The sequence below is a fragment of the Heloderma suspectum genome, chromosome 5 (assembly GCF_057233095.1).
Source record: "Heloderma suspectum isolate Gila_16-S chromosome 5, 16-S_ref, whole genome shotgun sequence".
NCBI classification, from domain to species: Eukaryota; Metazoa; Chordata; class Lepidosauria; order Squamata; family Helodermatidae; genus Heloderma; species Heloderma suspectum.
This window is the reverse complement of record NC_139462.1, coordinates 1,700,324-1,837,273: the sequence shown is the minus strand read 5'-3', so window position 1 is coordinate 1,837,273 and position 136,950 is coordinate 1,700,324. Positions and strand designations below refer to the sequence as shown.

The following is a 136,950-nucleotide window of genomic DNA, read 5'->3' as shown; positions in this document are numbered from 1 at the left end:
AGTGGTGAAGGAAAGGTATTTAGGACATGCTCAGTGTTTCTCCATAACTTATCCTGTCTTGAAAACCGACTCCTTGGCTGAATCTTGGCGAAGTCTTGACACAAATTAAGAAATTAAGCTATGGGGAGGAGGAGACAATGAGAGCTTGCAATTAACAAGGAGGAGTTAGAGAAGAGTTGCACAAAACTAAACATCAATTTTAATGTTCCTGGTGGATAAAAGAATGAGAAGGGATTATTGTAAAAAGAATGGGGAGAGGGAGACTGTAAGTGCTCAGTGGTGAGAGAAATGCATTCTGTATATGCTCAGAGGCATTCTTTATTTCACTGTTAAAATTGGTGAAATGTAAATACTAGTAATTCTAAATTTGCATTATAGTTATAATTCAAAGTTGGGAGTCAGCTGGTCATCCCTTTTTGACTGCCTTCCCATTGACTGATTCTCATGAAACACACTTCATTGGAAAGGTCTTGACATGCAGATTCCACAAATAACAATGGTTTTCACTATAATTCAAAGCTGGGAGTTTATTTATGTCTGTAAAGCTTCTTTAATATCAAAAATGTCAAGTATGATTAATCAAACAAATGAAATACGAACACACACAAACAGGCTCTGTACACCTTTGTAAACAGAGGTGCAGCCCAAAGTACAATGATATACCAGTAACATACAGCCCATAAACAAATAATGACGGGATTACGAGACACCTACAGTTAATAGTAACGCAGTCGAAGGTTGATTATTGCTCAGAAAGGAAGTCTCTAGCTGTTAATTTTAACAAAATAATATTTAACAGTCTCTGTACATTTTTATAAACACAGGTGCAGGCAAAAGTACAATGATATGCCAGTAACATACAGCCTGTAAACAAGTCATGAAGGCCATGATTGGCAAACCTCAAGATTCAAGTTGCTGATGGTCCAGTACAAAGACGTTACAAGGGTTGCCCTGGAGTTTACACCAAGAACACTGTATTTAAGGAAGTTTTGTAAAGATAAAGATGTAGCATTTGAATGTTTCAATAAATGCAGGTAATTAAGTTAACCCCTTCATGGATCACTGTCTTGTTGTGGCGAAGGGGCTTGCGTAACTCAGTGAAGCCATAAGCTATGCCGTGCAGGGCCACCCAAGGCGGACAGGTCATGGCGGAGAGTTCTGACAAAATGTGGTCCACTGGAGAAGGAAATGGCAACCCACTCCAGTATTCTTGCCAAGAAAACCCCATGGAACGTATCACAAGGCTAAAAGATATGACGCCGGAAGATGAGCCCCTCAGGTCGGAAGGTGTCCAATATACTACTGGGGAAGAGCAGAGGGAATTTCCAAGTAGCGCCAGAAAGAGTGAAGAGGCTGGGCCAAAGCTGAAAGGACACTCAGCTGTGGATGTGTCTGGTGGTGAAAAGAAAGTCCGATGCTGCAAAGAACAATATTGTTTAGGAACATGGAATGTCAGATCAATGAATCAAGGTAAGCTGGAGGTGGTCAAACATGAGATGGCAAGACTGAACATCGACATCTTGGGAATCAGTGAACTAAAATGGACAGGCATGGGCGAATTTAATTCAGGTGACCATCATATCTACTACTGTGGGCAAGAATCCCTTAGAAGAAATGGAGTAGCACTCATAGTCAACAAAAGGATGGGAAAAGCAGTACTGGGGTACAATCTCAAAAACGATAGAATGATCTCAGTATGAATCCAAGGCAAACCATTCAACATCACAGTAATTCAAGTCTATGCCCCAACCACTGAGGCTGAAGAAGCTGAGGGTGATCGGTTCTATGAAGACCTACAACACCTTCTAGAACTAACACCAAAAAAAGATGTCCTCTTCATCATAGGGGATTGGAATGCTAAAGTAGGAAGTCAAGAAATAACTGGGATAACAGGCAAGCATGGCCTTGATGTACAAAATGAAGCAGGACAAAGGCTAATACAGTTTTGCCAAGAGAACACGCTGATCATAGCAAATACTCTTTTCCAACAGCACAAGAGGTGACTCTACACATGGACCTCACCAGATGGTCAATATCGAAATCAGATTGATTATGTCCTTTGCAGCCAAAGATGGAGAAGCTCTATACAGTCAGTAAAAAGAAGACCTGGAGCTGACTGTGGCTCAGATCATGAGCTTCTTGTTGCAAAATTTCGGCTTAAATTGAGGAACATAGGGAAAACCATTAAACCATTCAGGTATGACCTAAATCATATCCCTTATGAATATACAGTGGAGGTAAGGAATAGATTTCAGGGATTAGACCTGATAGACAGAGTGCCTGAGGAACTATGGACGGAGGTCCGTAACATTGTTCAGGAGGCAGCAAATCAATCCATCCCAAAGAAAAAGAAGTGCAAGAAAGCCAAGTGGCTGTCTGATGAGGCTTTACAAGTAGCTGAGGAAAGAAGGGAAGCGAAAAGCAAGGGAGAAAGGGGAAGATATATCCAACTGAACACAGAGTTCCAGCGAATAGCAAGGAGAGACAAGTAGGCCTTCTTAAATGAACAATGCAAAGAAATCAAGGAAAACAACAGAATGGGAAAGACTAGAGTTCTCTTCAAGAAAATCGGAGATCTCAAGGGAACGTTTTGAGCAAAGATGGGCATGATAAAGGACAAAGAAGGCAGGGACCTCACAGAAGCAGATGAGATTAAGAAGAGGTGGAAAGAATACACAGAAGAACTATACAGGAAAGATCTGAATGTCCCTGATAGCCATGAGAGTGTGATCACTGAACTTGAGCTGGACATCCTAGAGAGTGAAGTCAAGTGGGCCTTAGGAAGCATTAGTAACAACAAAGCTAGCAGAGATGACAGTATTCCAGCTGAGCTGTTTAAAATCCTAAAAGATGATGCTGTTAAAGTGCTGCACTCAATATGCCAACACATTTGGAACACTCAACAGTGGCCACAAGACTGGAAAAGGTCAGTTTACATTCCAATTCCAAAGAAGGGCAACTCAATCCATCCCAAAGAAAAAGAAATGCAAGAAAGCAAAGTGGCTGTCTGATGAGGCTTTACAGTAGCTGAGGAAAGAAGGGAAGGAAAAAGCAAGGGAGAAAAGGGAAGATATATCCAACAAAGGAAGAGTACAGGCAGATAGCACAGAATTGCAGGGATGGCATCAGGAAGGCTAAAGCTGAGAATGAGCTGAGGTTAGGAAGGGATGCTAAAAACAACAAAAAGGCTTTCTTCAGCTATGTGCATAGTAAAAGGCAGAGGAAAGAAATGGTTGTTCAGCTATTAAATAAGGATGGCAAAATGATGACAGATGACAAAGAAAAGGCAGAGGTGCTCAATTCCTACTTTGGCTCAGTCTTCTCCCAAAAGAGGGTCTATGACCCCCCCCTGGCAAAGGCGAAGTACAGGCTGAAGGGGCAGGATTGCAGCTTGAGATTGATAGGCATATGGTCAAGGAAAACCTAATGACTTTGAATGAGTTCAAATCTCCAGGGCCAGATTAACTGCATCCTAGAGTAAGAAAGGAACTGGCAGAAGAACTCTCAGAAACGCTGTCTATTCTCTTTGAGAAATCATGGAGGACGGGGGAAGTGCCAGATGACTGGAGGAGGGCTAACGTTGTCCCTTTCTTCAAAAAGGGTAAAAAGGAGGAACCTGGGAACTACAGACCAGTCAGTCTGACATCAATCCCTGGTAAAATTCTGGAGCAGATGATCAAGCAATCCATCTGGAAGCACCTTGACAACAATGCCGTGATTACTCAAAGCCAACATGGATTTGTCAAAAACAAGTCCTGCCAGACAAATCTGTTCTCATTTTTTGTCACCTCCCTTGTAGACCATGGGAATGCTGTGGACAGAATATACCTCGACTTCAGCAAAGCTTTCGACAAAGTGCCCCATGATCTCCTGATGAGCAAACTAGCTCAAAGTGGGCTAGCGGAAACAAGGATCCGGTGGATCCACAGTTGGCTACAGAATTGGACTCAAAGAGTGCTTATCAATGGGACCTTCTCAAGCTGGGGAGAGGTAATGAGTGGGGTGCCGCAGGGCTCAGTGCTGGGCCAAGTGCTCTTCAACATTTGTATTAATGACTTGGAGGAGGAGGTGCGGGGAATGCTGATCAAATTTGCAGATGACACCAAATTGGGTGGGATAGCTAATACTTTGGAAGACAGAAACAAAATTCAAAGTGATCTGGATAGACTGGAGCGCTGGGCAGAAAACAACAGAATGACATTGAAGAGGGATAAATGCCAAGTTCTGCACCTAAGAAAAAGAAACCAAATGCACAGTTACAAGATGGGGGATACGTGGCTCAACAACACTACAAGCGAGAAAGATCTTGGAATTGTTGTCGATCACAAGCTGAATATGACCAACAATGTGATGTGGCTGCAAAAAAGGCAAATGCTCTTTGGTGCTGCATTAATAGAAGCATAGCTTCCAAATCCCGGGAAGTACTAGTTCCCCTCTACTCAGCACTGGTTAGGCCTCATCTGGAGTGTTGTGTCCAGTTCTGGGCACCACACTTTAAGAAGGATGCAGACGAACTGGAGAGGGTTCAGAGGAGGGCAACAAAGATGATCAGGGGAGTGGAAACAAAGCCCTATGAAGAGAGACTGAAAGAACTGGGCATGTTCACCTCTATAACATGTGCCATTTTCATACAAATTTACTAAGGGAGGGGAAAGCAAATCACTGCCCCACCAAATTGGATAACTCCCTTTCCACATGAACCACTGCACCTATCCATCTGAAACTTTGCTGGTTTCTGAAGGACCTCTCTAGGACCTCTCAACTCACACCTGCCCCTACATCTGGCTTTTACCCGGGGGCAGGTGTGAGTTGAGGTTCCTCAGCACAGATGATGCACTTGCCACTTCGCAGTCTTCCATGGTTTCCGCCTGGAAAATGCAGATTTCCAAGGTGTGGTCTTCCTCCAAATTTTTCAGCTGCTGCGACTTCACCATGGTGGGGTGTGCTCTCTAACCATCCCTTGGGGTGACATCATGGTTTGTGGTGGACATGGGGCGGGCAATGAATGTGATGCCTTTTTCCTCCTCCCCTCTCTCCCTTCCCCTCCTGCTTCCCCTCCTGCCAGTGCTTTGCTGAGAGGGTGCAGTTGTGATGGGAGAGGGAAGTCGCACTTTGTGCTGCTGCCGCTGAGAGCAACTGTGCCTCTCTCCGCCGGTCCTCAGCAGAGAGGGATGCAGTCGCTCACAGCAGCAACAGCACTTGCCAGGCTCCTGCACTGCAGCAAAACTGTGCAGTAACTCGCCCTGTATGTCTGGCTTGTTGAGCATCCACAGCACAGGAACTGCGCAGCTCCAACCATGCAATGGACAAGCCGGGCGCCATGTAGATGGGGCCCTGGCTGTCTGTAATTTTAAGTACAATGGTCCACAAGAAACATAGGGAGATAAGTATGTATTTTGGGGGGAGACCCTCAAAACGTCAAGATTGTCTTGCACAAAAACCATGTGGCTAACATCCTGCCATTTGGCAGACATAATTTCCTCCAGTGGGGTAACTGATACTTTTATCCAGTTCTGCCAATAAATAAAAAAAGCTTTTGGAAGTTCCCTTTAAAAGAAAATCAAAATACAAAGGCACATAGTACAAAACCCCCTGCACCTATTTTTCTGACATTGAGCTGGCATAATCCTCTCCTAAGGGGCTATTATGCCTACAACTATCATTCAATCCTAGCCAAGAGAAAAACGTTAATGTTTTTAAATTTCCCATGATAGTCAACAGGAAGTACAAAGCCTCCATTTTCTGAAGGTTGACTCAGGTTCGGTACTGAGTTGAAATGGATTGATTACAAATTGGTCTGAGGAGAAGCAGGATATTTTCTGAAGCACTGAATTGGGGTTTTAGTCAAAGCGGGGGGCAGTGCACATGCAGATTTGCACTACAGACCTGTGCCCCAGCTCTTTAGGAACCTAGCACCGCCCTGCTTCAGATGTTCCCTGAAGCCAGTCAGCAGCATCGCAGGAGGCAGTGAGGTGGGCATCTTCCTGGGGGGTGTCTCCATGAGCGATTTATTCTGAGCTGGCTGTGTTTGGAGGTCGTTAGAGATATATGGCCATCCAGTAGCCACCCCAGAGCTTATCAGGGAAAAACTGGATTTCCTGAGACCACTTAAAGTCCGATTCTTTTCCCCAAGTCAGGTTTTCTGCAGTAAAGTTGCTGTGTGCTCCAACCCCCGCGTTGACCTCGGGTGTGCTAGCCCTGCCCAGGGGCGTGCCTTTCACCGGACCCGGGTCAAGGGGTGTTTCCTGTCCCTGTGTTTCCCAATTAGTGTCTACTCAGAAGTAACTCCCATTGTGCTCAATGAGGCTTGTCCCCTGAATGCACACACTGGAATTTACAGAAATTCTCCCCCCCCCAAAAAAAACACACATTTTAAAGCACCAATTCCCTAAAGGTTGTGAAGCGCTTGCTCGAAGCTGCGATTCTCCCTTGTTCGGTTTATTGCCATTCGGAAGTAACGACTTCCACCTTCAGTCATCTGATCCTACGCAGCATCGGGTTAGAAAGGGGGCTGGTTTCTCATCCCTTTGTTTCCCCTCCCTCTTTCCCAGCACAAACGTATGTGTGTCTACTCAGAACTAACCCCCATTGTGGTCAATGAGGCTTTTCCCTAAATGCACACAGCGATTCCCATGATCGAAATAACACATTTAGAGAGCCTTGATGTCGAAGCTTGGATTGATCACAGCAGGGCAGCTGGAACACCGTGTTCCCGAGAGGGTTGTTTATTTGAGGAAGTAAGGGGGGTTGGGGAAGCGGGAGAGAGAGAAAAGGAGATAGTTCCTGTCCCCCCTGTGTTTCCCAACACAAACCAATTTAGTGTCTACTCAGAAGTAACTCCCATTGTGGTCAATGAGGCTTGTCCCCAGAGTGTGGGGAAGCTTCTCTTATTCTCAAAGGAGAAAGGGGGGTAGCTTGGAGGGGGGAGCCTCTCTTATTGGTTGAGCAGCCCCTGCCAGTCAGATGATGTGCACTCCAACCCCCACCCAGAAGTATGTTCTGTGAAGTGACTTTTACTGGTATGATGGACTTGCTCATGGAGCCCTGCGCGGAGGAACGCCGGCTCCTTGAAAAATCTGGGTAAGCCACACTTGGCTTCTTCCGTCTCCTTCCCTTGTTGTGGAGACAGCCCCCTGGACCACGCTGGCCCACTCCCAGATATGGGAATAATAGGCCCCGCAGAGTTATTAAGGATAGCAGCCACTTTTCACCTTGGGAAATGGGCAGCCCTGTGGGCACGCACAGCACAGTCTTCTGTGTTTGTTTTTCTGACTGTATCACCCCACACACCAACCAGAGAAGAGAATCAGCGCAGCAGCCTCCTGCCTGTGGTGAGTGGAGTCAAGGCAGGTGCGTCGCCGCTTTTCTGAGGTGCCCCCACAATTTGTTTGACTTGACTTTTGTAATATTTAAACAGAATTTTCTTTTTTAACCTGATGGACTGGAAGAGGGAACAGTTGTGGGTGATGTAGGATCATAGAATCATAGAACCATAGAATAGTAGGGTTGGAAGGAGCCTACAAGGCCATCGAGTCCAACCCCCTGCTCAATGCAGGAATCCAAGTCAGAGCATTCCTGACAGATGGCTGTCCAGCCTCATCTTGAATGCCTCCAGTGTGGGAGAGCCCACCACCTCCCCAGGTCATTGGTTCCATTGTCGTATTGCTCTGACAGTCAGGAAGTTTTTCCTGATGTTCAGCCGGAATCTGGCTTCCTGTAACTTGAGCCCATTATTCCGTGTCCTGCACTCTGGGATGATGGAGAAGAGATCCTGGCCTTCCTCTCTGTGACAACCTTTCAAGGACTTGAAGATCACTATCATATCTCCCCTCAGTCTTCTTTATGAAGGCTAAATATGCCCTGTTCTTTCAGTCTCTCTTCATAGGGCTTTGTTTCCAGTCCTCTGATCATCTTTGTTGCCCTCCTCTGAACCCTCTCCAGTTCATCTGCATCCTTCTTAAAGTGGGGTGCCCAGAACTGGACACAGTACTCCAGATGAGGCCTAACTAGTGCTGAGTAGAGGGGAACTAGTACTTCCCAGGATTTTGAAGCTATGCTTCTATTAATGCAGCCCAAAAGAGCATTTGCCGTTTTTGCAGCCATATCACATGGTTGGCTCATATTCAGCTTGTGATCGACAAGAATTCCAAGATCCTTCTCGCTTGTAGTGTGGTTGAGCCACGTATCCCCCATCTTGTAACTGTGCATTTGGTTTCTTTTTCCGAGGTGCAGAACTTGGCATTTATCCCTATTCAATGTCATTCTGTTGTTTTCTGTCCAGCGCTCCAGTCTATCCAGATCACTTTGAATTTTCTTTCTGTCTTCCAGAGTATTCGCTATCCCGCCCAATTTTGTGTCACCTGCAAATCTGATCAGCATTCCCTGCACCTCCTCCTCCAAGTCATTAATACAAATGTTGAAGAGCACTGGACCCAGGTCCGAGCCCTGCGGTACCCCACTCGTTACCTCTCCCCAGTTTGAGAAGGTCCCATTGACAAGCACTCTTTGAGTCCGATTCTGTAGCCATAATGTGTCCTTACCAAACTCTTTTCAGCTTATTTTCATCTCCCACACACACATTTATTTTCAGCTTTTTATTCATCCCCCCCCCCCGCAATTTGCCCTTTCTGTTTAATGGGTTCCTGCAGTGGTGCAGAGGAATGTGGGCTGGAAGGGCAGTGTCCCCTTGGTTGCGCCCACCATTTGCTGCCCTCCCCACAAGCAGACCACCCCTGCAGGGTAGCCTCAATAAAGCCAGGAGAGCCGTTCCCGTGCACACTGCCCCTTTGTATGGAGGACAGCGGTGCCTCTGACACCGGGACGCCACCACCTCACAGCCCCTCCTTGTATGTCGGGAACAATCCAGCTGCATAGAAACAGGGATCTAGATTGCCTGCACAAATCATGGCCCATTTGCTGTCTCAGACATCTGTAAAGAATTCCTATAGAACTGGTGTCACCCCCAAAGGCTGGAGTAGAGCAGGTGCAGCATCTGTTTCTGTCAGAGGAAAAGAGGGCAGACCATAGACTCATAGAACAGAAGGGCTGGAAGGGGCCCACAAGGCCATCGAATCCAACCCCCTGCTCAGTGCAGGAATCCAAGTCAGAGCATCCCTGACAGGTGGCTGTCCAGCCTCGTCTTGAAGGCCTCCAGTGTGGGAGAGCCCACCACCTCCCCAGGTCATTGGTTCCATTGTCGTATTGCTCTTACAGTCAGGAAGTTTTTCCTGATGTTCAGCCGGAATCTGGCTTCCTGTAACTTGAGCCCATTATTCCGTGTCCTGCACTCTGGGATGAGCTAGAAGAGATCCTGGCATTCCTCTATGTGACAACCTTTCAAGGACTTGAAGAGTGCTATCCTATCTCCCCTCAATCTTCTCTTCTCAAGGCTAAACCTGCCCAGTTCTTTCAGTCTCTCCTCACAGGGCTTTGTTTCCAGTCCTCTGATCATCTGTGTTGACCTCCTCTGAACCCCCTCCAGTTTGTCTGCATCCTTTGTAAAGTGTGGTGCCCAGAACCGGACACAGTACTCCAGATGAGGCCTAACCAGTGCTGAGTAGAAGGGAACTAGTAGAATCATAGAATCATAGAATAGTAGGGTTGGAAGGGGCCTACAAGGCCATCGAGTCCAACCCCCTGCTCAGTGCAGGAGGTAGTACTTCCCAGGATTTGGAAGCTATGCTTCTATAAATGCAGCCCAAAAGAGCATTTGCCTTTTTTGCAGCCACATCACATTGTTGGCTCATATTTAGCATGTGATTGACAACAATTCCAAGATCCTTCTCGCTTGTAGTGTTGTTGATCCAAGTATCTCCCATCTTGTAACTGTGCATTTGGTTTCTTTTTCCTAGGTGCAGAACTTTATCCCTATTAAATGTCATTCTGTTGTTTTCTGCCCAGCACTCCAGCCTATCAAGATCACCTTGAATGCTGTTTCTGTCTTCCAGGGTATTAGCTATCCCACCCAATTTTGTGTCAGCTGCAAATTAGATCAGCATTCCCTGCACCTCCTCCTCCAAGTCATTAATAAAAAATATTGACGAGCACGGAGCCCAAGATTGAGCCCAGCAGTACCCCACTTGTTACCTCTCCCCAGTTTCAGAAGATCCTACTGATCCTACTCCTCTTTGAGTCCAATTCTGTAGCCAACTGTGGATCCACTGGATCCTTGTTTCATCTAGCCCACTTTGAGCTAGTTTGCTCATCAGGAGATCATGGGGCACTTTGTCGAAAGCTTTGCTGAAGTCGAGGTATATTCTGTCCACAGCATTCCCACAGTCCACAAGGGAGGTGACTTGATCAAAAAAGGAGATCAGATTAGTCTGGCAGGATTTGTCCTTGACAAATCCATGTTGGCTTCGAGTAATCATGGCATTGTTGTCAAGGTGCTTACAGATGGATTGCTTGATAATCTGCTCCAGAATTTTCCCAGGGATTGATGTCAGACTGACTGGTCTGTAGTTCCCAGGTTCCTCCTTTTTACCCTTTTTGAAGATAGGGACAATGTTAGCCCAACTCCAGTCATCTGGCACTTCCCCCATCCTCCATGATTTCTCAAAGAGAATAGACAGCGGTTCTTCCGCCAGTTCCTTTCGTACTCTAGGATGCAGTTCATCTGGCCCTGGAGATTTGAACTCATTCAATTAATAAAGTTTTTTCTTGACGAAATGCTTATCGATCTCAAGCTGCAATCCTGCCCCTTCAGCCTGTACTTTGTCTTTGCCAGTACAGGCAAAGGAGGATCCAGATCCAAGAAAGAGCTGTAGTGACTGGTTCAGTTCAAACAGGGGGTGGGGAGAGTTCTGCTCTCCTGTCCCCTCTTTCTGCTCCATTCCACCTGGGCTCCCTGACCCACACCCACTTCCCAGCCTACAACCACATGGGTGCTCCCCTCCTTGCACACAGCAAATGCCCCTCCTGTCCTTGGCTTCATGGGAGTCCCCCACTCGGTCACAGTTTTCCTTAGCTCCACCTCCCCTCCTGCTCTCTGGGCTCCCCATTCTCAGCTTCCTGGCCAGCCCAACCTGCTCCTCTTGTCTCTCAGCCCTGTGGAAGGTTTCCGTCACAGCTGATCTCCCCCCTTTTTTCTACCGCAGAAGCTGCCATAGTGGGAATCTCACTCCAGGCCATTGAGCGCCACGGAAGCTCAGGGGGTGGGGCCTTCAAAGCCAGCCAGTTTTTAGCCAAATGGCTGCACTTGGGAAATATGTTAAAGCAATCTGTCCATCAGTATCAGAGAAACATTGAGTTACTGCTGGCCAGTTATGCTGGATCAGGCCTCCATCCCTGTACTGAGAAAGGGTGTGAACAGGGAGGGTGTCCCTGCACCGTGCTCATGTCTCACCTCTCAAAAGGGCCTCCGCGAACAAAGGCAGGGGGAGGGCTGTGCTTGTATTCAAGCTGCTGTAACATGGACCTGCAAGGGGCAGCGAACACTGGCCAGAAGTGCTAAGGATTTGCTACCATTTCACGACAGAGACACAACACTGTTGCCCCATGGAAGCAAGAGCCAGAGCCCTCTCCTCTCCCGCCCCTCCTGCCACAGCTCCTGGTGGCTATGTGGTGGCAGTGAATTGGCCGAATCCCTCTGGGGAATGTCCCTGGGCAAGAGGGGAGGACACAGGCGGAACGCCATTCGCGGGGCATGTGCGCGACTTGCTCCCTGGCTCCAGGTGTGTGTGAGGAACCCCACGTGCTTTCAGGGGACGATGCTTCCGTGGAGGCAGGGTGGGGTATGGTGGACAGTTGGGATTTTTGACTGTCGCCTCCTCTTCTGCCCCCTCCCCCAGGAGAGAGTGGTGGAACTGGAGCAAGAGATCTCAGAGGCCAGGGGGGAAATGGCCCGATACCTGCACGAGCACCAGGAACTTCTGAATGCCAAGATGGCTTTGGACATAGAGATAGCTGTGTACAGGTATGGCCAGCAGCGAATCCCCCTTCCCCCAACACACACACACACACACACACACACACACACACACTGTCAGGCTGCATCAGTAGTGCGGCTGGGTAATCTTAGATGCTCGACTCAAAGGTCGCACAAGCCCCCCGCTTCAGATGGCTGCATCACTTCACTCGGAACAGCGGCCTCCAGCCCTGCTGTGTTTGGGCCCTCATGCGGAGTGGGGCCTTGGACTTTGCCCCAGGCCCTGCCCTGCTCTGCTGGCATCCCTGGCCTGGAGGGGCCCTGCTTCTGGTCCTGCACGTCTCACACATTGACCCACACAGCCCAAACTGGGCCTGTGGGCCTGCATGTGTTTCCAGCTAATGGAATGTAGAATTCTTCGATGCTGAAAAGATGGGAGGGCAAATAGTCCTTCTCCAAGGGTATTTACAGTCTCTAGAGGGCAAGAGGTACTGACAAGGGAGCCAGATGCGGGTGGAAGGGCAGGGTCCTGAAAGACTTAGCTGGAGGGAGAAGGGGAAGAGAAGAGGGGCGGGGCGGGGCGGGGCAGGGCAGGGCTGGTGGGAAGGGGAGGAGAGAGGGGGCTGTTCCCGGAAGAGGGAGCAGCCTGGAAGAAAGGATGGTGACCCAGAGGGGCAAAAGGGAGGCGACGGCCAGCTTCCATGCAAAAGCTGAGTTTAGACGCCCCTCACTCCACCATTGGGCTGCCCTCATCTCGACTGGGGAACCGCCCCCTTCTTGACCCATGACCCATTTCTCTGGTCAAGGCGGTGGCCGCATTAGCAGCGTGCTGCCCAAACACCAGGTGGGGATGGCCGTGCCGCAGGCTGCATGCCTGGTCCAGCGCGGTGAGCAGCAGTGGCCCCACCACCACCAGGCCAAGTGGGAAGTTGCGCCACGCCTGCCCGCTGTCCCCCGCTGCCCCACCACTGGGCCCTCCCAGGGTGGGACGTTGATGGCTGCGGAGCCTTCCTCAGCCCAGGGGCGGCCGCTCGCTCCTGCTTCCAAAGGAGCCTGGCCCTGTGAGGCGGAGGCGCATGCAGCTGCTGACCGGCTCCCTCCCCACAGAAGAGCGACACCTGCCAGGTTATTCCATGGGGCAGCGGCTAGGGCCGGGGCTGGGCGTGGGAGTGGCAGCAGCCTAGAGGACCCTGCTGTCGATAACCAGGGGCTCCGTCCAGCGGCCTGCTCCTTCCGAGTCCATGCCGCCGCCACTGCTGCAGCTGGGTGGCCGGGGCCGTGCAGGGGTTCTGCTGACGCACCGTCCACCCCAGTGCCTGGCGCTCCCCCTGCACCAGCTAGGGCCATTGTGGGGCTGGCGCTGAATCACCCCTGGCTTCCTGGTCTGGGGGATTTCAACGCATGTGCTGAGGTGCCCTGGCAGGACTGGCTCCGGGAGCCACGTCCACCAGGGTGACGGTGGGGCTGTCCCAGCAGGCATCTGGCCCTCTGTTGTCACCCCAAGGCAGCCCCCGCCTCCTATCCCGCTGCTCCTTTGTTCTATCCCATCAGCAAGGCGTGCGAGGGAGCTGCCCTGGGGGAAGGGGACCTGGACCCCTGGCAGGGAGCGGTAGCCCTGGAGAACCAGAGAACCTCACCCACGCCTTCCCACTGGCCTTCACCCCCCATGGCCACCTCCTGGCACATGCCAAGGCAAGAGCAGCCCTGAGGCAGAGAGTCCCACAGGCTGCTTCCACATTGGATTCACTTTGGGGCACAGCGAGAGGCCTGTTGCCGGTGGTAGTCCTGGGGAGGCTGGATTTTAGTAACCCCGCTTTCCTCCTCTTTTCCAGGAAATTGCTGGAGGGGGAGGAGATCATAGAATCATAGAATCATAGAATAGTAGGGTTGGAAGGGGCCTACAAGGCCATCGAGTCCAACCCCCTGCTCAATGCAGGAATCCAAGTCAGAGCATCCCTGACAAATGGCTGTCCAGCCTCGTCTTGAAGGCCTCCAGTGTGGGAGAGCCCACCACCTCCCCAGGTAATTGGTTCCATTGCCGTATTGCTCTGACACTCAGGAAGTTTTTCCTGATGTTCAGTCGGAATCTGGCTTCCTGTAACTTGAGCCCATTATTCCGTGTCCTGCACTCTGGGATAATCAAGAAGAGATCCTGGCCTTCTTCTCTGTGACAACCTTTCAAGTACTTGAAGAGCGCTATCATATCTCCCCTCAGTCTTCTCTTCTCAAGGCTAAACATGCCCAGTTCTTTCAGTCTCTCTTCATAGGGCTTTGTTTCCAGTCCCCTGATCATCTTTGTTGCCCTCCTTTGAACCCTCTCCAGCTTGTCTGCATCCTTCTTAAAGTGTGGTGCCCAGAACTGGACACAGTACTCCAGATGAGGCCTAACCAGACGTGGTGGAGCTGTTCCTGGCAACCCCTGATGAAGTGATTCTGCTGGCAGCAACAGCGCCTCCGATCAATCACCCCTGGCCAGTCTTCCCCACATCCCCACCATGGCTCCCCCGCCCCCTGTTCTCGGTGGATGAGCAGCTCCTGCCCGGTTTGCCTTGAAGCAGGGATCCCCACGGCCCAGCCCCCCCCATGCCCAGCAGTCTTCCCTTCCCACATGACACATCCTTGCGGCTGCTGGACCATGAGACGCCATTGCTGGTGTGAAGGGGGTCGCCCCCATAGCTGTGGTGAGGCAGCCCCCCTCCTTCAGGGCCAGAGAGCCTCTGACCCTCCAGTCCATTTGAGAGCAGGAAGGCCTCATGCAAAGGCCCTCAGCGCCCCTCTCCCACCCTCCACGGAGGAAAGTATGTCCAGAGAATACGAGCAGGGGTCCAGGGGCTCAGCTAGGATAAGTCTGGCAAGCTGAACTTGGACGTGGGGGCGGGGGACCATGTTTGGTTTTGCGGAATGGGCCCAAGATCCTAGGCAGATGAGGAAGGTTCTGCTGAAGGAGTTCTGATGCTGGGAGGGTAAGCGGAGAGAGGTGGCTGAAGTGTGTGTGCGTCTTGGGGTGAGGGCAGAAGCAACACTGACCTCCATTTAGGACCCTCCCCAGGTTGAGCTTTGTCCCTGGGGTCTAGGAGTTTTAACGGTGGGCGTCTTCAGAAATTCTCCTGCTAGATGGGAGCAGCTGCTACCACTCCTGCGGATTCTAACCGCCCAGAGAGCTTCGGCTATTGGGCGGTATAGAAATGAAATAAATAAATAAATAAATAAATAAATAAATAAATAAATACTGTGCGCATGTGATATCCTGGCACTGCCCATCCTGCCCCCCCTTGAATAAATGGCACCGCCTCTGCCCTCCTTTTCCCCTTTCCTCAAGCGCTGTGCCCTGGGAAACCAGAGCCACAATCACACATGAACCCCCTCCAGATCCTGGGGGGTGAAACTGCATGCCCCTTAGCCCCTGTCATGGACAATACCGCTGGGCCTGAGGGAGAGCTGCAGTCTGGTCCCCAGAGCACCCCAGTGTCTGGTGGGTGCTGGAAAGGCTGCCTCTGCACTTGCAGTAAGAAGCTGCCTGTTGAACCTGCTCTCTGCAACACCCCCCAGCCCTCCCTCCCCCACCTGCCAGGAGGACTCACCCAGAGCTGGTATCCCAGGTTGCAGCCTTCAAACACTGAATGTATGTGTGCGGGGGGGGGGGGGATTGGGCAGGGGAGGCAGGTTAAGGAAACATCACTATCATCTCCCTTCCCAGACTGAACGTACACTGAGGCTGTGTCGCTGCAAAAGCAGCTCACAGACCAGGGTGTAACTCATACACACACACCTCTAGCCCCTCCTTTCCAATTAGTGTGCAGTGGAGGGGGGTGGGATTTGTAGTGCTCCTGAATACATCCCCTCACTTTACCCCACGCTGTGAAGCCACATTCTTGCCTCTTCCTGTCCTCCTCCTAAGGCTTAATGGTGGAGGCTCTCTTCCCGCCACCAATACTCAGTCATAGATTCTGGTAACCCATAAAACCCTGCTACGAATGGCGCCCATTTCTCAGCATTTGGGGATGGGGCTAAATCTGATGCACACCCCTAATGCACATGGTGGTGCAGGATTGTGAACTGTGAGGTCAGAGGGAATTGAAATGCAGAAATACAGAAGGTGATAATTACCTTATTAACACTGGCCATTCACAAAATAATTGTTGGGAAATAACACGGCATCCTGGCATTGGGGAACTGATCAACAGATGCAGCATGTGTGATAAGAAACCTTTGTCCTTGTTCAAGTCACAGGAGACGGAGTTGAATGTCTTGATAAATTGTTGTTTGGCAATTCCACATTGGTACCTGTCTTTGAAATTCCTTCGTTCAAGAATGGCCACCTTACAGTCATTGACTGGGTGTCCTGGGAGGTAGACGTCTCCCCCACTGGTTTTTTAATATTGCCGTTGCTGATGTCAGATTTGTGTCAGCTTATTCTTTTGCATAGAGACCGGGCTTTCTGTCCTAAGAAGAGTGTGGTGGGCACTGCTGCCCCCTGTTTTTTCTTTCTTTTTAGCCTGGCCCCCCTCTAATCCCCCCTCTCCCAATCCTCCCTTGCCTGCCCTGGCCATTCCCTCTCCCGCTGGTGCCCACCCCCTCCTTGTTGGGCTGGACATGGCGCTTGTGGCTCAAGGCTGCTTCCAGGTCTCCCCTTGGAGGCCCCTTCTCCTAAGCAGTGCCAGCAGTTTCTGCTCCCCCCGCTCCTTGTTCCGAGGCTGTGGAAAAGTGGATCAGCCTCCAGTGCTTGCTGTGGCGTTCTGGGTATGGGACATCTGGGTGTTTGGGTGGAGGAGAGAACTACACAGCGGCAGGGAATGACCCCCCCCATCTGCCTAATAAAGCCAGTGGTGCCCATCACCAGCTGCTCCCATTTCATGTCTGTCTGTGACAAGGTCTGATCAATAAATAACTGTGAGATCAATCAGTGTCTGGGACTTTTGTGGACAGGAGGTGAGGATGGAAGACGGAGCCCCCCTGCCCCCACTGCCTTGGGCCTGATGAAAAAGAAATGTCAACCTGGTTCTTGCCAATATATTGATGGCAGTGTGGGAGAATTGAATTGGCATACATTTGCAGAATCGTCATTAAACATACATTGTCACATATATTTGCACACATGGGTTAAGATTCTAACGACCTACCAATGTCCTCATAGAATATTATAATCATAGCAAAGTTAGGTCAAGCAGTTTGTTAATCTTAAGTATGGTGGAGCTTGGAAATGTGCAAAAAAAGACATGCCTAGCAAAGTACAAGAACAGGGTGGTGCCGGGTTCTATGATTAAAGCTGAATATACAAAAATAATGTAGGTAGAGTTCAGGAGGTTTCAGTGGAAACGAGTATTATCTGGAAAGGGGCATACAGCTTACGTAGGTAGAACATGGGCACGGGAAAGGCTGGGACAATTAGGAACAAAAAGCGAACAGAAGTCCAAACACATACCATGACCAAATTAGGATTTAATCTGTTTTAAGGGCTTACTGAGAAAAAGATAGGGTTAAGATCAGGAGGGGTCACTTCTGGCCTCTGGAAATCCAGGAAACCGAGGTCCCCACTACTAGTGAGTGCAATTGACCTAGCTTGGAGATGTTTATAAGACTACCTTTTAATGTTTCTTTATTCCTTGGTGTGAGTGCATGATTCTTATATCTTTCTAATACAACTTCTGTGATTCATTGATAAGGGTCTGTAACATTCTATTCCAGGAACAGCTGGCTGCACACAAGCCAAGTGTTTCCTCTGTATCGGGTACAGGCTGGGATGCTGGAGAAATCCGCAAATGAATTTGGATTTCTATGCAACTGCCCAGCTGGACAGGCTTTTTCTGAACCGTGCCGATACCATGGACTTGCAGGCTGGTTTTTAACTGTAACCAGGGGGTGGGGGGTTGCACAAATGTGCATTTGCAAACAGGAACTAAATTCTTGTACATCCCTAAAGATATATATCTGATTCCAGCCATGCGTGGATGACAGAATGAAGACACCAGGCAATCTGGGAAACAGAAACGGGATGGATTTAACAAAATCCGTACGTCCCTAGGCACAGAACCTCCAGCATGGGGGCCAAATCCACCCCTCGGGGAGTCTCCATCCAGCACGCTCGGATTCCCCTGGTGTTGGTGTTTCTGCCTCTTCTGCCTTCAGCCCCACCCACGACTGGAACGTGCCCCCCCCCCCGCTTCTCCAGGATGGAATTTGGCCCTCAGGTTCAACACCTCCGCTCTATAGGGCGAAATTAGTAGGACTCTCAGAGTTAACGTGGCATCCCCATTATTTTGGCTGCCCTCTGACTGCAGTCGTAAATGCAAGTATCTTCCTACCGCGCCTCTCCCGGATCTCAAGATGCTCTTGCTCAGTGGCCTGCGTTCAGATGTGAAACGGGGCGGGGGGGGGCAGGTGGCGCCTTGTGGGACCTGCAGCCTCCCTTCCACGCTGGAGCCGAGAGCAGCCGCCGAGAAGACGCCCCCGGCAGGGGCCGGGGCGCAAGGGGCGGCGGGAGCCGCCCTCGCAGCCTGCCCGTCCCGGCCGGGGGAGCCTGCGGGGGCGCTTGCGCTGCCCTCTGCTGGAGCATCTCCGTCGTCGGGCCCGGTCGCTGCAGGTGGCCTCTTGCTGCGCCTTGCTGCTGTCCTCGGCCAGCTGCTGCGACGTCGATCACGTGGCGCCCTTCCTTGCTGGAACGCGCTCCCGGTGGCCCAGATGAGGTGATGCCACTTTCGCCTCAGAAGAATCCTGCAAGGTGGGTTTCTGCTGCCTGAATTATGGCGAAAGGGTGGGGGGCCTTAATGAGACCCGCAAGCTCCTCCCCCCTCCAATTTTACAAATCACCCCCCCCCCCCAGTAGCCTTCTTAAAAAAATAGTTAAGGAGGCTGACACAAGATACAGGGGATGGGTGCGCCCCACCCCCAATAATGTGAGCACTAGTCTGCAGCAAGCTTCATGGCTGAACTGGGATTTGAACCCAGGTCCAACTCTCTGCCCTGAACTACTACCCCTCAGGGGTGTGATGTGGTGAGTTTCTGTTCTGCTTCTCCCTGCAAGCCTAGGGGTATGTATGAAACACACACACACACACACACACACACAGAGGTGGAAAGGTAAACCCAGGGAAAGGGTGGGAGAACATTTTTTGATCCATTTTTTATTGTGATTTCAACAAAACCAACAAACAAAAACATAACAAAACCAAAAATTTGAAAAGATAAGAACATATTCTAAAGTCCTCAGTTTCAAATATTACAGCATTCAGCGGGGGTGGGGGAAGAATAGATTGCACATAAAGTTCAGTAAAAGCAGACCAGATATCCAAATATAAGTCCATTCGCAAGTGATGCCTTTATACCACTCTTTCAAATGTTGCTGGTGCTGTTAAGTCTTCAATCCATTGCATTATAGGCAGTGAGCTTTTATCCTTCCAGTATCGTAGTATCCATCTTTTAGCAGCCAAGAGGCCATGAAAGATCCATTTACGCTGACCGTGTGTTACCTTTCAAAAAGCAGGTAGAGAGTTTAAAAGAACATGTACATATTAAAGAGCTTTCCAGTACAAAGTTTATCTGTATGATAACTTCCTCTCAAAAGGAGGCAACTATTGGGAATTTCTAAAACATGAATAGAATCATAGAATAGTAGTAGAATAGTAGGGTTGGAAGGGGCCTACAAGGCCATCGAAGAATAGAAAAAGCATTAACTGCATTACACCTCCAACAATTAGCTGAGTTTGACAATCCTTTGTTAAAGAGATGATGTGGTGTCCGATAGTCCCGAAACAAAAGGTTTTGATGAATAAGATGAAAGTAGAGGTCCATAGAGATATCAGTTAACGACACCAAAACAGCAATCCATTGATTAGACAAAATAGGACATTCCAATTCCCTGTTCCATTCCTGCTATAGATCCTGTGTATCATATTTATTCACTGATAAAAAGTATAAGCATGAATCGTGGGTCGATATACCTGATCAGCTTCAATAAGTGTTTCCAATAGCGAAGGAGACTGTGAGGCAGTAGCAGCAGGACTGAATCTAGATACTAACAAATGTTTCAGTTGCAAATACTGCCATTCCACTGTAGCAAACAAATCAAATTTAGCTCCCAAAGTTGAAAATGGCAGCAACTCATAATCAATACCCAATAATTGATTCACAGTAAAGATCATTTTATCTGTCCAGATCTGCCACAGAAACATTTTCTTTCCTATTCTTAGATCTGGATTTCCCCATAAAGTCAATTTGGCATGGGAAAATGGGTCAAACTGTAATTGGCGTGACATTATACACCATGCATCTCTAACTGCCTAGATTATGGGAGGGGCTCTATCTGCCTTAATATGCCGAGAACCTAACGTCATCCATTTGGAGAGAGGCTCCAGACAGGAGGATTCTGACCAAGTTGGAAAATCAAATCTGAGAGCATCTCTTGTTGTTGTTGTTCAGTCATTAAGTCGTGTCTGATTCTTCGTGACCCCATGGACCATAGCACGCCAGGCCTTCCTGTCCTGCGCTCTCTCCTGGAGTGTGCTCAAGTTCATATTCATTGCATCGGTGATGCTATCTCGCCATCTCATCCTCTCCTGTCCCCTTCCCCTTCTGCCTTCAATCTTTCCCAGCATCAGGGTCTTTTCCAGGGAGTTTTCTCTTCGCATTAGGTGGCCAAAATACTTGAGCTTCGGCTTCAGTATCTATCCTTCCAATGAGCACTCAGGGTTGATTTCCTGTAGGATGGACTGATTTGACCTCCTTGCAGTCCAGGGGACTCGTAAGAGTCTTCTCCAGCACCACAGTTCGAAAGCATCAATTCTTTGGCGCTCAGCCTTCCTTATAGTCCAGCTCTCACAGCCATACGTTACTACTGGGAAAACTATAGCTTTGATTATACGGACCTTTGTTGGCAAGGTGATGTCATAGAATCATAGAATAGTAGGGTTGGAAGGGGCCTACAAGGCCATCGAGTCCAACCCCCTGCTCAATGCAGGAATCCAAATCAGAGCATTCCCGACAGATGGCTGTCCAGCCTTGTCTTGAATGCCTCCAGTGTGGGAGAGCCCGCCACCTCCCTAGGCAATGGGTTCCATTGTCGTATTGCTCTTACCTTGATTCATTGACCTTACATTCCAGGTTCCTAAACGATATTGTTCTTTACAGCATCGGACTTTCTTTTCACCACCAGACACATCCACAGCTGAGTGTCCTTTCGGCTTTGGCCCAGCCGCTTCACTCTTTCTGGTGCCTCTGCTCTTCCCCAGTAGTATATTGGACACCTTCCAACCTGAGGGGCTCATCTTCCAGCGTCCTATCTTTTAGCCTTGTGATACGTTCCATGGGTTTTTCTTGGCAAGAATACTGGAGTGGGTTGCCATTTCCTTCTTCAGTGGACCACATTTTGTCAGAGCTCTCCGCCATGACCTGTCCGTCTTGGGTGGTCCTGCACGGCATAGCTTATGGCTTCACTGAGTTACACAAGCCCCTTCGCCACAACAAGGCAGTGATCCATGAAGGGGGAGGGCATCTCTACACCAGCCTAAAATCCCCCATTTAAAATGGGGCTTTGTGCTTCCCTGTTAAATGCAGGATCTCAATGGACTTCGTTTACACATGCTTCTTTTCCCCCCTCCCCTTTCCCCCTCCTCCTCGCCCTTACCTGAGTCTTCCATATGTTTCATTGATCTCGCTCCTCTTCTTGCGGCTTTTTCTTTTTCATGGAAGGAACTCGAGTGGAACACAACAGGATTATTTGATAGCTCATTATCTCTGATCTATTTAAAATTGGAATAAAGGTAATTTAGTGCAGGAGACGCCCAGGAGCTTAACAGCATCATCTAAAGCAGGCGTCTCCAGACCCCCTAGCAGTAAAACATCTTTTGAGCACGCACCCCCAATATATGTATATTTATTTATAAATTATATACATGTACTACTGTACTAATATGTATATTATAAAACATACACAAAAATAGAAATTAAAGAATGATGAGATAAAGATGAAATAAACAATATTTTTAAAGTAATTTATTTTATTTATTAACAATATAAACCTTTTTGCTCTCACTAAAAAAATACTATTATTAATAATAATTTTAGTGAGAGCAAGATGACTGAAGATGTTTCATTATTTTTGAAAATCTTGGTTTAACACTTTATGATACAGCAATTCAAAGGTCTGGTTCTAAGTTCAGTTTATTTCAATACTTGGTTTCAATGGCTGTCATAGCTGAAAAAGACACCTCACAAAGATGCCTAGATCCAAATGGAAGAAGTGCATCATTGGCTACACTTACTAAATCATGATACTCATTTTTCTATCCCATCCAATTATGCAACAGGTTTTGTTGAAATTCAGCTACTAAACTTCCATCTTCACTGATGTCGATCAGTTGTTCTAATCTAAGGTGTTGCATTTTTATATTTATAACAAATGCGTTCTAAACCCACTGAAGCTCTTTGTTTGGAAGATTTTTAAACAGGTTAGAAAATTCCTTTTCCAAGTTTTCTAAGTGTGCAGGTAATTAGAGTTTTTATAGGTGACACACTTGCATCGTTTTTGGCAGCAAAATCACATAGTGATGGAAACATTTCCAAACATCCATTTTCAGAATGCTCTCTCCGTAACATGAGTTTCTTTCGAAAAGCAGTTACTTTCTCACTCATTGTTAAAAAGTCACCTTTACCTTGAAGGGACAGATTAAGTGCATTGATTTTTCAAAAATATCTGCTGGGTAGCATACTGCCAAGAGCCGCTTGCCGTCGCAGAAGAGGCAAGCAAATTTGGAGCCATGTGCTCTCCTTCAGCAGGGCAGCAGCTGCTCCAGTGCCATGGCTGAGCATGGCAGAGACGGGCGCAGCTGCTCTCAGTGGCCATGGTAGGGGCAGGAGAGGGCTGGAGCTGAGAGCGAGATGCCACGGAGCTTCCCTCTTGGCGCCGGTCCCAGCCTGCCGCCCCCGCAGCCACCATCATTGCACACAATGGCAGCTCATCAGGACAGCAGGAGGCTGCTCACATACCAGGCGGCTCGCACACCCCACTTTGGAGACCACTGCTCTAAAGGGCCCGCAAACCTCCACAAGTGAGCGGTCTCAACAGCAGGATAAAAGCTCTGTGTGAAGAAGCACTGAGCGGAAAACACCAACGTTTAATACAGGTCACCAAATAAGACCATGATGTGTAGCAAGAGCCAGAGACCATCTATCTCTATCACGTGAATCAACTTATTTAAATTTAACTTACTCATTGGAGATATATCTCTAGGGATAATTATTCCCAAATAAGTATTTATTTATTTCATTTCTATACCGCCCAATAGCTGAAGCTGTCTGGGCAGTTCACAAATTAATAAACTCTGGGCACTGCTGAAATTGGCTAAACACTAGTGTATACCCTATCTCCAATCGGCATTATTTCCTACTTTGACTAATTAGTTGAATAGCCAGACAAATCACTGAAAGTATTAATCAATTTAATCAAAGCTGGAACCGACAACTGGAGTTTTGAAATAAACAGCAAAAGATCATCAGCATAAAGGCTAATTTTGAATTCTAAGCCAGAATGCACAAATCCATGAATACTACCATTTAATAGCACACGCCAGGGGTTCCAAGCATAAGTCAAATATCAATGGGGAAAGTGGGCAACCTTGTTTGGTGCCCTGCCCAAGTAAAAAAAGCTGAAAATAAACTGCCAAGTATAAAACTTTAACCCATTTCAAAAATTCTGTAGGAGAACCAAATTAGTGTGGTAAAAATAAATTTACAATGAATTTTTTCAAAGCCCTTGTCTTCATCCAAGGAAATTATGGCCACCTGGTCAGTTTTTTCAGAGTTTAAAGAGACTAGTTCGACAACTACTCTAAGATTATCAGCACCCTGTCTGTTTTTAATAAATCCCATCTGGTCTGGTCTAACCAATGCAGTAATAACTTGTTGCAATTAATTGGCCAAATTGCTATTAATATTTTGGTATCTACGTTAATTAATGATATAGGTTGATAGTTAGCACAATAGGTATGATCTTTGCCAGGCTTATGGATCACAGTAATATAAACATCATTTAACGACGAAGAAAGGGAGCCCGCCTCAGAAATATGGTTATAGAGGCAGTACAGCTTTGGAACTAAAAAGCTGGAGAATGTTTTATACCACTCAACTGGGAATCCATCCACACTGGGTGATTTCCCAGTGTTCATATTCATAACTGCATTCATAATTTCCTCCAAATGCAAAGGAGCCAAAATAAGCTGTCATTGTGAAGAATCTAAGCTTGGAAGATCAATATGAGAAAAAAAAGCATCCATATCTTGCTCTGATATCTTGCTACCAGTATGGTAAAGATCAGAATAAAACTTTAAAAATTGTGAGTACATACAGTATGTTGTCACTCTCAACTTTAATAGCTGAAAAGACATTTTGATGTTGATGCTGTTTAAGACGATGTACAACAATCTTACTAGGACGTTCACCATTTTCCCAATGTACCTGCCATAAACAAGTCAGAGCAAATTCCGCCTGTTGTGAAAAAATATTATTCAACTCATGCTTAGCATTCTGCAGCTCATGATAAAATTGTGCAACAGGGGAAATGGTAAAATGAGATTACAACTACTTATTTAAGAACATCTGTTGAGTTTTTAAAAAAAATTGGTGAGAAGCATAAACAATAGTTCGGCCCCTTATATAAAATCTTTACTCGCCTCCCACTCAGTAGTGCACAAACCCACCGTACCTTCATTAGTTTTAAAATACTCTGTCAGTTCAGCTAACATCTGAGTTTTAAACTTATCATTAAGAAGAGAAACATTAAGGTGCCAAAGACTGGGGACCCTAGGGGTGTCAGAAAACTGCAGTTCCAAACATAGAATCATAGAATAGAATCATAGAATAGTAGGGTTAGAAGGGGCCTACAAGGTCATCGAGTCCAACCCCTTGCTCAGTGCAGGAATCCAAGTCAGAGCATCCCTGACAAATGGCTGTCCAGCATCGTCTTGAAGGCCTCCAGTGTGGGAGAGCCCACCACCTCCCCAGGTCATGGGTTCCATTGTCGTATTGCTCTCACAGTCAGGAAGTTTTTCCTGATGTTCAGCCGGAATCTGGCTTCCTGTCACTTGAGCCCATGATTCCGTGTCCTGCACTCTGGGATGATCGAGAAGAGATCCTGGCCTTCTTCTCTGTGACAACCTTTCAAGTACTTGAAGAGCGCTATCCTATCTCCCCTCAGTCTTCTCTTCTCAAGGCTAAACATGCCCAGTTCTTTCAGTCTCTCTTCATAGGGCTTTGTTTCCAGTCCCCTGATCATCTTTGTTTCCCTCCTCTGAACCCTCTCCAGTTTGTCTGCATCCTTCTTAAAGTGTGGTGCCCAGAACTAATACTGGGGCGTGATCTGGCACTACCAATGTGTCAGTCTTGCAGCATTTTATTTGACATACCAAAGATGTAGAGATCAAAAAATAGTCTAATCTAAAGCAATTACGGTGAACTGGTAAAATGAAAGTATATTCTCTGTCAGCAGGATGTTAAATTCTCCAAGTATCAATTAAACTATATTCCATCATGTAAGCCTGGAGTGCCAGTCTCACAGCAGATTGGGTCTTAGAAGGAATCATAGAATAGAATCATAGAATAGTAGGGTTGGAAGGAGCCTACAAGGCCGAGTCCAACCCCCTGCTCAATGCAGGAATCCAAGTCAGAGCATCCCTGACAGATTGCTGTCCAGCCTCGTCTTGAACGCCTCCAATGTGGGAGAGCCCACCACCTCCCTAGGTAATTGCTTCCATTGTCGTATTGCTCTAACAGTCAGGAAGTTTTTCCTGATGTTCAGCCAGAATCTGGCTTCCTGTTACTTGAGCCCATTATTCCGTGTCCTGCATTCTGGGATGATCAAGAAGAGATCCTGGCCCTCTTCTTTGTGACAACCTTTCAAGTACTTGAAGAGTGCTATCATATCTCCCCTCAGTCTTCTCTTCTCAAGGCTAAACATGCCCAGTTCTTTCAGTGTCTCCTCATAGGGCTTTGTTTCCAGTCCCCTGATCATCTTTGTTGCCCTCCTCTGAACCCTCTCCAGTTTGTCTGCATCCTTCTTAAAGTGTGGTGCCCAGAACTGGACACAGTAGTCCAGATGAGGCCTAACCAGTGCTGAGTAGAGGGGAACTAGTACTTCCCGGGATTTGGAAGCTATGCTTCTATTAATGCAGCCCCAAAGAGCATTTGCCTTTTTTGCAGCCACATCACATTGTTGGTCATATTCAGCTTGTGATCGACAACAATTCCAAGATCTTTCTCGCTTGTAGTGTTGTTGAGCCACGTATCCCCCATCTTGTAACTGTGCATTTGGTTTCTTTTTCTTAGGTGCAGAACTTGGCATTTATCCCTCTTCAATGTCATTCTGTTGTTTTCTGCCCAGCGCTCCAGTCTATCCAGATCACTTTGAATTTTGTTTCTGTCTTCCAAAGTATTAGCTATCCCACCCAATTTGGTGTCATCTGCAAATTTGATCAGCATTCCCCGCACCTCCTCCTCCAAGTCATTAATACTAATGTTGAAGAGCACTGGGCCCAGGACTGAGCCCCGCGGTACCCCACTCGTTATCTCTCCCCAGTTTGAGAAGGTCCCATTGATAAGCACTCTTTGAGTCCGATTCTGTAGCCAACTGTGGATCCACCGGATCGTTGTTTCATCTAGCCCACTTTGAGCTAGTTTGCTCATCAGCATATCATGGGGCACTTTGTTGAAAGCTTTGCTGAAGTCGAGGTATATGATGTCTACAGCATTCCCACTGTCTTCAAGGGAAGTTACTTGATCAAAAAATGAGATCAGATTTGTCTGGCCGGACTTTACACGGAATAATGGGCTCAAGTTACAGGAAGCCAGATTCCGGCTGAACATCAGGAAAAACTTCCTGACTGTAAGAGCAATACAACAATGGAACCAATGACCTGGGGAGGTGGTGGGCTCTCCCACATTGGAGGCCTTCAAGACGAGGCTGGACAGCCATTTGGCAGGGATGCTCTGACTTGGATTCCTGCATTGAGCAGGGGGTTGGACTTGATGGCCTTGTAGGCCCCTTCCAACCCTACTATTCTATGATTCTATGACTTGTTTTTGACAAATCCATGTTGGCTTCGAGTAATCACGGCATTGTTTTCCAGGTGCTTACAAATGGATTGCTTTATCATCTGCTCCAGAATTTTCCCAGGGATTGATGTCAGACTGACTGGTCTGTAGTTCCCAGGTTCCTCCTTTTTACCCTTTTTGAAGATAGGGACAACATTAGCCCTCCTGCCGTCATCTGGCGCTTCCCCCGTCCTCCATGATTTCTCAAAGAGAAATCTCTCTCAGTGGTTCTGAGAGTTCTTCTGCCAGTTCCTTTATTACTCCAGGATGTAGTTCATCTGGCCGTGGAGATTTGAACTCATTCAAAGTACTTAGGTGTTCCTTGACCAAATGCCTATCGATCTCAAGCTGCAATCCTGCCCCTTCAGCCTGCACTTCACCTTTGCCAGGGGGGTCATAGACCCTTTTTTGGGAGAAGACTGAGCCAAAGTAGGAATTGAGCACCTCTGCCTTTTCTTTGTCATCTGTTATCATTTTGCCATCCGTATTTAATAGCTGAACAACCATTTCTTTCCTCTGCCTTTTACTATGCACATAGCTGAAGAAAGCCTTTTTGTTGTTTTTAGCATTCCTCGCTAGCCTCAGCTCGTTCTCAGCTTTAGCCTTCCTGACGCCATCCCTGCAATTCTGTGCTACCTGCCTGTACTCTTCCTTTGTTACTTGGCCTTCTTTCCACTCCCTGTGTGTGTCCTTTTTTGTTTTCAGGTCATCCCTAAGCTTGTTGTGAAACCACACTGGCTTCTTCTGTTGTCTTCCACCTTTTCTTCTTGTTGGAATTGTTTGTGATTGTGCCTTGAGAATTTCCTTTTTTAAAAGCTCCCACCCATCTTGGACTTCTTTTCTCGTTAGCGTCGCTTGCCATGAGACCTTACTGATCATTGTTCTGAGTTTATTAAAATCAGCTTGAGTTTATTAAAATCAGTTTTGTTGGATAGGAGATGTACTCCTATCCAACAAAGGATCTAAGACCTCATTAAAGTCCCCATCCACAATCAAATAATCATAAGCGATATCAACAAGTTTAGCAAAATCATCATGAAACCAGAGAATCAATATTAGGCCCATATACGTTGATCCCCCCATTGTCAAGTATCAGGTGTTGAACTGAAATAGAAAGTCACTTATGGATTAAAATCACAACCCCTTTACACCGTGTTGAAGTATCTGTAACATAAACCTCACCAGCCCAGTCCTTTTGCAACGTGTGTCCATCCAAATCCATCAAATGGGTTTCTTGTAGAAAAAGCCATATCAGCATTAAACTCTTTTAACTTAGAAAGAACTCTTTTCTGCTTATTTACATTTCGCAGCCCCTCAACATTCCATGAAGTCACATTCAGTGCTGGATAAGCAAAAGCAAATTATTTACCCTTCTGTCCAAATGCATCTTTCCAGATTTGCAAAAAATAACTAAATTTGTATAGCGTAAGTAGTATAACAGATACATCCTTAATTTACATTTAGGACTAACCAACTCAAACATCAGAATAATTTTTATTATATAGAAACCGAGAAAATTTTTACAATTACTCAAAGGTATAAACAATAATTGAAAATCCCTCCCCAATAAAGATCAAATAATCCAATTTGCGTCCAAAGCTTTTATCTAATTCCAAAAAGAAAAAGTGCAAAAAACCCAACCAAAACAAAACTAAACAAAAAATAAAAGTGTTTGCCTTCCATTTGGACCAACGTGCAGCCACAGCACTCAGCTAGGATCCTCCCACAAATTGAATGCATACACAGAGCAAGATTACAAACAGACTTAACCAGCAAGAAATAATAATGATGATGATGGAATCAAAAACAAATTGGTATTTCAAGTAATACTTTATCTGGAGATTTTATATATATATATATATATATATATATATATATATATATATATCCTTATAAAACTAAGTTTAATGTGATAGTTACATATAACCTATGTTTAATCAAAATATGCAAATATTCACAGACACAAATTATATATGCATGGTTATATGAATGCAAGGGGGGGAAAGAAAGAAAGAAAGAAAGAAAGAAAGAAAGAAAGAAAGGAGATTAGAAAAAGGAAAAAAGGGAAGAAGCAATAGAATCCAATGCATAAAGTCTGGCATGATGCCCAGACTTGATATCAGAAAATGCCAGTGCAAAACCAAAACAAAACATGGAAATACTGGCTAGCAACCAAAAAACCCTAGCTGAAGTCTAGATTCAGGGAGCTGAGGAAGACAGATCCTTGGTTTTAATTTTGATGCAAGTGAGAAATGATTCTGCAGCATCAGAGCTTAAACCTTATTCACCTGGCCTTTGGGGAAAATGCAAAATGTGGCAGGATATTTGATGTGGTATTGCAAATTGATTTGCTTTGCAAGACTTCTTGCCTTGGTAAACTGTCATCTTCTATCAGCAATTTCTTCAGTATAATCAGGGAAGGACATAATCTTATCATTGGCTGGCCCCCACCGAAGCTGTCGTCTCTGCCGGCTGCACGCGGCAGGTATTCTGTAGTGGAGGCCCGTAGAAACTGAACAATAATGGGCCCCACTCCAGAACCTCATGTAGAACCAGGAATACAATAAGCACGCTCAATATCAAGTGGAAAATCAGAAGGCAGTGCCAATAACTCGCACAGAAATTTATCCATACACTCAGCAAGATGGAGGTCTGTCGCCAACTCTCTAAAACCAAGATTATGCAGATTAGCTCTCCGAGTGAAGACTTCTAAGTGAGACATTCGAGCAGATAATACACTGTGAGAGGCATCCATTGCAATTTCATGACCTGGTCTTCAAGTGCATCGACTTTTGACTCCATCTTTGGAAGACGAACTTCTATCGAATTCACAGTCCCGTGAAGGGTATTGAAGGGATCCCGAATCGATTTCAGCCGTCCAAGCTGCTTTGACTGAAAAGGTAACTGCGAAGGATATTCTTTATCCAGACAAGCAGCTCCTCTCCCTTGGTCGCAGCTTTAGAAACCTTTCCAGGGAGGGCCAACGGGGGCATAGGTGGCATCCCTAAGGTTTCTCCCCGCTTGGTGCAGCCATGGCCCCTCTCGCCTCCCAAAGCACAACAAGCTGATAGAAATGCAGAAGACAACCACAAAGGCGCAAAAGGAGGTTAGTAGCAAATACTCAGATAATGCGACAGTCTCAAAGAAGTTTTTTAAGGCTGAAACACGGGAGAGACGCAGCGAAGATCAGATCAGGACGCTGTCTCCAGCCAGAAGTCCAGGGTGGGTGAACATGGTGGGGCAGGGTCTCAGCCTGGCCATGGAACAGGAGAGCCCTGGTGGGGGGCTGAGGCGGGGTCCTGCCTGCTGCAGCCAGGCCCTTCGACCAGAGGGATGCAGTGCCCAGGCTGAGAAGAAGGCCATCCGGGGGGGGCACCTTGGGAAGGCCTCCCAGGTGCCAGGATGGGTGTGGGTCACTGTGCATGGACGTTAGGGGTGGGATTCTTGCAGCGCAAGGAAACTGGGAGCCCAACTGGGGTTCTGAGCTTGGGTAAGAAGTAGGGATTTGCATCCGACTTGAATGAAGCCTGAAGCCTGAGCAGAACTGGGCTGATTTGTTCTGGTTCTGCTGGTCCCGAGGCAGAGCGGGCTTCCCTCCAAAGCCAGCAGAGCCAAAGGTGCCCCAGACCAAAGCCTCATCAGCAACTCCGCAGCGGGAGTTGCACCGGACATCGTCTCCCAAGAGCATATTTTGCTTGTGTTTCTCTAAACGCTGCAGGGGGAGGGGAGGGGGCTGAGCGACTGCCAGCTCCACCCCGTTGCCCCGGGGCACTTTCACCAAGGGCTCTGCAACCCGTATGCTGGGGGGGAGGGGGAGGGGGAGGGGGCCCGTGAGATGGTCATTATCTCAGTGCCACCTGACTTGACTATGAAAAAAAAGCCTTAAACTGGTTTCCAAGCACGTCACTTCCTCATGCCGAGGTCGGGGGGAGAGTCCCCAGCAGGAAAGGCCTGTGCAGCCCGTGAGGGGTCTGTACAGTTGGGATGCCATGCAGTTGCCACTGAGGATGCCGCTGGCCAGGGTGCGACTCAGAGTGATGCCAGAGTTGGGCCCACCTCTCTGATGCACAATGCCAGGTCTCTGCACTGCCAGTGTTTGGGCAGCCAAATGTATCTGGGCGGCTCTGGCGCTTAAACAGCGCCCCCCCCCCCCCCGGGAGATGATGGCTGTGAGCAGTGGTGGGAACAGCCTTAAAGCGCCCACGTCAGTTACGCAGCCTTCAGCCAGGCATAAGAAGAAGGAACCACCCTTGCGGTGAAGCTTGGCCCAGGTGAACAGCACAGACTGCATTTTGAAAGGCAAGCTTGTGCATTTATTTTACTTCCCAATATGTATATGCTGCCTTCCACGACAAAACCTTCCCAATGCAGTTCACATAAACAATGAAAACATAAACATAAATATAAAAACAATCTAAATACAATTTAAAAACTAAAAGCAGCCATTTAAAACAATCAAAACCTGGGCAAATTAGGCAGACAAAATACAAACTCTATGGAGGTTGCTAATTTGTGCAGCACTTTGCATAGTGGGAACTATTTGTTTGTTTGTTTGTTTATTAATTAATTACATTTTTATACCACCCAATAGCCAAACCTCTCTGGGTAGTTCACAACAATTAAAATGATAAAATATGCAACAATAAAATATAAAGTACAATGTAAAAGTTTAAAACTACAATATACAAATAAAATAATCAAACAGACACTAGTAGCATGAAATTTAAAATACAGTACCAGATAAAAAACAAACTAAAAAACTAAAATGCCTGGGAGAATAAAAAGGTCTTCACCTGGCGCTGAAACAAGCACAATGTTCACCAGGCGAACCTCTCTGGGAAGCTCATTCCACAGCTGGGGTGCTACTGCAGAAAAGGCCCTCCTCCTCCCCCTGGTATGACCAAAGAAATGATCTGGGCAAAGTGGTAATGAAGAGCAGGAAGAGTGGGCTGTTATTACTGCCCATTGCCCCTCAAGGTGCGGTCCTGAGTGCGTTGCCTGGCTTGCTCTGGCGTCAGGGCGGCGGCTCTGGCTTAGTCCTCACAGTGTGCAGAGGGCTCGGCTTGGCTCAGTTGCGTAGGCGGCCCACTCACCCAGCCCGACCACGAGCTCCACTGTGACTGGTTGAATGCATCCCGGCAGCGGATCCGGGCACAGAACGGGATGTCTTCATAGTCCCTCGTGTGCTCCAGCCTGTCCTGTAACATGGAACAAGCACATGAGAAGAGGAGGGAATTGGGGCTCTCTGCAGGAAGCTCCCTGATGTGCCCCCCAAACTGGGGTGGGGGTGGGGATTCTTACGGGGCAGAGACAGGCTGTCCCCACTCTCCCCTTGGCCACAGTTAGGGTCTAGGATGGGGAAGGGGGAGGGGTGTTGCTGGACTGCCACTCCCAGATTCCTTCCCCATTCTCTATGCTGACCAGGGCTGATGGCAGGTGCAGTCCAACAACATCTGGAGGGCCACCTGGATGTTCCCCATCCCTGGTCTCAGAGAAGAAGCGATGGCACTGCAGGCAAGGCTAAGAGGACCCCAACACTCCCAGGCTGACTCAGGATCCCCTTGCCCATGATGTGAACCATCATGCTATTAGCCACGATAATTCAGCAGAACCTCCCTGGACAGAGGCAGTATGCCCCTGCAGGCCAGAGTTTGGGGGCAAAGAGCAGGAGACGGCTGCTGCTGCTGCTGCTCTCAGGGCTCCTTAGTAGGCTCTCTAAGGCCTCTGGCTGGATGTTGTGGGACTGGGTGAGCCTTTCCTCTGGTCTAGCAGCTGGATGATGCTCATCTCCTTCCTTCTGCCTGGTGATGGCTGGCACTGGGCAAAGGGTCTGGGTGTCTTTTCATCCATTGTAAGCACTCTGAGCTTGTGGGGAAGCAGCCCTTGAACACTACAAACAACAGGATACAAGGAAAAATCAGCCAAGAAGGGGTTACGTACAGTGTAGACATCCTCTGCGCGGTCTTCATTCTTTTGGTTCTTCAGGAAGTTCAGCTGGAGGTGGTACTGCAAGGGACAGTAGGTGGAGGACAGATCCCAGGAGGCGGGGGGAGCCCAACTCAGTGTCATCCTCTGCTGGTCCTTCCCTCGATGGGCAGCCAGGTGCTCTGGGGCAGCAGGCTTCACTGCAAGGGGAGGAGCAGAGAGAACTATCAGGCTTCACCTTCCTTGGGAGTGGACACAACAGGAAGCAGGAGGTGGGACGCCCTAGCCAGTCTCCGCGAGCCACTCTCTCCCTGCTGAGAGGCCCAGTTCACCAAAACCATCACAAGATGCGGTGATCTCCTGGTTTATCTTGGTGGAGACTTTCTCAGCCAGGTGACTGGCAGTTAACATAAAAGCAAACTCTGCAAAAGATGAACTTGAGGTTAAAGCAAGCTCCTTGGCAGGCAAGATAAGCAAGACAAACCATGCAGATCAGCAGCAAGCTATGAATGGAATTAGTTATTGATCTAATCCATTTCTTAGCTGCCTGTCAAAAACATCATCTTCCCAAGACAGCTAACAGCATAAAAACAATGTAACATACAGGGTTAGATCCAGGATCTGCCTTCCATGGATGGAAGGGCTCTGCTCATGGAAGGTGCCTCCAACCAATTTTGGGGGATCTCCCCTCCCTCTGTGGAAGAGAATTCCAAGAGCCATTAATCAGACTGCTGCTTGCACTGACCCTGCATTTCACTAACCTTGCATGCAGCGAAGTGAGAGTAAACAAACCATGCAGACTGAAAGTCTGGGTAAAAAGCGATGTCGGGGAAAAGGGGGAAAATCCCAGGCTCCAGTGCCACCTGAAAAGCCAGACAGAACCAGAAAGGCAGGAACTGTCCATCACACTGGCAGCTAAGCTTATTGTTTTGCTATGTGGCAGTCACTAACCAATCAGAAATACTCAACATCTTGTCCTGCCTCTGTAGTGTTCTGTATCCGATCAGTATAAGTCATGACCACGCCTCATTTTTTATTGTATAAATGCTTTTTTTGAAATGTAAAAGGGGAGAACCCCCTTACAAGAACTCCCTTTTCTTTCTTTGGTTTTCTTTGAATAAAGAAGTGAATGCTCAGAATAAGCTGTGAAGTTTTCTTCTACATCCCCCACAACAGCTCACCCCATTCAGTAGGGTCCCCTGGCCCCATTTAACATTTTTAGGGCTCTGGAGGTACTGCCACGGGAAGGAGAGGCCAGGTCTGCTTCCACCAGCTCAGTTGCATGTGCCTAAACCTGGATTTAACCCAATTGTTAATAACATCATATTAAATAGAAATATTTTTTAAATAAAACTAGTTGCACTAAAATAGAATTTCAAAATATCTATCAGCAACGAATACCTTTAAAAAATCAATTAAATGCCAGGGAGAGCAGATGAGTTTTTAAAACCGTCTTAAAAGTTGCCACAGGTGGGGCCAGCTGTCTCTCTCTTGGGAGGGATTTCCATGGGACCACCACTGAGAAGGCCCTCTCTCTAGCACTCCCCCCCCCAACCTTCCTGATCTTAGTGGTGGGCCAGTAAGTTGGCCCGCCGAAGATGATCTTGAAGCATTAGGAGGTTCATATTGGAGTAGATGGACCTGCAAATAATCTTAACCCACACCAGCTTTAGGGTCAAACCCAGCACTTTGACTTGGGCCAGGAGAAGCACTAGCAACCAGTGGAGATGGTACAGGAGTGGTGTAACATGATCTGACCCTCTGGCCCCAACAAAGACCAAAGTGGCTGTATTTTGTACCAGCTGAAGCTGCCGACTCATCTTCAAAGGCAGCCCCACAAAGAGTGCATTATATAGTCCAGTCTGGATGTAACTAGGACATACATAACTGAGGCTAGTTCTGCTTTCAATAGGTGGAGTCACAGCGGGCATACCAACCACAGCTGATCAGAGGCCCTCGTGGCTCCTGGCACCTCTGTGCATCCACAGACAGTGACAAGTCCAGAAGGACCCCCAAGCTACAAATGGGATTCTTCAGGGTGGTGCTGGTGGTGGGAGTGCAAACTTTCCAATACTGGTTGAATCTCTCTATCCCAATCAGCAGAGTACCCCACCCAAATTACTTTCCATCTCATCTGGATTATGCTTTGCCACCTTCCATCCCCCAAATGCCTCCAAGCAACCTCCCTGGGATTAGTAGGAAGAGAGCAGAGGCAGAGCTGCGTGTCATCCCAAACCTCCACCTGTCTTCCCACAGTGGTTTCATGTAGGCATTAAATAGCATGGGGAACAAGACAGAGCCTTGCTGTGCCCCACAGGCCAAAGGCCACGGGACAGAGCAGAAATCCAGAGAGATCTGGCTGCTGCACAGTATAGAAATCCATTTTTTTTAAAATCCCCCAGCAGCACCTTCTGAGACCAACCAGTCAGGTAGGATTGGAGCCACCACAACGCCTTCCCCCGCCACCCCAGCCCAGCCAGGAGACCCTGAAGGATGCTGTGTCAAAGGCCACGGGGAGGTCCAGGAGAACAAAGAGGGACCTTCCAAAGAGCGTCCCTCTGCCCCTCCTACTCGGAAGCGAGACGTGACGCATGCCAGCCGGAGAGGGCTCTGGCCACGGGAGCGAATGCAGTGGTCTGGGGCCTGCCTGCCCTGGCTGGTCCCACAGAGGCCCTTTCCTGCTGGACTCGAATGGGGCCTTCCGAGGACAAGGTCAGGCGCGGGCTTATTCTCCGGGCTCTTTGGGATGTCGAGGTGGACCCAGCTTGGGAGGGGCTGCGGCAGGGAGGGCAGGGCAGGGCTGCGGCGGGGCTGGCCTCCATACCAAGGTCATGCAAGAAGGTCTCCACCAGGCTTCTGTAGCAGGTCTCCATCCGGCTTTTGCTGGTGTACCGCACCTCCAGCGCCAGCTGCATCTCCTGCTGCTCAGCGTAAGCGCAGAAGGCGCACCCTTGCACCTGCACCTGCACGGGGCCACGGGAGGCGTCCACTTCCCCAGAGCTGCACACCACAGAGTCCTGCCCTCTGTGGAGAGAATAAGTAGGATGTGGAGCAGTGGCACAGGGGAATTACTCCAAGGAGAGGCCCCAAGGCTCAAACCTGCCTGCTAGCAACACCACTGATCAGGATGCAGTGACTGAATGGAATGGAAGGGTTGCTCTGCACACGTTCAGAGGCCGTCTTCTCCTCATTGTTACTTCTTATGTCCTGGGAAGAGTGCTGCCACTTCAAAGAGGTCCAGGGGCTTAGCCCAGGTGGGCTCTGCCTCAAACTGAGGGGCCATCGCTCAGTGATAGAGCACATTCCTTGCATGGAGAAGGCCCAGCCTACATTCCCTGTGGCATCCCTGGGGGCAAGGAAGGACTCCTGCCTGAAACCCCAGAGGGTTTCCTGCATTGAGCAGGGGGCTGGACTCGATGGCCTTGTAGGCCCCTTCCAACCCTGCTATGCTATGATTCTATGAAAGGCTGTCCCAGAGCGGAAGGCCGGGATCTCTTCTTCATCATCCCAGAGTGCAGGACACGGAATAATGGGCTCAAGTTACAGGAAGTCAGATTCCGGCTGAACATCAGGAAAAACTTCCTGTTAGAGCAATACAACAATGGAACCAATTCCCTAGGGAGGGGGTGGGCTCTCCCACACTGGAGGCCTTCAAGAGGAGGCTGGACAGCCATCTGTCAGGGATGCTCTGACTTGGATTCCTGCATTGAGCAGGGGGCTGGACTCGATGGCCTTGTAGGCCCCTTCCAACCCTACTATGCTATGATTCTATGATTCTAGGGCCAAGGTTGCCCATCAGTGTCGAGAAGACTGGGCTACATGGAGGGGGGGTCGGTCTGGCTCAGGATAGGGCAGCTTCCCATGTCCCTGTGTCCACTGCTGGGTGTGGGAGAGTGCGAGGAAGGGGCGTTGGGGTGTGGGTGACTCACTTGCGATGCAGGCGGAGATGGAAGGTGGCTTTTTGCCAAGTATTCCATGAGCAGGTGAAGGTGCCGTTGTACGACTGCGCATTGCAGGTCACCTCCGTCATCAAACCTGCAGGGATTGGGCCGAAGGGTTAAAAGGGGTGCCTCCCAGCCCCCCAGCACCCCTCACCCACCCCCGTGCCCTGAGTGGCCTAAAGATGTTTTGATGCCTGAGGCACAGACTCCAAAGGGAACCTGCCCTCTGTACCCACACTCTGCTTTACAAGTCAGAAATGGGGTCAGATGTGGGGCTCTGCCCCATAGGACAGATACGTCAGCCCCCCACTCGCCTATATGGGGCCTGACACAGCTGCCGTTTGCCCTCATTGTGACCAGGGTGGTGCTGGTGGGGAGGGTCTCTGCTGCGACTGCTCTGGAGTGCTGCTGTCCAACACGCGTTCCGGAGGGACCGGCCACCACGACTGAGTGGTGGGGCAGCGCCTGCGTTGGATGTGGAACATTCCAGGCTCCATCTCCCACCAAGAGCATCTCAGGCAGTAGCCAGGGCTGGGGAAGCCCCCCGCCCCTGCCGGGAACCCTGGGGAGCTGGAGCAGAGGAGTCTGGGTTTGATAGTCCAGGGCCTCACTGCAGGACAGGTCCATCTCTGCCCGCATCAGCTCCACAATTCCTGTGATGTTGAGGACAGTTTTCAGCAGAACACCCCCCCACACACACACACACACACACAAAACCTCAAATACTGATTTTTAAATTTGTAACTCCTTATCCTTCTAAATTGCTTAGGGAGTTTACTTAGGGGCAACCCTATGTAGCGTGTCATGTTCATGCAAATTGCCCCCAAACCACGGAGACGGTGGGGCACCCCCCCTTTTTTTAAAGAACACTACAGACTTTAACAGCTCCTTGCACAAACACCCCTACACGTATTTGTCTGAAATTTGGCAGGCTTCATCCCCTCAGAAAGGGATACTATAACTGCAAATTCCATCCATTTCTGCCAAAAAGACTGGGGTTTTTTTAAGTGATAGGTTGTGTTCATTTTCCCCATAGGCAGTGGGGAAGATACCCAAGATTCGGGGGGGCACCCTCCCCGAATGCCCATGATGGGGGGCCCAGAACATGCTTCGCATTTGAATGTGTGCACAGATGCCACCGTTGGGTGGACACACACACATGCCCCCCCCATTCTACCCTGGGCAGGGGGGCTCCATCCCGGGGGCCCTTCCTCCACCGAAGCAGGGCTCTGCAAGCAAAGCACTCACCTTTGGTGGGAACATCGCTGCACAAGGCCTCCACCACGACTGTCCCGGCCCACAGGGCCAGCAGCATCTTCAGCACCAGCATCTGCACGAAGGCCTGAGGGGAGAGGGGCCGGAGCCAGGAGATGGCAGTGGGGGGAAGCCCGGCCCGCGAGTGCGGCTGACCTGATGAGGAGCAAGGCAGCAGACTCATCCCCAGACGTCCAAGGCGCCAAATCTGAACAGCCCCCCCCCCCCCCGCGAGAACGTTCTCCCCTGCACGCCACAGGCGCTCCTGGCTTCTCCTGCCTGCCCCTCCAGAACGGTCTCTGCAGTCCACCGCCGGGGCAGACACGTCTCTTTGCCTCAGCAAAAAGCGGACGCGCCCCAAGGCAGCAAGATCAGGCCACCGTGGCCCTAGTGGCAAAGGGGCCACGGGGCCCATTCCTCCCTCAGGGCTTGGCTGGACATTCTGATCTCGGTGTCACTCCCTAACCAGTTTCAGACTCAAGGACACGGGAAGGACAAAGCGCCACAGGAGCGCCTCAAGGCCCAGCTCGGTGAAGCACCCGGCCCAGCGTAAAGCCCTCTCTGGGCCACGAGGAGGAGGAAGGGACCCTGCCAGCTGGCTCCAGCCCAGCCGTTCAAAGCCCGCTCATGCTCATTTCGAACACTCAGGACTGGATGCGGCCAAGCTGCCAAGGGAAGGGGAAGGGTTCGACAGCCATTTCTCGGTTCAAGGGAGCTGGCCCAGTTATCTGTGGCACAGGCAGTGCTGAGGCCCAGCCTCTGAGGCCCCAGAGCTGAGAAGCCCTCCCTCTGTCCCCGGCCAGGATGGACATTTACAGCCATAGCTGGTCCCTAGTGGAAATATGCGCCACTGGAATTTTGTGGTGTGCATGAGCTGGAATATTTCATGTCCCAAGCATGATCTTTTCTGATGCTACATGTGGTATTTTTGGATGTTCATGGGAGATGCTGGACATACCTTCTAATGGAGAATGGGGGTGAAAGAGCCGTTCTTTGGATGAAGGCGACTTCCTCACGTTGGAGACCACGTTTTGCTGCAGCCTGAAAAATTCCAAGACCACCAAAAACCACGCAAGAGCTGTGTTAGAGATCTTCACATGAAATGCCAAACAGCGCCGGCACGCTGGCCCTGGTGCCCGAGAGGTCACGTCTCTCTGGGGCAGTCATTTAGCAGCTGCACGCCCAGAGCAGGGCCCTGTGCGAAGGGACGTCTCTCGCTCAGCTCCCTTCCATCTCAATGGCAAAGCACCGGTCCCCGGGGCCTCATGCCCTAGGGCTGCGGCCTCTTCCCTTGGAACGCCTTTTTCACGAACTCTCAAACTCCTGCAAAGCTACATATGAAGTCTAGAAGAAGAAATAAAACCAAGTCTGAACGGACAGTTATACAGGCCCCTCCGGCACTGCAGACTGGGAGATGCTGGCAAATGGATGCCATTTGTGATGTGTTTCCAGTGTGGCTGCAGCCGTGTTAAGTCTGTTGCAGAAAAACCAACCAGGAGTCTTGTGGCATCTTAAAGATGAACACACCTATTCTGGCTGAAGCTTTATGGACACCGCATCGTGCGTCTGACGAAGATGGCAGCGTCCATGACAGCTCACAGCAGAATAAATCTGTTGGTCTTTAAGCTGCCGGAGATGCTTTGCTGTTTGTGATTTGTAGACACATCATGAATCTCTGGGCACGGATTTGCATTTCCCGTCATTCGCCTCTCTCTGTCTCTCCCCCTGAAGATGCCCACAGGCACTTTGCGCCCAGCCCCTCTTCCAGCACCACCAGCCCCTCTGCCAACGCTATCGGGCTGCTCCCGCTGGGCGGCCCACACCACACGCCCAGCCCCGAACCAGGTGGGGCTGAGGGCTACTCCCCTCCAAGCACAGCAGCAGCTGAGCAGCTGCTTCAGGGCAGAACTCCCCCCAAGGAGAACATGGAGACCCACCTTACCGGCGTGGGACGCTCCGTGTGTGTGGAAGGGTTGAGGAGGGTGAGAGTGATATACCCTCTTCCCTGCGGGGTGAAGGGCAAGTGGGCGGGCAAAGGAAATCTCCCTGAGTCTCTAGATCGGGGGGGGGGGAGCGGGGGAGGCGGCGGAGGAGGAAGCAACAGTGGGCCACCCCCCACCCCCTCCAGGGCTGAAGTGGCTGCTTACACATTGCCAAAGAAGAGGAACTGAATCACCAAAAAAGAGGACAAAAGAGGGCACTAATTTGCATACCATTCACATATATAAATTTATACCTACTGGTGCAAATTTGGAAATACTTAGTATAATTCAGATAGAAATGCAAGGCATCTCACCATCGTGGGGGGTCCTGTGGCAGGTGCCTGTGTGCCTGCTCAGCCGCCGTCCAGGCACTCAGGGCGGATGGGCAGCTCCGCGACCTCTGCTGCTCTCCTCCTTCTGGCCCCGCACCTGCAGGCTGGATGGTGTCAGGGGCATGGTCCTGGACCCTTCCACCTGCCATCACCCCACTTTTCCCTTTTCCCTTTGCTCTGGAAGGTGGCATGGAACTGCACAGAGAAAGCCCAGGCTGCCCCCACCGCCCCACCCGATATTTCTGATCCCAGAAGGGGGAGAGCAGGGGGGCATGGAGCGGCCTGGGTGTTGGGACTTGCCCACTCATGGGGAACAGTGCCCCTCCCCTGCAGGCGAGTCCTGCTGCCCAGACCACCCTCCACCCCCACTGCTGTCTCCCGCCAGATCAGAGGAAGCAGCAGGAATGTGGGTGCTGGGACTCACCCACATGTGGGAGAGCTGCCACTTGGCCCAGCGCAGGCAAGTCAGGGCCATGGTGCCTGGTGCCCAGTCTGAGATGAGAAATTGCAGCTGGGATGCCCTCCAGGGGATTCCTCCAGGGGGTGGGGCTTGGAACTTGAGTCCCACTCCCGGAGGGTCCCCAGGAGGTGGCAGCACAGGCTGAGTTGGGCTGCCTTGTGGCCAGAGGTTCTGCACGCCTGCGCTGGAGCCAAGCAACGCGCAAAGCCACCAGCAGTGCCCTTCTAAGTGGCCCTAGAGCCCACCCCGCCCCACCCCACCTGCAGTGGATGGGGTTTGCCTTTTTCACAATACCCGTACACTAGGTTGACATTTCTGTTGAGCTGTCCACCACAACCTCAAGATCTCTTTCTTGGTCTGTCACTCCCAGGTCAGATCCCATCAGCGTAGACGTGAAGTTGGGATTTTTTGCCCCAAAGAGCATCGGTTTACACTTGCTTACACTGAATTGCATTTGCCATTTGGATGCCCATTCTCCCAGTTTGGAGAGATTCTTTCAGAGCTCTTTGCAGTTCCTTTTCATTTTAACCACCCTAAATAATTAGATGTCATGAGCAAATCTAGCTCGTTCACTGCTCGCTCCTAATTCCAGATCATTAATGAACAAGTTGAAAAGCATCCCAATACAGATCCCTGTGGGACCACACTGTTAAATCCCCCCATTGGGAGAAGTTATCATTTATTCCTACTTTCTGCTTTCTGTTCTTTCACCAGTTACTGATCCATAAGAGGACCTCTCCTCTTATTCCATGACTGCTAAGTTTGCTCAGGAGTCTTTGGTGAGGGACTTTGTCAAAAGGCTTTTGGACATCCAAGTGAACAATGTCTAACTGATCACCCCTGTCCACATGTTTATTGACACTCAAAGAACTGCATTGAGCAGGGGGTTGGGCTCGATGGCCTTGTAAGCCCCTTCCAACCCTACTATTCTATGATTCTATGAACCCTAACAGTTTAGGGAGACTTGTTAGGGGACTGGAAACAAAGCCCTATGAAGAGAGACTGAAAGAACTGAGCATGTTTAGCCTTAAGAAGAGAAGACTGCGGGGAGATATGATAGCGCTCTTCAAGTACTTGAAAGGTTGTCACAGAGAGGAAGGCCAGGATCTCTTCTCCATCATCCCAGAGTGCAGGATATGGAATAATGGGCACAAGTTACAGGAAGCCTGATTCTGGCTGAACATCAGGAAAAACGTCCTGACTGTTGGAGCAATACGACATTGGAACCCATTACCTAGGGAGGCGGTGGACTCTCCCACACTGGAGGCATTCAAGATGAGGCTGGACAGCCATCTGTCAGGGATGCTCTGACTTGGATTCCTGCATTGAGCAGGGGGTTGGACTCGATGGCCTTGTAGGCCCCTTCCAACCCTACTGTTCTATGATTCTATGAGACAGGACCTACCTTTGTGGAAGCCATGTTAATTCTTTTTCAGCAGGGCTCTTCCTTCTATATGCTTACTAATTTTATGTTTAATTGTGCTTTCAACCAATTTACTCTGAACAGACATTAAGCTAACTGGCCTATAATTTCACAGATCCCCCCTGGATTCCTTTTCTAAAATTGGTGTTACATTGGCCATTCTCCAGTCCTTTGGTACAGGGGTTGATCTTAGGGACATGTTACTTTTTTTTTTTTTTAAGAAAATCAGCACTTTCACATTTGAGTTCTTTAAGAATTCTAGGAAGGATACCATCTGGGCCTGGTGATTTATTACCTTTCAATTTGTGAATAAGATTGAGAACTTCATCTTTTGTCACCGCTATTTGACTCCGTTCCTCAGACTCCCTCCCTGAAAACATCAGTTCAGGCACAGGTTTATTTATTTATTTATTTATTTATTTATTTCTATACCGCCCAATAGCCGAAGCTCTCTGGGCGGTTCACAAAAACTAAAACCAAACAACACTGACCTATGTGGCGTACAATACTAATAGCAAATGTACATAATCAACTGAACAACAACAATAAAACAACAAAACATTACTGCTCTAAAAAACCCTAACCCACCCCAAATGCTCGCCTGAACAGCCAGGTTTCTAAAGCCCAGCAGAAGCTCACCAAAACTTAAAGAATTTTAAATCGTTGGCCTTGATGCTGTTAGCGATATGCTCTTCAAAATGCTTTTTTGCATCTCTTATAGTCTGCTTGCATTGCCTTTGTGCAAGCTTGTGCTGCCTTTTGTTTCCCTTACTTGGGCAAGACTTCCATTTTCTGGAGGAAGCCCTGTTTTCTCTAATAGCTTCCTTGACGCTGTTTGCTAACCATGCCAGTGACCTCTTGGACTTGGTGGTACCATTCCTAACCTGTGGTATATGTTCAAGCTGAGCTTCTGCTATTGTGGTTTTGAGTTAGCTCCAAGCATTTTCAAGGGATTTAACCCTCTTGACTCCCCCATTCAACTTCCTTTTCACCAGTTCCCTCATTTTAGAGAAATTTCCTCTTTTGAAGTCAAATGTGGCTGTGTTGGACTTCCTGGGCAATTTTCCACTGAAATATATAATCTGATAGCACTATGGTCACTGTTTCCAGTTGGTTCAGCAACATTTACGTCTCGTACTAGGTCCTGGGTGACACCATGTAGGATTAAATCCAGGGTCACCTCCCCGCTGGTTGGTTCCATGACCAACTGTTCTAGGGCACAGTCTTTTAGGGCATCAAGAAATGGAACCTCTTTGTCGTGACGGGAACATGCATTTATCCAGTCCATGTGGGGGTAATTGAAGTCACTCACTGTTAGACCACTCCTTCATGTGGATACCTCCTGATTTCATTTTCCATCTCAAGATCACCTGAGCATTCTGGTCTGGGGGAAGATAGCATGCTCCTACTAAATTTCATTCAGAGCTGAGTACTGTCACCCACAGTGCTTCTGTGGAGGAGTCTGCCCCTTTTAGGTTTTCTAGTCCGCTTGACGCTATGCCCTCTTTGATGTGCAGAGGAACACCTCCTCCAGTACACCCTTCCCTGTCCTTGCTATGGAGTTTATATCCAGAGATTACTGTATCACACTGGTTCTCTCCGTTCTATCAAGTTTCCATAATGCCCACTATATCCGGGCACTCCAGCTCTCCCATCTTAGCTAAGAAGCTCCTAGTGTTAGCACAGAAACAGCTATACACAGGGTCCCGCCCTAGATGTCTCTGGCGTGTGCATCTTCTCTATGGTTGTTAGGCCACTTTGACTGGCTATTATGTTCCATGATATGCTCATGGCCTATTTCCTCCCCATCGTCATTTGGGGAATCAGAAATGTTTTCATCTTCATCCTCTAGGGATGATTCAGCTCAAACCAGATGCTTCTGAACTCCTGTCGGCTTTCCCCCGGGGTTCAGTTTATTCAGGGCAGATAGAAGGAAGGACTTCTTCACACAGCACATAGTTGAACTATGGAATTTGGTGGAACTATAGAATTTGGGGTGGGGAAAATTGTAAGTGGTCAAAGGCAAATTCAGTGCAGAAAATGCAGCTAGTGATTCTGAGTGCCTGCTGCCCCCCCCCCCGCCCCCAGGGAGCAACATGACTAGCCTGGCACCCAGGCTGGGGCAGAGGCAGGGGCAGCTTGAAGCCCACCCCACGCTCTGCAGGCAGCCAAGGTAGGAATGATGGATGGGCCACACGCCCTGCAGCCAGCCAGCCACCTATTCTCCTGCTACCTACTCTGGATCAGTGGCAAATGATGGAAGCCCAAATGAAAGGGGGGAAAGAGTGCCCTGGGTTCTCATGGCCACAGTGCCGGGCCTGGCACTTGGCTGCCATGGGCTATGACCCAGTTCCCCAACTGCTGCTACATACTACAGCTGGGTGAAACAGATGCGATAGGAGATTGTGGAGGTGGAGGGAGAGGGATGAGGCTTAGGCAGCGAGAGAGGGACACAGTGGAGCGAACGCTCCGTTCCAAATCCCCAACAGGCATGACAAAAGCAGGAACTTTGAACACCTCATCCCACTTCCAGGATCCTCCATTCATGGACCGTAATGCTATCGGCGGAGGACCAACAAGGCTAGACCAGTTCAGCTCAATGGTCCCTGAATGGCTGGCCCCAGCTCTCTGCTGAGTAGACTGGATCATTGTCCCGGCATTGGGCCTCCAGAGCAGGGATGGGCAGAATCATACAGTCATAGAATAGTAGGGTTGGAAAGGGCCTATAAGACCATCAAGTCCATCCCCCTGCTCAATGCAGGAATCCAAGTCAGAGCATCCCTGACAGCCTTGCCTCCAGTGTGGGAGAGCCCACCACCTCCCTAGGTAATTGGTTCCATTGTCGTATTGCTCTAATAGTCAGAAAGCTTTTCCTGATGTTTAGCTGGAATCTGGCTTCCTGTCACTTGAGCCCATTATTCCATGTCCTGCACGCTGGGATGATTGAGAAGAGATCCTGGCCTTCCTCTCTGTGACATTTCAAGTCCTTGAACAGTGCTATCCTATCTCTCCTCAGTCTTCTCTTCTCAAGGCTAAACATGCCCCGTTCTTTCAGTCTCTCTTCATAGGGCTTTGTTTCCAGTCCCCTGATCATCTTTGTTGCCCTCCTCTGAACCCTCTCCAGCTTGTCTGAATCCTTCTTAATGTGCAGTGCCCAGAACTGGACACAGTACTCCAGATGAGGCCTAACCAGTGCTGAGTAGGGGGGGACTAGTACTTCCCAGGATTTGGAAGCTATCCTTCTATTAATGCAGCCCGAAAGAGCATTTGCCGTTTTTGCAGCCACATCACATGGTTGGCTCATATTCAGCTTGTGATCTACAACAATTCCAAGATCCTTCTCACCTGTACTGTTGGTGAGCCAGGTATCCCCCATCTTGTATCTGAGCATTTGGTTTCTTTTTCCTAGGTGCAGAACTTGGCATTTATCCCTATTAAATGTCATTCTGTTGTTTTCAGCCTAGCACTCCAGTCTATCCAGATCACTTTGAATTTTGTTTCTGTCTTCCAAAGTATTCGCTATCCCGCCCAATTTTGTGTCATCTGCAAATTGATCAGCATTCCCTGTACCTCCTTCTCCAAGTCAGTGAGAGCCAGTGTAGTGTAGTGGTGAGAGTGACGGACTGGGAGCCGGGAGATCTGGGTTCTAGTCCCCACTTGGCCATGGAAGCTCACTGGGTGACTTTGGGCCAGTCACAGACTCTCAGCCCAACCTACCTCACAGGGTTGTTGTTGTGAGGATACAACGGTGAGGAGGAGGATAATGTAAGCCGCCTTGAGTTCCTTGCGAGAGGGAGAAAGGCGGGGTATAAATGCAATAAATAAATAAATAAATAAAAGTCATTAATACAAATGTTGAAGAGCACTGGGCCCAGGACTGAGCCCTGCAGTACCCCACTTGTTACCTCTCCCCAGGTTGAGAAGATCCCATTGAGAAGCACTCTTTGAGCCCGATTCTGTAGCCAACTGTGGATCCACCGGATCGTTGTTTCATCTAGCCCACTTTGAGCAAGTTTGCTCATCAGGAGATCATGGGGCACTTTGCTGAAGTCAAGGTATATTCTGTCCACAGCATTCCCACGGTCTACAAGGGAGGTGACCTGATCGAAAAATGAGATCAGATTTGTCTGGCAAGATTTGTTCTTGACAAAGCCATGTTGGCTTCGAGTAATCACGGCATTGTTGTCAAGGTGCTTACAGATGGATTGCTTTATAATCTGCTCCAGAATTTTCCCAGGGATTGATGTCAGACTGACTGGTCTGTAGTTCCCAGGTTCCTCCTTTTTGCCCTTTTTGAAGATAGGGACATAAGCCCAGAAGAAGTCCTTCCTTTTATCTGTCCCACATGGATGAGAAGACAGGGATACCTGTCAGTGGACTTTATGAGTGCAGGCAACCCTTCAGTCACGTCTCTAATCCATCCTCCTGGGAGACAGCATACTTGGCGAGTCCATGGGTCTTCACGACATACTTGGTTTTCAATCCCATGCAGCAAGGAGTCTCCCACAACTACTATTCTTCTCTTCTTGTTCAATGTCTTGGTTTCATTGCCTCTGCTTGACTGACCTTCACCCTCTTGCTTGCTCTCCTGCGGGGTCCCCTGTGATTCTTCCCCTGCAGGCTGTCCTCCAGTCATCCTCAAGTACCTGGAAACGGTTCCCTAGCTCCACTGCCTCCACTGGTGCTGAGTGTCGTCTAGTTCTTCTGCTCCTGTCACCTTTTCCAAGGAGTATCCTCTACTTCATTTTTCCTCGCCTCAGCTTTTTCCTTTTCTGCCTCAGCTCACTGTTACTCTTCTAGCTTCTGTACTTCACTTTGCTATTGTAGTTCCACCATTCTCTCCAGACATTTTAGTCTTCAGCTCCCAACCTTCTTGCCCAGTGGCCATGCTGGCTGGGGCATCTTGTAGCTGAGGTCCAAAACATGGGGGATCTTCCCTCTGCCCACCCTGCCCTGCCCTGCCCTGCCCTAGGGTCAATGAACTGACAGCTGGTGTCTATGTGGAAAGCTGGTAAAATGCTGATCCTGATTGCCAGGCCCCTGCTGTCTGAAGTGGGTGTGTGCAGGTGTAGGGCAAAGCGTGCTCCTGACACAGTTAGTCATACTGAGGGTTGAACCTTGGGTCCCCTTGGTTTAGAAATTACACATGGGCCTTCTTGAGTGTGGGGCAGCAGGGCCTCCTCCTCTAATGGGCATTGTTTCTGGCAATGTGTTTTTTCTTCAATGGATTTCTGGAGGGGTACCAGAGTTTCCCAGATGATTGCCCCGCCCCACCCTGCCCACAGCTTACAAGCTCTGGAGGAACCTTGGTCCTCTCTGGGGGTCCTTGAGGCCCCCTGAGACTCCTCCTCCCTGCTCTGGGGGCACTCCTGAGAGTGAGCTAAGGAGCCTCCCCCCTGCTGTTTGCACTTGGGTTTTGCTGCCTGCTGGAAGGGGAAGCTGTGGCCATGAACTAGCTGGGGGTGGGGAATTCCCTTTCTGGCTCTGCCCATTTTAGCTGGGAGAGCCACCCAAGCTGCCTACCTACCCCAGCTGGGTTCCCAAAGCTCGAGGGATTGTGACACACACACACACACACACACACACACACACACACACGAAGGGAGGTTCAAGGATGTGGCGCTCTGCCCCCACCTCCCCCACAGCAGCCAAGGGCCTTTCAGCCATCTCACAGGAGCAACAGGAATAAACTCATAGTTTATTCTCCTCTCTGACCCCCCCCCCCGCCCCCACCAATCTAGCCCCTTGAAGGCCTCTGCCAGCCTGGCCATCAGGAAGCTGCTCTAGACGGAGGCAGGAACTGATCCCTCTAACTCGGCATTGCCTGCTACACTGAGGGGCTCTCCAAGGTCTCAGACAGGTGGCTTCTCCTCTCCAACACTCCTGGAACTGCCACAACCTGAATCTGGGCTGCTCTCCCATTATGGCCACTCCGCTCCTCTACTCCATCATAATCCTCTGTGGTGCCTGCTCAAAACTGAAGGGCCCTCAAGGTGTGGAAGAAGCAATTGCACAGGGAGGCCACCTCTGGAGCTTTCACAGTGTAACCGTGCAACAAGCACAAGCACAGTGAATCCAAGTACAAGTCCGTCCATCCACACACACCTCCTGCTCCCTCCGCAAAGGCAGTTACACAGAATGGGAAGGAGCAAGTTGCAAGACACACCAGACAGGGACACAACACCTTCCTCGTGACTAAACATCGCTGGCTTTAAGAGTCGATCAGACGAACTCATGGACGGTAAGGTGACAGTGGCCACTAGTCACAATGACTATGTATTGTACTCCGGCAGAATATGCATCGTAGTGTGTGGCATTGATAAGAATGTATTGTGTTTTGTAGATGAGACTCGTTCCATGCGTGTGTGTTGTGAGATAACTATGAGTCATGGAAGGTGTTCTGGGAACCAAAGGAAGGCTGCCTCACATGGGTCGGTCAGGTACTGGAAGCAGCCAGCTGCTGAGAGCAGGGAGGCCTTGTCTGGGTGTTAGTGGTGTCGATGGCAGGCCCGGTTACCCTGGGAACCATGGGAATGGTGGTGAGACCAGGCCCGAAACTAAGGAGGAGGTCATCGACATCGTGGGGGTTATAAAAGGCCAGGGTTTGATTTGTTGGGAGAGAAATCCCGGGAGAACGAGGAACCCGCCATACGTGCTCAGGCTAGGTTCACTCACCATGCCTTCCATTTAGGTAAATATGAAACTCTGATGTCACCTGTTAGGTGGAGAGGAACCTAGGTTTTACTATATTAACAATACGCTTGCTATCATTCTCATTATACTCTTAGGGAGCAACCCTATGGCTGCTAGTCAGTGGCTAGACAGCCATAGGATATGTCGGTTTCTGGGAACCAACCTTGCAGCACATGCTCCAAGGTCAGTTCCTGGAGAACCAACCTCCCCCCCCCCCACACACACACACTGCCTCACAGGCAACTCGGAATGGCCCTGGGCTCCGCGTTCGGAAGAGGAATGTGGAGCAGCGAAAGCGGGGTGTTCCCAGGCAGGGAAGGTGGAGATGCTGGGATGACACATCCTATGTGTCATCCAGCAGCTGCTTCCCCTGCTCCGCTTCCCCACGGCAAGACTGCTGAAATTGGCTGTCCAGCCGCAAATGCAGGGCGGCTGAAGCACAGAAGGGACGATCCCCTCCGTGCTTCTCCTGCACTGCATTGGATAGGTGATTGCCTCCGAGTGCAGAGGCGGCCGCCTATCCCTATAGGATTGTGCCCTTAGTGATTATAACTTGTATGTATTTAGAGATGTTTGTAATATGCCTCATCTTAGCTAACGCTTAATATTCTCTTAGACTGTTTGAGCAATAAATATACATTCTTTAGTACCATATTTGTGATGTCCGGCTTGAAAGAGGTTTCAGGGACCACTACCCATACATTAATTCTTGAAGCCCTAAGCACTTTGGAACATAGCAGCTGCCTTATACCGAGTCAGGCCGCCGGTCTATCCAGCCCAGCATTGTCGACACTGGCTGGCAGCGGCTCTCGGGGGTTTCAGGCAGGATTCTTTCCTTGCCCTACCTGGAGAAGATGGGGATCGAACCTGGGACCTTCTGCCTGCCAAGCAGGGGCTCTATCACACTGAGCTATGGCCTTTCCCCCTTGGTAAAGATGTACAAATCTGTTACTGAGTGGGGTCTGTCTCAAAGCTGTTTTATTCTCTCTTGATCTGGTGAATCTCAGATACACCCACTCAAGTTTAGGAAACAAGCTAGTCAGATGGAATGAGAAGTTACTTGTCTCAGTACCTCCAGGATCACAGGCAGTGTGCCTCTCGGTACTAGTAGCTGGGAAAGAAACAGCTTTGGTGGGCGGGATTGCGCTCATTTCATGCTGCAAGTTCCCTGTTGGAGCATCTGGTTGGCCTCTCTTGGAAACGGGGCTGGGCCAGGGGAGGGGCCGTGGCTGTGGGACAGGGCCCCTGCTTGGCATGCAGAAGGTCCCAGGTTCGATCCCTGGGGGCATCTCCTGGTGGGGCTGGGAAAGAATCCTGCCTGAAACCCTGGAGAGCCGCTGCTGCCAGTCAGTGTCGACAATACTGGGCTGGATGGGGGGGGGAGGGGGGCGTGCATATGTGATTGACTCAGGATAAGGCAGCTTCTGATATCCCTGTCGTTGGTCTGATCCACCTTCAGGGCACTTCTAATGTTCTTATGTTGTGTGGACATTATCCGCAGAACTACCTTCTCACACTGTACAAGCTTCTGGAAAGCTGGAGTCTCTCCCTGTTACACCCACAGTCTATGTCCTGTGCCAAGAGTCTGGTTCAACCTCTCCCGTTTTGTTTCCCCCCTCCCCTCACACCACCATCAGCATCTCTTTGTCTCTGGCTTAAAACATTTCCATTGCCAGGGTGGCTGCATCATTGCACTCCTAGTAAGCCAGGAATGAAGAAGGAAAACTCCAGCAGCCCCATAGAAACACAGCTTGCTCCCTGTGATTAGACCACCACCTCCTCCATTTCATCTGCACAGGAAGGGGGGCACTCCCTGGACATGTGCTGAGCCAGAGAGAGCACGGGAGCCCCATACAGGGCAAGGAAGGTGGGATGTTGATCCCATGCGAAAGTGGGAGCCCGTCCAATCAGAAGTGCTACACGGCCTCTGTACACCCATTAAGATATGGAGCAGAGCAGAGCAGAGCAAGCTGCTCCAGGGACTACAGAAGCAAGCAAGCTCCCAGAGAGCGAGCGACCAGAGCGAGTGAACAGGGGGAGCAAACAGGAGTTGGCCAGGGGAGTTGCGGTGGTAGAAGAGACAAAAGAGACAGAGGCTAAGAGTAGGACTCTGCTTGTAACCTCTACTGAGTAGAGGAGCAGGCACAGGCTAGTCTAGAACAATCAGAAAGCTAGACACAAAAAGGGAAAAGAGGCTATGGAAGGACAAGATTCTCCAGTGGTGGTGACCTGCAAGGTGTGTGCCATGTTTGTTTTCTTGCCTGAGAACAACATGGCCTACACCTGCAACAAGTGCAAGTTGATCACGCTGATCACGGAAAAAGTAAGTGGACTGGAGCGGCGACTGTCGACCCTCCGGGAAATAAGAACGAAGCGTTCTTGGACAGAATGGGGGAACTACAGCAGCAAAGGGCAGACCAGAAGCTTGAAGAGCAACAGCAAGATGAGGCAGAAGAGGACAATGCTGAGATGAGGAAAAATGCAGGAGAGGATACTCCTTAGAAAAGGGTGGCAGTTAGGAGGAGAAGAACTAGACACCTCTCTGCACCAGTGGAAGCAGTGGAGCTGTGGAATCGATTTCAGGTACTTGCGGAAGAGACTGGAGAAGAATCACAGGGGATCCTACATGAGAGTGAGCAAGAGGCTGAAGGTCAGTCAAACGGAGGCGATGAAACCCAGGCCTACAACAAGAAGAAGAGAAGAGTGGTAGTAGTGGGAGACTCCTTGCTGTGTGGGATCGAGACCCAAGTATGTCACGAAGACCTGTGGACTCGCCAGGTATGTTGTCTCCCGGGAGGACGGATTAGAGACATGACTGAAAGGTTGCCTGCACTCATAAAGCCCACTGACAGGTATCCCTTTCTTCTCATCCATGTGGGAACAAATGATACCGCCAAGCGGAGCTACGAAGAAATCACGTCAGACTTTGAAGCTTTGGGAAGGAAACTCAAGAACTTTGGGGCCTAGATAGTTTTCTCATCCATCCTTCCAGTAGTTAGAAGAGGATAGAAAGGGAACGAAAAATACTCCGGGTGAATGACTGGCTACGAAGGTGGTGCCGACGAGAGAGATTTGGATTCTGGGACCACGGGCTATACTTCCTGGAAGATGGGCTGTTGGCAAGGGACAGGTTGCACCTCACAAAGGATGGGAAGAATGTGTTTGGCCACGGCATGAAGAACTTCATCAGGAGGGCTTTAAACTGAATCCTACGGGGAAGGGGGATGTAAAGTTGGGGGTAACAATCGATGTAGGCTCATGCACTGCAACAGAGAGAACAGCTCTAATAGCACCCAATAATAGTCTTCAGAAACACGTAGGAAGAAAGCCAGACTATGAAGCACATGGTCTTCGATGTCTATATACTAATGCCCTGAGTATGGGAAACAAACAGAATGAACTTGAACTCTTAATACAGGAGGGAAATTATGACTTGATAGATGTAACTGAGACTTGGTGGGATGACTCCCATGACTGGAATACAGCAATTGAAGGATATAACTTGTTCAAAAAGAACAGGAGGAACAGAACGGGAGGTAGGGTTGCACTGTATGTGAAAAATACATATCTCTGCACAGAAATACAGGAGGATGAGCTTGATAGCCCCATCGAGAGCCTCTGGATCAAAATAAATGGAGCAAAGAATAAAAGGAACCTGGTGGTCGGAGTCTACTACCAGCCACCCAATCAAGGAGAAGACAAGGATGAAACTTTTGAAAAGCAAATAGCCAATGTTTTAAGGAAGCATGATGTAGTAGTAATGGGGGACTTCAATTTCCCTGATATTTGTTGGGAGACAAATTCTGCAAAACATGGCTCCTCCAGGAAATTCCTGACTTGGGTGGTGGATAACTTCCTCCTACAGAAAGCAGAGGAAGGAACTAGAAGATCGGCTATCCTTGACTTGATCCTAACCAACAGAGATGACTGAGTGGATAAAGTAGCAGTTACAGGAACTCTGGGGGAAAGCGACCATGTTGTACTTCAGTTCTTGGTTCTAAGGGAAGCAAAAGCCGAGCGTAGTCAAACGCGTACCCTGGATTTTAGGAAAGCTGATTTTAATAAACTCAGAACAATGATTAGTAAGGTCCCATGGCAAGCAACTCTAATGAGAAAAGGAGTCCAAGATGGGTGGGAGCTTTTAAAAAAGGAAATTCTCAAGGCACAATTACAAACCATTCCAACAAGAAGGCGGAGGACAACAGAAGAAGCCAATGTGGCTTTACAACAAGCTTAGAGATGACCTGAAAACAAAAAAGGACACATATAGGAAGTGGAAAGAAGGCCAAGTAACAAAGGAAGAGCTTCCAAATCACAGGAGGTACTAGTTCCCCTCTACTCAGCATTGGTTAGGCCTCATCTGGAGTACCATGTCCAGTTCTGGGCACCACACTTTAAGAAGGATGCAGACAAACTGGAGAGGGTTCAGAGGAGGGCAACGAAGATGATCAGGGGACTGGAAACAAAGCCCTATGAGGAGACACTGAAAGAACTGGGCATGTTTAGCCTTGAGAAGAGAAGACTGGGGGGAGATATGATAGCACTCTTCAAGTACTTGAAAGGTTGTCACCGAGAGGAAGGCCAGGATCTCATCTTGATCATCCCAGAGTGCAGGACACGGAATCATGGGCTCAAGTTACAGGAAGCCAGATTCCGGCTGAACATCAAGAAAAACTTCCTGACTGTTAGAGCAATACGACAATGGAACCAATTCCCTAGGGAGGTGGTGGGCTCTCCCACACTGGAGGCCTTCAAGATGAGGCTGGACAGCCATCTGTCAGGGATGCTCTGATTTGGATTCCTGCATTGAGCAAGGGGTTGGACTCGATGGCCTTGTAGGCCCCTTCCAACCATACTATTCTATGATTCTATATAACTGTATGGTAAGATGTAATCCTGAAGGAATTTGTTTTATTTTAGTTTCTATTTTGGTTTGGGTTTGTTTTATTTTGCTCTGTTAATATTACTGAAATTCAATAAAAATTTGTATTAAAAAAAGAAGTGCTACACAGCATGAGAATAGTTTTCCCTAAAGGAAGACAGACACCCTAGCAGTCAGGAAAGACAGCGCATACCATTGTACCAGTACAGCATCCCCCACACATCTGTGTTTGCCCATGGCCATAGCGCAGAACAGCAGTTTCAAGACCTGAGGATGGGGTGGGCGGTGGCACAAAGGTGTCTGCAAGCCCCCCCCCCCCCGCATACCCAGTTTTGTTGTATTTTAAATATACAATATTTATTGTATATTTAAATATATACAATATTTATTGTATATTTAAATATATACAATATTTATTGTATATTTAAATATATACAATATTAAAAGCCACCATGAGAGCTGTGCTTAGTAAGCAGGACGCCATTAAAAGATGAATAAAGAACAGCCAGCTAGTGTTCCAGCATCTTGCCATGGCATGAAAAGGCCCTGCAGCAGGGGCAGAACGATGCCAGTCCCTTTCTGGAGAACAAGGAAGAGTTCAGCGCTTACTAGGAACAGAGCAAGCACTGTTTGCCCCTCCAGCCCACAGTTTGCTCAGCCAGTAGCAGCTCTCCAGACCCGTGGGCAGAAAAGGGTCTTGCCTGGCACCACCCACCTGATCTTGTTTTTAGAACTGGAGGTGGCAGCAGAGCTCGGCCCTGGGCCCTTCTGCACTGAAGGGGGCGTGCGTGCGTGCGTTTCCACTGATCTGTGGTCCCTCCCCCACAAGGAAGTTGCATAGTGTCCACATCACAGATGGAACAAAAAGATTCCTGATGCATGAAGCAAAGGCTGTGCTGTTTGATGCAACAGGCTTGGTTCAGAGACAAGTGTCAGTGATCAGATCTGCTGGCTTCCGGTTCATTTCTAGGCTCAACTCAAAGTGATGGTTCTGGCCTGTAATTCCCAGGGGGGCTGCTATGTTAGCCTATTACAGCAAAAACAACAAAAAGTCTTGGTGGCACCTTAGAGATTATGAAGTGTCCAGTGCCCACAAAAGCTTACACCAGAATAAATGTATTAGACTTTAAGGTGGCACCAGACTCTTTTGTTTTATTTATTTCATTTCATTTCTATACCGCCCAATAGCCGGAGCTCTCTGGGTGGTTCACAAAAATTAAAACCAAAGAGCACACAATAAAACAATATAAAATATGTAAAACGTTAAAACCACAGTAAACAATGCAACCAGAATAAAACCAGAATAAAACCTAGCAGCAATACAGGGATTCAAAATACAGATTTAAAACAGCAAAGCTAAAAGTCTAAAGAGCTAAAATGTTAAAATGCCTGGGGCCAGGATTCCTGGAAGCCCCCCGCCCCCTTGCCTGCTTGTTTGCTGAGCTCATCTTGAGTTTGCGAGTCAAATTCTGTACATGTGCCCAGCCCAGTCCCAAAGCAGTAAGCCTGCCTGCTGAGGTGACAGGATTTCCAGAAAGGCCTAACCACACCACACCTGGGCTCTGTGCCAAATATCCACCCCAGCCGGCACAGACGCGACAGGAGGGATCCCCTCAGCAATCCCTGCCCCCAGGGACGGGGTGATGGGAATGTTGCAGTACGCTCCACCCCCTTCCAGGGCAGGGGAGAACTCACTCAGCTGCGGCTCATTATGCATGTTGGCCCAAGCGGCCAGGCCCCATTTTGACCCTCCTGGAGAACAATTCCTGCCTGGGGGCTAAAGGCCTTGACTCATCCTCCCCAGGCAGCCTGAATTACTTAGGAGCACCTGTCTGCTCTGAGTAAGGGAAACCCTCCTGGGAAATCCTGCATGCCCTCCTGATATGGAGTGGAACAAGATATTATCTGTCCTCGAGAACAGTCAGAGCTCTCTCCAACAGCCCTGCACAATCTCCCCCGCCCCCCCGTCATTCAGCACAAACACGACTGGAACAAAGATGTCAGTGGGGTCAGTGGAAAGCAGCCGTCCGCCTCTGCCTGCAGCCGGAAGGAACTTCCTCAAGACATACACACGCCCCCGCCCCCATGTGCAAAACTGCACTTACGTTGTGCTTCCTTAGCACATAGAAATACTGGGAAGCCCTGGGCGGTGGGAAGCCCCGTGAAGGGCTGAGGGCAGACCGAGACTCCACAGACGTTGCACCTTGGCACATGATCAGTGAGAGGCTGCCTACGGTAAGGAGGGAGACGCGTGTGCGCGTGCCAGACTTGGGGCACCAAGAAGGGCAGAAGAGTGGAGGGCAGCAGGTTGCTTCCCCTGTGCAAACATGTCAAATGGCCAACGTAGGAACGGGGGGGGGGGGGCACCTGGGAGTTTCACCTCAGGTGCCCAGACTTGGCCCAGGCCCATCCAGGCTGCATGGCTTTCTTCCTCTCTGCCCAGCACAGGCAGGTGGGCACAGCACCACCCACCAGGAAGCAGCACCCTCCACACACAGCCCCGGCTCCTCTCTTCCCCACCTGCGCAGTGCCTGGCAGGCTGTTGGCACAAGGCAAAGGTAAAGGCACCACAGGCGAAGGGACAGATGGTGGCCACGGGCGGCTTCCCTTTCTTGGGGCGCCAGAGGTGCAGCCCATCTGCCGGGCGCAACTCAGCAGGCTGCCGGGCAGGGCCAGCCTGCCTCATTCCCCGCTTTGCCCTGCATCCGGGCGAGCCGCCATCAGCCAAGAAAGGGAGGACAGCGGCCAAGCCTGGCAGGTCAGCCCAGCAAGCTGCGGGGCAGACAGGAAGCCTGGGGAGAAGGGAGCCCCCGGGTGGGAGCACGCAAAGGCGGCGGCGGCAGCAGGACTGATCGGCGAGGGGCTCCCTCCCCCTGGAGCCGCAGGCCAGGACTGGGCGGCTCTGTGCCAGGGGGTTGTGTCCCGCCCCTGGGGGAAGGGCCAATCCCCCTAGGCCTGCTCTGGCCCCTGCTCCCCGCTGGGCACCCGCTTCAGCTGCCCAGCAGAGCCCCTGAAGGTGCCCGTCTCAACCCCAAGGCTTCCTCAACTGGTAGCTCATGACTGCCCAGGCTGCTCAGCCTTGGTCAGGTCACTCTCGGTCCATCTGGTCTGCCCACTTTGACAGGCTGTGGCTCTCCACCTGCAGCTCAGGCAGAGAAGGAACTTCCCCGCCCCCCACGAGCCAGTCCTTTTAACGGCGACCCCCAAGCCACTAGCCATCTCCCCCTGGGAAGCTCAACGGAGCATGTGGTCCAAGCATATGAAACCGGTGCCCGTGCAACAGCTTGTCACCCTGAGGGTGGCCAAGGGAGGTTGCCAGTGCTGCCATCTGCCTTGCCTGCTGGAGGCAGAATTGCTTTTTGACTTTGTCAGAGATGTCAGGAACAGCATCCTCACCGCCTCATCCCTGTATTTCGAGGAGCCTTGGCTGAATGCCTGCACCTGCCGGAGCAGTATTTGGGTCTCCTCCCTCCAGTGGCCAGCCTGGGTTGAGTCTGGCAGAGCAACAGTGGCTGTTCGGAGCTCTTTGGCTAGTGTCCTGCTCTCCTCCTGTGCATCGTACCAAGAACCACCATTGGGTCAGACCAGGGAAGGCCCACCGTCCCTCCGCCCCATGTGGCCAAGCTGACATGACAGCAACAGCCCTCTTCTCCTGTATTGCTGCCTAGCAGAGACTGGTTGAGTCAGACTCTCCCTGAACATGGAGGTTCCATCAGCAGACACCTCCACGGAGTGGTCCTTTTAAAGCCACCTAATCCTTCTGGGCCATCAGCGCAAAGCCCTTGGTCTTTGCTCCCTATCAAGTCCACCAAAAGAGGGCGAGGAGTACGGGGGTGGTGGGGGGAGGAAAGGTCTATGCCCTCTCTGCACGCCACGCCTGATTGTGTCAACCTGTCGTGCTGCCCACCCCCACCTACCCATTCATGCAGTTGCCTTTCTTCTGGACTCTAACTGCTCTGCGCCCCTGGACCCTGCTTTTGACCTTCCCTTCTAGGGAAGATGCCCACCAAGCCTGCTGCCATCTTAGTCTCCTTTTCCTCCAGCTTTTCCACTTCTGCAACATCCATTTCCAGATCAGGTGACCAGAATTCAAGCCTGCATTAGACACATTTCCGTGTTGAAAGGGTTTTAATTAATTTGCTTTGTGGAACATATTCTGGAACAGGAGGGGAGGCGGCCGGAGGCGAGACACTGTGTTCTGATCACGATCAGCCTCCAAGAGCAATGACTCAGGAACACGCTGGACTTCAGGTGAAGCCACCCTCCCTGCAGGGAAAAGGCGCCCTCTGCTCCCATTAAAAAAGAGTCAAAAACAAAGGGCCACTGCTCAGCGCTCAGGAAGGCAGGAGCAAAGACAGCTCAGCAAAGCTGACAGAAAGGGGCTCCAGGCCAGGTGGACAATGGCCACCGCGAAGCGGCCCCCAGCAGCAACTACGAGAGCAGCACCCAGTCCAGCTCAAGGGCAACGGTGGAAGAGCTCCTGCCAACTAAACCCGGGGGGGGGGGGGGGCAAAGCAGCATACTCAAGGCCTGCAAGAGAGCAGCTAAGCCCCTCGGCCCAGGAAGACACACCAATGCACTACCAGCCCTTGCTGCCTGCTCTCCACAAAGAAGAAAGCTTCCCGGAAGGGCTCTACACACACCCTGAGCATCCCCTGCCCAGGCCGCTCAGCCCTAATCGCTCAAGCACAGAGCGCTCGGGATCCACACGCGCCCTGCCCCACCCGTGCTGAGAGCATGAATGGCGGCAGTGGCAGCACCAGCCTGGGCAAGCGCAGCTCTGCAGCCACCCTCCTGCCCACACGCAAGGCACACCAGCTCCAGCCGTGGCCACCCCATCACTGTCACCCCCGCTCTGCTATCTGACCGCCGCCAGCCTGGTCAGGCTCCCAGAAAGTGGCCAATTCCGGCAGCAGACAGCAACAAGGCCCAGCAGGAGCTGCCCCCCACCCCAGAAAGGGCTGGGGGCTGAGCCCCACACCTGCCAGGCACTCCTTCGGCCCCTGCAGCGCCCAGGCCCCAGGGCTTGCTCCCAGGCAACGCCAAGGCAGGGCCACGGCCTGGCCCGCTTCTTGCCAATGGTGCCAGGAGTGCCTTGGGCCTGGGCTGATCCCGGCCAGCCTTGCTCCTGGCTCACTGCAGCACACAGACATCTTCCTCCGCCTTGGCGGCAGCTCTTGAGACCTGAGACGCCTCCTCCAGCAGCGGGGGCACCAGCTCTGCCCCACCCGCCAGCGTCTCCCGCAGCTCCAGCAGCAGGTCCCGGCTCTCGCTGGGGGGCAAATTGCTCAGGTAGTACTGGGGGGCTAGTTCTGCCAGCCTGCAAGAGAGAAGATTTAGTGGACGTGGAGGGAGAGCAGAGAAAGACATCCACAGGTGCCCACGCCACGCCACCCCGGCTCCAAACCCAAAGAAAGAAGAGAAAGAAGGTTCCAGCCCTTGCGCAGGGTGGAGAAAGAGAAAAGAATGAAGGCCACCCCCCCCCCCCCCGTGACACTCACATCTTCGGCTGGATCTCAGAGATGATGCTCAGGCAGTTATCCTGCGAGATGGTGAACTCATGGTAGAGCAACCAGGGGGGAGGGCGGGGGGCTGGGCACCGCAGACGGTAGCAGCAGCTGGGGGACAGCTGGGCCACATGCTTGTGGGTCAGCAGCAGGTAGTTGCCGGAGCCGTCGATGTCCTGCGCCACCTGTACGCAGAGGGAGAGGATGAGCGTGGGGCCCGGACCGCCTGGCGGAGCCCCTGCGGTGCACACAGAAGGGCCCCGCACAGGTCTCAGGCAGCGCAAGGCTCCTGCTCTCTTTGGAGGACGGGCCGAGGTTCAGCTGACATCAGCTGGTCTGCCGCTGGTTGCAGGGCTGGCAGACGTGCTGCCCTGCCTGCCTCCCACACACACACGCCTGCAGCACACCAGGGCAGGGCTTGGCAGCACCAGGGTCTCGGCTCCAGGCGTCGCCCCGGACACTCTGAGGAGCGCTCGACAAAGGGCACTAGAGCCTGCTCCTCCCTCGTCCTGCTCTCCCTGGAGACAAAATGGGAGGGATGCAGGCCAGGGACCTGGGCCATCGCTGGAGGGGGGTCGGGGGGACCGTGGCCCCCAGCACAGCACATGCACCCCCGAGCCCTCCCCGCCAAGCAAAGAGCTGTGCCGCTATGCCGCTCTCAGTCCAGGGCCCAGCAATGAGCTGGCAAGCACCCTGCCCTGCCCTGCCCCACCCCGGGCAAGCCAGGGGGCGCCCGGTCCCAGCCCATGGCGAGCTTTCGACCCTGCACTCCTGGCACGGAGCTCCAGTGCCGTGTGCCCCGTCCAGGCTTGGCTCGATCCGCCCAGGCCCCACAGGCCAGCAGCCCTACCTTGAGGAAGAAGCCTGAGAGGAGGGCCTGCGTCAGGTGGAGAACATTGCTGTCTGTGCCAAAGGCTGGCGGGGAAATGGGCAGCTCAATGCGCTGCATGACCTCCAGGAGCTCTGCCCGCACAGCCCCAGCCAGCCGCAGCGCAGCCTCGCTCACCGCATGCTTCCGGCACCAGCTCTCCGGGTCGCTCTCTGAGGGCAACAGGGGGAGTGTATGCAAAGGCAGGAAGCCGCTGGCCAGAGAGCCCACTAGCCCGCCCCGTCAGAGCGCCCCCCCCCCCCAGCACTCACGCTGGTGGAAGGCGTGGAAGACGTTGATGAGGGTGAAGTGGTCCCCTGCGGGATGCAGTAGGCTTCGCTGCCGGGCCACCACTGCCTCCCCCCAGCGTGCCGCAGGAGTCACGAAACAAGGCCAGGCTGTAAGGAGGAGGTGAGTGAGGCCCAGAGCGGAACAACTGAGGCAGCTACCAAGGGATGCCGATGGAACGGTGACTGGGTCACCACACACGGCAGCACCTTCTGCTGAAACCTTCAAAGCCCAAAGGATGGTGCGATGGGTGGGGGAGTGGCTCAGGCCTGGGGAGCAAGAACCAGGGAGAGGAAGGGGAGGCCCGAGACCCAGCCTCTGTTGCCCCAAGGGTCCTTTCCTTGCTTTCGGCTTGGGAGCAGAGGCCAGGACTGGCCTGGGCCAGGGCCCCTGGGATTGGGTGGGGAGGCAGGGTCCCTCCCTCGTTGCTGCAGGAACTGAGCAGCCCCGTTCCCAACGGCGGAGGAAAAGAGCACAGCCGGCTGCCCCTACCTGTCAGCATCGCGGCCAGCGTAAGCATCTCATCGACACAGTCAAACTCACAGGAGGCCAGGAGGGCCTTGGCCAGCTGGGGGTCGAGAGGGAACTCCGACATGATGATGCCCACCTCAGAGAGATTCCCATCGTCGTCCAGGGCAGCCAAGTAGTCCAGGTCTTCCAGGGCCTGCATGAGGGACTCAGGGGCTGGGAGGGAATGCAGGGAAGGGGGGTCAATGAGGGGGCAAGACCCATGCCAGTCCTTCGGTCCCCAAGCCCAGCACTCCTGCCCAGTCTCCCTCCTTGGCCCTGCGAACCCCACACACCTGGCCTGTCAAGGAAGTCGCACTGCCCCATGTCCGCAATGTCCAGCCTCTTGAGCAGCAGGACCAGCCGGCTGAGCTCCACCTCAGTGATGGGCGCCAGCGGGAGGGCCAGCAGCCCCTCCTCATAGAAGGCCTCGGAATAGAGACGCAGGCAGGACCCTGCAGAGCAGAGCAGAGCATGGGAGGAGACACCGTGAGGCAGGGGCACACTGCAGGAGAGGCCTCCCCACAGCCCCACAGGACTCACCTGGAGGGTCCCCTGCTGCCCTGAGCCTCCGCGCCTCTGCTTGCTTCTTGCTGATGGGGCGCAAGCCCTGTGACTCAGCACGGATCCGCGGGTTGTAAACCTGCCCAGGAGAGAGCAGCGTGAGAGGAGGAACAGCTGCTGCACGCAGCCTGGATTGCCACAAGGGCAGGTGCCCACTCAGGAGGATTTCCCGAGTCCACAGAGACGGCTCTTCTGGCTAGTCGTGGCTGACAGATGCTGGACAGAGGGAGGCAGCGTCGTTCTGGCAGCCGGCACCTTGGACGCTTCTGTGAGGCCACTGCTGGGCAGGGCAGCGCCTCTGGCCCTACATGAGAAGGCAGCCTCTTAATGCACGCACGCACCCCAAGGGAAGCCGAGGCACCTGGGGGTGGGGGGCTCTGTGTTGAGTTTTGCTTCCCCCCGCTCCCGAAGTAGCACTGCACAGCCTGATGGGGAGTCCAACCCAGCTGCTTGGCCAGGGAGGGGCGCCTGCAGCCACACAGGGGCGCCTGCAGCCACGTAGGGGCCCCAGGCCATGCCAGGAATCCTGGCAGGAGGCGCACCATCCCTCATTCTGCCCTGCTCTCCCAGTCACCAGCCCCCAGCCCCATGCAAGGCCCCTCCCACTGCAGCCCTCCCCTACTCACACTGCGCAACTCCAGCCCGGCGTCGATGATGTGCCTGACGCTGCCCACGGAGAAGGCGGCATCTGCCAGCCAGTGGGTGATGAGGATCCTGCGCGGCCGGCCTCCCCCGGGCTGCTCTAGGCTGGCCTCGTACACCCTCTGGACATCTCGCCCGACACCCGGGTGGAGGGGCAGCACCAACAAGGGGCCCAGGCTGGGATCCAAGGCCCCTGCCTCCACCCGGAGGGCCTCACAACACTCACTGATCTCCTGGGGGGGAAGGGGGAGACCTTGAGTGGCTGCAAGGAGGAGCCGCCCTGGAAGAGCCCCACAGAGGATGCGCCAAAGGTGGCACCGGCAGGCCTCCAGACCCGAGACCCCTCGTGCCACACAGCACCCGCCAGTAACAGCCTCTCCCCACACCCAAACGAACCACTCCCACCACACAAGGGCACAGAACCTCTTGCAGCCCAAGGGCCAAAGTCCATTTCGGAAAAGCTCTTGGGGGCCAAATTCGGGGGGGGGGGTGCAAAGGCAAAGGGGCGGGGAGGAAGCACCAGCGTATTGTAGGTGAAGGCTCTTCCTGCCAGCAACAAAGCTCTCAGAGAGGCATTGCAGCCTTCCAGAACGGGGAGGCACCAGCTCAAAAGCCGGGAAACTGCCAAACCCTCCGTGGGTGGGGGAAGGGGCCTTCCGAAGGGCTGAATTTGGCCCTGCACCCGAGGCTCGGCAGCCCCTGCTCTAGGACTCTGCCTCCTACTGCCTCCTCAAAAGGCAAGTAAGCCAAGCTCAGCCCACACGGGAGTCCCCCATCCCGCCCACCCGGTCCCCGCACAGGAGTTCCTCTGTGCCAACTGCAGACCGCGATCCCCGCTCCGCAAGGCATGTCGGCAGCCCCCTTCTTTCCCTGAGCCCCAAACCCTCAGGCCTGAGCCCACCTGCTCGCCGGCCAAGAAGACCATGACGTCGCCTGGCTCCTTTTGCTGGTGGAGCTCTAGCACAGCCTGCCAGGCCGCCGAGACGTGCTTCCCTGGCCCGGGCTCCCGGTACGCCAGGCGCGGGGCTGGGCTGAGCCCCTGCACCCGGACCACCGGGGCGTCCCGGCAGAAGCGGCGCAGGGGCTCCTCCAGCAGCGGCTCTGTCACCACCACCAGGCGCAGGTCTGGGCGCTGGCGCTGCATGTCCTTCAGCAGCCCCAGCAGCAAGTCCGTGGGCACGGTGCGCTCCTGGGCCTCGTCCAGCACCACCACCCCGTACTGCCGCAGCAGCGGGTCCGACATCATCTCCCGCAGCAGGACCTCGTCTGAGCAAAACCTGCAACCCACAAGCTACCAGCTGGATGTGTGTGCAGCTGGGCGGATCCCCCCTCCCCCAGCCGGGGGCTCTCCCCTCCAGAGCAGTGGCCCCTGCCCGGCCCCCAGCATGCTCGGGCCACCCAGGAGAGGCCCACGAGCCACGTGGCACAGGCTGCCCACACCGCCCTCCCCTCCCCAACCTAGAGGCACCTGCTGTGCTCATGAGCCCCCCCCTCGCTACCTCCCCCAAACAAGAGGGTGGAGAATGTGGGCAGCCAGCACAGCCTCCCCAGCAGAGATCTCAGAAAGAGTAAGGGGCTCACGGTCTCTGCCGAGGAGTCCGGAGCCATTCCAGGATGCAGCCCAAGCAGAAAGGAGCAGCCACGTTCCACCTGCCCGGGCTCATGCTGGCCTTTCGCCAGACCTGCTGCCTGGCCCCTCCCCAATTCCTTTCCTACACAGCTGAACAAGAGACCAGCTGGGTTGCCTGCGGGGAGCCTGCACAGGTGCAGCCTGCCCCGTGGCCGGACTCCCCCTCGCCATGCGCTGGACCCCAGGAAAGAGGGCAGGCGGTGTGCTGGCTCACGGGAGGGGTGCGTGTATGCAGTTCCCCAACACACAGCACCGTGGGGCGCAATTTGCAGCAGACCCAAGAGGGGCAAACCTTCATCACGGAAACTTGCCCTCCCCCAGGGCAGACGGAGGGCCTCTCCCCCGCTTACCTGAGCAGAGTCTCTGAGGTGCAGCAGTCCTCATAGGGGACGCCGTAGCCCACCTCGTGGCCCACGTTGAGGTCCATCTCATCTGCCACACGCAATGCCAGGCTGAGGGCGGCCAAGCTGCGAGGTTGAGTGCAGACTACCTGCCCATGGGCAAACTGCCGAGAGAGGGCGTGCTCCGCACACCACTGAGGCACCTGGGTGGGTGGGGGACAGGGGGAGGGTAAGGGAGGACTCAGAAGTTGTTCCTCTCCAGGGATGCCAGGCAGCCCTGCTGCTGCGCAACGCTGAGCTGCCCACTCTCTTTGGGCCCCTCCACTTCGGGACAAGGAGGGAGGCACTGGAAAGACTCTCCAAGAGAACTGCAAATGTGACAAGAGGGCCAGGCGGAAAGGCCCAAGTTGGAGAGCTCTTCCAGCCCCTGAACTCAGGACGTCCTCAGGCAGCCCTGGGTCCACCCAGCCCAGGCCTGCCTGCCCTGATGGCAGCAGCTCTGCCAAGGTCTCCCGGGGGGTGGGGGTTACCACCATGCCACTCAAGACCCCTGCAAGAAGTTGAGTCTGGGGTGTTCTGCATATCAAACACAGACTCTCCCTCCGAGCTGTGCCCCCTCCTCCCAGCTCTCTGGTGCAAATGCTAACTCTCAATTTCAGTCCCACCATCTGGAAAATGGAAGTAACAGAAACATGCCTGACAGAGATGGGGCAGGCAAGCCAAGTAAAGGCTGCAAAGCATGTTTCTTGGTGGAAAAACAGGGTGCAAATCAAATAAAGGAAAAGAAACACTTCTTTTGCAAAACACTGCAGCAGGGTGGAGGGGAAGCAGAGGCAGCCAAGCACGAAAGTAGCAAGTCCAAGCAAGAGGGGAACCCTAGCAGAGTGGGCCCCCATGCCACCCCCCACCTGGTCCCTGGATGAAGAGAGGTTGGGACTCTGCAGATGGGTTGCCAGGCTGCCAGCAAGAGGCCTGGGGATCGGGCACCGCAATGCGGTACAGGAGTCTCCGTGTCAACCACAAAGGCACATCCCAGACACAGACAAAATGTTCTCAACGTGTGTCAGGCCCCTGTCTAACCTGGACCCTGAAGAGGCCTCTTCAGAGGCCCTAGAAGAAGGTTGGGATGTTACGGAAACCCCCACTCCAGTGGAAGAGCCGGAGGGACCTGCAGCAGACCAAGGGCAGCGGGAGGGTGCCTCGCTGGGCCCCTGCCACACAGCTCCTGCTTCCCCATGTCGTGTCCCCTTGGGGCTCTTGCTCCAAACAGCGGGAGCAGCGGCTGAGGCTTCTTCTCCCATGCAGCTCCTCCTAGCTGGTCTCCCATCCAGGCAGCTTCCAGGGCCAGGCCTGCTTAGCTTCAGCAGAACTGAACTGTGCGCCTGAAGGTGGGATTGGTCTGAGGCTGGTCTGGATCCAGCATCTCCTGCACTTGTCGCTGCACCCCATGTCACCTACCCTGACAGAGCCCGACAGAAATACCACCTCCCAAGCAACAGCAGCAGCTCATCCTCCAAAAAAAGCTCTGTAAAGGGGAACCTGAATTTCCCAGCACCCAGGGGAGTCAAAAGAGTTTCCCTTCTCTTTGTTAAGAGCCGTCCGCTATGATCGCCTTCTGGAAAAGCTGGGCACTCTAAGCAGCATGCTCTTTACCGTCTTAATGTGGGGGCCCTGAGTTTGCTTTAGGTCAGTTTGCTAGGCAAGGGGATGTCACTGGAATGAGGGTGGGGAAATGGCAAGGTCCCATTAACACTTTTGTTCTCTGCCCTTCCCATGCCCCCCCCCCCCAACGCAAGATCGCCACACATGCCTCTGCTGGGATGGTGCTCCAAGTCATGCGCCCTTGCTGCCTTGCCCACAATTTCTCCTGTGAGAAGAGCTCCGTGTGGAAAGGTCCCCACCCAGGCCAAAGTCTACCTGCCTGCCTCTGGCTTACACTGTCACATCCGGAAAGGCTCCCTCCACAGGGCCAAGGGCTCCCCAAGCAGTTCTTTTGTGTGGCTCTCCCACCTGTGGTTGCTGCCTCAGAGCAGGCCACTGCACCCTGGCCCGAGGCCAGGAGTAAGCTCAGCTTTGCTGCCTGTGAGGCCAGAGCTGATTGCAAGTGAGTAAAAACAAGCCAGCCCCCAAGCAAGGAAAACCGGAGTTGTGCCACAAACGCTCCGACCCACAGACCAATGAGCCCAGCTACACTAACCAGGCATTTCCAGAGACAGTGACCAGCCCACAGCCCTGCTAGTGGCAGACCCCTGCTTGGCATGCAGCCAAGCCACAGGTCGAACCCCTGGCCTGATCTTCAGCTCTGGCATCCAGGCTAGAAAAGGCCTCTCTCTGCCAGGGACCCAGGACAGCCAACACCAGCCTTAACAGCTGAGAGGCAAGCCGCAGGTCTAGCTTGCAAGCAGGGAGCACCACCTTCTGACAAGGGCACAGCCCCCCACAACCCTTGAACTGCGGCTGGGGAGCCTGCTTCCCCTCAAAGCGGCCTCCCGCTCCCCCGACAGTTCCCACTGCCAAGCCCAGCACTGACCTGAGTGCTCTTGCCGGTGCCTGGCTCCCCAGAGACCAGGACGATGCTGGCGCTCCCCTCCAGGTGCTCCATGAAGATGTACTTGGCACCCCAAATGGGCAGGGCACGGCGCTGGCGCAGCAACTCATAGTAGCGAGAGGAGAAGGGCAGCCCGTCGTAAGGGTTCACTTCCAAGTCCCCATCACAGCCCACAGACAAGCCTTCAGCGTGGGGGTGGCAGGAGTCCTCCTCCTCGACCAGGAGGGAGCGCAGCCCCTCTGCGCGGTGCAGGGGGCTGGGGAAGCCCTCTGCTGCCGCCATGAAAAAGGGGCAGCACAGTCAGGGCCTCCCAGCAAACCTGCAAAGAGGGAAGGCGTCAGAGAGGCAGAAAGGGCAAGGGGTGGCCACAAGCCCAGCGAGGGGAAGCTGAGGCCTGCTGGGGAAGGCGAGGGAGGCTGGCCGCAGCTGCTCCACCACCTCTGCCTGCACGGTCCGGGGGACGACGTGCCGGCAGCTCTGCTCCCCAGGCCGGCGCAGCCGCGTGCCATCAGCGGAGCGCCTGCGCGCCTGGGGAAAGGGGCCCAGCGGGCCTCCGAGGCACTGCCGGGAGCCCCGGGGCGGAGGGAGGCCGCTCCCTGCCCTCGGCGGGCGCCCTCGTCCGGGCCGCCGGAGAGCCAGCCTGGCCGCCGGCTGCGCTCTTTGCGGACCCTGCCGCACTGGCACGCCACGCAGTTCCTGGGGCTGCTTTTCAGCCGCGCTCGTCCCTGCGAGCCGCCTCGAGCGCCATGTGCGGGGCGGCGCCAGCGGAACGCGCGCGTGCGTCACCGCGCCTGCGCGAGGGGGAAGCACGGGGCGGGCTCGGGGCCCCGGCCGGGGGGGCGGGGGGCCGCGGCCCGCAGGAGCCGCCTTCTCGGGTGCCCCCCTCCCCACGGCAGGCCCGGGCCGAGCCTGCCGCCACGCGGGGCAGGGGCAGGGCCGCCCTCCGCCCGCCCGCGTCTGCCGGGACGGGGCCGCCCCTGCGACGGACGCGTCAGCCGGGCCAGGCGCGGCGGGGGCCCGGCCTCCCGCCGCCGCCGCCGCCGCCGCCCGGGCCAGGGCTCCCCTTCCGAGGAGGCTGCCGGGGCGCCCGCCGGCCCGGCCGGACGAAGCGCGGCCCGGCTCGAGGGGCGCCCGCCGCCGCCGCCCCTACCTGCGCCGCGGCACCTTGCCGGGGGCCGAGCGAGGAGCGTCACGTGCCAGAGGTATTTCCGGCCGCGCCCGCCGCCCGCGACGTCACGCGCACCTGGCGGCGGGGGCGGGTCGCGGAGGCGCCGCGGGCCGCGCGGGCTCGGCGCTGCTCCGTCCGGGGGCGCGTTCCGGGGGCCGTCGCCCCGGGCTGAGGCACCGGCGGACGCTGCTGGGCCTGTCCAGACGCCCCTCCGCGCCTCCATCGCATTTCCATGCCAGCGCGCCGCCGGGCTCCCGGCCGGCTCACAGAAATTGGGCCCCAAATGCGACGCAACAGCCCGTGTGACGCCCGGGCGTCTCAAGACGCTTCCCGCCCGAAGTACTGCGAGCTCCGACGTCTGGCTGCGTCTTCATCTGCTGGTTGGTTTGTTTATCTTCCTTGTTCGGGAGGGCGGAATGGGTGAGATTCTGGCGGCGCCGGGCTCGACCTTGGGGGAGCTGCGGGTGGCGACGGCCGGCAGGAAGCTCTGGCGCGGGCCGGTCCGCGAGGTCGCGAAGGGTCGGAAGCGACTGCGCGAATAAACAGCAGCAGGGACGGGACGGGACGGGACGGCCGCTTTGCATCAGAAAAAAAGCACGCCCCAAATAGTGGCATGTGCTAGAAACACCTGAGAAGCATATTTTGGGACGAAACCCCTGGCAATAGTGTATTATCATTAACCCCGTAATGCCCAGGCCAGGACACATCCGGAACAGAATGGAACGAGCGAAATCAACTCAACTCACCCGTCCCACACAATTCCATGGCAGCCACATAACGTGCACAGAGACCAGGTTCCGATACCTGGTCCACGCAGTAGTCCGTACAGAAAAAAATGGCCCAGAATGGCAACTTCCAAGTCACAAAATCATAGAATAGTAGGGTTGGAAGGGGCTCAACGCCTGCTCAACGCAGGAATCCAGGTCAGAGCATCCCTGACAGGTAGCTGTCCAGCCTCGTCTTGAAGGCCTCCAGTGTGGGAGAGCCCACCGCCTCCCTAGGCAATGGGTTCCACTGTCGTATTGCTCTAACAGTCAGGAGGTTTTTCCTGATGTTCAGCCGGAATCTGGCTTCCTGTAACTTGAGCCCATTATTCCGTGTCCTGCACTCCGGGATGATCAAGAGGAGATCCTGGCCTTCCTCTCTGTAAAGTGAGCCAAATCAACCAAATTTGTCGGTCTAATCAGACTAGATGGAACTGATGTAATAAGTTCCTAAACTTCCATGGAAACCACATTTCAGTGGCCATTCTGGGCCACATTTCAGTAGCTGTTCCAGGCCGTAGTCCATATTCTGACAAACAGGCTGGAATGGCAACTACCAAGTGAGCCAAATCAACCAAACCCACCAGTCACAGTGGCCTCGATGGGATTGATATTGTTGCAGTATATAATAAGCTCCAAAATCTCCATGGAAACCACATTTCAGTGTCTGTTCTGGGCCATAGTCCATATTGTGCAAAAGAAGCCAGAACAGCATTTTCTGAGTGGCCAAACCAGCCAAACTCATTAGCCACGCATTGCTGTGTGGGGCTGTTGTAATACACTCCATAACGTCCATGGAAACGTGTGGTGTAGTGGCAAAAGTGCTGGACTGGGAGCTGGGAGATCCGGGTTCTAGTCCCCACTCGGCCATGGAAGCTCACTGGGTGACTTTGGGCCAGTCACACACTCTCAGCCCAGCCTACCTCACAGGGTTGTTGTGAGGATAAAATGGAGAGGAGGAGGATTGTGTATGCTGCCTTGGGTTCCTTGCAAGAGGAAAAAAGGCGGGATATAAATGCAATATAAAATAAATAAATAAATAAACCACATTTCAATACCCCTTTCATGCCACAGTTCACATTCCCAAACAATTTAACTTTCCACTATCCAACTTACACAAGGAAAGATTAGAGTGACATGCTACAATTGTTTTCAGTGCTAAATTAGACAACTATAATGTTGGTTGGTTTAACAGTAGATAAATCTAATTTGATTATGACTGCATAACTTCAGACTTCACTAGGTTGCTTCTTTTTCCATGTAGGATTATAATATTAAGTGTCTTGTTCATTTGCTTGTAAGAGAAAACCCCAAAAACTCAATATCCATTTGTTACATCCCAGCAGGGGCTACAAGGAGGGAAATCCCGATGTGCACCAAAAAGCAGGTGGCACAAATAAACCCTTGGAAGTTTGCAGGATCGGGACCAAACTTCACATGAAGCCTCTCCTAGCCAGGAGGCACCTGATGCACCATCAAAACCCTGCACAATTACCCCAGAGGAGGAAAAATCCTAGGTGCAACAAATAGGGGACGCTTGTGAGGAGCAGAGAGGCAGCAATCTCAAATGCTCTTGCTGCAGAACTCTGTGGGTGACCAAAATAATCCACCAGACGACACAATAACCCACGATGGATTAAATAACCCCTAATGCAGACTGGGGTTTAGCAGACTGTGTTATTTTGGCCAAATAAGCCATCATGGGTTACAGAATTCCTAACAAGACAGCATGATAACCCACAATGGGTTAAGTAAGTCATCATGGCTTCTTTAATCCATCGTGGGTTATCATGATGTCAGAACCCAGTCTTTACCTCATACCTCTGGCAACATAATATTTATTTAATTGCTACCTTTATATTACACCTACCTTCAAGAAGCTCATGGTGAAATATAATGGTCTCCCCCAATTTTGTCCTTGCAACAACCCTGTAGGTCAGTTAGGCTGAGAGGTGTGGCCAAAGGTCATGGTAAGCTTCAGGAGCAAGTGAGGCTCCCCCATCCTAGTCTGATATTTTAAGCATTGAACCACACCACACCAGTGGGCTGCTGTTGGAAGTGGCCTTTGCAGATCTTCCCCCTAGATTCTGTAGAAGCTGCATGATTAACTGCATCAGTTCCATCTAGTAAAATGAACAGTGGTGTATTTGGTTAATTTCACTCACTCAGAAGTCGCCATTCCAAACTATTTCTCCACAACAGTTTGTGGCTCATTTTGCTCACTTGGAAGTTGCCAGTCTGAACTGTTCTGCACACTGTGGACCACAGTCTGGAATGGCTACTCACACGTGGTTTCTGTGTAGGTTTTGAGCTTATTCTATCAGTCCCATCAAGTACTGTGTGACTTGCGAGTTGGTTGATTTGGCTCACTCGGAAGTTGCTGTTCTGGTCTGTTCTGCGCAATATGGACTATGGCCCAGAACAGCTACTGAACTGTGGTTTCTGTGAAGGTTTCAGAGCTTATTATATCAATCCCATCTAGCATTGTGTGGCTGGTGAGTTTGGTTGATTTGGCTCACTTGGCAGTTGCTGTTCTAGCCTGTTTTGCACAAATCAGACTACGGCCGGAATGGCTATTGAAACCTGGTTTCTGTGGATTTTTTGGAGTTCATTACGTCTGTCCCATCTAGTCCAGTGTGACTGGTGAGTTTGGTTGATTTGGCTCACTCAGAAGTTGCTTTTCTGGGCCATTTTTCTTCAGTGCAGTCTATTGCCTGGAACAGGTATCGGAACATGGTTTCTGTAGATGTTTTGTGGCTTATTGCATCCCTGCCATGGAGTTACGTGTGACTGGTGCATTTGGTTGATTTGGCTCATTTGGAATTGCCTGTTCCAGGCTATTCCATTATATTCTGGATGTGTTCTGGGCATTATGGGTTTAATAATAATGCAATACTGCAAGGGTTTTAGTCCTCAAATATTGTTTTCAAGTGTTTCTAACACACGTCACTATTTTTGGCATGCTTTTTTAATATAAAGGGGCTGTTCCAGCCTGTTCCATTCCATTCCAGCTTTAACTCTGTCCCTTGTTGTTTTAATTGTTGTAAAGTTCCTTGAAATCATTGATAAAAGCCAGCAGAGTAAATGTTTAAAATAACTGAAGGAGTGGGGGGATGACTGCTTAGTCCTGGGGAAACTCACTTCTCCCCCTCTTGTAAAATGGGCATAAAAGGTGATCTGTGAGGAAATTCAGAAGCATGGCAGCGCCCGCCGTGGATTTCATCTGCTTATGGATAGCCAAATCCTGTAGATTCCACCATGAGGGCTGCTGCTGCACTCTCTTCTCGCCCGCACCCACACAGTCGATTTGTTCTCCTAAGCGCAGCCGGCAGTAGCGACACGCAGTGAACACCCGAGTGCAGAAACAGCAGCACACTCCCTGCTACCAGGGACCTCTGCAAGTGGGCGAGTCTTTCCTCAGCAACAAAACTCCTGGTCACTACCCAGTTAGAAAGAAGCAGTCACCAGAGACCAACATCCAGCCTACGGGGCTGACCAACACTTAAAAAGATCCGGATTCCCATTCCTGGTCAGTCTTGGTGACTTTGCAGGCTTTGGCAAAACGTGCCTGGTGGGGCTGCTGCGACAACTGCTGTGATAAATTTGCAAGGCACTTTGGGGATAAAATCACTCGTCTGCTTGCTGACTTGGACCCCACGGTTGATGCAAGTCCTAAGGAGGTGTCCAGTGCGCCGTCTGGTGCAGTTCTGTGGGATCGGTTTTAGCTTTTGAGGTGTGAACAAGATGCTTAAGGCTGTGTGCCCAACTACTTCCATTCTTGCCCCGTGTCCTTCATAGCTAATTTGAACCAGCCAGAGGGGACTGGCTGGGTGGGTTCAGTGTGTGGTTCACACATCACTCCGGGAGGAACAGGTATCTGACATCTTGAAAGAAGCTTGTCAAGAAACACACACTGAACCAAGAGGTTCTGAATAACGACCGCCCAGTCACTGATATCCCCTTCTTAGGGAAGGCGCTCGAGAGGGCGGTGGCCATGCAACTTCAGGAGAAATGGATTATCTTTGCACTCTGGGTTCAGGCCTGGTTTGGGGACTGAATCTGCCTTGGTCACCCTGACAGAGTTTATCAGGAGAGAGAAGTGGGGAGTGTGACCCTGTTGATTTTCCTTGATCTCTCATAGAATCATAGAATAGTAGGGTTGGAAGGGGCCTACAAGGCCATCGAGTCCAACCCCCTGCTCAATGCAGGAATCCAAGTCAGAGCATCCCTGACAAATGGCTGTCCAGCCTCGTCTTGAAGGCCTCCAGTGTGGGAGAGCCCACCACCTCCCCAGGTAATTGGTTCCATTGCCGTATTGCTCTGACACTCAGGAAGTTTTTCCTGATGTTCAGTCGGAATCTGGCTTCCTGTAACTTGAGCCCATTATTCCGTGTCCTGCACTCTGGGATGATCAAGAAGAGATCCTGGCCTTCTTCTCTGTGACAACCTTTCAAGTACTTGAAGAGTGCTATCATATCTCCCCTCAGTCTTCTCTTCTCAAGGCTAAACATGCCCAGTTCTTTCAGTCTCTCTTCATAGGGCTTTGTTTCCAGTCCCCTGATCATCTTTGTTGCCCTCCTTTGAACCCTCTCCAGCTTGTCTGCATCCTTCTTAAAGTGTGGTGCCCAGAACTGGACACAGTACTCCAGATGAGGCCTAACCAGTGCTGAGTAGAGGGGAACTAGTACTTCCCGGGATTTGGAAGCGATGCTTCTATGAATGCAGCCCAAAATAGCATTTGCCTTTTTTGCAGCCACATCACATTGTTGGCTCATATTCAGCTTGTGATCGACGACAATTCCAAGATCCTTCTCGCTCGTAGTGTGGTTGAGCCACGTATCCCCCATCTTGTAACTGTGCATTTGGTTTCTTTTTCCTAGGTGCAGAACTTGGCATTTGTCCCTATTAAATGCCATTCTGTTGTTTTCTGCCCAGCACTCCAGTCTATCCAGATCACTTTGAATTTTGTTTCTGTCTTCCAAAGTATTAGCTATCCCTCCCAATTTTGTGTCATCTGCAAATTTGATCAACATTCCCTGCACCTCCTCCTCCAAGTCATTAATAAAAATATTGAAGAGCACTGGGCCCAGGACTGAGCCCTGCGGTACCCCACTCGTTACCTCTCCCCAGCTTGAGAAGGTCCCATTGATAAGCACTCTTTGGGTCCGATTCTGTAGCCAACTGTGGATCCACATGATCGTTGTTTCATCTAGCCCACTTCGAGCTAGTTTGCTCATCAGGATATCATGGGGCACTTTGTCGAAAGCTTTGCTGAAGTCGAGGTATATGATGTCTACAGCATTCCCACGGTCTACAAGGGAGGTGACTTGATCAAAAAATGAGATCAGATTTGTCTGGCAGGACTTGTTTTTGACAAATCCATGTTGGCTTCGAGTAATCACTGCATTGTTGTCAAGGTGCTTCCAGATGGATTGCTTTATGATCTGCTCCAGAATTTTCCCAGGGATTGATGTCAGACTGACTGGTCTGTAGTTCCCAGGTTCCTCCTTTTTACCCTTTTTGAAGATAGGGACAACGTTACCCCTCCTCCAGTCATCTGGCACTTCCCCGGTCCTCCATGATTTCTCAAAGAGAATAGACAGCGGTTCTGAGAGCTCTTCTGCCAGTTCCTTTATGACTCTAGGATGCAGTTCATCTGGCCCTGGAGATTTGAACTCATTCAAAGTAATGAGGTGTTCCTTGACCATATGCCTGTTGATCTCAAGCTGCAATCCTGCCCCTTCAGCCTGTACTTCGCCTTTGCCAGGGGGGTCATAGACCCTCTTTTGGGAGAAGACTGAGCCAAAGTAGGAATTGAGCACCTCTGCCTTTTCTTTGTCCTCTGTTATCATTTTGCCATCCTTATTTAATAGCTGAACAACCATTTCTTTCCTCTGCCTTTTACTATGCACGTAGCTGAAGAAAGCCTTTTTGTTGTTTTTAGCATCCCTCGCTAACCTCACCTCGTTCTCCGCTTTAGCCTTCCTGACGCCATCCCTGCAATTCTGTGCTACCTGCCTGTACTCTTCCTTTGTTACTTGGCCTTCTTTCCACTTCCTATATGTGTCCTTCTTTGTTTTCAGGTCATCCCTAAGCTTTTTGTGAAGCCACATTGGCTTCTTCTGTTGTCTTCCACCTTTTCTTCTTGTTGGAATTGTTTGTGATTGTGCCTTGAGAATTTCCTTTTTTAAAAGTTCCCACCCATCTTGGACTCCTTTTCTCGCTAGCATTGCTTGCCATGGGACCTTACTGATCATTGTTCTGAGTTTATTAAAATCAGCTTTCCTAAAATCCAGGGTACGCGTTTGAGTACACTCGGCTTTTGCTTCCCTTAGAACCAAGAACTCAAGTACAACATGGTCGCTTTCCCCCAGAGTTCCTGTAACTGCTACTTTATCCACTAAGTCATCTCTGTTGGTTAGGATCAAGTCAAGGATAGCCGATCCTCTAGTTCCTTCCTCTACTTTCTGTAGGAGGAAGTTATCCGCCACACAAGTCAGGAATTTCCTGGAGGGGCCATGTTTTGCAGAATTTGTCTCCCAACAAATATCGGGGAAATTGAAGTCCCCCATTACTACTACATCATGCTTCCTTAAAACATTGGCTATTTGCTTTTCAAAAGTTTCATCCTTGTCTTCTCCTTGATTGGGTGGCCGGTAGTAGACTCCGACCACCATGTTCCTTTTATTCTTTGCTCCATTTATTTCAACCCAGATGCTCTCGATGGGGCTACCAAGCTCCTCCTCCTGTATTTCTGTGCAGAGATATGTATTTTTCACATACAGTGCAACCCCGCCTCCCTTTCTGTTCCTCCTGTTCTTTTTGAACAAGTTATATCCTTCAACTGCTGTATTCCAGTCATGAGAGTCATCCCACCAAGTCTCAGTTATACCTATCAAGTCATAATTTCCCTCCTGTATTAAGAGTTCAAGTTCGTTCTGTTTGTTTCCCATACTCTGGGCATTAGTATATAGACATCGAAGACCATGTGCTTCATAGTCTGGCTTTCTTCCTACATGTGTCTGAAGACTATTATTGGGCGCTATCAGCGCTGTTCTCTCCATTGCAGTGCATGCGCTTACGTCCATTGTTACCCCCAACATTACATCTCCCTTCCCCGTAGGATTCAGTTTAAAGCCCTCCTGATGAAGTTCTTCATGCTGTGGCCAAACACATTCTTCCCAGCCTTTGTGAGGTGCAACCCATCCCTAGCCAACAGCCCATCTTCCAGGAAGTATAGCCCGTGGTCCCAGAATCCAAATCTCTCTCGTCGGCACCACCTTCGTAGCCAGTCATTCACCCGGAGTATTTTTCGTTCCCTTTCTATCCCTCTTCTAACTACTGGAAGGATGGATGAGAAAACTATCTGGGCCCCAAAGTTCTTGAGTTTCCTTCCCAAAGCTTCAAAGTCTGACGTGATCTCTTCGTAGCTCCGCTTGGCGGTATCATTTGTTCCCACATGGATGAGAAGAAAGGGATACCTGTCAGTGGGCTTTATGAGTGCAGGCAACCTTTCAGTCACGTCTCTAATCTGTCCTCCCGGGAGACAACATACCTGGCGAGTCCACGGGTCTTCGCGACATACTTGGGTCTCGATCCCACGCAGCAAGGAGTCTCCCACTACTACCACTCTTCTCTTCTTCTTCTTGTAGGCCTGGGTTTCATCGCCTCTGTTTGACTGACCTTTAGCCTCTTGCTCACTCTCACGCAGGTTCCCCTGTGATTCTTCGTCTGCAGGCTGTCCTCCAGTCTCATCTGCAAGTACCTGGAATCGGTTCCACAGCTCCACCGCTTCCACTGGTGCAGAGTGGCGTCTAGTTCTTCTTCTCCTAACTGTCACCGTTTTCCAAGGAGTATCCTCTACTCCATTTTTCTTCACCTCAGCATTTCCCACTGCCTCATCTTGCTGTTGCTCTTCAAGCTTCTGGTCTGCCCTTTGCTGCTGTAGTTCCCCCATTCTGTCCAAGAACTCTTCGTGTTCTCTTATTCCCCGGAGGGTTGACAGTCGCCGCTCCAGTCCACTTACTTTTTCCTCCAGCAGCGTGATCAACTTGCACTTGTTGCAGGTGTAGGCCATGTTGTTCTCAGGCAAGAAAACAAACATTGCACACACCTTGCAGGTCACCACCACTGGAGAGTCTTGTCCTTCCATAGCCTCTTTTCCCTTTTTGTGTCTAGCTTTGTGATTGTTCTAGACTAGCCTGTGCCTGCTCCTCTACTCAGTAGAGGTTAAAAGCAGAGTCCCACTGGTGTGGAAGTGTGTGTTACAAGACAAATAAATGAAAAAAAGTTAGTAAAAAAAAATTAAAAAATTAAAAAAAATGTTAGGGGCCTCCCCCTTGACCTCCCCTGCCGAACTCCCCTGGCCAACTCCTGTTTGCTCCCCCTGTTCGTTCGCTCTGTTCGCTCGCTCTCTGGGAGCTTGCCTGCTTCTGTAGTCCCTGGACCAGCTGGAGCAGCTTGCTCTGCTCTGCTCTGCTCAGCTGGGAGGCGGGAAACAGACTGAAGCTTCCCGCCCAGTCAGCTGCTGGGAGTACTCAGGCCACACCCCTCCAATTCAGTTGGAGCTCTCAGAAGCTCCTGGTGAGCTCACAGCCAGTCAGAAGGATAAAGGGCAGCGCCCTGGGCTTCCTGCAACCCACTTACCTCTTAGCCTCTGTCTCCTTTGTCTCCTTTGTCTCTTCAACCACTGCAACTCCCCTGGCCAACTCCTGTTTGCTCCCCCTGTTCGCTCGCTCTGTTCGCTCGCTCTCTGGGAGCTTGCCTGCTTCTGTAGTCCCTGGACCAGCTGGAGCAGCTTGCTCTGCTCTGCTCTGCTCAGCTGGGAGGCGGGAAACAGACTGAAGCTTCCCGCCCAGTCAGCTGCTGGGAGTACTCAGGCCACACCCCTCCAATTCAGTTGGAGCTCTCAGAAGCTCCTGGTGAGCTCACAGCCAGTCAGAAGGATAAAGGGCAGCGCCCTGGGCTTCCTGCAACCCACTTACCTCTTAGCCTCTGTCTCCTTTGTCTCCTTTGTCTCTTCAACCACTGCAACTCCCCTGGCCAACTCCTGTTTGCTCCCCCTGTTCGCTCGCTCTGTTCGCTCGCTCTCTGGGAGCTTGCCTGCTTCTGTAGTCCCTGGACCAGCTGGAGCAGCTTGCTCTGCTCTGCTCTGCTCAGCTGGGAGGCGGGAAACAGACTGAAGCTTCCCGCCCAGTCAGCTGCTGGGAGTACTCAGGCCACACCCCTCCAATTCAGTTGGAGCTCTCAGAAGCTCCTGGTGAGCTCACAGCCAGTCAGAAGGATAAAGGGCAGCGCCCTGGGCTTCCTGCAACCCACTTACCTCTTAGCCTCTGTCTCCTTTGTCTCCTTTGTCTCTTCAACCACTGCAACTCCCCTGGCCAACTCCTGTTTGCTCCCCCTGTTCGCTCGCTCTGTTCGCTCGCTCTCTGGGAGCTTGCCTGCTTCTGTAGTCCCTGGACCAGCTGGAGCAGCTTGCTCTGCTCTGCTCTGCTCAGCTGGGAGGCGGGAAACAATCTCTCAGTGGCTTCTGATACCGTTGACCATTATATCCTTCTGCACCGGCTCTGGGAGTTGGTGGCACGATGTTACAGTGGTTCTGCTCCTAGCTGCAAGGACATGAGTCCAGAGTGTACCATTGGGTGACCATACTTCAGGCCCATAGCAATTAAGTTGTGAGATCCCTCAGGGTTCCATTCTGTCCCAAGTGCTGCTCAACATCTATATGAACCCCCTCGGGGCAGTTATTGGGAGATATGGAGTAAAGTGTCATCAGTACGCTGGTGATGCCCAACTTTATTTGTATCATATGAGTCTGGAGAGGTCATGCAGGCTCTGGACCAGGGTCTGGATGGTGGGCTGGATGAGGGCCAATAAGCTGAGACTGAATCCTGACAAGACAGAGGCTGTTACAAAGTATTCCCAAATTCTGCTGTTTAGGGTAGAAGAGGCCTGTAACTGGAAGAGGACTAGGGATTTTTTGGAGAAGAGCAGAAAAGCAGGTTCCATAGGATACTGAGGCCTTGAATGTCCCAAGTGAAGCTGTAGACTTCTTGCAAATAACATTCTGGGCAGCCACTGTGCTTTGATTGCCTTAATTCCTTGGTGTTAACACTTGCAAATTTCTAATCTTGCCCTGATGACAATGACAGAAGCCCCAATCATTAAATATTTTTTTCTAACTTTGTTTAAGCCAAATGGAAGAAAAATTAAGAATTCAACACATTTTAAGCTGTGAGCCCTTGAAAACACAATATTGTGTAAGCAGGCATGCTAGCATGACTTTTTGTCACCTTTGTTTAAGACAAGCACCAAATTCCCCCCGGCTATCTTGCTCACTTGGACCTGTGAGAGCCAGGGACATGCAAAAATACTGTCTACCCATCTGCTCTCCTTTTCATCACATCTTGAAAATGCATTTTTCTAACATCCAATGAACAATGTCAGAAGAAGAACTTGTTTTATTTTGATTACTAAATCCTGAGACCTGATGCTGGGAAAGACTGAAGGCAAAAGGAGAAGGGGACGGCAGAGGATGAGATGGCTAGATAGCATCACCGATGCAATGAATATGAACTTGAGCACGCTCCGGGAGAGAGCGCAGGACAGGAAGGCCTGGCGTGCTATGGTCCATGGGGTCACGAAGAGTCGGACACGACTGAACGACTGAACAACTACAACAACAAATCCTGAGAGGAGGGATAAAAAGAGCAACCAAAATCTATGGATTACATAGGAGAGGGAAAGAGGATTCCTTCCATCCAGGAGGGACCCCTCACACTTCCTTCTCAGAAGAGCAATCCCCCGCCTTTTCCTCCTCTCTGTCCCCACTTCTTTTCCAGAGAAGGAGCTCAACAGACCTTCCCATCACTTCACAAGTCAGCAGATACAGAGAGGTAAATCCTTGCATTATCTTCAATTTTCCTTCTAGGTGGTCCATACTTTAATTATTAACTTTTCCTCCCTTTTTATGTTTCTTTTGCATATATTGTCTGTTCATGTGTTTTTTTATGTAAATGGTTTTTAATCTCTGTATATTGTATTTTTAATGTTTTTAATCTTTGTAAACCACCCAGAGAGCTCCGGCTATTGGGTGGTATAGAAATGTAATTATTATTATTAATCATAATCATAATAATTATTACTATTCCTAATATTCAACCCCATTCCAAACTCCAAAAGCCTTTGGCTTTTGCTCTTTATGCCTCTCCAACCACTTTCTTCCAACACCCCTGCATTTCCTCTAGCCCTCTCCTCCAAAACTCACAATTCCCCAGAACAGTCTGTTTCTCCCCCATTCAAATTACCCCAGGCTGAAAGTTCTTTCTCTTCCCCCTTCTCCATGAGCAACTACACACACACACACACCCCTCACTAGGAGTTAAAACTGTGCTCCTTGAGGTACTGCACTTCCATCACCCCTCTTTTAAACACACACATGCCTTGCTAGAAATTGAAATTGTTCTTGTTTTGAACACATACATGATTTTCTGTGCAACCCAGTGCACCTAGCTTCACTATTGATTTCAAATGCTTGTTACCTTAGTGTTAATGTCTGGTTCTAATTCCCCAGATGTATGAATGGTTCTAATTCCCCTGATGTATGATTTTAACTCATTCCAAATTCTTCTTTAATCAAGCAAAGAATTGCTTTCAAGGGCCTTGCTGTGGTCTCTGGCTCTCTCAGCTTTAAGGGGTATCAGGGCTCCCAAGTGCCCAGAGTTCAACCCGAAGAGATCCCTCATGTCTGTGTTTGCTCCCAGGGCTGTTTCCCACCTCCTAGCTGAGCAGAGCAGAGCAGAGGAAGCTGCTCCAGCTGGTCTAGGGGCTATACAAGCAAGCAAGCTCCCAGAGTGCAAGCGATCAGAGAGCGCGAACAGGGAGAGCAAACAGGAGTTTCAGAGAATCATAGAATAGTAGGGTTGGAAGGGGCCTATAAGACCATCAAGTCCAACCCCCTGCTCAATGCAGGAATCCAAGTCAGAGCATCCCTGACAGATGGCTGTCCAGCCTCGTCTTGAACGCCTCCAGTGTGGGAGAGCCCACCACCTCCCTAGGTAAATGGAATAATGGGCTCAAGTTACAGGAAGCCAGATTCTGGCTGAACATCAGGAACAATGTCCTGATTTTTAGAGCAATACGACAATGAAACCCATTGCCTAGGGAGGTGGTGGGCTCTCCCACACTGGAGGCATTCAAGTTTGCTCATCAGGAGATCATGGGGCATTTTGCTGAAAGCTTTGCTGAAGTCGAGGTATATTCTGTCCACAGCATTCCCACAGTCCACAAGGGAGGTGACCTGATCAAAAAATGAGATCAGATTAGTCTGGCAGGATTTGTTCTTGACAAGTCCATGTGATGGTCTTATAGGCCCCTTCCAGCCCTACTATTCTATGATTCTATGAGGGGTCTCTTTGATTCTGCCTTTGCCAAGTGTAAATGCCCCCCTCTGCCTGGAGCAGTCACTCCTCTGGCTCTCCCATTCAGGGCCCTGCCTTTGTGTTAAGGACCAAGAGCTGAATGGCTCCTGCGAAGGGGAGTATGTATTGCCTGCTCCTGACTGGTGCTTTGAGAAATCACTTTGCCTGTGGGATTTCACAGGAAATCAGTTTATTTGAAACCTGAATGCTTAAATGAGACCGGGGACCCCAAGAAAGATGGTCTGGGACTGGCTGGAAGTGCGATCCCCCATCCTTAGTTACTGTATGGATTTTGATTGGTGAAGTTTGATTTCCTTGAAGAACAAAAGGAGGTGCATCCCCAGAGCGAGCATCCGGTGGATCCACAGTTGGCTACAGAATCGAACTCAAAGAGTGCTTCTCAATGGGACCTCCTCAAACTGGGGAGAGGTAACGAGTGGGGTACCGCAGGGCTCAGTCCTGGGCCCAGTGCTCTTCAACATTTGTATTAATGACTTGGAGGAGGAGGTGCAGGGAATGCTGATCAGATTTGCAGATGACACAAAATTGGGCGGGATCATAGAATCATAGAATAGTAGGGTTGGAAGGGGCCTACAAGGCCATCGAGTCCAACCCCCTGCTCAATGCAGGAATCCAAGTCAGAGCATCCCTGACAAATGGCTGTCCAGCCTCGTCTTAAAGGCCTCCAGTGTGGGAGAGCCCACCACCTCCCTAGGTAATTGGTTCCATTGCCGTATTGCTCTGACACTCAGGAAGTTTTTCCTGATGTTCAGCCGGAATCTGGCTTCCTGTAACTTGAGCCCATTATTCCGTGTCCTGCACTCTGGGATGATCAAGAAGAGATCCTGGCCTTCTTCTCTGTGACAACCTTTCAAGTACTTGAAGAGTGCTATCATATCTCCCCTCAGTCTTCTCTTCTCAAGGCTAAACATGCCCAGTTCTTTCAGTCTCTCTTCATAGGGCTTTGTTTCCAGTCCCCTGATCATCTTTGTTGCCCTCCTTTGAACCCTCTCCAGCTTGTCTGCATCCTTCTTAAAGTGTGGTGCCCAGAACTGGACACAGTACTCCAGATGAGGCCTAACCAGTGCTGAGTAGAGGGGAACTAGTACTTCCCGGGATTTGGAAGCGATGCTTCTATTAATGCAGCCCAAAATAGCATTTGCCTTTTTTGCAGCCACATCACATTCTTGGCTCATATTCAGCTTGTGATCGACGACAATTCCAAGATCCTTCTCCCTCGTAGTGTGGTTGAGCCACGTATCCCCCATCTTGTAACTGTGCATTTGGTTTCTTTTTCCTAGGTGCAGAACTTGGCATTTGTCCCTATTAAATGCCATTCTGTTGTTTTCTGCCCAGCACTCCAGTCTATCCAGATCACTTTGAATTTTGTTTCTGTCTTCCAAAGTATTAGCTATCCCTCCCAATTTTGTGTCATCTGCAAATTTGATCAGCATTCCCTGCACCTCCTCCTCCAAGTCATTAATAAAAATGTTGAAGAGCACTGGGCCCAGGACTGAGCCCTGCGGTACCCCACTCGTTACCTCTCCCCAGCTTGAGAAGGTCCCATTGATAAGCACTCTTTGAGTCCGATTCTGTAGCCAACTGTGGATCCACCGGATCGTTGTTTCATCTAGCCCACTTCGAGCAAGTTTGCTCATCAGGATATCATGGGGCACTTTGTCGAAAGCTTTGTGAAGTCGAGGTATATGATGTCTACAGCATTCCCACGGTCTACAAGGGAGGTGACTTGATCAAAAAATGAGATCAGATTTGTCTGGCAGGACTTGTTTTTGACAAATCCATGTTGGCTTCGGGATAGCGAATACTTTGGAAGACAGAAACAAAATTCAAAGTGATCTGGATAGACTGGAGCGCTGGGCAAAAAACAACAGAATGACATTTAATAGGGATAAATGCCAAATTCTGCACCTAGGAAAAAGAAATCAAATGCACAGTTACAAGATGGGGGATATGTGTCTCAACAACACTACAAGCGAGAAGGATCTTGGAATTGTTGTCAATCACAAGCTGAATATGAGCCAACAGTGTGATGCAGCTGCAAAAAAGGCAAATGCTCTTTTGGGCTGCATTAATAGAAGCATAGCTTCCAAATCCCGGGAAGTACTAGTTTCCCTCTACTCAGCACTGGTTAGGCCTCATCTGGAGTACTGTGTCCAGTTCTGGGCATCACACTTTGAGAAGGATGCAGACAAGCTGGAGAGGGTTCAGAGGAGGGCAACAAAGATGATCAGGGGACTGGAAACAAAGCCCTATGAAGAGAGACTGAAAGAAATGGGCATGTTTAGCCTTGAGAAGAGAAGACTGAGGGGAGATATGATAGCGCTCTTCAAGTACTTGAAAGGTTGTCCCAGAGAGGAAGGCCAGGATCTCTTCTTGATCATCCCAGAGTGCGGGACACGGAATCATGGGCTCAAGTTACAGGAAGCCAGATTCCAGCTGAACATCGGGAAAAACATCCTGACTGTTAGAGCAATACAACAATGGAACCAACTACCTAGGGAGGTGGCAGGCTCTCCCACAGTGGAGGTGTTCATGACGAGGCTGGACAGCCATCTGTCAGGGATGCTCTGACTTGGATTCCTGCATTGATCAGGGGGTTGGACTCGATGGCCTTGTAGGCCCCTTCCAACCCTACTATTCTGTGATTCTATGATCCCCATGACTGAGCCTCATCACTGGATTTTAAGAGGATGCAGATGGCAGCGCACCATCAACTTAGACTTGATGCCCCAACTCCTGCCCATTTCTGTTCTCCGGGTCTGCCTGAAAACTCCCCAAGGCCCATCTGCTCCCATCACTCTGACATGCATTCTATGTTTTGGCTTTACTCTTTCCATGGGAAAGGAAAGTCAGGGAAGGGAATCCATAGACCCAGTATTGGCCAGTGGATGATCAGGCAAGAACAGTTAAGGCTGATTGGTCTATAAGTGTTCTATACATTTTACCCTGATTGCTTGCTAGTTCTTAAGATTTCTACTGTTTACTTCAAGTGTACATATGATTGTGAAAAACCCATTACAACAGTATTGAATGTAATAGCTTATAACATTAATATTTGCCCATTAAATGAGCAGATATAAAAAGGTGCCCTAAAAACACTTGGGTGGTCCCTGAAGGAATCCAACCCTCTCCCCACTGGTCTTTCAAATGCTGCCAGGCAGGCAGGCTGATGTGGGCCGCTCAGGGAGGCAGTGCAAGGGAGTGATAGCGGTGACTCTTGAGGGCTCTGGTGGGCAGTGCTCTTTTCCCTTCTCACCTGCGAGAGCCTTGGATGGCTTAGGTGACAACAGAGCGCCCTGCACAAAGAGAATGTGCCAAAGCTGCTGTCATGCACACACGCACATCACAAAGCCACAGAGGTGTGTGGGTACCCATCCCCACAAGAGCTCCCTCTGCCCTTCACAAGAGACTTCCCTATGGCTTCAGGCCCTCTGCCAGACAATTCTGCCTGGCAGCTGCTCTCCAAGGAAGAAAGCGCTCCTTCCCAGCCAGCCCTGCCCCGAGATGCTTCTTGACCTACTGGTACCACCCTTCCCTCAGTACACAGCATTGACCAAGGGTGCTTTCGGATGAGGCTTTTATGGCTCCATCACCCGGCTTTATTCACAGAAGTTTATGGGGGGTGGAGGGAGGTGTCCAGAGCTCTTCATCTTCTACTTGTGAGCCTGCCGTGTTTTCTTACCTCTTCCATATTTTTTTCTTACTGCAGAAAATCTGTTCAGGAGAAAAAAGCCAGTACAGCTGCACAAGGCCCTCAGAGTAGCAGCGCTAGGATGGAGCCCTCTGTCTGGAAGCACCTCAAAGTTCTGGGATGAGATGGAGAAAGAAACCAGGAGGCAGCAAAATGAGAAGTTGTTGTAATGATGGGTGACTTCAAGAACCCTCACATTGACTGGGAAAATGTGCATTTAGGTCATGATGACAAAGAGATACAAGATATTATCAATGATTGTATCTTGTGGAGCCAAGAAGATGGGACGCAGGCAACCCTTGGTTTCATCCTGAATAGTGCCCAGGGTCTGGTTAGAGATATTACCGTTGCCAAACCACTGGGGAACAGTGATCCCAACACTATCAAACCAAACATGTATGGGAGAGGGAAATTGCCTAGAAAGCCCGACACAGTCACTTTGAATTTCACAGAAAAGGGATTTTCCCAAAAGTGAGGCAGTTTCTCAAAAGGAAATTGAAGGGGAGAGTCAGAAAGGTCACATCCCCCCAAGAAGCTGGCAGGTTATTAAAAACCACTATAGTAGACTTGCAGGAAAATGAATGCAATAGATCTGAAAAAGTGTGAGTAAGTTGAAAAGGATGCCACTGTGGCTGATGAGCTGAGTCAGCAAAGCTGCGCTCTGCATACGGATGTACAGATTTTATTAAATCTGTTCCATCTGTGTTTTGTGGATTGTCAGGCATCTTTTGTTCTGTTGCCCGCTCATTGACAGAATCAGATTTTTTAAAGGGATGTACAAGAATTCCATTCCACTTGCACAAATGCACATTAGTGTTAATGTGCATCAGCACACATGTGCATTAGTGCTAATGTGTACTTGTGCTAATATGCATTAGCACAAGTGCAAATTTGCATGAACCCCCCTAAAAAGTAGAAAACTGGTCCGTAAGTCCACAGAATCTGCACAACTTGGAAAAAGCTGGCCCACTGCAGAATCACAGATCAGATTTATAGACACCTGAACTCATTTAAATCCATTGTGAATTTCTCTGACATCCCTAGCTGTGCATATGTGTACAACTGCTGTGGGGACAACACCCAGAGATCAGAGATAATGGAAGGTTTTCCCTAGCTAGCTGTAGCACTAACAAGAGCAGCCCTGCCCTTATCTCCAGTCTGCGAGCAGGGGTCCCCACAGCCTCACAGGCCACACTGCAGCTCTAAAAAGTGGGGATCTTGCTTGCCCAAGTAAATAAAAAAGGAGCACAAACTCTAACAAAACACTGGTGTTAAGGTCAACAAAGATGGAATGGGAGTAGCAAACTACTCGAGTCATAAAAACGAGGAAAAACATTTATTTAAATGCTCCAGAAGGTGGTGCTGGGAGACTGCTGTTCTACCCAACAGAGCACTGATGGCACTATGGAGTCCCACAAGCTTCCGTTTTGTGCACCATCCCATTTCATAACCGCATAAAACTGGCAGAGGTTATCGGTGGATTAGGGGTGAGGGGTCAGCAGGATGCTGATGGCATCCAGATTTACTTCGCCTTTTCATTGAATCTTGGTGAGGCCCTCTGAACTGGCATCGGAGTCCATACTGAGTTGAATGGGCGCTAATAACCTGAAGCTCAGCCTAGACAATGCTGAGGTCCCATTGGTTAGTCAACCATTGAACTGAAATTTGGCCTCTCCTGGATGAGGTTGCACTTCTCCTAAAGCACCAGGCTCACCACCTGGGGATGTGATTACACAAAGTATCAACTGTAGCACCATGTTGGATCCGCAGCTGTTACCTTTCCTGGAAAAATGCAATGTGGCATCGTTATCCAGGTTTTGATAACATCCTGGTTAAAATACTATAACGCCTTCTATGTTGGGCTGCCTATGAAGACTGCTCATAAAATTGAACTGGTTCTGAATAGAGCAACAAGGCTATTAACTGGACAAGTAGGATGGATTATATTTTGTCAGCAATCCCTAAGCACCATTTCTCTGCCCCCTGCTCCTGCTCTCCACAACCCCTTCTCAATCCTGAACAATGGGAGGGTTGGCGTATCATTTAGTAGGCAAAGGTGACTTGGATCTGAAACAGCCCAAGGCAACGTGGACAGGTTCCAAGGCGTCAGAACTGACTTGCAGGGTGTGTGGTTTTTGTTCCAACTTGATATATTTGAAAACATCCAGCAAGTTCTTCAAGCCGTGGGGGTGGAGCAGAGGAGTGTGTGCGTGCGTGCATGCTTGTATGACTGACAGCTATAGCTTCTAATCAGGGCAAGATTTTACCAGGGTTCTCCAATCCCAGTCTTTTTGGAGGGAACAAAAACATGTGGTAGGGACCAATGAGGAGTCAAACCCCACTCTGCCCTGAAGGCCTGGGGTGGGGGGGGGAGATCACGCTCTGAAGACTTTACAAGGAGGGAGCGAGAGCGGGTGCAAACGTGTGCCTTTCCAGTGAAGCCATCCTGAGGAGCAGGGCTTCTCAGCTCCCACAGAGGAGAGCGGAGGGAGCAACCCCTCCTCTGGCTCTGCCTGAAAGTGGTGTGGGTAGCTGTCTCTGAGGCCTTGGCAAGCAGGAAGGATTTGACAAGTCATGTTTGGTGTGTGTGTGCAACATGGGCTGGAATTCTATTTAAACTTACCTGGAAGTAAGCCCCATTGAACTCAATGAGATTACTCCCATAGGGAGACATTCTTCTCCCTCTCTCAAAATACTAGAACCCAGTGGGGTCATCGCGTGAAGCTGATCGGCGGGAGATTCAGGAGAGATAAAAAGGACTTCTTCATAGTGATGGCCACCAATTTGGATGGTTTTAAAAGGTTAGACAAATTCTTTGGAGGAGAAGGCTGTCAGTGACTCCTAGTCCTGATGGCTCTAAGCTACCTCCAGTTCAGAGGCAGTGAGACTATGCACACCAGTTGCTGGGGAACAGGGACGGGGGGCGCTCTTGCACACGTCCTGCTTGTGGGTTTCCCGTGGGCAGCTGGTTAGTCCCTGTGGGACCAGAAAGCTGGACTAGAGGGACCCTTGGTCTGATCCAGCACAGCTGACCCTGTGTTCTTATGACTTAGTTTTGAGTAGATGTGTATACAGTTGCAGAGTTAGCCACACAACAAAGGACACAGGCAGATGCAGAGTCTTGTCCACCAACTCGTTTTCCAAGCAAAGGTATTTCCAGTGTCTGTTAACCATCCCCAGGTCCATAATTAGCTTTGCACTTTGTGTGAATTTGGTGTCAATGGATCAGAAAACAATTTTGTACAAAACCATAGAGTAGGTAGGACATCCCTTTTAAAAATGAGCAAACAACCCCCCTTCAAACTGTGAAGGGGTTGATAACCCTATAATAAAAGCCGCTGCACCCATTTGCCTGAATTTGGCAGTCTTCATCCCCTCAGAACGGGCTACTAAGCCTGCATGTTACACTCAGTTCTGCCAACAGTTGCAAAAATGGTATAGGCATGTGTTGATTTCCCCACTATAGTTAACGGGGAAGACATCAGAGGCCTTGGAAATGAGGCACGGCTCTGTCTCAGATGGGAGCTAAAGCCTGATGTCATTCAGGGGCTCTGAGCCAAGGCACCTCCCTGTTCGAGCCAACAAGGCGGGGCTCTGAGGGGAGTATTGTTTCTGCACCTATCATTTAACTTCCTTTGGTGAAGTTCCTTCCACTTCTGACTGCTTTGTTTGGATTCACAGCCAGATGTCGCAACATGGCTTATATCCATATTAACCACACATGAATGCAAAATGCTCTTTGGACACTGGTCCCTGTGATCTGTGGCAGTTGTTCTAGATTCCACGCTGCTTGTGCGCTCGCTCGCTCTGTTCTAGGGCAGAGGCTGGCTGAGTGTTGCCTGTCCGCTTCGCACACTCCGTCTGGACTGTGAGTGGCTTAGTAGCCCAGCACACCTGGGAGGCTGGCAGAGGCCAGGCAGGAGGCTGCTCCCAACAGCGTGACCTCTCTCCCCCATCTCTGCACCAAACGGAGCAGGCTAGTGGTCTTCGTCTTCTGCCAAAAGGAGACCAGGCTTTGCACCAGCTTAATCTCCCAGGTGAGCCCTTCAGCAATGGGGCACATCGCCATTTTGTTGCCCATTCAACCACTTTGGAGAGCTCCTCACAATCTCTTTTTGCTTTAACTGCCCAAAATACTGCGGTTTCATCAGCAAACTTGGCCACCTCACTGTTCACGCAGATCATTTATGAACAAGTTGAAAAGCCCTGGTCCCAACACAGATCATTGGGGGACCCCACTGATAACATCCCTTCATGGCAAGAACTGTCCATTTCTTCCTACTAGAATAGAATATAGAACAGAACAGAATGACATGACTGAAGGGTTGCCTGCACTCATAAAGCCCACTGACAGGTATCCCTTTCTTCTCATCCATGTGGGAACAAATGATACTGCCAAGCAGAGCTATGATGAAACCATGTCAGACTTTGAAGCTTTATAACCTGCTCCAGAATTTCCCCAGGGATTCTGGTCTGTAGTTCCCAGGTTCCTCCATACCCTTTTTGAAGATGGGGGAAACATTAGCCCTCGTCCAGTCATCTGGCATGAGAGCAAGCAAGAGGCTGAAGGTCAGCCAAGCAGAGGCGATGAAACCCAGGCCTACAACAACACAAAGAGGAGTAGTAGTGGGAGACTCCTTGCTGCGTAGGATTGAAACCCGAACTGTGGACTCGCCAGGTATGTTGTCTCCTTGGAGAACAGATTAGAGACGTGACTGAAGGGTTGCCTGCACTCATAAAGCCCACTGACAGGTATCCCTTTCTTCTCATCCATGTGGGAACAAATGATACCGTCAAGCAGAGCTATGAAGAAATCACATCAGACTTTGAAGCTTTGGGAAGAAAACTCAAGAACTTTGGGGCCCAGATAGTTTTGTCATCCATCCTTCCAGTACTTAGAAGAGGTATGCAAAGGGAAAGAAAAATACTCTGGGTGAATGACTGGCTACGAAGGTGGTGCTGACGCGAGAGATTGGATTCTGGGACCACAGGCTACACTTCCTGGAAGATGGGCTGTTGGCAAGGGACAGGCTGCACCTCAGAAAGGATGGGAAGAATGTGTTTGGCCACAGCATGAAGAACTTCATCAGGAGGGCTTTAAACTGAATCCTATGGGGAAGGGAGACATAAAATTGGGGGTAAGAATGGGCAAAGGCTCATGCACCGCAACGGAGAGAACAGTTCTAATAGCACCCAATAACAGTCTTCATTAGTTGAAGCCAAAATGGATTTGTCAAGAACAAATCTGGCCAGCCTAATCTGATCCAATTTTTTTACCAGGTCACCTCCCTTCTCGACTGTGAGAATGCTGTGGACAGAATATACCTCAACTTCAGCAAAGCTTGCAGGGAATGCTGATCAAATTTGCAGATGACACAAAATTAGGCGGGATAGCTAATACCCTGGAAGACAGAAACAAAAATCAAAGTGATTTTCATAGGCTGGAGCACTGGGCAGAAAACAACAGAATGACATTGAATAGGGATAAAGGCCAAGTTCTGCACCTCGGAAAAAGAAACCAAATGCACACTTACAATGCTTTGACTTGGATTTGATGTTCTGACTTGGATTCCTGCACTGAGCTGGGGGTTGGACTTGGTGGCCTTGTAGGCCCCTTCCAACCTTACTATTCTATGATTCTAAGATGGGGGATACGTGGCTCAAAAACACTACAAGCAAGAAGGATCTTTGAATTGTTGTTGATCTCAAGCTGAATATGAGCCAACAATGTGATGTGGCTGCAAAAAAGGCAAATACTGTTTTGTGCGGCATTAATAGAAGTATAGCTTCCAAATCACGTGAAGTACTAGTTCTCCTCTACTCAGCACTGGTTAGGCCTCATCTGGAGTACTGTGTCCAGTTCTGGGCACCACACTTTAAGAAGGATGCAGACAAACTGGAGAGGGTTCAGAGGAGGGCAATGAAGATGATCAGGGAACTGGAAACAAAGCCCTATGTGGAGAGACTGAAAGAACGGGGCATGTTTAGCCTTCAGAATAGAAGACTGAGGGGAAATAGGATAGCACTCTTCAAGGACTTGAGGGGTTGTCACAGAGGAAAGGCCAGGATCTCTTCTCGATCATCGCAGAGCGCCGGACATGGAATCATGGGCTCAAGTTACAGGAAGCCGGATTCTGGATCAACATCAGGAAAACTTCCTGACTGTTAGAGCAACACGACAATGGAACCAATTCCCTAGGGAGGCGGGGGCTCTCCCACACTGGAAGTGTTCAAGACAAGGCTGGACAGCCATCTGTCAGGGATGCTCTGACTTGGATTCCTGCACTGAGCTGGGGGTTGGACTTGATGGTCTTGTAGGCCCCTTCCAACCCCACTATTCTATGATTGTAGGATGCTTCTGCCCTGGCTGGGGGCCGCTCACTGTGCAGGGGCTCAGGCTCTTCTCCAGAGGTGCCTCCATCGGGCAGCACTGCCTGGGCTCCCTCCTGGGCAAAGGCAGGGGTGGCCAGCTGGAGGCCACACGAAGGCCAGCCGGCTCGCCCTGTACACAGACTCACAGGGCACCCTGTTGCCTTAAAAGGGCAACACCTGGCTGTTCCTTGGAGGCCTGCAGGCCCAGATAGGCAGGGAACACGGGGCAGCGGGCGCAAGAGGAAAGGGCCCTGGTCCAAATGTGCGATGCTGCGCGGAAGGCACTCTGCCCATGTTCATAGACGCACTTTTTTGTGTCATCTCAGGAACAGCAGGCGCACGGATGCAGCGTAGACCAAGGCTGCAATCCTGTATCCACTCACCTGGGAGTAACTCCATTGAACTCAGTGGGACTAACTTCTGTGGAGACATGCGTAGGATTGCGCCCTAAGAGGTTGAGTCACAGGGTGGTCCAAGACAGTTTGCCGCCTGAGGCTCAGAGCGAAGGGGCGCTTCCTTGCAGAGGCAACAAAGGGCCAGTTCCAGAGCAGTCCAAGCAACAGCTGCCCGTCTGGCTCTAGACCAGAGAAGACAGGAAGGATGGGGCTGGCTGGCCAGTCATCTGCTGGACCGGCAACACCCCAGCTCAGTCCATCAGGCCACCCACGTGGCACCAGCTACTTTACAAGGCGGGGGCACAGAGAACTACACCGAGGACACTCCCGAGGGCGGGGGGGGGGGGGTGCTGGTCCTCTCCGGGAGAAGACGTCGTAAGAGCCTGTCGCACTTGCGCTTGACAGAGCCGTTTTAGTGACCAGGACCTCTGAGCAGGACCCCATGGTAGCAAAACAAGCCACGTCCAAGTAGATGAGAATTAGAGCAATGTTTATTTTGATAGTGAAAGCTTCCCCCGCCCCCGACTCGGACGTAGGCTCTGGGCCCTGGTGGTGCTGCAGGGAGGGCCAGATGGAAGCCTAGGCCTGCTGATGGAAGAAAGCGCAGGCTGGCAGGCAGGCAGGCAGGCCCACCCCCTCGGGCTTGGGGCATCGGTCGTCTTGCCCCTGCAGAGATGGTTCTCGGACTGGACACACACGGTGCCCAAAGGCACAGCTCCAGCACAGCAGCCACCCCACAAAAGTCTGTCATCGATCAACCCACAAGTCCAGGAAAAGACACAAGCTGGTCAGCGGCTCCCCTCATGGTGTGCCGTTCCGTATTTCTCCATGTACCTCCTGTGAAGGCAAGAAAAGCGTCACAGAGCCCACTGCAGCACTCCTGGCCTGCAGGAGAGGCTGTTTGGGGGCTGTAGCTGGAGGGAGCCAGCAGCCCCACCCTCTGTTTCCACATGCTCCCAAGCTCACCTCCGGGCATAGTCATAGAGTGCCTGCTTCCGCTCCTGAAGGGAGAGGTGCCTTGCCTCAGGGGATCTGGCAAAGAGCTTCACTGGCACCTGCACAAAGGGGGGGGGGGTCAAAAGGGCAGCCAACGGGCACTCTCCCGCTCACTCTGGTGCTGATCCCCCAGCTGTCCTCTCGAGAAACCCAGCCGTACTCCACCCCAACAGCTCTCCAACATGCTTCCATCAGAAACACCCACACCCAGTCCTCTTTCTCACTCCTATTTCCTAGTCCGTACGTACCGTGGCTGGGGGAGAGGCGGGAGGGTGGTGAGCACCGGAGACAGATGGAGCAGGCAAGGAGGCCTCTGCCTCCACCTCATGGGGTACAAAGGGAACCCGCCCCTCTAGCAGATTAGCGATGGTGGTGTCCACACATTTCGTCTGGGCTGAGAGGAAGACAGGCATCAGGCCCTGTTCAGCGGGGCAAGGTGTTGCGAAGGCTCCGTTCCTCAGGAAGGGAAGAGCAGCCAGCCAAGCATTTCCTCTGAGCTGGTGCCCACACGTTCTCGCTCCTCCCCAGCCCCTTATTCCACAGACTACACACAGCCCTATTTGCTCTGGCCCGGAGCCAGTGCTGTCAAACAGAACCACAAGAGCTTAACTGAGGAGGCAGTAAGGCAGCTTTGGCAGGGATCGGGACGCTTTTCAGTCCAATTTCCTAATTGTAGCTGCTTTACTCAGTCCCCAATAAGTCAACGAAATGGGACTGTAAGCAACTTCTCCTCCAGACCAAATTCTCACTCTCTGGGGGAAAGCAACAAACTGGGCTTTTGAAGTTCTTGAGTAGCAAGAGAGAGCGATTTAAAGGGCCCCGTGATCCCTGACTTTTCCAAAGCTGTGCTGGTCGTGGAAAAGGAGCACAAGAACGTCGCTCATTACGGACACTAGCCAATGCGCGCCTGCGCCAGCCCACGGACAGCGGCACTATCCGTGCCCGCACCAGTCGTTCCAGAGCCCGGCGTGACGCTCTCACGGAAGCCTGCAAGGCACAGTTGCTGGGAGCCGCCGAGGCACAGGGTGCTGCCTGCAGAGGCGCACCGAGCTCCGCGGGAAGCTGCGTAGCCTCTGCTTGGCTCCCCTGCCCTTCCTCGCTCGCTCTTCCCCTGCGCCCCAGCTGCAATCTTCACCGAGGCATGGAGGAGTGCTGCCGGAGCCTCCCCTGGCTGTTCTTCTACCCCCCAAGGCCTCTCACCTAGGTCCTTGCGGATGACTGCCAGGGGCACATGGGGCAGGACTTCTCTGACACGCTGGGCCATGCCCATCAAGCGCACATCCTCTGCAGAGGCCATGCCAGGGGAATCTCGAGGGCGGGCTCCTGCGGGCGGACTTGGAGCTGCAAGAGAAACATGAGGGGGCAGGGGCGGGTGAAGCGCAAGCTCCTGCAGTGAACTCTGCCCAACGGCTGCTGAGCCCAGTGCCACCCTTAGGCAGGCCCCTCCTGGCCGCCCCTTCCCCAAGGAGAGGTGACTGCCACAGTACACACTGGCCGCGGTAACCCAGAGCACAGAGAGGCGCCTTCCTTCCAAGTTGGGAGGAAGCGGCAAGGGCCAGCCATTCACCCACCGTGTAGAGAAAGGTAGGCTCTCGGGACTGCGTTCGACAAGGAGCAACACAGCCGCCCCACACTACTCACCAGGGGGGGGGTGGGAGGCGGGGGGGCTGTGGCGTAGTCGCTTCAGGTGCTCCGCTTTGTCTGCAGCCGTGAGCCGAGTGGGCACCACACCCAGCTCTAGGGCCAGGAGCTGCACAGGGGAGAGAGCAGCAGAAGCCAGGCCTCAATGTGGGACCCCCAACCTCACAGAGACACAGGCCGAGACCCCACCCACCATGGCTACGAGCCTGAGCACAGGAATTCAGGTCTCCCACGCCCAGGTGAGAGGGATGCAAAAGCCACCCCAGCACTAGGCCTCTGTTCCTACCTCTTGAGTCCGCAGCGCAAAGTCCTCGCGGGTCTCCTCAGCTGGTCTGCAGACTGATGGGAGCCATCTGGGAGAGAGAAAGGCAGGACATCAGAGCACCGAGCTGCCCTTCCTCCCCGAGACCACACCCTCCAGCCAAGACTCCCTTGCCTAGAGAGGCAGAAAGGGGGTGCTCCAGGGCAGAGAGGCCCAAGGGTTTGCACTCCTCTCTGGGGGCCTCCCACAACACTCTTCGTACCCCCCCCCCAAAAAAAAAGCAGAGACGTTTAGTACCTTACTTGATAAATGGTAAAGGGAACAAAAAAAGTCCAGAGTAGCTCAGTAACCCAGGAGGCGTCGGCCACGCTCTTCAGAACGGGAGAGAGAGAAAGCAGTGAAAACCAAGCAGGGTTGCTGGACTGCAAGCAGCTTCTCCTCCAGACCAATTTTCACCTGCAAAGCCTGCTCTGAGATGTGGGAGAAAAGGAGCAAATGCCCCCACCCCCAGCCTGTTGAAAGCAGAAGCCACAATTGGGGGAACATTGCCCGAGTGCCCCAATCCCTCCAGCACTCACCACAGCAACGAAAGGCCTTTGGACTTGCAATGCCACTGGCTGGACCGTATCCAGGATGGAGAATGGCCAGGAGCTGAAGTGGAAATAGCCCTGTCAGCAAGGTCAGGCTAACCTGGAGCCACTCGCAGGCCACGTCAGGACCAAGAGCCCCCCCCCCTTTGCCCCACTGGCTCTGCCCACCCCCCTGCTGGGCCTCACCTGAAACGCAGGAGGCCGACCCGGCCGTTGGTGGTCGTCTCCTCAGGGAAGAGCAGCAGAGGCGGGTTGCCCCCCTGGGACGAGTAAGCCTTCAGCGACTCCAACAGTTCAGCTCGGCTCTCTGTGCCCCCAACCTCCAGGAACCCCCGGGACCAGCAGATGAAGCCAGAGGTGCCATTCAACACAGGCTAGTGAAGAAGGAACAAGTCAAAAGACCCCCCCACAACAAGACACCACAGCTCTGAGCTCTCCCACTTGTAGGGATAAGAACAAAAGAACCAGGGCCCAAAGAGCTTCAGCTGCTGAGCTGCATAGAAAGGTAACAAATAAACCTGTCTGGTCCTCTTTTAAAACTGTCAAAGTTAGTGGCCGCCATTACATCTTGTGGTAGCATCTATAAGAAAGGGAGAAAAATGTCTCCCAAACCATTTTCTCCACACTACGCATCATTTTGTATGCCTCTATCCTGTCCCCTCACTCGCCTTTTTTCTATGCTACACTGTAACCTTCCCTCACAGAAAAGTTGCTCCAGCCATTTGATAACTTAAGCTGTCCTTGTCTCCACTACGATGTCCTTTATGGGGCATCCACTCACTACAGAGTGACATCCCACCAACCCCCTGGAGCACGATATGGCTGAGGAAGGCTCTGAGCCCCTTCCAGGCTCACACAGCCAGGGCTGTCCTCTGGAGTTTGACAATGTGGGTGACCTGGGACACAATCTGACACGATTTCGTCCAGTTTTAAACTCTGGGCTCCAGAGCAACCACAGCTCTGGGCTGAGGAGCTGCACAGGGCACTCAGGTACTGTACGAACAGGGGCAGAACCCCATATCCAGATTTCTTAGGACAAGAAAGAGAAACACTTCCTGGGTGCCCAGGAAGAGACCCAGGCCCCGTTTGTCCCAACAGCCTAGCCCCATCCTAATTTCTCCATAAGATGTGCGTGCTTAGGAGTAGGAATTAATGTATTAAATGCTTTACATCAGGGGTAGGCAAACCTGATGCCCTCAGTGCTCTGCACTAGAACTTTCATAAGTCCTGGCCAATGTGGCCAATGGTCAGGGATTATGGGAGTTGTCCAAAACATCTGGAACACAGTTTATGTTGCTCATTGCATATTGCTAACCCCTTTAGATTTTTAAAGTTTTTTAAAAATTTTATGAGACACCTTTCTTCGCTAGGAAGCTGGGATGCTTCAAAACGAGGCGCCAATCTCCACCAACAGCATTATTTCCCAGAATATCTGCAGTTTCAGAAAACACAAACTGTGGGTGACTGAAGTCCGCTGCTCTCTTTTGAAGTGCGCCCAGCTGCCCCTAAAAAAAAGGCAGCTGGGAGAATGAGGGTGGCAGAGAACATCCGAGGGTGGGGGGGAGGTGTGTCGGCAGGGAGTGACAGGTGCTCTGCCTCTGCTGTGTGTGTGTGCTCAAAAGAGAACGTTTGCGCGTGCACACCCTTGGTGTAGTGGTGGTGTGCGCGTGCATTAGCAGATTTGTTGTTGGCGTGGCATATTTTACCTGGGGCTCAGTGTGTGCGCGTGTGTATGCATGCGCGGATATGCGTTATACCTGTCACGTATGTGGTGTGTGCGTTTCTCTGAGCATCACCAATTTGCCTTCTAAAAAACTGGTGTTTTGTGGGGAAAATATACGATTTGGCGTGAAGTTCTTGGGTAAGCTATTTTTCTTTCAGCTTCAACACTTCGCCTTTTGAGAAAAGAGTGTTTTGTGACTAGCTATGCCCACTTTGGCAACCTACAGCACACCCTCGAAATTCCAAACATACCTAATGGCCTAAAAAAGACAGAGACCCCAGCTTCTTGGTATGATACATAGTGAGCATTATTTCTAAGCTATACTGCTGCATATTTCAAGTATATCAAACAACACAGAAAGATACAAATAATGCAGCGGCAGTTATATTACGGAAAGAAGATTACAAAAGGAAACAAGGCAGCCTTGCAAAATCAACACAGGATGAGTTACCGAGAAGGGCCACCCGCCAAGAGATCTCTGTGTTGCCCGCTGGGCCCAGGCAAGGGCCGAGACGCAGGTGCTTAGCCCAAAAGGGGCTGTCAGTGGAGAACGAACCCCCCCTTACGCCAGGAGAGGCGGCAGGCGGGCCCCTCCTGCCCGAGGAGCTGCCCGCCCACAGCAGGGCCTTCCTGGCCCCTGGCTCACCGCGCTGCAGGAGGTCAGCAGGTTGAGGACGTTGTGGTCAAAGTGGGTGACGTGGTTGGCGACGTAGATGTGGGCGCGGCGCGGCTGCTGCCGCCCTCGGGGGTGACTCTGCTGCACGACCAGGCCCAGTACCGAGCACATCACGCGCACGACGAACCTGCAACGGGAGGGTGGTGGGCGGGCTGGGCTGGGCCGGGCCGGGGCCTGCCCCGCGCGCCCTCGCCCGGCCCAGCCTCACCTGCGGGGGGCGCTGTCCGGGAGGGCGCAGCTGACCAGGAAGACGTGGAGGCCGAGGAAGAGCCGCAGCAGCAGCAGGCACAGCCCCACCGGCGCGTACAGCAGCAGCGACAGCAGTAGCAGCCCGTCGCTCGGCAGCCTGCGCGGGAGACCAAGAGAGAGAGAAGCGGCCGGTGGCGGCGTCGCTGGGAGCTCGCGGGCGGGCGGGCGGCAGCCCCTCCGCGGCGGCCCCCGCCCTCCCGCGGGGCGGCCCTGGCGCGGCGGCCCTCCCCCGCCCTCACCGGCGCGAGTCGAAGAGGCGATCCGGCCCGGCGGCGGCGGGCTCCATGCCGGCGCCGCCTCCCGGCCTCCTCCGCGCCTGCCCGCCTTCACCGGGGGCCGGCCCGGCCCGAGGCGGCGGCCGGAGCGGCCATCTCGGCTCCCGCTGCGCAGCGGGGGAAGCGCGTCACGGCTGCGCCCGCCCCGCCCCGCCGCTTCGCGCACGCGCAGGCGCCTCCCTTTCCGGATCGCGGCGGGGCGCCCTCCGCACTACGTCTCCCGCGCTGCACCGCGCCAGGGCTCCCGGCGTGCCTCCTCGAAGGGGCTGCCCGCTCCGCGCCGCTCCGCGCAGGCACGGCAGGGCAGGGCAGGCGGCGAGGATGATGCCGGCGGCGGCGGGCCTGGGCCTGGGCCTGCGCGCCGCGCCCCTGCGCACGGGCGCGGGGCTGCTGGCGCTGGCGGGGCGCGGCCCGTGCGGGGCCCGTGCGGGCGGGGGCGGGGGCGGCCGGCCTCCGCCGCCTCCGCGGGGGTGGGCGGCCGGCGGGGCCGCGGCGGGGGCGGCGCTGGCGCTGCTGCTGTGGGGGCGCGGCGGGGAGCGCGAGGCCGGCGGGCCCGGGGCCCGGCCCGGCTTCCCCCTCCGCCGCCCGCCGCTGCGCGCCGCCGCGCCCGCCGCGCCGCCGCCGGGCTCCCCGCGGGCCTCCTACAACTTCATCGCCGACGTGGTGGAGCGGACGGCGCCGGCGCTGGTCTACATCGAGATCCTGGGCAGGTGCGCGCGCGGCGGCGGGCGCGGGAGGCCGCTAAGCCAGGCGGGCCCGCCGCCCCCCGCGGGCGTCGCTCCCGCGCGCCCGGGCCCGCCGTCGCCGGGCCGCGGGGGAGGCCGCTCCTCCGCCTCGGCAGGGCCGGGGGAAGAAGGAGCCTTGTCCGCCGGCAGCCGCCGCCAGTCCAGCAGCAGCCCGGGCGAAGGGCCGGAGAAGCGGCGCCTGCCGCTGGGCAGCTTCCGAGCTGGGCTGCACAACTCTTCTGGGCCGGGGCGCATCTGGGCTGGCTGAAGGCCCACCCGGCACGCAGCTGCAGAGCCGGAGGCCCCCCTCACAGCCGGGCACCGGCCTGGCTGAGCCCGCGGAGGAGAACACCCCGGCGCGGCCCTCAGGCAGCCGGGCGCAGCCGCGCATCCAGCGTCCTTGTGCCACGCTCGCCTGGGGCCCCTGATGGCCCCGCTTGCCGCCTTCCTGCAGCCTGACTAGATGGGCTGTGGGGAAGGTGGGCCGCAGCGGCATGCAACCCGTGGCCCCCTGCTGCCTCAGGATGAGCTTGGGAAGCCCTGGAAGCCCTCGGTGACAGTCAGGCCAGTGCAGCTCCGGGACCCAGAACGGGCGGAGACAGGCATCCGCACGAGGAGCGAGGCAGGCTGCGGAAATGCCTGGCCTGTGCCTCGCCATCCTGGGCCCAGGGAAGCGGTGTCGTCTGCTTCTGCAGCCAGCAGCACGTGCCCAGCGCCTGGGCGAGGGCGAGAGCTCCGCGGGAGAGCTCTGGAAGGCCTTTGTGCTGCAGCTGCTGGCTGCCGGTTGCTCTGCTCTGCGTCGACAGGGCTTGTGACGGCTCAGGCTTCTCCTGGGGTGGCGGCTGCTGCCCCGGGCCGTCTTCCCTGTGCCTACTCACCCCATCCTGCTTCACCTCTGCCCCCCAGGCACCCCTTCTCGGGGCGGGAGGTGCCCATCTCCAACGGCTCCGGCTTTGTGGTGTCCGCAGATGGGCTGATCGTGACCAACGCCCACGTGGTGGCCAACCGGCGACGGGTGAGGGTGCGGCTGGCCAGCGGGGAGCTCTATGACGCTGTGGTGCGGCAGGTGGACCAGGTGGCAGACATTGCCACTCTCAAGATCAGCCCCAAGGTGAGTCCCTCTGGCGGCCCCCGGCCAGAGATGTGGGGAGGGTGGCTGCAGCTCGCGGATTGTTGCAGGCATGGCCACCCCCGCAGCTCCTCACAGAGACCGGCTGACCACGCCTGAAGGCCTGTTAGAGCAGCCGGTCCCAGTGCCAGCTGCTGCAGCTGAGGGACTGGCCAGCAGGGATCCTGACCTCACATATGGGGCCATGCACCCCCTGGACCCAGGCCAGGGCTGCTCCTTCTGATCCTCCACAGCCAGAGTCCCCGCTGGGTCCAGCTGCAAGCAGCATTGGGGTCAGCAGAGGGGGGAGGAGATGCCACTGCACTGCCAGGTGTCCCGGTTGCAGCTGGAGGACTAGGAAGGAGGATGGGGTGGGGTTGACTGGGCCTGGAAGGGGTCCAGCGGATCAAGGTGCTGTCGTGGGTGGGCCGCAAGGGCTGAGGAAGCGGCTGCTGCAGCCAGGGAGGCTTGGGAGGCTTTCTGATGTGGAGTCCTGGTGCTGACTCCGTCTGTTTGTCTTTCCTGCTGCACTGCCCAAAGCGCCCCCTTCCGACGCTGCCCCTGGGCCGCTCCTCCGAGGTGCGCCAGGGAGAGTTTGTTGTGGCCATGGGCAGCCCCTTCGCCTTACAGAACACCATCACGTCGGGCATCGTCAGCTCAGTCCAGCGTGGGGGCCGGGAATTGGGCTTGGCAGCCTCAGACATGGAGTATATCCAGACGGACGCTGCTATTGATGTAAGGGGGCTCCTGGAGGTGGGGGGTTGGGGAGTGCCAGGGAAGGGCCCTTTCATACTTGTCCCTGGAGCCTGGGTGGTATCTCGAGAGTGGGAGGGATCTGACTCTTTCTGGGGTTCCCTCTCACCTGTAGCTATGCCCGGGGGGTTGGGGGCTCCTTTGAGCGGTCTGTGTGACGCCTGTTTCCCTCCCTTTGCAGTTTGGGAACTCCGGGGGTCCCCTTGTCAACCTGGTAAGTTCTGCAGTGCGCACATCTTTGATGATTCTTGCTGGGAGGGAGGTGATTGTTGGCTGTTTACTCTGGTCAGCAGAACAGGTAGCTATACTTTCCTCTGGGCCAATGCTTGGTACCCCAGGAGAGGGGGCTCTTCTGGCAGGGAGGGGCTGGGCGAGCCCACGCTGTGCAGTGTGGAGTGCTCTCTGCCCTTCAGCTGGGGGGCCGGGGGCTTTGCAGACCTGTGAAGCCGCTGCCAGGTGGCGCAGCCAGAGGGCCTTGCACCCCTCCCTTCATGAAAGCCAGGTCTCGGGGGCTGTTCTGGGGCTGTGTCCTTGTCCTAGGACGGTGAGGTGATTGGCGTGAACACCATGAAGGTGACGCCCGGGATCTCGTTCGCCATCCCGTCTGACCGGCTACGAGCCTTCCTGGAGCAGGAGGAGAAGCACAAGAGTGAGTTGCAGGGAGGGCGAAGGGGCCGGATCTCCGCCACCCCCCCGTTCCTCTCACCCAGCCTGAGCCCCCCGCAAGCGCCTCTGGGGGCGGAGCTCTCCCGCTCTTGGCTGCTCTGCAGGTGCCTGCCCGCCTGCTGCCGCTTTGGGCTTCCTGCCTCTGCAGGGGGTGCGGCACAGGGCCTCGGGTGGTGGGAGCGGGGAGGTGGGGAGCCCCTGCGGGAGAAGCACAGACCGTTCCCCCGGTGATGGGAGCTTCTTCCTTACAGGCTCCTGGTTTGGCAGCGCTGAGGGGAGGCGGCGCTACATCGGGGTGACGATGCTGACGCTGACGCCCAGGTGGGGCTGTGAGCGGGAGCCTTCCAGACGGGAGGGTGCAGTGGGCATCTCCCCACCCCCCACACACATTTTAGCGGCGGGCAGTTTGCAAAGTGCTGTGATCCAAGTAGTCAGTCCTGGTTGCTCCCAAGCCGTAGGGGCAAAGGGTCTTGTCAGGGATCAGAGGTCAAGCCAGCACGCTCTCCCAGGCCATGAAAACGCCCCCGCCCCATCACACTCATGGAAGGCCTGCACAGAGGGCTCTTCTCCCACCACGGAGCAGAGCTGGAGGTCCTGGGGGCTCCCTCAGCCAGAGCAGCCCCTGCTGGGCTCCCTGCCCAGCTTGCTCCTGTCGGCAGGCCTGCTTTTGCCCAGCACAGGGCCCCCTTCCTCGAGAGGCTGATGTTGTGACACCCCCCTCCCCGCAGCATCTTGTCTGAGCTGAAGATGAGAAATCCAGCGTTCCCCGACGTGTCCTACGGAGTCCTCATCCACAAGGTGATCATCGGCTCCCCGGCTCATCAGTAAGCTCAGAGTTCCATGTTGCGTCTGGTGTTGGGGGCGGGTGTCCGGGGTTTGGAGGTGCGCCACCTCCTTCTGGCGCACCTGGCCTTGTGCAAATGGTGAAGCTGCCCCTGCCTCCCCTTGCCATTGTTTCCCCAGGGCAGGCCTGAAGGCAGGAGACGTGGTCACAGAGATCAATGGGCAGGCGTCCCGGCAGGCGGAGGATGTCTATGAGGCGGTGCGGACCCAGAGCCATGTGACGCTGCTGGTGCGCCGCGGCTACGAGGCACTGCTCCTGACAGTCACCCCGGAAGTCACTGAGTAGGGGTGGCATGTGGGGGCGGGGTTGCGAACAAGGTGCGGGCATCTCCCCCCCCCCCCCGTTTCAGAGTGGACTTTCGCTGCTCCAGGCAAAGGATCGACCCTGCCTGCTGCTGTCCTCCCAGTAGACGGGTTGTCTCTGCCCAGAAGCTGTGGGCTGGAGGTGGCCTGGCAGGAGGAGGGGACCCACCTGGCTCCTTGACACTTCGGCCCTGATGGGCACTTCTCTTTGGTCATTAAACAATTCTGTGGCCCCAGCCATGCACTTCCCCTTTCCTAACTCACAAGTTTCCCGAATGCTGCATCGGGAAGGAGCGTGAGGACAATGCGCTGAGAGAGCAGAGGGCAGGGCACGCTCCTCTTCTCTTTGGCTTCTGAACGTCTTGGGCCCGGTTGTTTTGCGGACAGCAAGTTTCTAGCCCATTGCGATGAAGTATATGAAAATGTACAACTGGGGCTGTCTCATTAGGACCCTTGCGTCCAAGGAAAGGCAAGCAGCTTGTGCTTTCCAAAGGCCTGCGCGTGGGCATGCTCTGAACGCAGCTTAACCACTTGAAGATCAGGGAGGCAAAGTCAGTAAGCGCAGAAACAAAACTTCTTGGCCATTTTGAAGCTGGTTGGCAGCACTGGTGCTGCTTCAGGAGTAACAGGCAGCGAGACCTACCCCGGCCGCAGCCGCCGGGGGCGAGGCTCTTCCTTCTCCTGCTTGCAAGCTGGCTTTTCTGTGCCAAGTGCTCTGCCCCCAGCTCAGTTTTTTTACAGACCTCCCAACCACAGTGCAGAGGCCTGTTTCCAGGTGTGCCGATGGTAAAACACAACGTTAGCCCTTTAGTCAGAAGCATAACAGAGCCCTAAGGCTGCTCAGACTATAAGCCTGTTCAGCTCGGCACCTTGTTTCCCAGTGACCAGCCAGATACCCCAGAGGGAAACCTGCAAGAAGGATGAGAGTGCAATAGCACGCTCCTGCTTGTGTTTCCCCCAGGCAGGTAAATGTAGGCATCCTGCCTCCAAGACCGGGGTGGGGGGGGGGGAATATACAGCCGTTGTAAAGTAAGGCTACTAGCAACATGAATTTTGTAATCCACTTTTAAAGCCATCCAACTTGGTGCTTACGACTACATCTTGTAGCGAATTCCGTGAAATATGTGGTGTGCGAAGTAGTTCCTTTTATCTGTCCTAAATCTCCCACCATTTATCTTGACTTGGTTTGCATGACACAATAGCCCACCCTAGCCTAATTTACCCAGGGGGCCTATGGCATCTGGCCAGGTGCTACACACGCCATTGTTGCTCCAGCCCCTGGATCGTTTTGGTTGCCATGTTCTGCACCTTTTCCAGCTCTTCAGTGTTTTTGAGGTGTGACCAGAACTATACACAGGATTCCAAGCGAGGTCCCATCATAGGTTTGCACCAAGGCATGGCAATATTGGCATTTTCGTTTTCAGTTTTTCCTAATCCCCAACATGGAATTTGCCTTTTGCAGCAGCTTTGCCCTGAAGTTTTCATTGCATGCTCTAGCTCAAACCCCAGGATTTTGGGGGGGGGGGGGGGCGCACACATGGCGCCTGTTATGAAGTCATTGGCCTCAAGAGGTTTTTCTTGCACTAAAGTGTGGAAGGAAAGCCAGGGAGACCCAGCCCTCCTGTGCTCAGAGTAACATGACACATGGTGAGACAAGGGGCTAAGCTGTTCTGCTGTCTCCATTTGTGTTCTTGTATTCAGCCAGTGGGAATGTGGTGCTGTGAGGGGGAAATTCTTAACACTGTTACCTCGGAAGATCCATGCTGTAGAGAAGCAGGCTGCAGGAAGTGACATTACAGGTAGGGAAATGTGAAAGGGGGCTATACCACACACCAACGCTTCCCAGATCCTGCATGCCTTTGTAGCTGTAAGGGCTTGTTTTTAAATGATTATAAAATGCAGAGACAGCAGTCAGAATCTACCAACTGTTGTTTGCAGCATGGAACGGGGGTGGGGGTATCCCTTTACATCCTCAGTTTTGCAATAAAATAAAGGCCAGGTCTCACAGGGGACTTTGTATCTTGTTTCCTAGGCAGAAACATGGAAGGGCTAGAAAAAAATTGGGATTTCCCCCCTGGCCCTTTGCACCAGCAACTGTACACTGCTGTGCCTGCAGAGGGGGCTGCTGGTGGCTGGCTGGGGACTCAAAGGAGCCCTTCAGTGGTCTTGTCAGCTGCCATCCCGAGAGCCACTGAAGGCCCTGCAGGAGCCCCTGGCTGGAGGCTGCCCTTGCCTTTCCTTGAAGAAAGGAAGCCGCCCTTTGCTGTGCAGCAGCTGAGCACTCATCGCCAGGCCCTCCCTCTGGCGCCAACCTGGCCTGGCTTCTGCCAGGGGGTGTTGTGGGGGATGACTTTGCAGGGCAGAAAGGATGCTGCTAAGCCAGCCAGGGACTTGGGTGTCTTATTTTCAGGGGCTTGGCTGCAGTGCAGGAGAAGGAGCGGGGAACTGTCCAGACAGGCTGCTCCTTTCAACTCTGGGACTGGAATTTGTTCCTCCACCAAACAGCCAGGGAAAAAAGCGGGGTGGGCAGGGGGGTGTCAGCAGACCACAGGGCTAGGTGGCATTTCTGACACAGCTCTAGAGTGCTAGGTGAGGGGCTGGCCGTTGCTGTGCTCCATGCCCCATCCATCTCTGTCTCTCCCGTGCACGCAGGGCACCTGTAGCTAAGTGGAACTACAAAGGAAGCCCCTTCCACGCATCATCAATTCTCCTACTCCCGCCCCCCCCCGCATCTGCTGAGGCTGACCCTGCACAGCCTCAGCCCCAAGCAGAGCTGCATCTGGTGGCACCCAGACGGGAGGCAGATGCCTGCCCCACAGCACAAACCCAGCCGGGGCGCTCTTGCTTCAAAGCTAGCCCCGCCCCTCGCACGTGTGCACGGTCAGTAGGCAAGCTTGGACCATGGAAATGCACTTTATATAAGACCCAGATCTGCCTTCTGCCCCCATGTGGGCAGCGGCTTTAGCACCAGAGAAGAAGCTGGCTGGGGGGGCAGGCGGTGTGGTGCAAGTGGCCTGCAGTTTGGGGCCTCCTGTCCTCCCACCCTCTTCCTCCTGCCACCAGGGCTCCTCCGTGACATCGGCAGCTCCTCTGTGGACAGAAGCCACACCACAAGGGGGGTGGGGCGAGGTCCAGTCCCAGCTTCTGTACAGGGGGGAGGGGGTCAGTGGCAATCTCTTCCTGCCCCCAGCCAAGTGGCCCCCTTTGCCCCAGACGGGGAGGAAGGGGCCTGTGCCGCTCTCGATGTCTTGCGCTCCGATTCTGGCTGAGGCCGCGGTGCCTCCTGGCCACAGTGGTGCCTCCGGCGCAGGTGGTCGCACTGGTGCCCAGGAGCAGGCTGGGCTGCTTGGTCTATGCGATCTGGTTGTTGAGCTGTCCAGGGTACTGTTCAAAGCGCCTGTTGGCCTCATCACTGAGAGCATCCCCTGCAGCAAGACAGAAGGGGGACATGTGCTGCCCCATGCGGCCCACTGGGGCTGGCTGGCCAACTCCCTACAGCCCTGCTCCCCGCCAGTGGCCAGCCCACTGAAATGCCCTCCTGTTCCATAGTGCCCCACGGCAGCTCAGCCATACCTATGTGGCAGCTGTGAACCCAGATGCGGTGTCCGTCATATTTGCAGTTGCATTTCATGGCGTTGTTGGTGAAGTCACTCTCTGCAACTTCGTACTGGGGGTTAATCACCACCTGGGGAGCAAAAGAGAGGATGAAGGGGGGGGGCGCGTCCTCCCCTCCAGGCTAGCCCAGTCTTCCCCAACCAGATGCCTGCCAGCGAGTTTGGACTACAGCTGCCATCAGCCCCAGGCATTATGGCCCATGGTGGGAGGCACAGCCCAAACATCTGGAAGGCGCCAGCTTGAAGGCTGGGCTGGCCACAGGAAGGATCGGTCCTGCCTCTTGTGCTAGCTGCTGCCCTTGGAGGAGGAGGAGGCAGGCTCAGGACCCCACAGCCACCATGGGACCGGCCCAACAGGACACACTCATGCCAGCTGTGTTTTTCTTGGCTGGGTAGGAGAGTCGTGGTCTGTAGGTGGAGAGATTTCAGAGCCTGCCCCTTGTCATGGGCAGATCATGCCCTGCTGAAACCTAGACTGACAGGGTGCTCTCCCTCTATGAGGATGGGGCCCCTGCTGGGGTGGTGCACCCCGAGAGGCTGATGGGCTCCAGAGGGCTTGGGGGTCAGGGGGGAACAGCTGGCACTGCTCTCAATGCTCCAGTTGGTCTAGGGAATGCAGGGATGACCCAGGCAGCAGAGCAATCTCCTGAGCAACCTCTCCTGCCTGGCAGAACCTTTTTTGCTCCTTGGTATACTTGCGAGCTCAGGGGAATGAAGCCATTGGAGAGACATCTAGAACAGAGAGGGAGGAAAGCATGAACACAAATGACAGCTCATTCTTGAGCTTCCTCTGTGGCACTGATGTCTACTCAGAAGGAAGTCCTACTGAGTTCGCTGGGGCTTACTCCCTGGTAAGTGCAGACAGGATTGCAGCCTTTGCCTGGACCAACTCCATTAGAGGCATGAAGGCCAGCAGGCAGAGGCGGTGCTGCGATGGGCACAGGCCAGCGCCTGGACAACGCACTGCAGCCTGCACAGGGGGCATCACTCTTCCTCTTGCATGACACCAGACGCCTGGAACACACAAGGAAGCGGGCGCGTGGTGGGATCACGACTGATGTGCTTCTTCACACAGCCTGCCATTAAACAGGACTTTGCTGCCTCCAGTGTGGCCGCTTTATTCCCGTTTCCTTGATGACAGGCGCGTGTGGGGTAAGTGGGCCCACTGCTTCCTGTGGGCCCGTCCAACCAGCCCCCCCCCCCCGGCGCGCTAAAGCACTGCCAGCCTCGCACCGCTGCGTGGGCTGAGCGCAGAGTGCAGCCAGGCCTCGCAGCGATCGAAGGGGGAGGTCCTGCGACCCCACCACGGATGAGTGCTTCGCTCGTGGCTCTGGTTGCGTTCCTCTTCCTGGCCGTAGGGGGTGGGGTGGCGATGGAGGCTACCCCCAGGCCTTTGGAGCCGAGTTGATCTCTACAGGTTTGCCCTGGCCCTCCTTGCAAGCAGCCTGTGACCGCAGGGCCTGAGGCGGGGGGGGGGGGTCAGGAACCCCACCCCACCCAGCTGCGCCTGGTCACGTTCCACCCCAGGTTGCCCAGGGCCATCCGGCCAGCCAAAGGAGAAGACATCTGTCTGCCCAGGCTGACGTGCCTCCATCTCACCCAGCAGCCTGGGAGATGCTTCTGGAAGCTCCTCTTGAGCGGACTGTGAAGGTGCTGGCCTTAACCCAGTTCTTTGTCGCCAGCAAGGGGTGGAGCGCTGCTGTCTGTAGTGGCCAAAGCCAGCAGTCCTCTGACCACATTGCCCCTCTGCCATGAGCTCAGGAGTAGAAGTGTTGCTGTCCCTATCTCTTCATCAGCAGTTCTGAAGTGCTGCTGAACTCGGAGATCCTGCTGAAGATCGTGAACAGACCTCTCCTCTGCTAGGGATGCCTGCTACCCTTTCTTAAAGCCACTAAAGGCGAGGATCAAAAGTGCATCTTGTGGCTGTGAATTCCTTGTGTTGTGTTCTGTCTTGTCAGCACTTTCTCTATGACTCTTCCGCTAAGGGGGGGGCGGCTTTGGGCCAGAGCTGGGATCAGGCACCCAGCCTTGCAACCCATGACTGTTCGGCGTGCAGCAGGCCCTCTACGAAATACTGCCAAATACAAGTGACTACTGCACTTCAACGACTGAATGCTATCACATATTGAAACCAGATGTCAGAAATTATTTCAATACTGAAAGGATATCTGGTGAATATTCACCATCATCACTTGCTAGGGAATGTTTTGACAAGACATCTTGCATAAAGGGCAAACTAGTTTTACATTGACTCCTTGGTGCCTTGAGTCAGGGAGGACCTGCAGGTCCAAGCAGGGGGCCAGGACTGGTTTCAGCCTCCCCCTGAAAACCAGGCATGCAGCTTGGGAGGGTCATAGAATCATAGAATCATGGAATAGTACGGTTGGAAGGGGCCTACAAGGCCATCAAGTCCAACCCCCTGCTCAATGCAGGAATCCAAGTCAGAGCATCCCTGACAGATGGCTGTCCAGCCTTGTCTTGAAGGCCTCCAGTGTGGGAGAGCCCACCACCTCCCTAGGAAATTGGTTCCATTGTCGTATTGCTCTAACAGTCAGGAAGTTTTCCCTGATGTTCAGCCGGAATCTGGCTTCCTGTAACTTGGGCCCATGATTCCGTGTCCTGTACTCTAGGATGATCAAGAAGAGATCCTGGCCTTCTTTGTGACAAGCTTTCAAGGACTTGAAGAGTGCTATCCTATCTCCCCTCAGTCTTCTCAAGGCTAAACATGCCCAGTTCTTTCAGTCTGTCTTCGTAGGGCCTTGTTTCCAGTCCCCTGATCATCTTTGTTGCCCTCCTCTGAACCCTCTCCAGTTTGTCTGCATCCTTCTTAAAGTGTGGTGCCCAGAACTGGACACAATACTCCAGATGAGGCCTAACCAGTGCTGAGTAGAGGGGAACTAGTACCTCCCGGGATTTGGAAGCTATGCTTCTATTAATGCAGCCCAAAAGAGCATTTGCCTTTTTTGCAGCCACATCACATTGTTGGCTCATATTCAGCTTGTGATCGACAACAATTCCAAGATCTTTCTTGCTTTAGTGTTGTTGAGCCACATATCCCCCATCTTGTAATTGTGCATTTGGTTTCTCTTTCCTAGGTGCAGAACTTGGCATTTATCCCTATTAAATGTCATTGTTGTTTTCTGCCCAGCGCTCCAGTCTATCCAGATCACTCTGAATTTTGTTTCTGTCTGCTAAAGTATTAGCTATCCCGCCCAATTTTGTGTCATCTGCAAATCTGATCAGCATTCCCTGCACCTCCTCCTCCAAGTCATTAATACAAATGTTGAAGAGCATTAGGCCCAGGACTGAGTCCTGCGGTACCCTACTCGTTACCTCTCCCCAGTTTGAGAAGGTCCCATTGATAAGCACTCTTTGAGTCCGATTCTGTAGCCAACTGTGGATCCACCGGATCGTTGTTTCATCTACCCCACTTTGAGCTAGTTTGCTCTTCAGGAGATCATGGGGCACTTTGTCGAAAGATTTGCTGAAGTCGAGGTATATGATGTCTACAGCATTCCCACAGTCCACAAGGGAGGTTACTTGATCAAAAAATGAGATCAGATTTGTCTCGCAGGAATTGTTTTTGACAAATCCATGTTGGCTTCGAGTAATCGGCATTGTTTTCAAGGTGCTGCCAGATGGATTCCTTTATCATCTGCTCCAGAATTTTCCCTGGGATTGATGTCAGACTGACTGGTCTGTAGTTCCCAGGTTCCTCCTTTTTACCCTTTTTGAAGATAGGGACAACATTAGCCCTCCTGCCGTCATCTGGCACTTCCCCCGTCCTCCATGATTTCTCAAAGAGAATAGACAGTGGTTCTGAGAGTTCTTCTTCCAGTTCCTTTATTACTCTAGGATGCAGTTCATCCAGCCCTGGAGATTTGAACTCATTCAAAGTACTTAGGTGTTCCTTGACTGTATGCCTATCGATCTCAAGCTGCAATCCTGCCCCTTCAGCCTGTACTTCACCTTTGCCTGGGGGGTCATAGACCCTCTTTTGGGAGGAGACTGAGCCAAAGTAGGAATTGCGCACCTCTGCCTTTTCTTGGTCATCTGTTACTGTTTTGCCATCCTTATTTAATAGCTGAACAACCATTTCTTCCCTCTGCCTTTTACTATGCACGTAGCTGAAGAAAGCCTTTTTGTTGTTTTTAGCATCCCTTGCTTACCTCAGCTCATTCTCAGCTTTAGCCTTCCTGACGCCATCCCTGCAATTCTGTGCTACCTGCCTGTACTCTTCCTTTGTTACTTGGCCTTCTTTCCACTTCCTATATGTGTCCTTTTTTGTTTTCAGGTCATCCCTAAGCTTTTTGTGAAGCCACATCGGCTTCTTCTGTTGTCTTCCGCCTTTTCTTCTTGTTGGAATTGTTTGTGATTGAGCCTTGAGAATTTCCTTTTTTAAAAGCTCCCACCCATCTTTTCTCGTTAGAGTCACTTGCCATAGGACCTTACTGATCATTGATCTGAGTTTATTAAAATCAGCTTTCCTAAAATCCAGGGTATGGGTTTGGCTACACTCGGCTTTTGCTTCCTTTAGAACCATGAACTCAAGTATAACATGATCGCTTTCCCCCAAAGCTCCTGTAACTGCTACTTTACTCACTATAGAATCATAGAATAGTAGGGTTGGAGGGGGCCTACAAGGCCATCGAGTCCAACCCGCTGCTCAATGCAGGAATCCAAGTCAGAGCATCCCTGACAGATGGCTGTCCAGCCTCGTCTTGAAGGCCTCCAGTGTGGGAGAGCCCACTACCTCCCCAGGTCATTGGTTCCATTGTCGTATTGCTCTAACAGTCAGGAAGTTTTTCCTGATGTTCAGCTGGAATCTGGCTTCCTGTCACTTGAGCCCATTATTCCGTGTCCTGCACTCTGGGATGATCAAGAAGAGATCCTGGCCTTCTTCTGTGACAACCTTTCAAGTACTTGAAGAGCGCAATCATATCTCCCCTCAGTCTTCTCAAGGCTAGAAGAAGGGTGCCCAGGTGCCGGCCCGGGGTGCTTTCAGGCAGCTGGGGTGACAGCTGTGCCTGTTGCTGGAGAAGGGAGGCCCAGCCAGGCTCGCATGGGCAAGCAAACCCCAGGTGAATTACTGGAAGAGCCTCTGCTTCGAAGTGCTGGTCGCTGCCTTGACAGCCACGAACAGCGTGGGACTAGATTCCTGGAGGGCATGGGCGGGGGCGGTCCCCTCCACTGCGACATAGAAGCGAGCACCCTCCTGCCCCAGGAGGCCCGGCCAGCCCCTCCCCAGCGGCATGTCAGCGCCGCGCCAAGGCCTTTCCACCTGGCGCCCCTGGTGGCAAAGCAGCTCTGGTTGTCTGCTGTGCAGCTCTGGTTTCTGTTCTAAGTTGTCATTTGACCACTTGTGCATTTGATGATGATGCCTGATGCTGCTTTGGACAGCCTGATGTCAAGATGGAAAGGCAGGAAATAATTTCTCAAATAAACCATTCTCCTGACCATATACCCAACATCCCTGTCTTCTTTGAAAACCTTATTATCTTTTATTGGGTTTTAGAGAGATTACAAAATGCCAACAAGCGACTGTCTCTGGCCCAGTGAGGGGACGCACCATGCCTGTCCTCTTGCTTCCTCAGAAGCCAGGGACTCCACACCCCTGGATCTTGCCCCTGCGCCACCCTGGCACAGCCATACCTGCAGGATGTAGTTCCCCGCCTTGACGTCGGTGATGTCTATCCACTGGCAGTCAATGTCATGCCGGTAGAGGTCCCAGCAGCCCACGGTAATGCCCTGCTCCCCAAAGTTGGCACACTCGTAGCGTTTGCCCATGTCTGCCCAGAGAAAGGGTGGGAGGAGGGTCACTTTCTGCCCCCAGGTCCCTTTGGCTGCTCTCGCATACAGCCGCCCTGGGAGAAGAGGAAGCACCCAGGGAGCGAGGGGGGCAGGCAGAGGCAGAGCTCTCCTTCGCTTTGCCGTGGGGGCTGTGGGAGGAGATGCAGGGAAAGCGCAGCACTGCGGCCGCTCAAGCTGCCCGCGGGCCTCCGCCGCACCCTGGCCACAGCCAGCCAGGCACTTCTGCACTCCCAGTCCTTGGGGGATGGCCCTTGGGCTCCCTCCCTGAAGCCACCATGGCCCGTGCCCATCGTGCGCCCTGCGGGGGGAGCATCACCCACCTTCCTGGCATTCCGTGTCCTCCAGGCAGAAGCTGGCCTTGTGCCCCTCAGCCACCTTTGTGCCGTTGGGCGTGAGCAGGTCGTAGTGGGTGAAGATGTCCATGCTATGGTAGTGCCTGGGGGGGAAGCCACAAGGTGCGAGTTGGGGAGGGGCAGGGGAGGAGTGAAAGGCGGAGGAGGAGGGGGGCTGCTGGGGCAGGGGGTCGCTGGCTGGCTGGGAAGGCTGCAGAGAGGGGCGGGGAGCAGAGCACACGGGCAGCCCCCGCCAATGCTCGATGCATCTGGGCCAGCCCCCCCACCCCACGGGGGACACAGGGCCGTGTCCAGGCCGGCGGCCCCTTACCCGTGGCACTCGTGCCAGACCCAGGAGTGGCGGCCGGCCTTGGGGCGGAAGTCAGCCCGGCCGTTGTTGTGGATCTGGGAGGAGAAGCGCAGGAGACGCCGGTGCCCGTAGGGCCAATTGGCATTGCGGGCACTGCTGGACAGGCAGTTCTCCTCTGCAGCACAGTAGAGCATGTGCAGAGGGCGGTCCTCGATGTACGCCGTCTCTTGCACCAGTGGTGCATGGAGCAGCAAGTCTGAGGCAGCTGTAAAGAGCCAAGAGGGCTGTCACAAGGGAAGAGGCTGGAAGGCAGTCGAGGCTGCCTCCCAGAAGACCCAGCTGCCCCCGGGGGCCAGCCAGCAGCCGGTCATGACTGGGGGGGGGCACCGTGCCACTGGGCATCTGGAGGCCCAGCCTCTGCCACAGGCCTGGCCTGCTCTGCCCCAGCGGAGCTGCACCGAAGAGCCGCTGGGCTCCTGTCCCTCTTCCAGGGCTTCACCAGCCTGTGATCCTCTGGGAAGCTCTGAGGCTGAGAAACGCAGCCAACGCTGGCTCTTGCCAGGTCAAAATGCCCCCCCCAGATGTGCCCAGCAGCAGCCCCCCAAGCCCAGCCCTTCTCACTCTCCGAGCAGATGACTCCTGCGGCAAAGCGAGCGCCCGTCTTCTGGCAGCTCACGGCACTGTGCTGTTGGCAGTGGCTGAGCGCCATCTCCTGCCCCGTGCACTTCACACCGCTCAGCACCATCTCCGTCACGTTGCTGGCATCCCAGTACCACGTTTCCTTGGAGACAGCACAACACACCGGAGTGTGGGACACGTGGCAGGCCAGCCCCCACCCCAGCCCACCCCACGGCGGTGTTTGGGCATTTGCTGCCGCCGCCTGCTTGGCCGGGCTGCCCTTCCACCCCCGTCTCCACGGGGGGGCACGCCAGTCCCAGTCTGCCCTGCCCCCCCATGGGGCCCTGCTCCGCCCCAGCGCCCGCACTCCCGCCGGCCACCTACCGTCACAGCATGCATGGCGTAGCCCAGGCCCAGCTGGCGGCACGCCACCATGGCCTCCGTGGTGCTCCAGCCCGTGCTGCAAACCGTGCCCCACCTCCCGGCACGCTTCACCTCCACGCGCCCCTCGAACGTGGTTCGGCCACCGACTATGCGGATCTGTGGAGAAGCCCTGCAAGGCGTGAGCGCGCGCGCCCTCCCTCCGCCCAGCCAGGCCCAGCCGCCTCTGCCGCCTGACGCCGCCTGCCCTACCGGCCAAGGGCCGGGCTGCTTGGGCGCACGGCAAGGCGGCAGCAGTGGGGGGCAAGCTTCAGCCAGGCGGCGAGCTTAGCGGCGAGAGCAAGCCAGGCACAGCCAGTGCCAGTACCAATTTGTGACTGGCAAAGCCCAGGCCCAGCTGGCTGCGGGCTGGGAGCGGGGAGAGATCAGGCTGCGGGCAGAGCCTGGGGAGGGGGCTGCCTTTGCTGGCTGCCTGTCATCAGGCACCCCCGCTCTCTGCTGGAATCTTGCATGTCAATGCACCCCCCTGCTGCACTCCTGCCCCAACGCCTCCATCTGGCTCGGGAGGGGCCGTGGCAGCGCCCTGCCAGGCCCGCAGCGGTCCCAGGCTGGATCCCTGGTGGCATCTCCAGGTAGGGCTGGAAAACCAGAGATCTGAAATGGGTCTCAAACTGTGCGTCTGACACCACCCGGGGGCTGGGGGGGGGGGAGTCTCTGGGGGACAAGCGTGCGGGGGGGCAGTGCCCCTGCCCCATAAGCAGAGGTGGGGCGGGGAGAGCATCTGGCCAGTTAGCCCCACAACGGGTGGGAGCACCTGCACCTCGCTCGCTGGCACGCGCTCCACAGCACGAGCGCCAGCCCACGGCTCGGAGCCTGGCGCCACCGCCAAAGGATGCCCAGAGGCCCCAGGGGTGCGCCGCCTGCTCTTCAGGGGCTGCTCTCAGGAGGGGAAGTCAGCTGCTCAGCCAAGCCACCCCCCTCAGCTGCCACAGGCGACCTGCTCTGGCAATCGGTGCCGCTCGCAATGGCACAGGCGGACTCCTTGAGGGACCCACAACATAGAAGAATGGACAGCAATCGCCAAGGGCTTCAAGCATCCCAGAATTACCTCCACCCCCACAGCTGGACTGTGGTGCTCAAGCCGTGCGGGGGACTAAATATCCAGAAGAGAGGTGACTTCCCAGATTCTCCTGTGAAGGCACGGGCACACCGGCCCCAGTCCCAAACCCCCGAAGCAGCCCCCTCCCCCAGCAAGCTCCCCGTCTGCCCAGGCAAAGCAGCTCTCCTCCGCCGCCGCCACCGCAGTGGCCAACAGGTGCCATCGGTCAGGCAGACGTGTGGAGGGGCTGGAGAGACTGCGCTTGTCCAGAGCAGCTTTGTGGAAACTTGGGCACACGCCCAGCAGCCCAGAGGAAGGCCGCGTTTGCTCTGCGCTGCCACTGTTTTGCTCCAGGCCAGGAAGAGCCCCCTCCTCTCTTCCCCTGCTCCCCATGGGAAGCGACCTCCATGTTTCTCCCATAGCCGGAAGACAGCCCAGAGGAATCCTGCCTCGCCAGGGGGCCCGTTGGGGTCTGGCGCCTCTGGGTCCTCCCCGCCGCACGCACGCACACATGCACGCAGCTCTCTGGACTGGAGGGGCTGCCTCCACTTCCCCTCACCTGCCACCACTCGAAGTCTGTCAGGAAGGGAGCAAGCAAAGGACGCAGAGCTGGGGGCCCAGCACCGCTTTGCAGGCTTCGGGGGGAGACGGGCCTGGCCCAGAAGGCTGTGGCAGGTCTAGGTAAGAGGGCCCGACCAGGGCCCAGCCTGGACTGGAAAGGACCCTCCAGAGTGAAGGTCTCGGAGCTCCTTGCTGCCCTTCAGGGGGAGGGCCAGGGGCTGTTTCCCAGGGGGTCGAGTGGGGGAAGAAGAGGGGCAGAGTCTGTGGGCTTAGGGTTCTCCAGCGCTCGCCTGCACAGCTCACCGTGGTTTCGAAGCCCATGTAAGGAACGTGGCAGCGGACTCCAGCGTCCTCCGAGTGTTTGCAGTCCTCCTGGGTGATGTTCCTATACGGGCAGCTCCACAGGGTCTTCTCGGAGCCCAGGCACTGCACCTCATTCATGTGGATCTGGCCCATGCCTGCCCAGGAGAGGAAAGTCAGCCAGGCCCCCCCCCCCCCCCGCCACCCGAAGCACCCCTACCTCCGTGGCTCCACCCCAGCTGCTCTCCCCTGCCGGTGGCACCCTAGTGAACGGTGCCTGGAAGGCCTTGGCGAGGGGGGCGGCCCCCAAGGCCCCCGCTCAGCAGCAGCAGTTGCCACATTGCACATGGCCTTGCAGGGCTCAGCTCTGAGCACAGCCTCAGCCGGCCGGGTGTTCCCAGGCGGCTCACTCGCACACTCACCTTGGCCCATGCGTGCCCCCGTCAGAGCCTCCTTGGCACTGCCGAAGCCCAGCTCACGGCAAACCACGCTAGCCGTCACCAGGTTCCAGCGATCGTCGCAGACGGTGCCCCACTCGCCGTCCTTCAGCACCTCAACCCGCCCCTCGCCGGGCTTGGCCCCCCCCTTCAGCCGGACCCGCTGCTGTGGGGGGCAGAGGGAGGCTCAGACCCAGGGAGGCTGCGGAACCCAAGAGGGGGCGCCCTGCACCCCACCCCATGCTTGGTACGGGCACAGCTGCCCCCTCGGCACACAGGCCAGGCAAGAGCCCTCCCTGTGCGCTCTCACCCCAACCTCACGCACTCACCAGCCTTTGCTGCTGCCGCCTCTTTTTCTTCTGGGCACTCCCTGCGGGGGCAAAAAGGGGTCCGGGCACGCAGCTCACCACGGCTGGCATCCCGCCCAGGCAGGCCCCTGTGGCGTTGCTCTTGTAGAACTCGAAGGAGCACATGGAGAGGTGGACCTCATGCCCCGTGCAGGCCACTGCGTGCAGCCGGTAGCGGAACTGCTGGCGCTGCAGGGACAGCCTGCAAGAAGGGAGGGCCAGTGGCATCACCTCCTCCATGGGACTGCGAAGAGCCGCTCTGGGGCCCTCTGCGTGCACCACCGAGAAACATGCACCATGTCACGTGTGGTCATAGTCCGGCCGCCACAAGCCAGCCCACAACCCTGGCCCTCCACTTTGCTGGGCTTGGCAGTGACTGAGCAAATAGGCAGCTGATGTCCTGGGGGGCAGGGGGAGAAAGAGGGGGGCTGCTGCTGCACAATGCTCTCCAGCGCCCCCTGAATGCAGCCCATACCAAGCAGCTGTGCAGCAGCCGGGGGACATCTGGCCTCAGCCCTGGGCACAGCATCCACACTCCCTGGGAGCAGCAGCGCGGCCCCTTTACCTCTTGATGCCCCTAAAGTCCTCCCTGCGTCTATGTTTGGAGAGAGACTTGGCACAGAAGGCCAGCATGAAGGAGCACTCCTGCTGCAGGGCCTCTGTCTGCCGAGGCACCCTCAACAGCCCCCGTGGAGCAGATGGCGCTCACGGCGGCCATGCGCAGCCCAGCTCTGTCTGGCCAGAAGCAGGCCCGGCACCTGTTCCACCAGGACGCATGGAAGTCTGCCCCACAGCGCTAGCGCGGAGGGGCCGCCGCGGCTCCCACTGCTGCCTGCAGCCACGCCACCCCTGGTCCACGGCACAGAAGAACAGGGGGACGCTTGCTGGCTGGGTCAGTCCAAACGTCGGTCTCACCTGCCACACTGTCTTCGACAGCGGCCAGCCAGACGCCACCTCAGCGAGCTCAAAATGGGACAAAACACCGACCACCTTCCTGGCTCGGTCCCCAGAGGCTGCCCGTAACAGGCAGGCTGGCGAGGGGAGGAGGTTCTGCCCAACCTGTGTAGCTGGCACATTGCTGCCGAGGGAGGGGGGGCACCGTGGGGTGGCAGGCCGCATGCTATGGGTGCAAACGGGTCCCAGTTCAGCGCGTGGGAGCTCACGGAGCAGGGCCTGGAGGAGCCTGTCCCTCTGGCTGGGCCTGGGAGAAGGTGGGCCAAGGGCGGCGCAGCAGGGGGCTGCTCAGCGGCTCGTGCAGGCTGACCCCTCGCACCCCAGCACGGGGGGGGGCTTCTCCTGCATGCGCCGCACCGTGTTCCAGCCTGTGCCTCGGCTCCCCCCACCACACTGAAAGGCCTCAAATGTTTGAGGCTTTTCCTCGCCCGGGGAGGGGGGCGGCAAAACCCCACCTTGGCCACAGCAAGGGAGTTGTGCCCATGTGGCAGCCTGTGAGGCCGAGACCTCCCCGAGGAACGCCCCACCTCGCCCCGCCGCCGCCTGCCAGCAAAGACGTACCCTTCTTCTGAACGCCGACAGCTCGGAGGAGGAGCCCCTGCCCACAAGTGAGTCAAGCTTCCCTGGCGACGGGGAGCACACTGCAGGCTTTGTCTGGCGGCCGCAGCCAGATGCCTATCCCTGCCTCTCAGGTGCTCCCCGCCGCCAGGCTGTTCCGGCTTCCCCCTCCCCCGCCGTTCAATCCCAGAATGAAAGGGGCCTGCCAGAACTGCCGGGCCATGCCTGTCTGGGGGCAGGAGGCGCCCCCCTGGGCTAGCCCCACTCCTCCCATGGGCCGGGGAAGCCTCCTGGCCAGTGCCTGGCTCCTGCCCAAGTGCTCTGCCCCATCCCGTCTCCTCCCGCCTGCCTGGCCCTGCTGGTCACTGCCCCACGCGGGCAAGGGCCATTCCCCCCCACTGCCGGTTAGGGGCCACTCCTTTCCTGGGGGTTCATTTCGTAAAACAGACCTCTCCCCGCCCCGCCAGCCAGCCAGTACAGCCACCTCAGGCACCCGACACCACCGTCAGGTGCCCGGCGTTCCGGGGCGGACTGGGGAGAGAGAGGGCTTGGCCTGGGTCAGCTGCCCCTTTCCAAGGGCTCTGTGGAGCCTGCAAGGGACTCTGCCCAAGTCCAGGGAAGACTGGGGCAGCAGCGATGCAGTGCAGGCCGGCGAGTGCCTGGCCAGGTCGCAGGACGCAACAAGGAGCAGCAGCAACTCAGGTGCAGCCTGACTGCGCGTCAACCATCTCCAACAGACGGAGAGGGGCATTGGGCATTGCCCCTTCAGAGGGGCATTGGGGGCCCCCCACACAGCAGGACAGGTGATGGGGTGCCCCGCAGGTGCTATTTCCTGCAGGATCCTCACAAAACAGGCCCTGCCCATTCCGCAGCACAGGGAGGGAGCAGGAGCTGCAGCCCCATGGCAGAGCCCCCGCTCCGCAGGCAGAAGTTCGCACTTCAGTCCTGGCAGGCTGGGAAAGAGCCCTGCCTGAAGCCCTGGAGAGCCGCGGCTGCTGGTCCGTGCAGAGCAGGCGGGAAAAGCCTCCTTTGGCCAGGGCCAGGCTCCATTTTGGAGACGCTTTCAGGGGCTGAATTCTGCGGGGGGGGGGGGACCATGCTAAAAATGCCAGCGTATTGGGGGGGCACAGCTCTGCAGCAGAGCGCATGTTTTTCATGCAGAAGGTCCCAGGCTGGATCCCCGGCACCATCTCCAGGAAGGGCTGGGAAAGGACCCTGCCTGAAGCCCGGGAGAGCCGCGGCTGCCAGCCAGTGTCGACGACGCTGGGCTAGGTGGGCAGGGGGGTGGGTTGGTCTGGCTCAGTCGAAGACCGGGCCAGACCACGTTCCTAACCAACCAGAAGGTGCAGAGATGAGACTGCCTACACAGCTTCCCATGTTCCTAGAGGTGAGCGCACGCGCGCAGAGTTTTGTCCAGAAAAGAGCAGCCATCTTCCTCGGCCACTGCCTGGCAGAAATGGCTCAACTCCAGAGCACAGGGTGGCCCTCCAGTGCTTCTGGCACTGGCCACACAAGAAATGCCACCCACACCATTCCCCAGCTGGGAAAGCCCCCTCCCAGGAGCCACGCAGGAAGCAGGAAGCCCAGCCAGCCCCCAAGCCAATCAGCTGAGCCTCCGAGTCCCTGGATGAACCTCATGGCCCCAAACCACAGGCCTGCCAGCCGGCCCAGCCCACTGGAGGAACGCGTGAAGCGAGGGGCCGCTCGGTTTGGGGATGAGGTTCAGGGCCTTTCTGCCACCACTGGATCTGCAGCAGCTGGATCCAGCGTGGATGGTGCTGTGGGGCTGTTCAGACCCATCGGGGGCAGACTCGGTGGCTCGGGCGTTGCCAGGGCCGGCCAGCTGCATAGAAGCAGGGCCGCCTGGCTCCGCCGTTACCTCTTCCAGGAGCCCGGCCTCCTCCGGCCCTCGCCTGTCTTGGCCACTCGCTTGAACCGCCTGGAGAAGGAAAGTCAACAGCTTCTTCGTGGAGGACAAAGGCGGCTGTGGAGCAGCCGGCCTCTGTACTGGGGGCCCTGCTCTGCCCCGAAACTGAACCGACACACACAAGATTGGTGCGCGTGTACGCATGCACACATGGGCAAAGCAAGCTATTTGATGTACAGCAACAATGCAAAAACATCTTCTGCTACATATTTGAGTGGAAATCTTCTTCCATGCTTTCCTGAAAGCAAAAGGCTAATATCTTCACCATGGTAGAGAACTCAAATACAAACACAAGCTTCCCCTTTCACAGCATAAAGGCATGCAGACACACAGAAACTCTCTCTCTCTCTCTCTCTCACACACACACACACACACACACCCTCAAGAAAGAGAGATGGACTGACCCATTCAGACACAACAGCCAAGCAGGACAAAGCACACGCACACCCAGAAAGCTGGCCCAGGACATCCTGCTGCCCAAGGAGAACCAGCCAACACCTCCCATTTCTTAGTGGATGATCTTGGGTTAGTCAGTCACTACCTCTCAGCCTAACCTACCTCACAGGATTGTTGTGAGGATAAAAATGGGGAGGCCTTTAGCTCCTGAAGGAAAGATAGAAAATAAATGTAATAAAGTAAAAAAAAATAGAAAAACTCAGTGGTCTGATGCTATGTCCGTCATGAGCCTCTCCAGCAAGTCAAACAGCCAACTGCCTTACTGGGTGCTCAAATTTACACGCATGTGCACTAGAGGCAAGACGCATCCAGGACGCACCCTCAGATTTATCTTCTGGAGACCTGGGGATGGATCCTGAAGACTGACACCAACTCTTATCACTCATATTAGAAATGCAAAATTTGAAAATCACCCCCATGTTTCTGGTATGTCCCACTCACCTGCCTTCATATTCCCCATGATCATCAACCCAAAGGAACGTATCAACAGCAGAACTCTGTACATGTCTACATGGAACTAAGAACCACTATGTTCAGTGGGGTTTGCTTCCAGTTAAGTGTGTGTAGGCTTGCAGCTTTACAGCACAATCCTAGACATGACTTCTTAGAAAAAAATTCCACTGTGTTCCAGAAGACTTACTCTCAGATGATAGAATGTGCAAAGAATTGCAGCTTAAATCTCTTTTCTTCCCTCACCCCCCTTTCCTTCAGGTTACTATAAGGCACAGAAAGAACGCAATGAATAAAGCAACCTGGACTGAAATGCTAGGCACCCTCATTTTCCTCCTGGGGAGCTGGCGCGTTGCACCCCTCCTGCTGCACATGGGGGGAGGGAGGGGGAGCTCGCTAGAACACTGGGCTCACGGGGTTGTTGTGGGGACAAAATGGGGAGGAGGAGCATAATGTAAGCAGCGTCGGGTTCATTGCAATAGGAAAAAAGGCGGGATATAAACGCAATCAATCAATCAATCAATCAATGGGAGCTGCAAGGCAGCTCAGGCCTAAAGTGCTGCAAACCAATTTTGCTGTTTGCCTGCAAGCCCAGTGAAGATGCTCTGACTGGAATTTGCCCACTTGAGAACGCCACCCACTGCTGAGAGCAGGAGTGTGCGGGCCCTCCTTCCTCTTCTGGCTTTCCAGCCTTTGGAGAGCACACGACACGCGCACACCTGCGCACATGCACAGGCGGCACCCCGCCTGCCTCGCCCCACCCCTTCGCTGCCTCACAGCCTCACACAGGACAGAGCCAGGATCATCCTCCCAAGGCCAGGCCAAGTGGGGAATCGGGACCCCATGTGCACCCGTTCTAAACTCACTTGTAGAAATTGCGGTTGACCTTCTTCTCAGCAGGGAAGCCCAGCATGCCACAGATGACCCGGCTGTTCTGGCTGTCCCAGTTCTCATCACAGATCTGAGCCCAGCCGCTCTTGTGCCGGAGTTCCACAACGCCCTCCGTCACAGGCAGCAGCGGCCGCTTGGCATGGGACACCACAGGCCGCAGCCGCAGCTCCTCCACCTGGTTCTGCTCTGTCTGGAGAGGGAGGGAGAGGGTCAGACCCCCAGCAGCGGGCTCCTGGGCTCCCCCTGAGAAAGACCCTGTCTGGCCGGCCCCCTGCACAGCCCAGGGATGGGGCGGAATCCCTGCCACTGCACAAGGCCTTCGGGATGGGCTTTCCTTGGGGGCGAGGCCTGCAGACAGATGCAGGTGGAGTAAGCTTCCAGGGGGGGATTTGTTTTGCTCCCCGCCCCCATTTTCCCATGGCTTGATCTGGAAAGACGGGAGGGAATCTGTCCCATAAATGCAGCTGAATATACAGAGATTCATAGCCCTCTGGATGAAAGCCCTGTCCCTCTGGTCTTCCATAGAGTCCTGGCATGTCGTTGGTACAAAGTAAGTGTGAAGCATAAGAACACAAGAGGATCCCTGAAGCTGGATCAGCCCCCAAAGGCCTCTCTGGTCCACCTTTCTGGTTCCCCACAGTGGCCAACAAGATGCCCATGTGGGAACCCCACAAGCAGGAGTGCAATTACAGTACCCTTCTGCTCATGTTCCCCAGCATGCAGAAAGTCATCGACAGTCTCCTCCTCCTCCTCCACCACGAATTTGTCTAACCCCCTTCCAAAGCCATCCAAGTTGGTGCTTTTCACCACATCTTGTAGTAGCAAATTCCAGATATTCACTAGGTGCTGTGTGAAGAAGCCCAGAGTTACTGTACAGTTAACTAAGCAGCAGCAGTAGAAATAATTAGTAGGCAGCTAATTTTACAGCTACTTGAATATAATAATTTTAGCTCAATTTAAGTGCAGAAGAATCTACTTGAACTGGTAAATTTAATAATGCCGTGGAGCAGCAGCGGCAGCAGCAGCAGCATCTCCACAGCCTTTCCACATACAGGAGTTTCCTTTAAAGGCCAAAACAGAGGAAGAGGCCTCCTCTGAAATCTCAGCACCACAGCAAAGCAGCACGTGCAACCGGGAAAAATTCAGGAGTAAAGCCCCCACCCCGTTTGTTGTAGCTTGCAAGGCGCAGTGCGAGGAACTGCAGGGGTTTTTCCAAGCATAGCAGAAATTAAGCATTGGGGCAGGCCCAAGCTGAGGCAAGCTACACAGAGACTCAGGACTCCTGGATGTTGTATTTGCCTCTGCTTTCAAAAAGAAAGCCCAACTTGCAAATAGATGAGCAAAACAAGTTGCAGGAGGGAGGGAGGCTGAAACAGGAGGCCCCGCTGGGGCAGTGGAAGGTGGAAGGCCTGTCAAAACAAAGCTCCCAGACCTGGCTGGTCAGAAGACCAGCATGGCTCCAAAAGAAGGGAGGAGAGCAGAGTCCCTGTTCCCCGAGTGGCGGTGGGGACACCTTGGAGGAGTTCAGCCTGCAGCTCTGCCTCCAGCGCTGCAAAAGGTATTACTGAAAGCACAAATGAAGCCACGGGTTTGTGGCACCCCCTCCCCTGCAGGAAAGGGGCCTGTTTACTAGGACGTAACCCAGATTTGCTCTCCGAAATTATGCCAGGCAGCCGTCACTTCCTCTTCCTCAGATGATGAATGGAAGAAAGGAATGCCGTGGGTGTAAAATGCTTCATCTTCAGTCAAGCCTGTGCCCCAGTTCCAGATGTGACATAATTCTCCAGCAGCTGGAGAAAGAACTGCTGCTGTGAGGCAAGCCGAGAACTTCTGCAGGAGGAAAAGCTGCAGTGGCTCCGTGCCCCACTGAAAGGAAGCACGGAATGGCTCCGGGAGCGGGCAGAAGGAGGGCTCTGAGGCATTTTCCTCAGGGCAGAGCTGCTTGGAAGACACAACACTGGCAGGGATGCAAGCAGGCACAACACTGTTGCAGGGATGCAAGCAGGCACAACACTGGCAGGGATGCAAGCAGGCACAACACTGTTGCAGGGATGCAAGCAGGCACAACACTGTTGCAGGGATGCAAGCAGGCACAACACTGTTGCAGGGATGCAAGCAGGCTGGGCCAAAGAGTGAGTAAGCAAGACTGCCCAAGCCCTGCCATTCAGGCAGGATCATTTGCCCCTGGAGCTTCCTGAGAGCTCAGACTGTATTTTGCAGATTGCAGCATGCCAAAAAGAGCAAGAAAACGGAAGGCCAGAGCAGCACCCAGCCCAGGTTCCACCACCAGGCCAAGGCAAGACTGAGCCCACCAGAGCCAACTGACAGGAGGGGAAACATCCCTGCTGGCTCCCAGCATGGAATCTGTTATGCTCCAGGATTAGATCCCAGAACCCAGGCCCCGCTGTCCGCTTTGCATAGCAAGCATTACAGCAAAGAGCCGTGTGCAGCAGCCGGAAGGCATTTTCCTTGGAAAATCTGCCCTCCAACTTAACGTGTGTTATTCCTACATCCTTCCCAAAGGCAAATTCTCCCAGCACTTTCGCCTCCACCTCTGCTCACTCTCCCTTTCACAAGATATCGCTAATGCGTCGGGACACATGACTGGTATCTTTGGGGGTGGCATGGGGAGCCACACTTCTGGGGGCCTGACACTTTTTCAGTGTGTGCATCCAACGATGTTCCAGCCACGCGGTGGGGCGGTCACAGCAGGATGGGCAGTATTGCCCCTGCCCTTTCCCCACCCCTCACAGTCGCCACGCACGGCCCTTTCCTGACATTTTAAGCAGCCTTACCTCTGAGTAAATAAGTCTGTGATGGGCTGTAAGTCCCATCAGTTTCATCAGTCAGGAAATTCCCCCCACCGCCACCACCAAGTGCTGCAAGGTAGCCAGGCACTGTCCTGGAGCAAAGACGTGAAGCCAGGCGATGCCCTGCTCCCTGCTGATGCTCCACCCCTGGTGGACTGAATGGCAGTTCTGCAGGAGGCTGCTGCCTTGCTCAGCACCCCGCTTGCTCAAAGCTCTGGCAGGAGACAGCTGTCCCCTTTTGCTGCCACTTGTGCGCTGCAATAAAGACGCACGAATGCAACTAACTTTAAATAACATGTTAGCTGCGCTATTATATCATAAAACTATCTCACCATTCCGAATTTTTCAATAATTATTGAGAATGAGCGCCTGCAGCACAGGGCTAGAGGATCGTAGCAAGACTCATTTCCAGGTCAACATAGTTCCAAATGATGGTGTATCTCCCACTGATTCCCCCTGAGAAGGCCTTCTGTAGCCTTGCCAATTTCACAGGCAGATCTTATCAGACAACCCAATCTGCTCAGTCCAGCAATGTGGATAAAAAACTTGCCCACTTGATTTCCCCTGCTTGATAGTTGGCTCTGAAACTTGTGGTTTAGCAGAAAACCTCAGCATCCCTCCCCTAGACTCAGAGGACAAGACAGCCACATTTTTATGCCCCCCACCCCAATACTTCCATTTCGTTAGATCAGAACTTTGAAAAAAAAAAGGATGTAGTCAATTCCCCTAATTAGGTAGTTAATTGCAGGGCAGGGGGAGGTGGCGTTAGGACAACTTGTTCATTCCAGAAGAGAAAAAAAGGTTTGGGAAGCAATCAATTAAGGGCTTGTGGAGAATCCAGCAGAGGATGAAGCAGGACCTGCTTCAGGTGACGCAAAATTCCTTCATTTACATTTTTTGTAAAGAAATGATTTAATAGGGAAAAAGCCAGAGGCAGCAAAGCACGGGAATCCTAGAGCTGGAAAGGGCCACGTAGGCCAAGCCCCTGCTCAGTTCAGGAATCTAGGAAAGGAGGCCGAGGCCCTTTACAGGATCGACTGGGCAAGTCATGAAACAACTCTGCAGCCAGAAATGCCAGTGAAGGGACAGAGAAAGAGGAGCATGGCCAGCATGGGATCCACTGTCCCTACGGACAACTCCTTCCATGGAGCCTCAGTCACACATGGTCTACCCACACCTGCAAAGAGACTGTGCTGGTATTCTGCTCTTTCCTTCCCTCTGGATGCTTCCAAATGAGATGAGGCTTTTATTGTGCAATCTCCCTGCCTCAATTACAGGATTTTGCAAGGGGTCTGTCATCTTCAATTTGTGGCTGTCTCATGTTTTCCCAACACCTCTTCTGTCTTTTTTCTTACCAGAAAAAAATATCCGTTATGGAAGAAAAGATGGGGCAGCTTTTTGACTGTGAGCACTATGTGAAGGTAGGCGCCTGATGGGATTGAGGGTGTGTGTGTGCACGCACATGTGTGACTATGAGAAGGTAATTGTAACTTGCTCATAAGCAAGAAATTCCCATCCACCTAAGTAACTCATCCCTACTGATAAGAAGGCCACTGTGCTGATAAGACTGTGCTGAGCACTAATTGGTTTATGAGCATGCATAGTGTGTTTTTCTTTGTTCTCCAACTTTCAGTCTGTATAAATGCATCCTGTTTTCTGGGGGGGGGGGGAGAAACACAGTTTCGTCTGTCTCTCCCACGACTGTGATGTGCTTTAATAAATTTCTGACTGTTCAACCTAAGCTGCCTTGGATATTTCCTTAACAACTGAGAGCCCTCCATCTGGAAGCAGCCTTAGCAGATTTTCTTTAGTAAAGAACAAGACAGAAAAAGTGGTGGGAAATATGGGAAAGTTACACGTTGATGGTGAAGGTGTCATCTGGGACCTTTGTGAAACCGCACAAAGGAGGCCAGGTTGGTGCATACGAACAGCCTTGTTCAGAAGTCCTCTGGGGCTGAAGGTCAACATCAGCAGAATGGCTATCTCTACTGCTCGAAAGCTGACCCAAATGAGCAAAGCTGGGTCCAGGAGTGAGAACAGATGTCAGCGGCAAGGGCAGCAGCTGCCACTTCAGTTGGCAGTTAAGAAAGCCCTCCAAATCCCTTTGCTCCACCTAAGAACTCCTGAAGAGCCCTGAGGCTGCATTGGTCCAAGGTGGGTCCATCTCATCCAGCATTCTGTTCACACAGCAGCCAGCCAGATGCCCCAAGGGAAGTCCACAGGAGGACATAAGTGCAACTGTTGTGTGTGGCCCATTGGGCAAGCTGGACAGAGAACAAAGTGACAGGCCCAGGCACGAAGACTGCAGCTGATCCAGCTGGGTCGGGGGGTGTATGGGGGGGCCCTCTCCACCCACCATTCTGAGAACATCTGGAAATCTTCTAGCACCTCGCCTGACCTTTGCAGCCTTATGGACGGTGTCCAGCAGCGGCAGCCACAATGTCCAAGTGGTGGCAGAGGACGTGGGCACTGGCCAGCATGGAGTCCCCCTTACAGAGAGATGGCGCCCCCCGCGGGGCTAGGGAAGACCTCGGTGCCCCCCAGCTGTGCTTGCAGGGGTCACCGGCTGGCCAGTCAGCAGGAAGGCAGCTGGGGCCCCACCACTGCAGGCCTCTGAACTGGCCCTGAAGACCCACTCTGGCTTTCTCCCGAAGGAGGATGCCATTGGGCTGCTGCGGAAGAGGAGTGGGGAAGGCCCCCACAAGGCTCTTCAGGCCACACCAGCCCCTAAAGGCCGCTCTTCCTGCCGCCCTTCCCTCCCAGCAGAGGCAGGGGAGGGTGCGCGTTCTCCCCCCCACCCCAAAATGCGGCCCACCTCGATCACGTTGGAGTCCAGGAAGCCGGGGATGCGCTCATCCTTGCAGACCACGCCAGCATCTTCCTCGTGGGAGCAGTCGCTGTTGCCCCAGCCCCGCGACCGGCAGTCCGAGATGCTCTTCTCACCGCCCCCGCAGTTCACGTTGTCCAGCCAGATGCGGCCTAAAACGTCACAGCCGGGCAGTCAGCGCCAGCCCGGTGGGGGAGAGCGCATCCAGGGCGGACGTCTTGCCAGGCAAGCGCCGGGGCTTCGCCCTGCCTTGAAGCCGCCCTTTGGGATTTGCACTGCTGCTCAGGGCTGGCTGTGGTTATTCAGTGACGAAGGACAGTGCACTTTGCACGTGCTTTGAAGCCCGGCTCTTCTATTACCGCCCCCCGGGCGCGTCAGGCCCGACGCTCAACATGCGCCCCGGGGAGCTCGGAGGGGCGCGGGAACCTCCCCATCACGGGACGCGCAGCCGGCCTGGCCCACCAGGGCTCCGGCCCGGGTCACGGCCGCCGCCGGCTGTGGGCCTCGCCCCGCCTCCAGGGCGAGGCGGCCTAAACGCGGGGCCCGCGCCGCGCCGCGCCGCGCCGCCCTGCTCACCCACGCCTTTGCCGTATTTGGCGCTGTGCGTCCAGGCGGTGGCCGCCACGAAGCCCAAGTGGCGGCAGAGGACGTGGGCGTTGGCCAGCGTGAAGTCGTCGTCGCAGACGGTGCCCCACTCGCGGTCGTAGAAGACCTCGATGCGGCCCTCGTTGTGCTTGCGGGGGTAGCCGGCCAGCCGGAACTGCAGCCGGGCCGCGCCCGGGCTCTGTCCCGCGGGGGCCGGGGTGCTCGGCTGGGCCCCGCTCCCCCACAGCCCCAGGCTGCACAGCAAGCCGAGCAGCGCCCGCTGCCCCCGAGCGGCGCGCATCTCCCTCGCGGCTGCACCTGGGAGGGGAGAGGAGGGGAGGGGAGGGAGGCGGGTGAGCCGCGGGCCACCGCGCCCTCCGCCCGCTTGTGCCCCCGTGGCGGCAGCCGGCCCCGAGGGCGCCTTTGCTCCGGGGGGGCCGTTCAGTCACGGGGGGCCTGACGGGGCCGCGCAGGGGGAACCCGACGGGGCCGCGCAGGGGGAACCCGCCCGGCCCATCTCCGTGCGGCACTAGTCCCCATCCCCAGAGGAGGGGGACCATTCCCAACGCCTAGGGGGGCCTTCAGCCATCCTGCCCGAAGGCCCTGCTGCTGCCCTCTTCTTCTCCACCCCTCTCGCCGGCTTCCTCCGCCCTCTGGATGCTTCCCCCTGCCTTTCCTCCCCACTGTTCCCCCACCCCACTGCTCCTGCTGCCTCCTCCTTGCCTAGGCCCCTGCCTCTTGTAGGGCCTTCTGCCTGCCCCCCTCCCTAGGAATAGAGTCGATCAGCCAAATGTGAGATTTAGATTTAGAACCTTGAAGGTTTCACATTTCAAATGATTGCATTCAAATTCAAACATCAGTGACTATGAATCCCATCTGCCAGTCTTTCCATTGCAGAGATTGGAAATGCAGGTTTCTCCTTATGGAGCATTGCCTGGGCGAGGGGAGCAGGGAGGAGAGACCTGCGCTTTGAGATCCAGCCAGCAGCATTGGCTTTTGGGTCCTCTGAGCGAGGGGTCCCTCTCTCCAATGAAATCGCCATTCCATTGAAACCAGTGGAACGAAGCCACCACACCTAGCGTTATGGCTGCCAAGGGGACATCACCGGGATCAGAACCGTTGCGTGTTGCTCTTTGTATCTGTGATTTCAAGCTGGGATTAATTTTGCTCCATTCATTCCCACTGTAATAATTACCATTTAGTACCACAGATGTCAGTTGCCATGTTGGTCCCCAAAGAGCGAGGTGGCTTTCAGAGGCAGTGTTTTTGGGTTTCACAGAACTGCCCAGCAATTACTTCTCTGAACCCCCACCCCACCGTCCGCCCCTAAACACACCGCCGACTCCAGCCCAGCCTGAGTCAGTCAAAGGAAACCTTGCTCTCCCTATTTGGTTCTGCTGCGGCAGGGGGCAGCCACCCCTGACCCGGAAGAGAGGCAGGAGCCACAGTGGGCGTGACCCCAAATGTGTCCATGCCCTCTGGGCTCTTTGGAGGAGTGCAGCGCGGTGACGTTCCCCACCAAGAGCTGGGTTCGGTGGCAGAGCCCTGCTTTGCATGCAGGTCCTAGGTCCAGCCCCCAACAGCATCTCCAGGTAAGGCTGGGAAAGAGAGGGCCTTCTCCGCCAGGAACCCCTGGAGGCCCACCGCTGCCCGTCAGGGCAGGGGCAGCGAGGCTGGATGGATCCCTGGCCTGTGTCCACATATGGCAGCTGCTGAGGTCACCCCTGCCCTGGATGATGAACGAGGCCCCAGTCTTTTGGGCAGCCCGGCCCAGCAGCTGCTGGTCTTCAAGCAAAGAGGGGGCCAGAGGCGCATGGGAGGAGAGGATGCCCGCTCTGGAAGCCTCTGGAATTTCCCGCGGCGCCTGTGGAGCAGAGTGGGTGGGAGGCAGCATGCCCCACCCCAGCCTGGCTCACCAAGGGCAGGACGAAGGGCTTCCCTGGAGGCTGGGAGGGGGCTGCTCCGCCTTGGTGGGCGGAGAGAAGCCCCTCCAGAGCGGCCCAGGCAGTGGTGGGGATCAGGGAGAGCTGGGCAGCCATGACGGTGGTGGAAACAGTTCACCTTTTGAGCATTAACCAGTCCAGGCACGGCCTGTTTGAAGACTCCAGCCTAGGCTCGCGAGGAGCTTTGCGGGGAAGAAAATGGAGGGCACCAGGGAGGATCTCCAGATCACCTCAGGGCATGGCTGGAGAAGGGAATGCAGGAGGCAGCCTCGGCCCCAGGCCAGCCCCCCAGCTCTCCGGGGCAGCAGGTGGGGCCTTCCCAGGCCTGTCTGGAGATGCTGCTGTGAATCGAAGCTGGGGCCTTCTGCAGGCAGGGCGGAGGCTCTGCCGAGGCGCACTGGCCCTGCCTCCTCCTGTCTGCTTCCAAAAGCCTCCAAAGGACCTGCATGCAGCCAGGGCTGGCCCAAGACATTTGCTGCCTGAGCCAGAGGCGGCTCCTCCCCCCCAGCCCCGCCCCGCCCCGCCCCCCGTAGAAGAGCCAACCGGGCTGGCAGCTGGCCTTGCTCTGACACTGGCGGCACCCTTCACCGCACCCGAGGGCAGCAGGTATGCTGGAGAGGCCCAGTGCAGGCTGTGGGGCACACGGAGCTCTGCCCTCCAACAACCTGGCGCTGCTCCCTGCCTCCAACACCCAAGGCAGTGGCCTCACTCTGCCCAGTGATGGGGCCAGCCTGGGGGCAGCTATGGAGAGGGGAGGGGCTGCTCCTCTGGGGACCAAGCTGGATGCTTTTGGGGCGGTGTGGATCCTGACAAACTGCTCAGGAGCTCTGCCAGAGCTCTGCTTTTTTAGACTCCAGAGGACACAGGATTTGGGATCGAGGGCTGGACAGGGCAGGGGCTGTAGTCCCTCCTCAGCAGACTTCCTAGGAAGCAAGCTTCACCACATTGGGTTATTTCCAAGTAGGTTCGGGCTGTAAGGCCTCCTCCTCTTGCCCCATTCTGCTCAACAATGGGGCTGGCCCTGGGTGATGACTGCCAAAACAGCCAGTTCCAGCCTGAGGTGAAATGTGCAAAATGCAACCCTTTGGGGCCCGTGCACAGTCACCTCTGCTTGCGGGGCCGGGGGGGGGGGGGTGTTGCACCTTTTTTATTCTGTAGAATTCATTGAATCTGAGCCTCCACCACCATCATGGTTTCAATATCCAACCTCCCTGAAGGGATGTGACCCCTGCCCAACTCTCCCCTTTAACTTCCTATCCATCTTGGCCCCACAAATCCTCCCTCAGCCCACCCTTGAGACCAGAGGGGATCAGCACCATCAGTGGATAGCTTGTGCTTATCAGGAGATCTGAACAACCCTCCAACATCCCCCAGCCCCCAAAAACGTCCCAGCCAAACTGCTTGGGAGTAGTGACCACAATGCCATCCCGCGCCCACGCACACATGAATGGGAACTTGACCAGAAAGCCCCAAATCATTGGCACATCTAATTTCAGAAGGAGCATCATAGTTAAAGGGAGGCAGAAAGGGAGTGCCTAGAGGGACACTTTGGAGGCTATCTCATTAAAGCTTCTATAATAGACATTCTGATTAAATACCAAAAGCTTTAAAAAGTACAAACAAAACCATTAGGGTGCCACTGTGGCAGAACAGCAGAATAGGGGCGCCTATAAAGGGCAAGACAGGTCTCTGGAAAAACGAAAATACGTGTGTGTGTGTGTGTGACGGGGAGCACGAACTCTGGCAAAGAAAGGCAAGTTGACAAGCTGGCAAGCATAGAGGGAATTTTAGAAGGAAATTGCTCAAGCAGACAAACAGACGCGTGGTGTGCAAATCCCTCAGAAGCAAGAAAGTTGGCTGGGGAGGCATCTGGACCATATGAGGACCAAGGAGAGGAAACAGTACTGAAGGTGGACAAAGACATTGCCCAAGAGCCAAAATCAATGGCAGGGAAGTGGCAAACTGGGGAGAGAGCAGCTATACCAGAGATGACGTTCTAGGCAGACTGAGACATGAAACAGTAATGTTACTGGGGCCAGATGGCCACAGGCTTATCCCAGAGTTTTAAGAGTATGGAACAGTTCATCTAACAAAAAAACCTCGACCTTATCACGAAAACCAGCCTCCTTACAAGTTATCCAATGACATACATGCAGGATGTGTGTGTGTGAAATTATAGACTCGTAATTATAGACTCATCAGTGAACTGCTTTCCCACTTATATTAGCATTCTTAAAGCTAAATGTATAGGTCCCAATCCAGCTGTAGTGGTGGCACAGCAAAAGATGTATCCAGCCAGGTCAGTAAAGCCCAGGTACATACTGGGATTTGCACCTGCTGCATGAGTGGAAGGCTGCTGCTCTGTACAGATCTCCTTTGCTGGATTGGAGCAACTGAAGAACAAGTCTTGCTAAGAGAAAGTCAGCATTGCTTCTGCAAAGGGAAGTCCCGTCTCACCAACTGCTTAGAATGAATTTCTGCCCCCTTCAATATTAGCAATAGGTCCCCACCCCCACCACCTTTATATATGATTGGGGGAGAAGCGTGGCAGCCACCATCACAGCTAGTTTGGCCCATATGCAGGTCTCCTGGCTGCAGGTTTAGCCGGAGTCCTGTCCTCTGGCTAAACCTGAGGTGGCCGGGCTCTGCACTGACGTCAACGGGGATCTTTTAATTTACATCAACTCTTCCACTGACTGATGATACAAGAAGTGAGAACAAGCCCAGGGGCGGCACAGGGTTCTCCCAAAATGCAGCTCCCCCCGCAGCACACACATCGCACGCACTGGTGCGCCCCACACAGGCGGCACTTCGCTGGCAGCCACCTCCCCCAGCACAACGGCAGCAGCGCTCTGCTGGCACGGACCCACCGCCCCGGCGCAGGAGGAGCCACCGTCGCCCTTCCCAGTGGGCACAACGCGGGGCCCGATGGCACTGTGGTGCTTCAAGGGCTCCAGACGAAACACGGGCTTCTCAGCGTCGGGAAAAGTCGGCTTGTGGGGGCGGATGCTCATTTGCAGGCGTGGGGAGAGCCTGGAGAGCCGGGACAGAGAGGCGCGTGTTCCTCCACTCAGGCTGCTCTGGCCGTCCATTGCAGTGATTGGCAGCAGGCGAAGGAGGAGAACACAGGAGGCGTGTAGGCTGGGCTCGTCCGGACCTTGGCCATTTTTCAGAGGGTGACTACTAGCCAAGAGCGCTAAATGGGGCTTCTGGGTGCAGAGGAAGAATGCCTCCCATCCCCGGCTCGAGGGGGCGGAGAGTGCCTTCCGGGGCTGCCTGCGAGGTGGGGGGCGATCCGGCAGACTGCCGTTGGAAGCGGGATGCTAGGCTATAAGAACAGAAGAGCCCTGAGGCTGGATCAGGCCCCAGGTTCCACTTCCAGCGTGACCAGCCAGATGCTTCAAGCGGAAGCCCGCAAGCAGGAGAGGAGCTCGCGAGCCCCCTCCCCCGGCGACCGGCACCCCAGCCCCAGAGACTGCCGGAGCGGGCCCAGAGCCATCACGACGCGTGGCCATTGGTCGCCTTCGCCTCCACGGAGCCACCGTGGCCTGGGCCCCCGGAGCTGAGCTTGCGCCTAATGGCCATGCGGAACTTCCTCTACCCCGGCCAAAGCCGGGGACAGAGGAACACACACACCCGCGCAACAGCTCGGCCTGAACTCCCCTGGGGTCCTCACGGACGCCCGCCAGCGCCCCCTCCCCAGAGCTCGCCCCCTCCCCGAGGCCGCCTGTAGTTCCGCGGCGGGGGCTGCCTCTGCCACCTCCCCCCGTCGGGCAGCGTTGCGCGGAGCCGCCAGCCGGACGAAGAGCGGCGTCTGGACAGTCGCCACCTGCCTGCCCGGGAAAGGCCCCCCCCCGACGTCAAGGCCCCGCCCGGAGTCGCCGGTCCCGCCAGCCCCGTCCTGCCCCTGGACGCCGCCGCCGCCGCCTCCGGGGGCGCCCCACGCTGCGCAGCCCCGTCCACGCGCGCCTCTCCGCCACACCCCGCGGCACCCTCCGCGCGCCCCTGGCATCGCCGCCGCCGCGCTCGGCGAGCCCCAGGCCCGGCACGCCCCTCCCGCACGCCGCCGCCGCCGCGCCCCCGGGGGAAGGGTGCTGTCAAAAGCCCCCTCGGAAAGACCCCTTCTCAGCTGACCTCTGCGGAGCCGCCGCCGCCCTCTCTCGCCCGTCCGAGGCGCTCCCAGGCCAGGCGACTGTGGGGCCGCCCCCAGCGCTGCTGGCCGGCCCGGCCCGGCCCGGCCCGGCCCAGCCCAGCCCAGCCCGGCCGGGGGCGTCCCAGGCGCAGCCCAGCAAGGGGAGGCGGCGGCGCCTCTCGCGAGTCTGCCTCGGCCGCCGGGCGCCCCCTGGGGGCTCTTCCTTTGAGAGGAAGCCCCGCGGCACTGGCTCCTGCGCGGGCGGGGAACCCGGGGCTTCGCGGGAAAGGCTCGTGCGGAGGGCGCCGCGGAGCAGCCCCCGACCGAGCGCCCCCGGAGCCTTCCCAAGGCCTGGCGCCAGGCTGCGCTTGCCTGGACCGCCCGCCCCCGGGTGCCTCCGTTATGAGCAGGGGGCAGTGGCCCTCCGCGGCCTCGCGGCGCTTCCCTGCTGTCCCAGAGCGCCCCAAAGGCGCGGGCAGCCGCCGCCCCTTTCGGCCCGAGGCCGCCGAGAGGGGCCGCGCATCTCGCCCCGCCGCCTTCCCCATCTGGGGCTGCAGCTCCTTCCCCCCGTCGCCCGACCTGCTTTGGCCGGCTGAGCAGCGGGCTTTCCCTCGCGGCAGCAGACGGGGGCAAAGAGGCACCGGGCGGTTCCGCCTCCGGCTGCTCCTGGCGGGGGCGTCCTCGGCCTTCCTCTCGCTTCGCGGCCCGCCGCCACCCCCCGCTTCGTTCTTCGCCTCCCTCGCGCGGCTCCGCTCGTTCGGCGCAACCGCCCTCCCGGCGCTCCTCCGGCAGCCCCGGCTGCGCGTCTCTACTCGCCCTTGGCGGCGGCGCCTCTCTTTTAAATCCGAGCTCATCTGAAATCTCCGGTTGCCATTCCAGCTCCTTTAGAGGCCTCCCATTGTTCTTCCTCGCCGGAATGTTTTTGACTGTGCCGTCAACACCTCATTTTTAAGGAGTTCCAGGGGAGGGCTTGCCAGTCTACTGCAGCCGGACTCTTCGTTGTCGAAGACAGCACACGCAGGGCGCAGCTGGCTGGGGAATGCTGGGAACTGTTGGGCTTCTCTCTGGCTAAACATGCATAGGATCGTGCCCTTTTTCCGGCATGAGCTTTTGCGGACTATAGTCCAGCAAAGCATCTGGTGAAGCGGGCTATAGTCCACGAAAGGCTATGCCAAAATAAATGGAAAGGCAGTCACGACTGGGGAGGCCATGGCAACCCACCCCGCTCCAGTCTGCCAGGAAAACGCGAGCGCAAGCGGCGTCCCTCTAGGGGTCAGCAATGACCCGGCGCTTGCACAGGAGGAACCTTAAAAAGAAAAGTCATCTTTAAGGTGCCACAAGGGTCTTTGTTGTTTTTGCTTTTAAGAAACTCCCCCCACTACCGCGATCTTGGACTCCAACGTGAAGCAGCGGGTCTGTGCACAGGCCTGGTATTTTTTCCCAAAGGATTTACAGCCTTCTCTGCATTAAGACTTTATTTTATGCTCCTTAGCAAGAGCAACAATTGCAAGCTAGTGGAAAGGTTCAGGGGATTTTTCTATCAAGACTTGGCTTCTGAGGCTTTGGGATCACTCATTAATGGACAAGCTTACCCACCATGTGAAAGCTGTCAATGGTCATGCAAACCCTGCAACATTTCATGGAAAATGGTACCCATGTTTGCAATGTCAGCCATCCACCCCAGCCCCTCCAGGTCATGATAAGGTTTTGCTGACCTACCAAGCGGAAATGATTTTAGCTTGAAGGTTTTTACTCAGTGCGTCCTAACAGAACCGGGGGGGGGGGGTTGATTGTCCTCTTTACTTTTTTCAGGCTGTTTAGCCCATGTTCATCGTCCTGAAATTATTACTTTTTTTAATCGGGGGGGGACCCTTAAAAGGGTGGGGGCAAAAAAGCCCAATGAGGACTGAACAGGCTCAATGACCACATAATGATGATTGGCTGTTGGGGAGGGAATGGAAAAATAAAGGAGGGGAAATGGAATAGAGTACCCTGGAAAAAAGCACATAGCTGGCTGGAACGTTGAACAGAAGCACATCATAGTATAATGTTTTGTTGGAGGTAGAATGGGGGAGAATTTCATTCAGTCCACATTTTTAAGCAAACCAACCTAATTAGCATTAAATATGTGGGCTGGAATGCAGTTATCCTTCAGTTTGTGCACTTCTCTGAATTTTGAAATGCAGTTCCCATCTCGAAAGAAAAGGAGTACAAAAATGCATATTTTAGGGAAATGTACATGCAGAAATGTGCAATTAGGGAAAACTGTGTACAAAATTGTCTCTTTAGAGAACCTTGCATACAAAAATGAAATGTTACTGTGTGGTTTTGTTTGTTAAACTGATGAGCAAATGGGATGGAAGAGACTTATGTTTATGATTGTCAAGAACAAATCCTGCCATAGAATAATAGAATCATAGAACAGTAGGGTTGGAAGGGGCCTACAAGGCCATCGAGTCCAACCCCCTGCTCAATGCAGGAATCCAAGTCAGAGCATCCCTGACAAATGGCTGTCCAGCCTCGTCTTGAAGGCCTCCAGTGTGGGAGAGCCCACCACCTCCCCAGGTCATTGGTTCCATTGTCGTATTGCTCTTACAGTCAGGAAGTTTTTCCTGATGTTCAGCCGGAATCTGGCTTCCTGTAACTTGAGCCCATGATTCCGTGTCCTGCACTCTGGGATGAGAGAGAAGAGATCCTGGCCTTCTTCTCTGTGACAACCTTTCAAGGACTTGAAGAGTGCTATCATATCTCCCCTCAGTCTCCTCTTCTCAAGGCTAAACATGCCCAGTTCTTTCAGTCTCTCTTCATAGGGCTTTGTTTCCAGTCCCCTGATCATCTTTGTTGCCCTCCTCTGAACCCTCTCCAGCTTGTCTGCATCCTTCTTAAAGTGTGGTGCCCAGAACTGGACACAGTACTCCAGATGAGGCCTAACCAGTGCTGAGTAGAGGGGAACTAGTACTTCCCGGGATTTGGAAGCTATGCTTCTATTAATGCAGCCCCAAAGAGCATTTGCCTTTTTTGCAGCCACATCACACTGTTGGCTCATATTCAGCTTGTGATCGACAACAATTCCAAGATCCTTCTCGCTTGTAGTGTGGTTGAGCCACGTATCCCCCATCTTGTAACTGTGCATTTGGTTTCTTTTTCCGAGGTGCAGAACTTGGCATTTATCCCTATTCAATGTCATTCTGTTGTTTTCTGCCCAGCACTCCAGTCTATCCAGATCACTTTGAATT

General features: G+C 53.6%; 7 protein-coding genes across 18 annotated transcripts in view; 3 read left to right on the top strand and 4 right to left on the bottom strand.

The window, feature by feature from the left end:
- LOC146343482 (alpha-internexin-like) overlaps window positions 1-15,054 on the top strand; it is a 21,890-nt gene extending 6,836 nt beyond the window's left edge. The window contains exons 3-4 of one of the 2 annotated variants that reach the window (XR_014792552.1): window positions 11,790-11,914; window positions 14,190-15,054. The gene's annotated coding sequence lies outside the window, so the exon portion shown is untranslated. Of the gene's footprint in view, window positions 1-824; window positions 1,046-11,789; window positions 11,915-14,189 lie in introns of those variants that run through there. The other variant, XM_084860162.1, reaches the window with a different exon arrangement.
- A 16,184-nt stretch (window positions 15,055-31,238) lies between these two features.
- Window positions 31,239-40,853, bottom strand: LOC146343481 (interleukin-12 subunit beta-like). Its single transcript, XM_084856456.1, has 8 exons — window positions 40,803-40,853; window positions 40,002-40,069; window positions 39,023-39,105; window positions 38,059-38,220; window positions 36,799-36,904; window positions 35,694-35,893; window positions 32,885-33,069; window positions 31,239-32,142 (listed from the first exon to the last, which is right to left on the bottom strand). Exons 1-8 carry the CDS (start codon window positions 40,851-40,853, stop codon window positions 31,978-31,980), a joined length of 1,020 nt encoding a protein of 339 aa, XP_084712582.1. The 3' UTR covers window positions 31,239-31,977.
- Window positions 40,854-57,948: 17,095 nt separating this feature from the next.
- Window positions 57,949-91,630, bottom strand: DQX1 (DEAQ-box RNA dependent ATPase 1). 4 transcript variants are annotated; one of them, XM_084855150.1, is made up of 12 exons: window positions 91,550-91,630; window positions 66,714-67,050; window positions 64,193-64,386; window positions 63,114-63,489; window positions 62,197-62,445; window positions 61,550-61,649; window positions 61,303-61,461; window positions 60,992-61,183; window positions 60,484-60,609; window positions 60,194-60,384; window positions 59,338-59,528; window positions 57,949-59,156 (listed from the first exon to the last, which is right to left on the bottom strand). In XM_084855150.1, exons 2-12 carry the CDS (start codon window positions 67,011-67,013, stop codon window positions 58,970-58,972), a joined length of 2,265 nt encoding a protein of 754 aa, XP_084711276.1. In that variant the 5' UTR covers window positions 67,014-67,050; window positions 91,550-91,630; the 3' UTR covers window positions 57,949-58,969. The 4 variants fall into 4 exon arrangements, with proteins under 4 accessions (XP_084711276.1, XP_084711275.1, XP_084711274.1 ...); XM_084855149.1 differs by lacking the exon at window positions 91,550-91,630 and adding an exon at window positions 67,975-68,062; XM_084855148.1 differs by lacking the exon at window positions 91,550-91,630 and adding an exon at window positions 67,882-67,959.
- Window positions 67,012-85,356, top strand: LOC146343480 (uncharacterized). Its single transcript, XM_084856397.1, has 4 exons — window positions 67,012-67,085; window positions 67,220-68,279; window positions 79,505-79,558; window positions 84,813-85,356. The coding sequence occupies exons 1-4, from the start codon at window positions 67,012-67,014 to the stop codon at window positions 84,864-84,866; spliced, it is 1,242 nt and encodes a 413-aa protein (XP_084712523.1). The 3' UTR covers window positions 84,867-85,356.
- Window positions 91,631-92,034: 404 nt separating the features above from the next.
- On the bottom strand, window positions 92,035-98,089 carry AUP1 (AUP1 lipid droplet regulating VLDL assembly factor). Of its 2 annotated transcripts, XM_084855161.1 has the most exons (12): window positions 97,938-98,089; window positions 97,658-97,795; window positions 97,420-97,576; window positions 95,237-95,424; window positions 95,039-95,111; window positions 94,758-94,831; window positions 94,485-94,551; window positions 94,199-94,307; window positions 93,758-93,898; window positions 92,806-92,951; window positions 92,528-92,616; window positions 92,035-92,398 (listed from the first exon to the last, which is right to left on the bottom strand). In XM_084855161.1, exons 1-12 carry the CDS (start codon window positions 97,982-97,984, stop codon window positions 92,350-92,352), a joined length of 1,278 nt encoding a protein of 425 aa, XP_084711287.1. In that variant the 5' UTR covers window positions 97,985-98,089; the 3' UTR covers window positions 92,035-92,349. The 2 variants fall into 2 exon arrangements, 1 of the variants encoding a protein (XP_084711287.1); XR_014791915.1 differs by lacking the exon at window positions 92,806-92,951.
- HTRA2 (HtrA serine peptidase 2) lies at window positions 97,812-103,468 on the top strand. Of its 5 annotated transcripts, none has more exons than XM_084855158.1 (8): window positions 97,812-98,266; window positions 99,667-99,809; window positions 100,347-100,541; window positions 100,741-100,773; window positions 101,100-101,208; window positions 101,477-101,546; window positions 101,954-102,049; window positions 102,189-103,468. In XM_084855158.1, exons 3-8 carry the CDS (start codon window positions 100,413-100,415, stop codon window positions 102,352-102,354), a joined length of 603 nt encoding a protein of 200 aa, XP_084711284.1. In that variant the 5' UTR covers window positions 97,812-98,266; window positions 99,667-99,809; window positions 100,347-100,412; the 3' UTR covers window positions 102,355-103,468. The 5 variants fall into 5 exon arrangements, with proteins under 5 accessions (XP_084711284.1, XP_084711283.1, XP_084711286.1 ...); XM_084855157.1 differs by having other exon boundaries at window positions 97,938-98,266; window positions 99,605-99,809; XM_084855160.1 differs by lacking the exon at window positions 97,812-98,266 and adding an exon at window positions 98,302-98,683.
- On the bottom strand, window positions 103,420-134,953 carry LOXL3 (lysyl oxidase like 3). 3 transcript variants are annotated; one of them, XM_084855154.1, is made up of 14 exons: window positions 134,294-134,953; window positions 127,631-127,957; window positions 127,043-127,206; window positions 121,393-121,607; window positions 116,164-116,383; window positions 115,820-116,000; window positions 115,401-115,555; window positions 113,441-113,596; window positions 113,060-113,219; window positions 112,460-112,703; window positions 112,117-112,232; window positions 111,638-111,774; window positions 105,945-106,056; window positions 103,420-105,796 (listed from the first exon to the last, which is right to left on the bottom strand). In XM_084855154.1, the coding sequence occupies exons 2-14, from the start codon at window positions 127,938-127,940 to the stop codon at window positions 105,723-105,725; spliced, it is 2,244 nt and encodes a 747-aa protein (XP_084711280.1). In that variant the 5' UTR covers window positions 127,941-127,957; window positions 134,294-134,953; the 3' UTR covers window positions 103,420-105,722. The 3 variants fall into 3 exon arrangements, with proteins under 3 accessions (XP_084711280.1, XP_084711281.1, XP_084711279.1); XM_084855155.1 differs by having other exon boundaries at window positions 134,531-134,727; XM_084855153.1 differs by lacking the exon at window positions 134,294-134,953 and adding an exon at window positions 133,717-133,828.
- Between the last annotated feature and the right edge of the window lie 1,997 nt (window positions 134,954-136,950).

Excerpts from the sequence above, each read along its gene's own strand:
- HTRA2 (XM_084855156.1), top strand. The coding sequence starts at position 99,162 with ATGGGCTGTGGGGAAGGTGGGCCGCAGCGGCATGCAACCCGTGGCCCC. Across the intron at positions 99,810-100,346 it reads CTCTCAAGATCAGCCCCAAG|CGCCCCCTTCCGACGCTGCC; the intron begins GTGAGTCCCTCT and ends CACTGCCCAAAG. Across the intron at positions 101,209-101,476 it reads GCAGGAGGAGAAGCACAAGA|GCTCCTGGTTTGGCAGCGCT; the intron begins GTGAGTTGCAGG and ends TCTTCCTTACAG.
- DQX1 (XM_084855150.1), bottom strand. The coding sequence starts at position 67,013 with ATGGCGGCAGCAGAGGGCTTCCCCAGCCCCCTGCACCGCGCAGAGGGG. Across the intron at positions 62,446-63,113 it reads TCTTCTTGGCCGGCGAGCAG|GAGATCAGTGAGTGTTGTGA; the intron begins GTGGGCTCAGGC and ends CTTCCCCCCCAG. Across the intron at positions 60,610-60,991 it reads GCTGGCCGCGATGCTGACAG|CCTGGCCTTGTTTCGTGACT; the intron begins GTAGGGGCAGCC and ends TCCTCCTTACAG.
- LOXL3 (XM_084855154.1), bottom strand. The coding sequence starts at position 127,940 with ATGCGCGCCGCTCGGGGGCAGCGGGCGCTGCTCGGCTTGCTGTGCAGC. Across the intron at positions 121,608-127,042 it reads TGGACTCCAACGTGATCGAG|ACAGAGCAGAACCAGGTGGA; the intron begins GTGGGCCGCATT and ends CTCCCTCTCCAG. Across the intron at positions 113,597-115,400 it reads ACATGGGCTTCGAAACCACG|ATCCGCATAGTCGGTGGCCG; the intron begins GTGAGCTGTGCA and ends GCTTCTCCACAG.
- AUP1 (XM_084855161.1), bottom strand. The coding sequence starts at position 97,984 with ATGGAGCCCGCCGCCGCCGGGCCGGATCGCCTCTTCGACTCGCGCCG. Across the intron at positions 94,832-95,038 it reads AAAGGCCTTTCGTTGCTGTG|AGCGTGGCCGACGCCTCCTG; the intron begins GTGAGTGCTGGA and ends CCCGTTCTGAAG. Across the intron at positions 92,399-92,527 it reads CTCTATGACTATGCCCGGAG|GAGGTACATGGAGAAATACG; the intron begins GTGAGCTTGGGA and ends TTGCCTTCACAG.
- LOC146343480 (XM_084856397.1), top strand. The coding sequence starts at position 67,012 with ATGAAAAAGGGGCAGCACAGTCAGGGCCTCCCAGCAAACCTGCAAAGA. Across the intron at positions 68,280-79,504 it reads GGCTGCGTCTTCATCTGCTG|AGAAGGAGCTCAACAGACCT; the intron begins GTTGGTTTGTTT and ends CTTCTTTTCCAG. Across the intron at positions 79,559-84,812 it reads AAGTCAGCAGATACAGAGAG|AAAATCTGTTCAGGAGAAAA; the intron begins GTAAATCCTTGC and ends TTCTTACTGCAG.
- LOC146343481 (XM_084856456.1), bottom strand. The coding sequence starts at position 40,853 with ATGGCCCTGACTTGCCTGCGCTGGGCCAAGTGGCAGCTCTCCCACATG. Across the intron at positions 39,106-40,001 it reads GAGCGTCCCACGCCGGTAAG|GCTGCAGCAAAACGTGGTCT; the intron begins GTGGGTCTCCAT and ends GGAATTTTTCAG. Across the intron at positions 32,143-32,884 it reads GCGCAGAGGATGTCTACACT|GACAGGCTGGAGCACACGAG; the intron begins GTACGTAACCCC and ends TCCATGTTACAG.